Source organism: Talpa occidentalis, unplaced genomic scaffold (genome assembly GCF_014898055.3).
Source record: "Talpa occidentalis isolate TD23 unplaced genomic scaffold, MPIMG_talOcc4v2.1 talOcc4.13, whole genome shotgun sequence".
NCBI lineage: Eukaryota > Metazoa > Chordata > Mammalia > Eulipotyphla > Talpidae > Talpa > Talpa occidentalis.
Window position 1 is genome coordinate 94,297,944 of NW_023601322.1, and position 122,021 is coordinate 94,419,964.

General features: G+C 43.1%; 3 protein-coding genes across 9 annotated transcripts; 2 read left to right on the forward strand and 1 right to left on the reverse strand.

The window, feature by feature from the left end:
- Positions 1–35,226: 35,226 nt before the first annotated feature.
- Positions 35,227–53,367, reverse strand: LARP7 (La ribonucleoprotein 7, transcriptional regulator). 5 transcript variants are annotated; one of them, XM_054694556.1, is made up of 13 exons: positions 53,195–53,367; positions 45,967–46,170; positions 45,429–45,529; positions 45,257–45,340; positions 44,963–45,127; positions 44,792–44,882; positions 44,363–44,710; positions 44,135–44,279; positions 42,344–42,495; positions 41,532–41,647; positions 38,651–38,810; positions 38,318–38,409; positions 35,227–35,852 (listed from the first exon to the last, which is right to left on the reverse strand). In XM_054694556.1, exons 2-13 carry the CDS (start codon positions 46,166–46,168, stop codon positions 35,772–35,774), a joined length of 1,737 nt encoding a protein of 578 aa, XP_054550531.1. In that variant the 5' UTR covers positions 46,169–46,170; positions 53,195–53,367; the 3' UTR covers positions 35,227–35,771. The 5 variants fall into 5 exon arrangements, with proteins under 5 accessions (XP_054550531.1, XP_054550526.1, XP_054550527.1 ...); XM_054694551.1 differs by having other exon boundaries at positions 44,363–44,713; XM_054694552.1 differs by lacking the exon at positions 53,195–53,367 and adding an exon at positions 52,778–52,929 and having other exon boundaries at positions 44,363–44,713.
- A 113-nt stretch (positions 53,368–53,480) lies between these two features.
- On the forward strand, positions 53,481–98,655 carry ZGRF1 (zinc finger GRF-type containing 1). Of its 3 annotated transcripts, none has more exons than XM_037509544.2 (28): positions 53,481–53,683; positions 58,089–58,174; positions 59,111–59,191; positions 60,582–60,641; positions 61,905–62,090; positions 62,994–65,256; positions 66,987–67,060; positions 67,687–67,770; positions 69,830–70,015; positions 72,587–72,689; positions 77,097–77,749; positions 78,479–78,617; positions 79,392–79,576; positions 80,799–80,995; positions 81,912–82,051; positions 82,661–82,804; positions 84,303–84,417; positions 86,658–86,920; positions 87,400–87,559; positions 91,088–91,165; positions 91,386–91,533; positions 92,276–92,403; positions 92,872–92,995; positions 94,646–94,822; positions 94,962–95,096; positions 95,846–96,107; positions 96,576–96,729; positions 97,978–98,655. In XM_037509544.2, the coding sequence occupies exons 2-28, from the start codon at positions 58,154–58,156 to the stop codon at positions 98,096–98,098; spliced, it is 6,381 nt and encodes a 2,126-aa protein (XP_037365441.2). In that variant the 5' UTR covers positions 53,481–53,683; positions 58,089–58,153; the 3' UTR covers positions 98,099–98,655. The 3 variants fall into 3 exon arrangements, with proteins under 3 accessions (XP_037365441.2, XP_054550532.1, XP_037365442.1); XM_054694557.1 differs by having other exon boundaries at positions 72,587–72,638; XM_037509545.1 differs by lacking the exons at positions 95,846–96,107; positions 96,576–96,729; positions 97,978–98,655 and having other exon boundaries at positions 94,728–94,822; positions 94,962–95,060.
- A 13,159-nt stretch (positions 98,656–111,814) lies between these two features.
- NEUROG2 (neurogenin 2) lies at positions 111,815–112,631 on the forward strand. Its single transcript, XM_037508260.1, is given in 3 exon segments — positions 111,815–112,412; positions 112,415–112,534; positions 112,537–112,631. Coding segments are annotated over 3 exon segments (813 nt in total).
- The last annotated feature ends 9,390 nt before the right edge of the window (positions 112,632–122,021 follow it).

A 122,021-nucleotide genomic window follows, 5' to 3' on the forward strand; every position in this document is an offset into this window, starting at 1 on the left:
AACGATATTATCCCTCTTGTTTTTCTAATTTGCTCAAAATCACTTGCAGGCAAATGGTGATGCTGCAGTGGGAACATGGCACTGCTGTTCCACCTGCCTGGATGAATCAGGGAGACCAGAATGGCCACTAACTCCCTCAACCTACTTCTACACCCTATGCAAATTAATGCACCAATCACTAGCAGAGAGTTTCTGTAAGGTCGTGCAAATTGAAGTCTGAATAGAGGACACCAATTCATACTTCGAGTGTCATAAAATTATGTCATCAGTATAGCTTGTGATTATAAGATCCTATGAAGCACTCTCTACTCTGCAAAATAACAATGGCCCTTCATGCAATTTTTTTCTGGTAACTATTTTCATACACACTATTTCCTAGGTTAAGAAAAGTACTCTAAATATAGAAGAAGATTTTATAGGTTTTTATGAATGCATGTTCTCTCCAAGTTAGGATATTTAAGCTCCTCAACGTTTATATACATATATATTTATATATTTATATATTAATAGACACACGCATGCATAGACACACAGACACGCAGAGCCCCATACAAAAATGATTTTTAGTTAGGAGGCAATTTCCCTTGCAGTGCATATAGCAATAATCACACCTTCATTCCTACTGCATGAATAGCACAAGTACAGATTTAATGGTGCCACCTACAACTCTTCGGGAAAAGAAAATAGCTCCCAATGCAATTGAAACTGCACTGTCACAACATTAAGGGTGGTGAATTAAGGGTCCTGAATGTTACAAGGATATAAAACTCCCAAAATGTCGTGGGACACAGAGTGCACATTAATTTTTAGTCCTGGCCTAAATGCACCTGAACAAAGGTGGACCTACAATAACACTGCTTATACTTCTTAAAAGGCAGATGAGGTGAAGAGCTTGGTAAGTGTCTACCTGCTCTGACTGTCCAGTTTTCATCCATTCTGGAACCCCTGGTGCCCCAGACTGCTTCACTGGGTGGACACCGACCATTGTGTTGGGCATCAGCTCCCTGCCCCGCCAGGCTGCGCCAGCCCACTGCGCCTTCTCCCTCAAGGGGAGCCCGACTGTGCTGGGGAGGAGGTGGCCCGCACGTCCGGAGAGGGGTGACAGCTGCTCCCCACCCCCACCCCAAGGGCCAGTGCCATAGCTCCTGGTCATGGTGGCAGGAAAACACCCCCAAACTCTTCTAGATCCCAAAGCCCACATCCCAGCCTGCTGGAGCACTTCCCAATTTGAACATTACACCCCAACAGAACACAGGGCCGGTTGCAAGAGCCAGAGAAAAGTGCACCCCACTCGCGGGGCCGAGGCGCTGTGTCTGCAGCCGTGGGGCGTCTGCTCCCGCGGGACCGCGGGGTGCAGCTCTGGGAGAAAGTTGGGAACGGGTGAGCACCCCCTGGACGAGGCTCCTTCTGTCCTGGGCGGCGTGGACCAGAACCCCGCCAGCGTCCCTCTGCAGGTCCTGGGGACCCGGGGCCCCCGCCTTCGCCCTGAGGCGCCCGGGGACCCGCGGCGGCCACGTGACAGCGGGGGGTGCGTCCCGGGTGCGGCGGGAGAGGAGTTTGCGGGTGTGGACGCGTGAGGGGGCCGGTGTGGAGAAGTTACAGTCCTAAATTTGGGTGACGTGTTTTCCGTGTATGAGGGTGGGTGTGTGAGGGTGTGAGTGTGAGGGTAAGTGTGTGAGGGGGAGCGTGAGGGGTTGAGGGTGAGTGTGTGAGGGTGAGGGTGAGCGTGAGGGGCTGAGGTGAGTGGTGTGTGAGGGTGAACGTGAGGGGGTGAGCGTGAGGGGTGAGTGTGAGGGGCTGAGGTGAGTGTATGAGGGGGAGCGCGAGCGTGTGCGGGCGCTCTGGGAAGCGAGGGAGCGAGCGCGCGCCCGCGCCCCTGGGCCGAGCGCCCCGCGCGCGCCTCTCCCGGGGCAGCCCCCGCGCGGGGCGAGGTCCCCGTCCTTGGGGGCGGCGAGGACAAAGGGGCGCGGGCGCCCCTCCCCGCGCTTTGTGCACCCACCTGACGAATCCGCGGCGGGTTCGGCGGGGTGCAGGCCCCGCCCTCCGGGGCCGGGGAGTGGGAGAAGCCATCTTCCCGCGGCCGGGCTCCCGCGTCCTGTCAGGGCGGCGCCGGGACCCCCCGCGGCTGCGCTGCGCCCGCCCGCGGCCGGCGCCCCACACGCGCGGGGAGGCCCGGCGCGCGCCCCCGCGGGGAGGGCGGGAGGGGCGCCGAGCGGCGGGGCCCGGGGCTGCCGCGCGCTCCTACCTGGGGCGGGGGCCGGGCCGGGGGCGCGACCTTGCGGCGCGGCGGCGGCGCTCCCTGCTCCGGGCTCGGCTTATTCTAGCGGGCGGGCGGCGGGCGGCGGGCGGCGGGCGGCGGGCGGCGGGGAGCTCGTGGACAGCTCCCAGAAATATGCCCAGATGCGCCGCCGGCCGCCGGCCGCCGAGGGTGGGGACTGGGAGGCTCCGCGCCCGGCGCGCCCGCCCCGCGGCCCCCGGCCGCTCCTCGCGCGCGCCCCCGCGCCCTCCCGCCCGGCTCACGCACCCCTCGCCCGCGGGCGGCGCCCACGGCCTCCGCCCGCCCTTCTTTGTTCTGCCGGCCACACCCCGCCGACCGCAGGGACCCGTCTGTGGGGTGCGCGCGGGGTGCGACGCCGCCGCCACGGGCACTCCCGTCACGTGTGGGCCGCCCCGGGAGGCGCTCGCGGCCGGCGCGGCGGCGCTTGGGCGTCTCCCGCCTCCAGGTCGGCCGCTCGCTCCACCGCCGGGCCCGGCGAGCGCCTTCCAGCCGCGGCCCAGCGTGGGGCCGGCCTCTTGGCGGTGGGGAGCACGACTTACGTGGCCCCCCAAGAACGTCAAGGACAGGACCCGACTTGTGTCCGTGCCAGGACTTCGGGCGGGAATGGGGAATCCGCCAGGTTTCTCAGGCACATCGGCAGGTACCCCTGGCCGGGGCCAGCCGCTCCCCGAGACGTGATTACTATGTCCCTTCATTGGCACAAGTGCCCCGCTGAGGTGCCTGCCATTGGGCTTGTGGAAGGGGGGGCCCTCAGGAGGTTACTTATTTTCTGTCATGAACATCAATTTTCCTTAAGGGTCTCCATATAAACAACTCCAGCTTTAAAAAGCCCAACTAGGGCCTCCCTGGTGGAGCAAGAGGTAAAGCACCGCACTATGAAGCAAGCCGCAGCCTCTGCAGCACGAGTTCGATCCCTGGCCGGCCAGGGAGCTACCCACATGGCGCAGCAGACCTCTCCTGACTCACCTGCTGCTCCCCTCAGCAGTGAATTTCAGTCAGTCTGCAAGTTCTGTTCCCCGCTCTGTCTCTGGTGAATCCTCACACACACACACACACACACACACACACACCCGCATTTCTGGCCTGTACCCCAGCTCTTCTATGCATCAATAAATAAATCTTTGGGGAAAAAAAAAAAACAAAAACAGCAAAAAATCCACCACTAAGCCTCCCCTCTCTGCAGCTAGCGTTCCGGGTCTTACTCCTCTTCTAAACAAGGTTGTCTGCAGTTTCCATGCTCTGATTCCGCCTCACGCTGTCCTCTGACCCACTCCTGTCAGGCCGTCCTCTACCTACTCCACCAACTTTCTCCTGACAAGGCTCCTGCTGACTCCCACCTCCCTTTCCCGCCCCCTACCTTGGTGCTAATTCTAATCAGCTCTGTCTAATCAGCTTTGACTTGACCTATCAACGATTTTAAGTCACTCACTCCTTGAAAACGTCTTCCCTTGTTTTTGGACCTCATTCTCTATCATCTTACATCATCATTGCATTTCCTCAGGCTCCTTTAATGGCTCTTCCTCATGTTCCAGACCTCTAGACTTTGGCATGTCAGAGTTCCGCCCCGGTGCACCTTTTCTTCTCTACCTTCACTCACTCCCTTGTTGCTCTCATCCAGTTCCAGGATTTTAAATAGAAACTATCCTGCTAACTCCCCAACGCATCTCTCCATCCCCAGTCTGCCCTTGAACTTCAACCTCCAGTTGTAAACTGCCTCCCCTTCTACCTCAAGGCATCCCTCTAGGAATTCCACCCGGATATCTAGGAGTTCACGTTTCATGGGCAAAACGGACCTCTCTCTTCTGCCAGTTCACCTGCTCTCAAGTTTTTCTCAAAACTTCAATTCCCTCTTTGCTCTCATGGTCCACATTTGCTCTAACAAATCCTGTTGGTGATGACTTCACACAATCCAATAGCCACTTCTCCGTTTCCAGGACAAGCTCTAATCCAAATCACCATCATCTTTCAAATGACTGAGAACAAAATCTCCCCATTGTGCATTCTTCCACTCTTGCTACGCACAGCCACTTGTAACAGAACAGGTAGGCAGTTCCCCAAAGCCCTCCTATGTCTTCCCATCTTGTAACAGGATGGTCCCCAGGAAAGGGGGAGGTTCCAGGTTCCCTGCCCCACCCAAGGAAGAATGGAGCTGAGCAGGAAGAGGAGAAGCTGCAGAAGAGACTGAGGAGGAAGGAAGCAGGATGGAGCCAGGAGACCTGGAGGAGGCGCGTGAGCCTAGGACACGTGAAGAAACTGCGCTTGTCTTTTGGTCGTGGACTGGGTGACACAGATGTGGGTGAGACCCGTGGGAGGTGACCATGGCAGCTTTTATCTTGATGTTGATTTTGCTCTTTCCTCTGGGCTGTCCATTGTTTTGACCCTTTTCTGTGTGTCCCACTGGAAGATGCTTTAGACTTGTGCAGGCTTTGGGCCTTGCTCTGGGCCAATCCCATTTGGATGGACTTTTACCCACGAGGACGGGTAACTCTGGATGCTTCATTAGAAACTAGACTCTGCCTCACCTGTATTGTTTCCTAGTTTTATTAAGTTCCTTCCCATTAAAGCCTATGTTTGTGTTGATGCGGCGGATGGCAGAACCATGTAGAATAGGCAGGTTTGCGGGGTTTGGGCTGCCCCTCTCCCTGTCCTATAACAATCTCACTATGCAATGTTGAGACCCAAACCTTGCCATGTAAGGTGAGGGCTCTGCAATCCATTCTCCATGGTTCTCTCCCTCAGCTCACTCTGTAGAGACACACTCGCCGCCTTTGTTTCTGGAACATTCCAGCATGCTCTGGTCTCACAGACCCTGCCCTCTCCTCCCCTAGACATCTGCATGGATTATTCCTCTAGTTCCTTCAGGCCTCTGTGCCTATCAGTGACACCTCCCTGGCTACCCTGTTATAGGGTGAACTGTGTTCCCCCCCATCTATCATATGGTACAGTCCTAATCCCCACATACCTTAGGATGTGCTTTATTTGGAAAGTTATTACAGATGGAATGAGATAAGATGAGGGCCTATAAAATAGGGTGGGATCCTAATCCAATGGTGTCCTAACAAAAGAGATTTGGACATAGACACAGACAGGGACAATGCCAGACAAATGTAATGTCAGAGATTGGGATGATGCATCAACAAATCACAGAACCCGAAAATTTGCAAGCAAATCCCCAGAAACTAGGAAAATGGCATTAAACAGAAGCTCCCTCAGAGCCTTCAGAAGGAGCCAACCCTGTCTTCCAGCCTCCAGAACTGGGAGAAGGTGAATTCCATTGTTTAGAGACACCCAGCTGTGCTTTCTTCTGACAGCACCCCTAGAAAACACAAATTTCCTATAAAATCATAGCACTGCATCTTCCCTTGTCCTCGTCCTTCTGTATAGGCATCCAAATACTCTCATCACCAAAGAGTTTATATACTTGTTTACCTAGAGCTTGGAGGTAAGTTCCATGAGGACAGAACCATGATTTTTGTTCACTGTTTTAAATACCTAGACCCTCCAGCACCTTGAACAGTGCCTGACACATTGCTGTTTAATAAATATTGTTGAATGAATTCAGTGTCTTTCTCAGAGCTATTTCAAAGACCAGAGAACCATGACTTAAACTCCAGTTCAAATTTTAAAGCCCAGACTCTACTAGAACTCAAACACTAGACCACAGGTTCTCACATGTGTGGGTAAGAACCATATTCATGGTCAAGTATGAAAAAGTATGAAACTTCCTCATAAAAATTGTTTTTTTTTTTTCACTTTTGAAACATTCCCTGAAGTCACCAGGGTCACAGTTTCTATGGTGGCAATGTTCCACAGTGGGTAGAAAGGTGGTCAGAAGTTAGTTACTACTTTGAGAGCCCAGTGAGCATACCTTTCGATACTTTAGTTTCTCTAAGTGAGAATGGAAACAATTACCATACATGCAGGATCCCTGTAACAATTAAACAAGGGCATGCACATAAACATTATAAACATACAACAATATAGTTGTATTATACAACAATATAGTGTATAAACACCCAACAATATAGTTATTATTGTTCATTTTTACAGTATCCACCTAAAAATAAGAAGCTGAGGATAAAGGGGGTTAAAAAGAAAGCTTTTATTTCATATCGAGAAACTTACTGATTACAAATGAGTGACAGTGACACTGCTGCATCATCTCTTTAACTTTTGGTTTCATGACAGGGCACAGAAAAACTGATCAGGGTCTTCAATCGCTAAAGTCTTGGAGTTGTTAATTTAAATTTACAATGAGTGAACAATTTTTTTTTTTTTAATGAGTGAACATGTTAATAAATATCGTTACATAGGGCCTCCCTGGTGGCGCAAGGGGTTAAGTCTCAGCACTATCAAGCTATTGGAAGCCTCTACAGCATGAGTTTGATCCCAGGCCAGGATGCTGACCCACATTGCACAGCAGACCTCGCCTGTGTCGCCTGCTGTTTCCCCTCAGCAGTGTATTTCAGTAGATCTGCCTGTTCTCCCCACTCTGTCTCTGGTGAATCCTCTCACCGCCCCCACTACCCCACCTCTGGTCTACACCTCAGTTCTTGTATGCATCAATAAATAAAATCTTAAAAAATAAATAAATATCTTTAAGTAGATTGGAAATAACAGAGATAAACTCATAAACTCTGGTGGAACATAGCACAAGTGATGACCACTCCAACAAAGTTTCAGCTCACGCTAATGTGTTGGTTAAAGGCATACCTATTTCCTGGAATATGAAGCTATTTAAAATACAATGCATGGGCCTCCCTGGTGGTGCAGGGATTAAGACACAACCTATGAAGCTGTCTGCAATCTCCGCAGCCTCTGCAGCACGAATTCAATTCCCCAGCCAGCCAGGGAGTAACCGAAACGGCATGGCAGACCTCTCCTGTCTCGCCTGCTGCTCCCTTCAGCAGTGCTTTCTGTCCGTCTGCCTGTTTCTGCTCCCCACTCTGTCTCTGGTGAATCCTCTCACCCCACCCCGCATCACTGGCCTATACCCCAGCTCTTATATGCATAAATAAATCTTTAAAATTAAATAAAAAATAAATAAAATACAATGCATCCCTTTTTCTTAGTCATCTCATTTATCCATCCATCTGCACAAACAGTCAAAACCAGTTCCATTCTCTTCATTCCTCATCTGGGTAAAGATTTTCACTGTCAACCAAGTCACTCACATTAGAAACTTCAAGTATCATTCTAAGCTGCTCTGCATCTCTCATGCTCCAGAACCTCTCTCTTTGCACACCCTGGGAAATAAAACATGGCGATAGCCTGCCTGTTTTTCTCCACAGCCAGGACTTTAGTCCATGTGTTTGGCTCCTCAGTGTACAGGAGTTTCTTAATGACCCTGCAGAGCTTTTTTCAACCCTGGAACATCCTGCATAATTCAGCCAGAGTACCTTCCTTTAAAAAAATTGCTGTTTCAAAGCTCTGATGGCTTTCCATTGTCTTCAGGGTAAAACTATATCTCTTTGCTTTGAAGTAAAAGCCCTTAACATACATTTTGTGTGGAGGAAGGTGTTCCTAAGAATGATCACTAGAATAAAAAAGGAAAAGACTGATGGGTTCTTCTACATAAAATTTACTTCTTTATATTGAAACTCATTTATAATTTGGGCATGAAATGTACAGTATACATATATTTGTGTGTATAAGGAGAAAAACTTAAAAGCTAAAGGACCCAAAGAAAAAGTACTAATTTTTTATGGACAGAGGAAACGAGTTAATATCCTTAATATACCAAAAAAAAAAAATCCTTAATATACAGACAAGATATGCATCTAATTAGAGGGAGGTGGGTTTCAGGAACACTCACAAAAGCATAGTTCTTTCCAATGAGGACATGAAAAATATATTCAGCCTCATTAGAAATAAAAGAAATGCAAATTTAAATGACAAAATGCCATTTTCCCTTATAAATTGGCAGAGATTTTAAGTAATGAAAACTGTCACAGAGTTTCAGGAAGAATTCTCAGGCATTGCTGATAGCAATATGAATAGGTACAAAATCTGAGGCAAACTGTGTCACTCTGACTTTGAAAATCATCACAGACATGAGCTAAGAATGTTCACGGCAGCCCTCTTTTCAGTAGTAAAAACATAAGTAAAGCATAAATAACAACAATCTGGAAATTGCCCAAATATTCTAAAAGAGGTGACTGAGTATATATACACAGAGCTTCCCCCTACTGAGATACATGGTGGGGCATTCAGCCATTGGAAGAACACTTGAGGCAAATAATTCAGACACAACAGTTTTCATAAAGTTGTTGGACAGTAGTGACCCTTCCCATTCTTGCTCACAACTGGCCTTTTGGGCTGGTTTCCTCTGCTGTGCATTCACATTGTTTCCATGACCACTGTCCTTGAAGGCCAGTGTGGCCCATGACAGTGGCCTTATGCCTATTGGGTCCAATTTGCCCAGAATGACCTCGCCTCTCTTTGTCACCTGACTAACATGCGTGCACCTCAGAAGCTCCACATCAAGCTAAAGCCCTACCTGGCTCCCTCCGACAGACCGGGAATTTGTTCTTAGTCCCCAGTAGCAATTTTTACTAGTTCTCTTTTATACTTGCACATCTGTGGCTTATCTGTCAACTCAAGTGTCTCCCCAACCAGACATGCTCTCACAATATTTAATACTGGGTTTTATTTTTTTCTGAATTTCCAGTGCCTACCATAGTTCTTGACTTTAAGAAGTGCTCAATAAGTCTGTGATTTGAAGAAACAACTAGTTGTTTCTTCACAGCTAGTTGACTGTATTATTCTTCCACCAAACACTGTAGAAATGAGAGTAGAGTTTGTAGGTGTGTCTTTGTACAAATAATTTGACAAAATCACTATCAAATATGAAGCAAAGACACATAACTTAATTCTCAATTCAAAATTCTCAAATTCAACAATCACACTTCTCAAAGTCTATGCTTTGTCTCCTCAAAGAGATCATAACTTACTATAGAGATTTACACATCCATTTGTATGATCTTCTATTTTCTTAGATTCACTCCTCAAATGATATTATGTACTACTATAATTGCCAATATAGACATTTAAAACTCAATAAAGACATTTGAAATATGCATGAATTTGCATTTTTATCATTTATTAATATGTCTGGGAACTCAGTAAGTATGAAGAAACCTTATTTTTTTCTTCCCTTAATGTGAAGTGGCCACATTTAGAAAAACTCATTTGTGGGTGTATGCCTATCACTCACATTTCACCTTTACAACCACTATGTGGAACAGCAGGAAATAAGGAAATGAAAGGAAGAAGCCCCAGAAAAGTTCAGGTGTCTATGATGCAAGTCACATGGCCTGTAACCTCTATTTTCAGAATCCATGTGAAGACTGCTCAATTACACTATGCTGCAGTTTTATTTAAATTCATGGGTGTCTTGATGAAAAAGCACTTTCTCTTCTTTTCTTTTAAACTTTGAGGTTTGATTCCCTCTACCTGCTTTTCCTTTTGACTGTGAAGAGATGAGACTATTTCAATTTGTAACCCAACAAGAGCATGTTTTACTCGGAATCAGCTTCCTAGGCAGTTACAGGTCTGCCCCTAATCGCCATCACCTGGCCCCTTTTGATGTTTGTGATAGCACATGGTCCAGGAAAGTGCAAGGGCACACCCATCTGCATCATTATCCTCAGCATGGCACCTGGCAGGAGACATTTTTTAATTTTAGACATTTCTCCTCTACCTCCATATACAGCCAGAAAGAAGTTGAGGACTCATCTTATTCATAATAGAAAGATGGTTTTATTATAGTGTAATTGGCATTTCAGGGGTGGGGGGAACCTGTATCCTAAAGACCCAGATCTTGTTTTGCACACAGTCTGCACTAACTATGGGTTTAAAAGTCTCGACAGCATCCAGACAAAATTGAGAGGCGTAAAACATGTTTAAAGAGACTGGCCCCATTCCAAATGAACATACTAAGCCAATACACATAAGCCCTAAAACAATCTTAAAATTAATCAACTAAATAAAAGAACAAGAGTTTCAGCTACACTAAGTAGATCAATAGGCTGAAATTCAAATATTCTGCTTAGATAGATCTTAGCCCAAGTTCCATTTCATATTAAAAATACACTGAAAGTCAGGAAGGTGACATCGAATACTTCACATCAGGATTCCATTGTTCTTTTTCAATTTTATTTTCTACTCTTTCTCAAAAACCTTTTTTCAGCGAACCAGTCTGCTCATTCTTAAAAAAAAAAAAACCCATTTATGTCTGCCTTCTAGCAACAGTATTATTGGATTTCCCTGGACTTCTGCAGTGACCTCATCCTCTGATTATTTGTTAGTACTTACTGTGGGTAGCAATCACACAATTCTTATGTACATATAATGCTTATGCAGAATATTTATAGTCATTTATCCTTGATGTATGTACTCACTTCCCAGCAGCTATGTCATTAACTTCTTGAAGACAGGGGCCATATCACATGCATCCTTTTGTTCCCAGAAACCGGCAACTGTTGTATGTATGGGAGCATGGAATAAATGATGATTGTTGATGGTTTGAAGATATCACCAAAAATGGAAAAATCACTATGAATGGCCATGTTCTACAGAAGATCTTTGAAAAGAAAGCATTCTTTTTATCAATTCCCCATCAATTATGCTTCTTCAAAATAATAGGGAGAATGGGCCTCCCTGGTGACGCAAGGGCTTAAGCACAGCATTGTAAAGCTATCCGCAGCCTCTGCAGCATGAGTTTGAAACGCGGCCAGCTAGAGAACTACCCACATGGCACAGCAGAACTCTCCTGTCTTGCCCGCTGCTCCCCTCAGCAGCGTGTGTCAGTCAGTCTGCCTGTTCTGTTCCCCGCTCTGTCTCTGGTGAATCCTCTCACCCTTCTGCACATCTGGCCTGTACCCCAGTTCTTGTATGCATAAATAAATACATCTTTTTAAAATAATAAAATAATAGGGAGTGTACAGGAGCAAGCTTTGAAGAACACATGGGTCTTGAGTTAACAACTTATTGATACTGTACTACTTGAAACTATTCCAGATGCCTTTTACTCTCAAATTCACAAAAACATATCAGTATTCCACAAAATTATTAATATTTTAAATAGTACCTGTAATTTTTTTGTAAAATTGTAATTACAAACTAATATATGTTCATGGAAAACATATAAATATTACAGAAATATATAAAAAATAAAAAGAAAAATACTATTTCTCCCCATTCCTCTAGTCCCATGATTAGAAGTAAACTACTATAAACTTGTTTCTTAATTTGTCCTTCTAGAAGGCTTAGCACACCTAGCTGCAAAGATGTAAGTAGTAAGTATATATTGGAGATTGTTATACATAGAGATTGTTATATATTTTTTTTTCAAAGATTTTATTTTATTTATTTATGCACACAAGAGCTAGGGCATAGGCCAGAGGTACGGGGATGAGAGGATTCACCAGAGACAGAGTGGGAGAACAGAACAGGCAGATCCACTGAAACACACTGCTGAGGGGAGCAGCGGGGGAGACAGGAGAGGTCAGCTCCACCATGTGGGTAGCTCCCTGGCTAGAGATCGAACTTGCGCTGCAGTGGCTGTGGACAGCTTCATAGGTTGTGCCTTAACCCCTTGCACCATCAGGGAGGCCCAAGACTCTAGGTTCTTGACATCACTTTTTATTAAATTGAAGCCTTTTTAAAGTGCAGATTCACACACAGTTGTAAGAGAAAATATTGCAAGATCCCTGTACCCTCTGCCTAGTTACCTGCCTGGTAGCATTTTGCAATAGTATAGTAAAAAAATATAGTAAAGTGTGTTACAGTACAATGTCAAAACCAGGATATTGACACTGAAACAATCCCCAATGGTTTGTGTGAGTGAACATGTGTGTGTATTGTGTATTAGGCTGTGTACAGGTTTATCACCTATGTAAACGGATAGATCTACTGCCTGTTATGCAACAAGTTATAAAATAGCTCCAATCCCTGACAACCACCAATAAGTCCTCTATCTATAAAATGTTATTTCAAAGATCAAAATCAACAAACAACTATGAACCGGAGACACACTTTGGGGGGGTGGGGAAAGGAAGGATTGGGGTCAAAATCAGGGGGTTGCAATTGTATGGGGAATATAAAAATTAAAAAAATGTTATATAAACAGAATCATACTGTATATAATCTGCTGAGACTGAATGTTTTTGCTAGGGGAAATTCCCTGGAAATGGGCCTCCCTAGTGGCACAAGGAGTTAAGTCTCAGCACTCTGAAGTTATTGGCAGCCTCTGCAGCATGAGTTCAATCCCCTGCCAGCCAGGGAGCAACCCACATGGCGCAGCAGACCTCTCCTAACTAACCCGCTGTACCCCTCAGCAGTGTATATCAGTACATCTGCCTGTTCTGCTCCCCACTCTGTCTCTGGTGAATCCTCTCACCCCCTGTAGGTCTGGCCTACACCCCAGTTCGTCTATGCAAAAATAAAAAAATAAAATCTTTGGAAAAAAAAAAAAGAAAACCACCACGGCATTTGTATGTGTTTAATCATTTGGTCAACCTCGTTTACTTTGATTCATCCCTTACTAAGGGATGAGAACTGTCATCTTAGGTTGAAGGAAGCCTCCAGAAATCTTCTGACCTTCTTCTCCACTGGGATATCTTCCAGCTCACGCAGGGCAGCATGCCTGGTACATGTGAAATGAGCCAGCTGAGGAGGTCAAATGGGTAGTCGTTTATAGAGCTGCTCTAGTGCTTGAAACAACTTCCTATTGAAGGACAGGGGAAATGCTAGTGTACTGAGGGAACACTGTCCATTCTGAGCAATGAGGAAATGGTGATGGAAAAAAAAAAGACTAAGGAAAATTACAGATGTAACATTTAACCTTGCAATTGCTGAAACAGCTAAAAAAAGTATTTCAAAAAGTGAAATAGTACTCTGTCAAAGAGCATATCTCTAGGGCCTCCCTAGTGGCCCAAGGGGTAAGACGCAACCTGCGAAGCTGTCCGCAGCCACTGGAGCATGAGTTCAATCCCCGGCCAGGGAGCTGACCCACATGGTGAGGCAGACCTCTCCTGTCTTGCCCACTGCTCCCCTCAGCAGTATATTTCACTTAGTCTGCCTGTTATGCTCCTCACTCTGTCTCTGGTGAATCCTCTCACCCCCATACCTCTGGCTTGTACCTCAGTTCTTGTATACATAAATATATCTTTTTTAAAAAGATGTATTTATTTATACATACAAGAACTGGGGTATAGGCGTGAGGTATGTAGGGTGAGAGGATTCACCAGAGACAGAGTGGGGAGCAGAACAGGCAGACTGACTGAAATACACTGCTGAGGGGAGCAGTGGGCAAGACAGGAGAGGTCTGCCTCACCATGTGGGTTTCTCCCTGGCCAGTAGGGGATCTAACTCGTGCTGCAGAGGGTATGGATTGCTACATAGTGAGGTGCTTAATCCCTTGTGCCACCAGGGAGGCCCATAAATACCTCTTAAACCTCTAGAAGAAGAAACCAGAATAGAAAACAACTGTACACAGATTTAAGAATTTTGCCATGTGAATGAATTTCTTTTCCTGAAAGCTGTTAGTTATAGGTAAGGTAATGGAGTATATGCAAAGGAAATAAAGTCAGACATAGGCTCACAGGTAGATAGGTTTGGTTTTTAGCAATTAAAATGTGATCTAAGGATTTGTAAATAGGAGAATATTCATAGGCCACTAGGGAAATCTAAACAACAAATTTCACTGTTTTCAGATAAATGTGACTTTGTAAAAACAGATCAGAGAGGAGAGGAGAGAAATGGAGAGTAATTTATTTCAGTGACAAACAACATAATGTCTCGACCCCAAAATGAAACAATTATTTTCCTGTTTCTGTTAAAAGTGCTCTGTTAGTTGTCTTTTAAGTTAATTATCTCAATGTTTTTTTCAATTTGACACACAAGTCAAGATCCAGTCTTGAAATAATTTCTTTCCTGGGCCTCCCCTTGTAGCACATCGGCTGAGCGCTGGGCTGCAAAGCTGTCCACAGCCTCTGCAGCGCCAGTTCGATCCCCGGCCACCAGCGAGGGTCCCACATGGCGCGCAGACCTCTCCTGCCACGCCCGCTGCTCCCCTCAGCAGTGTATTTCGTCGGTCGGTCTGTTCTGTTCCCTGCTCTGGCTCTGGTGAATTCTCTCACCCTCCCATGCTTCTGACTGTACCCCAGTTCTTGTATAAATAAATAAATCTTTAAAAAAAAAAAAGAAATAATTTCTTTCCTTCTACATGTCCCCCTTTGAAGCCCCCCTCCCTTTAATAGTACACATGGGATATGGACAATAGTAATGCTGAAAGACCAGGGCGAGAATAAAACATCCTGGTACTGGCCAACTACCTAGGCCCAGTTATTACTGGAACTCAATCTCAGCTTGGCTGACACTTGAGCTGCTTCTCTGCATTCTCACATGAAACCAGCAAATGAGGGATGCCTTGAATCTCCTTCCTGTCTTCCTACAACCTTGACCCCATCAGTTACCAAACTCTCCATACCAACTTCTTTTGTCTCCTCTCTTCTCCTTCCTGGCAGGGGTCAAAGTCTTACTTCAGGCTCTCAACACTCTGTTCTTCCTGCTTTACTGTAGGGACTGGTCTCTCTGACTGGTGTCTCTGTAATGATCTTTCTAAACAAAAGTCTAGTCAGCTGTCACTTCCACTTGGATGTCAACCCATCACTTCCAAGGTTCATCATGCAGAGCAGTCAGGGCAAAACCTGTAAACGCTTTTATTAACTGCACAAAACCCCTCACAATCCAGCCCTGCCTATGGCTGCTGTGTCTTCACCCATCACTCCTGTGCACTCCCCTGCTCACCGGGCCTGGAAAGCAGCTTGCTGTGACCTACTAACTTGCCTTATACATCCTGCCCCTAAGTTTCAAATGTTTGTCCTTACTTCTCTAAATCACAGCTCATGGTGCCTCTTCTGGGTTCTGCTACCTTCACCTCACATCAACATATTTCAATTCCTTTGCTTGATGCTCTCATTTACCTGCATTAATCATTAATTTATTCATGCAACAAATATTTAAGTGCCTGCATGGTGTGAGGCACTCACTATATCACTATAGTGTTACTATGTTGTCATAACTTACTTAGGTGTCTCCTCCTCACTTCATGGATATACAACCCGGATATTCTCAAATTTGGATACAGCCTCCAGTGGGTGGATGGATGGATACTTTTAAAGATAGCTGACAATATTTTATTTTTTGACAGTGTTTCCTACATGCACCAAAACTTTATAATATTAATCATTTCACACAGTGAAAGTTCTAAGATATATTATATCCTCCCTGTCTTCTGGGAAAAAAAAAATTAGGACTGTTTGTCCTTACTAAATGACTACATGTTACTCTTATTTGGGGAACTTTGTTTTATTTTTTTATTTTTCTGTTTCCTTTCTTGTTTATTGCTATTGTCATTATGTTGCCTGGGGCAGCTGCTCCTCATCTAACACCATGGTGATTTCTTACAAGTTTAGAAGACACATCATAAAAACTGCTGTAACTATATGCAAAATATAAACAAATAGATTCAGAATGAGGTCCTAAAGACTTGCTTATGAGAGCAGCATAAACTCTAGGGCACTGAACTGTATGACAACTACTTGTGCCACCTCAGAACACTTCCCTCTGTGATTCTTTGGGTTCTGTATAGGAGCTGAATTAATGCAAAAAATTAAGTACCATTACAAAAACTAAAATACACAAAAATAGAAATGAGTATTTAAATATAGGGCCTCCCTGGTGGGGCAAGGGGTTAAGCACAACACTGTGAAGCTGTCTGCAGCCTCTGTAGCATGAGTTCGATGCCCGGCCGGCCAGGGTGCTACCCACAGCAAAGTGGCAGACCTCTTCTGTCTCTCCCGCTGCTCCCCTCAGCAGTGTATTTCGTCAGTCTGCATGTTCTGTTTCCCGCTCTGTCTCTGGTGAATCCTCTCACACCCATGCCTCTGGCATGTACCCCAGTTCTTGTATGAATAAATAAATAAATCTTTAAAAAAAGAAAATGGAGCACTCCAGAAACTAAAATCAAGTGCTGTTCATTTAAACCCAACTGCATTCCATAGGAGATACTGAGCACATGTGTTCCAGGCATTGTGCTAAGGACTGTATAGTTATTATCTGTGTAAATATCCACTGCAAGCCTACTAATTACCTGCTGTTGTAACCCCTATTTTATAGAAAAGTGTACTAAGGTTTGCAGTCCTTGGGCCAGTGAGAAGCTGAATATTCTTAGACTATGCACATTAACAGAATCATAATATTTACTTAATCCAAACTGCCTGAGACCAGCGACATGGGGTATGCTCCCAACACCAGTATTTCTAGATCAACAGAAGTGTAACAAGGAGACTAAAATCCAGCCTCAGGTCTCCAGTAGTCATGCTCACAAACAACCTCAGAAAAATATCCAACTTCAACTGATCCCAGGTTTGTGCGATCAGAAGCTAAATCTCATTTTCAATATGAATGAATGTTAACCAGTATATTAAAGTATTTCAAAATGCAGTCAAACTATTCCTAACTTAGTACATCAGCATGCGACTTAGTATAGCAGATGTCTAGTAGTTCTCATGGCACAGCTCAGTTTAAACATATTACTTTAAAGTATGTTGGAACCTTTAACTTTTCAAAATTGAAGTTAATGAGGAAATGAACTTAGGGTGCCCTTATTACAAATCTCTGAAATAACTTAGGGAGGGCATATTGTGAATTTTCTGGTAGTGTACATTGTAATCTAATTTAATTTTTTTAAGATTTATATATCTATGCATACAAGAACTGGGGTACAGATCAGAGGTGTAGGGCGGTGATGAGAGTATTCACCAGAGACAGAGAGTGGAAAATAACAGGTGGATTGACTGAAATACACTGCTAAGGGGAGCAACAGGCGTGTCAGGACAGGTCTGCTGTGCCATGTGGGTAGCTCCCTGGAGGGGGATCAAACTTGTGCTGCAGTGGCTGCAGATAGCTTCATAGGTTGAGTCTTAGCCCCTGTGCCATCAGGGAGGCACTACATTTTAATTTTATATACAGTGGTGAAAAGTCAAAATGAAAATGCCTTGCTTTAATGGTGCTTACATTCAATTTGGAGGGTGGGATGGGAGATAGGTGCCAACCAAATATACACATGCTTTGAAGAGAAATAAAGCAGAGTAAAGACAGAATGACAGGAGAGTGATGGATGGGAATATGCTATTTTTAATAGAAGGATCTAGGAAGTCCTTTCTGTTATGCTGACATTGTTGGCATAGGGACCTATGTGAAGTGATGGAGGATTGCCTGCAGTTATTTCAGGAAGAGCATTCCAGAGAGAGGGAGAAGCAAATGCAAAGGACCTAAGGCAGGAGCAAAATACCTAAGGTGGCCAGACTGCAGTGAACAGGGCAGAAAAAGAGATTAGAAGGATGTGAGGTGGGGCTTGACACAGAGGGCCAGGTAGACCCATATAAGGATGTTCTTTTCATTTTGATTAATACTGAAAATCACTGGAGGTTTCAGATCAGAAGAGTAAGAAGTCCTGAGACTCACTCTTATTGCTTCATGGAGAAGAGACTGTAGGCAGCCAGAAGGAAAGTAAGGATCCACTCAAGAGGCCACTATAATCGTCCACTTATACATGTGTGGTTGCTTATGATGAGGGTGGTGTCAGTGCAGGTAATGAGAAGGGTCAGGTTTGGGTCATCTAGGAAGGTAAGGTTGACAAAAGCAGAAAATAGATTAGATGTGAGGTGTTAGGAAAAGACAGCAGTTAAATGGCCTGAATACACACAATTTTGCCTTATTTCATTTGTGGATTGATTCATTCACCCATTCATTCATTCAGGCAACTTGCCATGAATTTATTCATAGCAAATTTTTGTAAAATAACAAAAAGCCAGTGAATATGCTGGACTCTGGAAAGGCAAGGGAAAGAAAACCCCTGTATACTGGCTTTTAGAAGTACTTTTTTTCACTGTTTTTTTTTCTGATTATGAAACTATTTTTTTTATTATTATCAACAGTTTAATGACTAAAAACAATTGTAAATATTACCAGCTTAGTTTACAATTAGATTTCAGGAAATATAAATATTTCTCAATTTAATTTTTCATACTGTTTTTTTTCACATTTTATTTAAATTTTATTTTTTATATTCCCCATACAATTACAACCCCCTTATTTTGACCCCAAGCCCTCCTTTCCCCACCCCTCACCCCCCATAGAGTGTCTCTGGTTCATAGTCGTTTGTTGATTTTGATATTTTCTTTCTTACAGTTATTCTTTTTCCTGGTCCCTTATTTAAGGGATTATGAAACTATTCACTAAAGATATTTTGAGAGGAAAAAAAATAAAGAAAAATGAAAATCCCCACAAAGCACTAAAGTCTTGAAATTTTAAGGTATATTCTTCCTTGAAATATTTAACAAGGTTTCATCCTGTCTTTTTATTTCTAATTTATATAATGTCTAAGATAGATGGAACATAACCTAGTTGGAATCATACTCTATAAAACTTCATACCCAGTATTCTTTCAATCCATATGGTTTCCCTTAGCATGACTTTTAAACATTTTTTTTTTTTTACAAATACTATGTTCAGTGTCTACATACTATTTCACTTTATGAATATACCGAACTTTACTGACCATTCCCACATATTTGGTCTTTTCCTTGGGAGAAAAAAATTCTCACAATGGGATTTCTAGGTCAAAGGATACAAATTTCTTGAAGGCTGAGGAAATTGTTAAACTGTTATCTTGAAAATATCAATTAAGTCTGATATATTTTTGTTTATTCCTTTCCTAGAACTTTGCAAGAGACATGGATATCTTTACATAATGAAATTATAGGGAATAGCCTATTATCCACATTACTTATTCAATTCTGACTTTTCTCTCCAGAGCAGAGAACTCAAAAGTAACATTTATAATGATGGAGTAATGGAGAGTACATACATCATAATCCCTCTTTTTTTTTTTTTTTTTTTTTTTATATATAGAGGCATGTTTTCTTTCTTTCTTTCTTTGTTTTTTTTGTTTCTACATGCACTGGGTACAGTCAGAAGCGTGGGAGGGTGAGAGAATTCACCAGAGCCAGAGCGGAGAGCAGAGCAGGCAGAAGGACCGAAGTACACTGCTGAGGGGAGCAGCGGGCGGCAGGAGAGGTCTGCGCGCCATGTGGGACCCTCCTCTGGTGGCCAGGGAGCAGCCGGGGATCGAACCGGTGCCGCAGAGGCCGCGGGCAGCTTCGCAACCCAGCGCTCAACCGCTGCGCCACCGGGGAGGCCCAATCCCTCTCTTTTTTTTCAATCTTCCTTGCATCGTCTTCCAATTCACCCTTATCATAAAGAACACTGAAGGAGTTTTCTTTTTTTGGATTATAATGTTTGGTCAAATTTTCAGATTTACATTGTTGGATCAAAAATGAATGTTTTGTCTAATATCTTGAAGTTCATTTTGATTCTCTCTCTCTAGTCAGTATTTGTATGAGACAAATATTAAACTGAACTTGGTAAACATGATAATTAAATGGAGGCCTAGCTTCTAAATTTTATTTCATTATTTATTTATTCTTACAGATTTATTTATTTATGCACAGAAAAGCTGGAGTGTAAGCCAGAGGTGCAGAGGGTGCGAAGATTCATCGGAGACAGAGTAGGGAGCAGAACAGGTGGATCTACTGAAATACACTGCTAAGGGGAGCAGCAGGTGAGACAGGAGAGGTCTGCTGTGCCATATGTGGTCAGCTCCCTGACTGGGGACTGACCTCAGGCCATAGCAGTGACTTAACCCTTAGGCCACTAGGGAGGCCCCTTCTAAATTTTAAATTAAAAACCCGTAAGAACAATCTTTCTCAAATTACTTGACTGATATGTGAGGGAGTTAATTTTTTTTTGTAATTATTTGTTTCAAAAGTAACATGCTTATTTACGAAATTTTACAATTACAAAAAGAAATAGGAAAAACAGCTTTTTCCCTTCCTCCATTCATTCCCAGTCACTGACAGCATCCTACCTTAGTCACTTAATACTTTTCTACTTAATTGTTTTCATAAATATACATTTTGATGGCTGCAATATTCTGTGGAACTTAGGTGGATTTTTTTTAAAGATTTATTTATTTATGCATACAAGAGCTGGGGTACAGACCAGAGATGTGGGGAGTAAGAGGATTCACCAGAGACAGAGTGGGGAACAGAACAGGCAGACTGAAGTACACTGCTGAGGGGAGCAGCAGGCGAGTCAGGAATGGTCTGCTGCACCACGTCGGTAGCTCCCTGGCCGGCCAGGGATTGAACTCGTGCTGCAGAGGCTGCGGACAGCTTCATAGGTTGCGTCTTAAACCCTTGTGTCACCAGGGAGGCCCCTTACATGGATATTAATAGCATTTAACTTTGACTGCTGTTAATCCATTCATCAGAGCTTGACTAAGTTGACTTCCTTAGTTGACCTTTAGCATCCTAGGGGGAACATGAGGGTGTCCACCCAATGGACTTCCCCAAAGAGCAAAGGTAGGTTGTATGTACTCTAGTGCAGTCCTAGAGCCCCTCCAGATTCTCCTTCATTCTTCACTTATGTTTTCACTTTCTTTAATACTCTATTAGTGCTGCATCTGCCCTTACATTGTTTTTTCAATTTATGTTTTCTATTTTTAAATATATTGGTAAGTCACCATCTACCATAATTTAGAATTAAAAATAACCATCTTTGGGCATCCCTGGTGTTGCAAGGGGTTAAGCACCTCACTATGAAGCAATCCGCAGCCTCTGCAGCATGAATTCGATCTCCAGCCGGCCAGAGAGCAACCCACATGGTGAAGCAGACCCCTCCTATCTCGCCCACTGCTCCCTTCAGCTGTGTATTTCAGTTAGTCTGCCTGTTCTGTTCCCCACTCTGTCTCTGGTGAATCGTCTCACCTCCCGCATGTCTGGCCTGTACTCCAGCTCTTGTATGCATAAATAAATCTTTAAAAAAAAATAACCATCTTTCTTATTGAAAAGTGCTATCTGTTCACCTAAGAACATTATAAAAGAGCTGTACCTTAAGCAACAATGTTAACACGTGGTAGATATTACCCTACAGCTTTGCCCTGTGTTATCTATGTGTGAATGCTTCTTGCACTTGAAAGAAAAACTAATTTTTCATCTGGAAAAGCAATGTGCATCTTTTAATGACACTTCATATACTTGTGATGGCTTCTCCAAGGGTTAGGAAGATTAACCTCTACAGATCAGGCAACAGAAAACACAAAGCAAGAGACGGATGATGTTGGATGTAAAAGGAAGCGGAAAAAATAGTCAAGGTCCAAGGGAAGGATGAGTTTCAGAGGCCTGGGTCCTCAGCTGTCGTTGCTTCTCATCTTGCATTTGGCTTTCTGCCCACCCAGTGCCTGCCCTTTACCACCCCCATGCTGCCCTTGAGGAGACATGCCATAAGGCAGGGTAAGTGTAGACTCCCACTCTCCTTTGCTAACCCTAAACGCAAAGCCCATGACATACTGGCTGGTACTCATTGGCTTTTTAGGGTTTCTTGTGATAAACACAGCCTTAGGAGACTTGCTAGTGTTGGACAACACCCTCGCCTCAATAAAAGATCAAAGATCAAAGAAATCTCCTGCCACAGGAATAAACAACTTAAATAATTTATGTTTAGTGTTCCACTGAATATTGAAACTATATAGGGACTGATGCTTGATATTTATACACTGTTATAAGATATATAGAAGATGCTACCATTTGTTCTCATAAAACGTGGATGTCACATAAACTTGATACCCTGCACCTGATTTGGGGCCTGCCTCAGCTGACAAGTTTTGGGAATTTCATCAAGCAATCTTAATTCTCTACCTTTTACTTTCCTCAGGCCAACATGAGGCTAACAATACCTAAATGTAACTAACTATTAAATGAAATAGTATATTCAAAAACATGAGTTCAAAACCAGGCAGATCATTTTTTTAAACCTTTGTATCTTATCACAGCTAGAATGGTGTCTCTGGTGGATTGTTGCAATGGAATTAAACAGATGAGCACATATTAAATATTAGTCCTATTCTTTGCCAGGTAGGCTTCTGAGAATTTCTGCAAGGAAGAGAGAAAGCTCCCTACTCCTTCCATGCTGAGAAATGGTGCCTGGTACTGCTATTCACTTATGGATGTTCCGGCAGGGAGTCTACTTGGGTGCAAGTCAAAGGAAAGGACTGAGGGTTTTAAAGAGTAGCCATCAAACAGACCCAGGAACTTTCCAGTTTGTTCCATGGAGCCTCCACCACTGAAATAACAGCAAAGGCACATAGGACTCACAGCCATCAGCTACAGACTCTCAGTATAAATCTGGTTCAAGCAGAGAATTTAGGCAGAGAAATAATTGCCAGGCATTGTCCTAGAAGGAACTTGGGATCCAAGAGGAGGGAACCATGCACGTGGCACTGGTGATTATGAAGGGCAGAGCTGTTCAGTGATTTTTTTTAATTATGAATTAGCAATGCTGTGTTCCCTCTAATGATGGGTTTTCAGTAAGAACACTATTTCTGGAAAATGCAATCTGAAACCTTTTATTTCTTACTTTATCTCTTGTCACTAAAAGGGCAGTTTCATTCTCATTATCACCAGCAAAATTCAGGGCACTGCATAGCTGGTCTTGTCTATGGATGGGAAGAGAGAGTGAGGTGATTCCAGAAGACACTGCCTGCTTAAAAAGATCTCCCTAAATCTGAAATTTTATTGCAGAATCTCTTTATAAAATGCTTACCATAGTGCCTGCCTGTGTTAAATGTTCAATATAGGATGACTATCTCTATGACCATTGTAACATACATAATATTATATATTGTCATTATTTTATTTTTAAAAAGATTTATTTAATTATGCATACAAGAACTGGGGTACAGGCGAGAGGTGTGGCAGGGTGAGAGAATTCAACAGAGACAGAGTGGGGAACAGAACAGGCAAACTGATGGAATACACCGCTGAGGGGAGCAGCAGGCGAGTCAGGAGAGGTCTGCTGGGCCATGTGGGTAGCTCCCTGGCCGGCTGGGGTTCATGCTGCAGAAGCTGCAGATAGCTTCACAGTGCTGTGCTTAACCCCCTGTGCCTCCAGGGAGGCTCTGTATTGTCATAATTTTATTCTATCATTATAATTGCGTTGTCACACAAGGGAGTATATTTAAGCTGTTTTCAATCACATGATTCTCATCAAAACCCTCCAATGGCTTTTCATCTCCCTCAGAAACAAAAATCCTCAGAAACTGGGATTATTTTGAGCTGAGGTCGTTGAAGCTCTGTGGGCTCACAAGAATCTTTTCCTACAGCAGTCATGACTTAGAGGAAAACTGGGGATCTTACCTACAAGCAGGTGTTTTGTTTTTTGTTTTTACCAGAAATAACCTTTGTACCAAAGAAACCTATCCATATGGCAAGGCAAATATCTAATGATAGGACACCTGGTCTGTCATGTGAGTCACGCTCTTCCTGTCATGCACGGCGCCCTCGTGTCTCCTTGAATCACTGGGCCCCAGTACCATCCCCAAGACCTATGCAATGTGACACAGATTTGCTTATCTCCTACTCTTTCGCTTGTTCACTCACCAGCCCTGCTGGCCTTCTTCCAATTCAATAGCCAAGGCATGGTTGCACCTCAGGGCCTTTGCATTTGCTGTTCCTGGGCTTAAAAGCAGAATTGCTCCCCATATCGCATTCTTCAAGGTGTTCATTAAAATGTCATCCTGCCTAAGACCCACCTTGAGTGCTCTATTTAAAATCGCAGTAGCTGTACACACCATTTCCCAGAACTCGGTATCTCTCTTCCTGGCTTCATTTTTCTTGGCAGTATGGCTCACAATTCAAGACAGCACAGACACATTTATAGATTTACCGCTCTCTCCCTCCACTAGATTGAGGTCAACAAGGACAGATGTATTAATTTGTTACCAATGCTTGGCCCCTAATAGCTGCACCACAAATATTTGTTGGATGACACATATATATCATCATCTTATGATGGAAGGTTTGAGAAAACACTTTGATGAAAGTACAATCTGGGGAGAAGGCATGAAAATCAGATGGGACACCAGTTAAGGAGGGAAAAACACAGAATAGGGCAGTCTTGGAGTTCTGAAGATGATCTGTGTACTTGGATGTCTCCAGAAAGCCAGTACTGCACTAACTCTAGCAATACATGAAAACCTAAATTTCATCTCAGAAATGACACTGCTGTATAAAATCCATTTGTGGCCATTTCCCATTCATGTTAATAGACCTCTCCTTTTGCTCTAAGGGCAGCAAAGTCTTAAAAAAAAAAAAAGGGTCTCAAGGGCCCAAAAGAGAACAGCTAACTAAATATAGCCACATTGTACTGTACGAACTAAAGACTGTGTAAGTATGCCAAATTCATCTCCCATCAACAAAGAACACATTATGTTATTCCTAGTTCAACCTTGAGATAGGAAAGTTTGAGAAACTAAGATCTGGAAAAATATAGATGAATCACAGAGCAATAAAATGCCCATAGAACCAAAAAATAGAGGCGGGGGGGGGCAAAAAAAAAAAGAAATTAAGATTCACTATCCTCTACAGTTCATATTATAATCAAACACTTGGAATGAGATGGTATTTGGATGGGCCTTCCAAAGGGCAACCTGGATATTTAAGGGGACTACGTGACTCCAGACAAAAATACACTGTATCATACTGGAGCTGCACTCGCCTTCCAGCTGCTGCGAGGACATGTGTCATGTGGTGTCAGCATTCTTCTCACTTCTGAGAGCAGAACCCTCTCCAACCAGCACAGAGGCCTCTGCTACAGCGTGTCTGTGTGAAGTCAATTTTCCAGAGCTGTGGAGAGCAGAACCACGTAAGGAAGGTCTTAAGTCCACTCGTAGCTTCTCAAACCATTCCCAAGCATATAATCAGTGGAGATGACATCTCAGGGACATGCAGTTTAAGGTCATCGGTGCGGTGAAATCAGACTCCTCCTGAGGTCTCTGTAGGGTCTCTCTAAGTTTTAGGAGGAGACATTGGCAGAAGTCAACTGAAGCAGGGGTACCAAAAACTTGCTCTGGTGAACGTGTAACTGTAGCGCTCTCTCTTTGGTAGCAAGTTAGAAAGAAAATGGTGATAAAGGGAAATTCCATTTTCGATGTCTGTCTTAGGGGGAAGAAAGTTAAGTTGTTTTTTCTTTTTTTTTTTTGTGGGACCCTCACCGGCAGCCGGGGAACAAACCGGTGCCGCAGAGGCTGCGGGCAGCCTCGCAGCCCAGCGCTCAAAGCAGCCCAGAGCTCAACCGCTGCACCACCAGGGGAGGCCCGGAAGAAAGTTAAGTTTAAGAGAGAGAGGTTTGTTGGAAGCAGACAATAGGTTAGCTCACAAGGGAACATGATGGGCGGCTTAAGCAAGCAGAAGCTGTGAAGTGACATGTAAAACACTGTGTGAGGTTACTATGTACTTCCATACGCTTAGCATCAGATGAACAAGCAAGCAGTGATTTCCAAAGTGTGGTCCCTGGACCACCACCTGGGAACTTGTGCAAGATGCAAATTCTCAGATTCTACCCCAGAACACTGATCCTGAACCTGGGACAGTAGTCAGGAAGCTTAACAAACCCCTAAGTGACAGTGAAGCACTGGACAGGCTGTGAACTCCCCAACTAGTGGACTTTATGCCCTCAGGCAGGTTTCAGACAATAAGGAGCGTAAGGGGGTGTGGGGAACCACCAATTCCGATGTCTGCAGAGAAGGCTCTTTCTTCATCTGTTCTTGTGGACATGTGAGGGCGAGGAGAGGAGGGACAGATCGAGACTATTCGGAAGACACCGAACTTCCATTATTCATGTCTTAGCTTTTATTTTTATTATATTCAAACTGATTGACAGGAAAAAATTAATCTCTGACACCACTATGTGGTATGAAGTAAATGCATGTAATAGTTTACCAAGTTGAAATTAGTGTCTATGTCTTATTTTACAAAAGGTTTGCATTTGTCTATAAAGGATTTGAGGCTACTAATTTCTTTTTCACTTGGTACACACTTCTTTGTGTGAGGCCAGCCCACAAATCTGTCCTTTTTATGCTTTACAGTCTTTCCTGGTGTTTCCTCAGTGGTAACATTTGACTCTCCCACAGTAGACAGTACTGAGTTCTTCATGTGCTCAGTTCAGCTCAAAGAAAGAGATTCAACAGTCACATGACTGGTGGAAATGAACAACGACCACCACCAAAGCAGCAGACAGTAAGAATACCCAGCAAAGAAGAATCACATGGGAATACTCCCTGAAGAAATTAAGTTTTGGATGAGCCCCGAGAGGAAGTGATGGATATGGATTGGCAGAAAGAGGGAAAGTCATTCCAGGTTTAGATGCTGTTCTTTCCAAGGGCTGAAAGAAAGGAACAGGGCAGGTCGTGTCCGAGGTACTATCTGCCAATTAACTTGGCTCAAGAAGAAGGTCATGTTAGGGAATAACAAAAGATGAGGCTGGAGAGTTGACAGTGAGCCCAGAAGGCTAAGCTGAGAGATATGGTAACGAGTAAACAAGGACTCTTGATAGATTCACAAATGAGGTTGCCTTGTGATGAAAACTATTTTAGAGTTCACATCCAGAACAAATACTGAAATGGAAGTCAAATCCATGGGTTTATATTGTTGACAATTAAAGCAAGAATTGTTGTGAAGGAAATATACAATGATTTGCATTATTATGTCTTTCTTCTATTGTTTGTAAAATTGTTCTGTCTCTGCCCTATTGTCCCCCAGCATCATAGTGCAAAATGATTGTACTGGAAATCTGTGTTAGGAAAAACATAATCTTCGGGGGACACACAAGGTTTTTTTTTAATTGAGGTGACATTGGCTTGCATTGTTTTTTTGTGTTTGACAGGATCTCCCTCTTTAGGTGTTGCTACTACTCCGCACCTATCACCAAAGCACCCACAGTCCACCATCATAGTCCACTGTGCCCATCTGGCTGTCCCCCTGTAGCCTCAGTTCAAGAGTCACCTTTCTTAGTTCTTAAATTTGGGTATACCTCGCCCTTTAATTTCTCTATTTTCCCCATATAAGTGAATCTGGTGTTTGTCTTTCCCCTTCTGATTCATTTTGCATAGCATTGACCCCTCCAGCTCCATTCATGTTACCGCAAATGGCAAGTTTATCTTTTATTGGTAGCTGAATAGTATTCCATTTTGTGTGTATATGATGTCTCCTGGACCCACTCAACTTGACTTTGATACTTAGGCTGTTTCCATACCTTGGTTATTGTAAGCGGTGCTACAATGAACATGGGAGTGCATGCTTCCCTTTGAATTAGTGATTTTGCATTTCCTCACATAGTTACCTAGGAGTGGAATTGCTGGGTCACAAGTTAGATCCACTTTGAATCTTTAGAGAAACCTCCATATTGTTTTCCCTAAGAGTTGGACCAGACTACATTCCCACCAACAGTGTATGAGGGTTCAGTTTCTCATCACCCTCACCAGCACTTGTTTTACCTGGTCTTTTTGACATGGGCCACTCACACAGGTGTGAAATCGTATCTCACTGTAGCTTTGATTTGCATCTCCCTGACAGTAAGTGACGATGAACACTTTCTCAGGTACCTATTGGCCATCTGTACGTCTTCTTTGGAGAAGCACCCATTTTGTTCGTGTGCCCATTTTTGATTGGATTATTTATTTCCTTTTTGTTGAGCAATATGAGTTCATTGTAGATCTTTGATCAGTCCCTTGTCAGATCTATGGAATACATGTAATTTTGCCCATCCTATTAGGGTGTCTTTTTGTTTTAGCGATGATACCTTTTACTGTACAGAAACCTTTTAATTTCATAGAGTCCCAATTGGATGTATTCTTTTGTTTTCCTTGCTGTTGGAGATAAATCCACAAAGACATCTCTCAGGTTTTTATCATGGAGTACCCTGCCCATGTTTTCTTCTAAGTATTTTGTGGTTTCAGGTCTTATATCCAAGTCTTTTATCCATTTTGATTTGATTTTTAGATATACCACATTCTATCACACAACACTACTTCAGGTTTCTTGAATCAATCCTGAGACTATTTCTGAACTACATTTCTGAAGCCCTCAATTTGTCCTGAGCTGTTAAGGCTGTACCACCTGACCTTAGTCAAACCAGGGATCTCTGCCAGTCACAGACTCTGCATGTGCCGTCAGCCTCACTTAAGACAACTGCACCTGTACTCACATTTCAGTGTCTTCAACTGGAGCAGCAATAAGGCTGAGAATAGTACTCAAAGTCTTGACATTTTAAATATGCCAAAGATATTAAAGGGGAAAGGTGAGCAATACTATCCAGTACTAATCCTGACTTCCGCTTTTCCATTTTTTTTAAAAAATATGTTGCATCTATAAGCTGCCATCTATAATTGAGGTATACTTACTCACTTGGGGGTTTGCATAACTCCAGAATATAAATACTGTGATGACTTATAACAAGACCAGAGTTGAAGGATAACAAATTAGTGTAGGAATTTTGCCAAGGCTTCATAGCCTAGGATTTGATGATTGCAGTTAAATTTTTCCAACCCTGTCAAGGATGCCCCAGAGCTGGAGAGAGCAAGGTATTGAAAATCAGGCTGATGGATTTAGTACTTCTTTGTTTAAGTGTTAGCACTAACTTTTTGGTCAAAATTTTGTTAAGTATTGAGAAATGAGGGCCTCCCTGGTGGCATACAGGTTAAAGTCTCAGTGCTATCAAGCTATCACCAGCCACTGGGGCATGAGTTTGATCCCTGGCCAGGGAGCTAACCCAATATGGTGCAGCAGGGCCTCCCTGGTAGCAAAAGAGGTTAAGCACAACAATATGAAGCTATCAGCAGCCTCTGCAGCACAAGTTCAATCCCTGGCGGGCCAGGAAGCTACCCACATGGTGCAGCAGACCTCTCCAGTGTCGCCCACTGCACCCCTCAACAGTGGATGTCAGTCTTCCTGTTCTATTCCCCACTCTGTCTCTGGTGAATTCTCTCACCCCCCCCACCACATCTCTGGCCTGTACCCCAGTTATTGTATGTATAAATAAATAAATCTTTTAAAAAAATATGTCACAGCAAACATCTCCTGCTTGCCTGCTGCTCCCCTCAGCAGTGTATCTCGTAGATCGCCTGTTCTGCTCCATGCCCTTGTCTGGTGAATCCTCTCACCCCCTGCGCCTCTGGCCTACATCCCAGTTCTTATATGCATAAATGAAATAAATCTTTAAAAAAAAGTATTGGGAAATGATGTATAAAGTTTGGGAGAATAAGTCAAAGATGCTGAGAAAAGAAGTATCTCACAGTGATACAAAGCAAAGTAAATCACTAGGTAGGTTCCTTCCTAATGGCTGAATGGCATTCCAGTATTTTCTTCTTTTCACACTATTCCAGTCCTCTCATGTCCTATGGGACCTTCAACTATGGTGGAGTCACTCACACAAGATGTACCTTTACCCAAAACTTTACAAGCTCAGAAAGCAGAGGAAGAAAAAGCAAGAGAAGGAGGAACAGTGCGAGGAAGAAATAGAGTGGTAATAATATGGTAAGTCTAACTGGCACACTCAGTGCTCTGAGTGTGAACACTGAACTCCAGTTGGATGACTTGGGTGAGTTACGCATTTAAAGATTCATCTAGCAAATGACAGGACATTTAGATCCACTGGTGTCACCTGAAGGAACAGGGATGCTTCTAACTGTGGTGGAAAACTGGCTCTGTTGACCTTAAAGATGGAAAGTTCCAATAGGCTACACCATATAGGTAGATGCAGAGCAGGCGACACCACTTAGGTTGGGGCGTGCACAGTCTATGACAACTCACATGTGTCAGAACATACTCTTGTTCAGCCACACAGGATTGTACTTCAAAATAGCACAAAGCACAGGAAAATGTCACTAAACAGAAATCACTAACGGCTATTGGGATGAGTATGTAGGTAATCTAAAATAGATTATTCCCTTCTAATTAAAACAAGATGAGTCTTTCTGTTATTGAGTTACATGAGTTCTTTATATATTTGGGATACTTTTTATTGGATATGCAATTTGAAAATATCTCTCATTTCATAGGCTGATTTCTCATTTTGTTGAGTGTTCCTTTGTTGAACATTAGTTTAATCTGAGCTAGTCTTTACTGTGTCATTCATCAGCCACCCAGTCAAGCCTACAATGAAAGCAGTCCTCTGGAGACCTGCACAATGAGAGCTCAGCTTGCTCCAGAGAACCTGCCACTCGAAAGAGGAGGTACCATGTCTAGTGGCACAACAAGTGGGTGGGGTTCAATTCTCAGGCTCCACCAGATACGGCCCACATATGACTGTTTTTGGATCTAGTCTGATCAGTCACGGTCATGGTAGCAAGAGAGATCCCTGACATGCCTGACACAAACCATGTCAACTTCACAGGAGTAGGGTGATCAGCAAGCCTTTCCTTAGGAATGAGGGACCACTGCCTCTGCACTCCACCCTTTGCCTGCCGCGAACATTTCTAGGACTTTATACTGAGCATAAGCTAATACTTACAATAATTAACAAAAACTTAAAACCTAATGTCAAGTAACAATGAATTAATAACTTATGGTAGATACATATATAGATATACCAAATAGCAAATAAAAACAGTAATGCCACTTTTTGAGCTACAGATACAGAAGAGAGTAGGTGAGTTATGACCATGTCAAGCTAAATGATAGGTATTATGTCTATCTCTACTTCGCAGATTGAAACCCTGGCATGTAGAAGATATTTACTGACAGAAAAATCTTTACTTAGTAAACATAAGAAGTTATGAAACTGTAACATGAATAGTATTTGGAGATTTTTTTTGTTGTTCTTATATATTTTTTGTATTTCCTAATTGTTTCCACAATGAATTTGTATTATTTAGATAATAAACATAATTACAGGGGAAGAAAGTGCTTTAGTTAAAAACTTAAAAGTAATTCTTAAATAATTGAGATAATTTAAAAATATTCTTCATTCCTTAGTTGTTCCTCCTTATTCTATCAAACTTCTGTGCCCCACCACCCCTTTTAGTAAATCTAGAGACAGGGCAAATAGAGTTGGTTTCCTTAGTAATAGAAGCGAAAGCTCTCAAACACTCTTTTCTTTTTGTTTTTTCCATTAGTTTCTTTTAAAGCTGTTTGGATTTCCTGAGTAATAGATGTGCATACTAATTATCAGTTGAATTTTATTCCAGGAGCTTGAAAATGATGATTGTGAAAATAGCCTGAATCAAATCTTAAACCAACAATTTCAACAGTTTAAATAATTTTAAGTGGGTCACCATTTCCTCCCAAAATTTTCAGACACTACTATATTGCAATGTAAGCTGAAGGGTCTCTGTCTTATTGCACAGATGTCATCAAGGGTTCTCAGATTAAATATGAAGACTGTATTTGAAGGGTTCATTTACTTAAAAATTCAAGTTTAATAATTGAATAAAACATTTTTATTAAAACATATAAACAGGGGCCTCCCTGGTGGCCTAGTGGCTTTCTAATCTTGTTTTACTGACATCTATCTCTTCCTTTTTCACTTCAAACAGATGACATTTTGATGTTTTTATTAGGTTGGTATTTCATATCATTACCTTGTTTAAAAACTTCAACTGCCTACATGGCATTTGAAAAATATCTATACACGGACACTTTTTAACCTATAGCATTCTTACCTCTTTCTACTTTCTTTTTAACCAGTTTTCAGCTACTGAGAGTCTTTGCTATTTCTCAAACAAACCAGGAAAGTTCCACCTTTAGCATTTTCACATGTGCTGTTCTCTCAAGTCTACTCCTTTAAAAGAATTAGTAGGGTAAATGCTCAGCTAACCACCTTTGCCCTCTTCAAGAAATTACTCCCCAAACTTGTATTCCTAGTGAGTATTCAGCTTTACTCCTCTTGTCACAACTTATTCAACAAGGCACCCAACTCAGGTTTAGTCTATCAGAATCTGTCTCCTGGGAATTGGGAATCCTGAACTGAGAGATTACAAGTGTAGAGAGCACCATAGTAGAGTCAACTGAACAATACTCTCCCACAGCCTCTCAAAAAGTCCCACTCTGCACACACCTGGAGAGGTGTGAAATTACACTCCTAAATCATATACAGTGTAGTAAAACAACTTTCTTTATGTCAATAAAATATACATTAAGAACTTGCACAATGGAGAGGTTCAGAGTTGTCTGGGTCCCTGTGCTTCCTGAGGCTATATTATTCATCTATTTCTTCCGTGAGATCTCATTTTTTCCCTTTGCTTTAATCTACCGAAATTCCTATTTCTTGCAACAAAAGATTTGCAAGAAATTACATTATTATATAATTACTTTCTCACTTGCTCTTGCACACTTCTTCTATAAATACACTTACAGAATATTAACTTATCCTTACTCAGATTTACAGGTGGAAAAAGGGAATTAACCTAGTGTCTACTACATGACCAGAGCCAGTTACAACATAGAACAAAAGGTCTGGAGTTATTCTTGTGTACTGTTCTTGACCTAAAGTACTACGAGAACTACTGAGTCATGTATCTATTGTAACAAGGGATACCTACCACCTGGAGTGAATTCATGACTTGGGGCTAATGGGAACAGTGCTTCTGTTGACAGATGACTTAAAAGAAATGGCCCCTTGAAGATGGCATTGCATTAGCCTCCAAACTTTTGACTCAACTGTAAGAGAAAGGGAGAGCTCCATTGACTGAGATTAAGGAACTTTTTGAGATGGCTTGAAATAGAAATTAACTGAAGTAAAGGAAAATAGTTGTATTTCTTGCACACCGAGGTTTGTGAGGGGAGCAGCAGGTAAGTCAGGAGAGGTCTGCTGGGCCATGTGGGTTGCTCCCTGGCCGGCCCGGGATTGAACTTGGGGATTAAACTCATGCTGCAGAGGCTGCAGATTGCTTCATAGTGAGGTGCTTAACCATTTCCCTTACCCCTTAACCCTTGTGCTTAACCCCTTAACTGGAGAGGCCCTGTTTCTTCATTTTTAGAGCAATGATAACAGAACCCACTTTGCTGAGATGACAGAGCTAATACATAACAACAAACAACAGCTAATAAAGTTTCCTTTAGAAAAGTGGTATCAAACAACTGTAATGTGCTGAAATAAAACCAGTTTTGTGGTTAAAAGTCAAATTTCACTGGCGTGGCAGATAGTTAAATAATTGTGTAACAGTTAAATAATTGTGGTTCCCAGGAAAGGGGGAGGTTCCAGGTTCCCTGCCCCACCCAAATGGAGGGTGGAACTGAGCAGGGAGAGGAAAAGCTGAAGAGGAAACTGAGGAAAAAAGCAGGATGGAGATCCAGAAGGAGACCTGGTGGAGGCGCATGGAGCCTAGAGACATGTGAAGAAACTGCGCTTGCCTTTTGGTCGTGGATTGGGTGACACAGATGTGGGTGAGAGACCTGAGGGGAGGTGACAATGGTGGCTTTTATCTTGATTTTGATTTTGCTCTTTTCCTTCTGGGCTTGTCTGGTTGTTTCTGACCCTTTTCTGTGGGTCCCCACTCGAAGATGCTTTACACTTGTGGCAGGCTTTGGGGCCTTGCTCTGGGCCAGTCCCATTTGGATGGAGTTTTACCCACGAGGGGATGGGTAACTTTGGGTGCTTCATTTAGAAACTAGATTCTTTGCCTTTCCTGTCTTGCTTCCTAGTTGTATTAAAGTTCCTTCCCATTAAAGTCTCATTTTTTTGTGTTGATGCGGCGGATAGCAGAAACCATTTAGAATAGGCAGGTTTGGGGGGTCTGGGGTTCATCTCTCCCTGCCCTGTAACAATAGGGCCTCAAAGAAAGGACCTTGAGTACCCAGAATGAGCAGCCGATGACAACATCTGCCCTCAGGGGATGTCCTGAACCACACATACAACATAACTCAATTAAACAAATATTTAAGCAATTACTATGTGCTAAGTGTTGGATAAAGAGAGCAACATACTTACCCAAATGAGCAAAGGTTCACAGGGCCCTTGAAAGGCCATCAGAATTTTGACTAACTTCTCTGTCTTCCTAAGGATAAATTCCTCATGCATGGGAATCTTCTATGTGTATTGGTAACATGCATAGTCTCAATGTCTGATGCTAACATGGGCTGAATAGTCCTTTACATAAATGAATAAAAGAAAAAAATGAAAGAATGATTGAGCATGATTTCTCCTCCTTTTTTGTCCTTAGAACTTCTCCAATAAACTGTAATTTACTTTCTTTTGTCTGTATACAGTAATGAAACATAAGCTCTGCCAGAGAGGGAATCTTTGATTTGCTTCACTAATGTCTCCCAAAGCCTACAGCAATATCTACCCAGACATACATTGAAGGAGTACTTATGAAATATGAAAAATGGCCAAGGAAAGAATTTCTCAAATTTTACTTGATAACCTCTCTGAAATCACCTAAAGACAGTATTTACTGAGAAGAACTAAATTGCTGAAACTTACATCTGCTTTTAATTATTCTTGATCAACTAGAGCATCTGTAGTCATAATCTTTACTAGGGGTATCTACTTGCAGATCTATCTTTTCCTCCACAACAGTATACTGCTAATTTTCCTTCATGGAGAAAGAAAAATGAATGAATCAGTAGCACTGTGCCAGAGTAACTATTTTTGGTAGCATTAAGCTGTTGTCACCTCAACCAGTGAAGTAACCAAACCCCACAAATTCTGGAGTGAAGAGATTCCTGACCACAGGCTTCCCACAATGAATGGAAAGGGCAGTCAGAGTAGGTCTCCACTTTTGGACCAAGCCTATGGAACTAGGAACAGGTCTTTAGTCCAAGGAAATAACACCCATGGCTATCTGGAGACCTTTCTTGATACTCTGCTGAAAAATGAAGATGGCAGTCATGCACAGGTCCGCAGGTGCAGGCCTTACATGCTCCAGTCTCGTTTTCCTGAATAAAATGGTGGATCTCAGTTTTCATAGCATCAGAAACATTTTATTTTTTGAACCAAAATAAAATGTTTTAACTTCATTTATGAAAAACAAATTCAATATTTTATGTAACATTTTCATATGATCGGCTCAATGGAAGATCAAATAGGGAAACTGCAATAAACAGAATGAAATATTACATATACATGTCTGTATAAATCCACATGAAAAAAAAATCTAAGGTATCTGAAATGGAAAAAGCTACCTACCTCTGTAGCTGAATACAGTTAAGAGCCCACAGTTAAACATTTGTTCTAACCTGGATTTATGTAGTATTGATTTTTTACAAATGCTGTTTTTGTAGTACAAAACCAACAAAACTAATGATAATGCTCCAAACACATTTATTTACTACATTACTCTGAGGTTGATTTCTATAAATTCCACCAATACATGTTAAAAGAAAAACTGTGGGATCGAATGTATGTGTCTCTAGGAACAAGGTATTTCTTTAGGGAACAAGGTATTTATTTCTTTAGGGAACAAGGTATTTCTTTTAATTGTAGATTTTAGAAAAACATTCATTATGCGCTACTACCATAACAAAAAATGATTTCCTAAGAACAGCTCACGTAGCCAGTGAACTAGGAAGAAGTAAACCACTCTTTTTCAGTCATATTCAGAAAATCTGATGTGTTTACTTGCTTGCTGAGTCTTCTCAAGTCTAATCTTTTCAGCTTTCATGATTAACTGTAGAGAAACAGAAGAGAAATTAGAATATATTGGATACATAAAGAAAAAAAAAGAAAATCAGCACTAGAAAATGTCACAACGTGAATATTCAATTTTTTTAAAAGGGAGAGAGGTAGTAGAGAAATAAAATGATTAGTGTAGATTCAATAAATTAAAGAGACAACTGTCTAGATTAAGGCTAAGTACAAAAGACATTGTCTTTGAGTTATCTAAAGTGTCCCACTTTAGTTACAGATTATTAAAAAATTTTCCATTAAGAGTTTCCACTCCACACTCTCTTTTTTTTTTAACATTTAGAAGGGTTCAGTACCCACACTTGATAGTTCTCTATTACACTGGGCTTGATTATTAATTGTCATGAGATTGGAAAACATTTTATAACTGAAGTAATACTTATTTAAACCAAGACACTTCTGAAATAATGTGGCCCTTAATACTGTGATTAAGAATTAATGCAGGGCCTCCCCGGTGGAGCAGCGGTTAAGCGCTGGGTTGCGAAGCTGCCCGCAGCCTCCGCAGCGCCCGTTCGATCCCCGGCTGCTCCCCGGCCACCGGAGGAGGGTCCCACATGGCGCGCAGACCTCTCCTGCCGCCCGTTGCTCCCCTCAGCAGTGTACTTCGAAAAGTATTTTATGCTATTTTATTCTTGTAAATGCTAACTCCCATTCTTAAGGTGCTCCCTGGACCCCGGCTACGTCAGCCTTCTAGGGCAACAATTTCCCCCATAAGGCCACAAAACTTTGTTGCCTCAGCCTAGAAAGTTACACTTCTAAAACTTCTGGGTTGCTTGCTCACTTCCCTAAGGTCTAAGGTCACCTTCACAGAGAACTCCCTAGACAAGGTGTTTTGCTGTGAAGCTATCCCACAGTCCCAGTCTCCCCACCCCCGCCCCAATGTTATACTTGTGGTCACCAGACCTATACTGCTTATCTGTAAAGTTTCATGAAAGCAGGGAACTTTGTTACTCAAGGTTGTAGCCCCAGTTCTTAGAACAGTAGTTAATAGAAAAATTCTTTCATGCAATTCAAAAAATATTGATCCAATGGATTCACAAACACACACTAATTAGAGTCCACACTTCCGGCTGAAAAGCATGGATAGCGCTACATTGTGTGGTATCCTGTTTCTTTTCAGATGAGCCAACAAACTTCAGCTAGGATACCCAGTCTCAGATATTTGGCCTTATCAAAAAAAGTCTAATGAGAAGCCTGATGATACAGCAACAGGGAAATGAGATCAGAAACTCTCCATCTCAATGGCTGAACAAACTCAATTTATAAAATTTCCCAGTCAATGTTTATTTTCTTGCCTCAAATAGAATTTACAGACCTAGGATCAGTATGAAAAACAAATGTAGTAATTCCTTCTTTAAGAACTATATACAACTTAAATGAAATTTCACACCAACTAGAAAAATAAGTGTATATATAACAAAGTGATTCCATTTCATTTGTGAGATTTGGACTAGTGATTTTAACATTTAAATAATCTCAAACAGACTTTGAAATTAACACCTCAGAGATATGAAAGCCCTTAGGAAGGAAGAAGACCTCCCCAGCTCAGTAAATTCAATCAGCTTTCAGAGTAACAGAATTAACAAAAGACCAGTAGGAAACCTCCCCCCATATCATCTTAAATTCTAATGCAAAACAAGGTTGGTGAAAAACAAATGTTTTAAGTTAAAAAAAAAAAAATTATAACTATAACCCCAAATTGAACAAACCTCTATTTTAGGGAGTTTGACTTTTTACCTGCTAACCAGTCATAAAAGGATGGATCTCATCTTCGAATTTTCTTAAATTTTTATAATAGCCATTTTAACATTTTGGTAATAGTAATATTAATCATGTCTCTTATTATGTTTCATCATTACAAAATATTTTAAGGAATAAACTTAACAGCTCACTGATAATATAATGACTGAATTACTGAGCAACATTTAAATAAAATTGAGAGGCGCTTGCTTCAAATGATTTAATATATTCAAGCTTGCTTATGTTACTTGTTGGCTAGTTCAGGGAAGCAGGAATAAAGTTTATCATTGATACAGAGAACACTGCAAAAGTCTATTGATCTTATTTGTGGAGGTCCTTAAGACAATCTTTAAACAATCATTTACCACCAAGCTACAAAACACAGAAGCCAGAAATCAAGGCTTTTTGTATTTAAACTGTCTCTCACTAAACTAAACAAAGGCAGAGGGGGGGGCACCTCTAAATTAAAACTGCATACCCTTTGTGGGGAAAGGAAATCTAACTTCATGTATTTCAAAATCTGGAGAAATGATTGTTCCCTCTCAACCTAAAATGTAGCTGATGCCATGCCAGTCTTTGCTGTGCAGAGCAAAGCCAAAGTTATTTTAGGGCTACACATTATTGACTTTTCAGGAGACACTGAACTTCTCAAAAAAGTTGAGGCAACCAAAATGGAAAAAAGATGCAAAACAAATATGAACTGATTACCTTCTCAGTGCCTCTCTTCTTTTCCCGAGGCTGATTAAGTTTGGCCTGCCTATCTACCAAAATCTTCTGCCAATACCTCTGTTCGTGATCACCTTAAAAATAAACAATACCAGTGATGACTGAACATATGGACATGTATTAAGAGACATATTCTAGGCATTATTTTCAGTAAAAGAACAGTTGTGGACATCCTTTCCCCCAACAGTCTTATCATTTAATGTGACTTCGTGCATATGCAAATAGAAAAATATACTAGCTTCATTAGCCGAATCTAGAAATTATAATACAATTGTCCCACAATTAAGCATTAAAGAAGATTCTATAAAGTTTTACCAGAGAGGATCTGTAATTCCCAGGAGTGTTTCTTTTTAATTTCCATGTAAGCATTTATTACTGCTTGAGCATCTTCAGGAGTTTTAAATCTAACATGGCATTCTGTATCTCCTTCTAGCAAGTCAACATAAACAACTTCTGAGATTGCAGCCAATGTATCCTGCACAGAGTTTGAAAGGCTTAAAATTAATAAAATACTTAAAAATATCCTAAAACTATTCCAATAGCTATGTTAGAATGTATTAAATAAATAAGCACATACAACTGAAAATGAGAGAATTCTGCATCAAACATTTCTTTTAATCTACACACAAATGCTCTTAAAATTGACTTTGACAAAGCTGAAAAACAATGGAACATCAAATCTAATAATAATTTTCTTCTTTTCATTCAACCACATCTTAACTGGAATGGGAATACTGCATAAGGAGAACAGATCTGTAGAACAGAATCTCTAATACTTCCCTCTCCCCTAAGCCTGGAAAAGGGGTTTTTCCAAGTGTGCTCCTAGTAAGAATAAGGAAAAAACAATTAAAAATACAGAACAGACTGGGGGAGGTGTTTCCACTTACCTGTACACAAACCACTTATAACTTAAAATTTTGTTTAAAAATAGTTCAACCTTTTACACCTACTAATGAAAAAATGGTTTAGAGAACCTAAAAAAATTCCAGGTTCTCCAGGAACATAGCTCAAGAGCTTATCCTTTCTGATAAAATAACTAAAGCAACCTCTTCTAAACAAGTTGTGGTCACTCAGCAAGGAAAAGTTTTACCTATAATGCCTGCTGTGAGGTCAAATTAACAAGATTCCTGCATTCCTAACCTTTTTTTTTCACAGCAGGTTTTACAAGAGTATACAATGCAATTATGCAGGAATGTTACACTAAATCTTAATTCATCAACTTCCATTCATTAAGGTAAAGAAATAACTGTAGATTCCTAACTGAACAAAAGCATTTTCGTGATCCCTTTCTTTTAGTCTCTATCTCAAATTTCAAGCCATAAGTAATTTAGGTTACCTTTAAATGCTTACGTTCCAAATCTGAGTTACAGAGAATTGAACAGTGACTGGAAATACTATTTCATTGTACTGTAATAAATGTGTACTAGCTAAAATGAAGAATATGTGGTTAAAAACCTGAGTTCAGAGAAGCCCGGGACTAAGTTTTAAAGCATCTCAATTTAGCAAGAGAACTGGGAAATACACTTGGCAATTCTTCCTATTTCTCTGTCTAGTAATTAGTATTAAATTTAGACATAAAACAAGAAAGATAATCAACATCAAGCTGATTGAAATTTGAACTTATTCACTGCTAGTTAATTTTGCAACTGATTTATCAGACAGATTAGATGACGACAATTCAAGAGATATTTACTAAATATCCATCATAATGTCAGGCTAATCTCCGGATTTAAAACCCTTCTTAGAATGACAAATTAGCCTGATAATCACATGGGCAAGTTACAGACCGCAGTGACCCTCATCATAGCTCAATTTTTGTTCCGCAAAATGTTAAGTAACTGCTAACAGGTAATGTAAACTTTTAAGATTTTCATGATGAAAAAATGAAAAAAATATTTAGATATTAAAAGCTCTCTGAAAATATAGTTAAGTCTATGCCAATCATCCCAAATATCAGACTTTGATAACTTTTTCTAGAAACCTTTTGCAATCTGCCTAAACAGAATACATCCTTATTTATATCCTCAATACTTCAGCTTTCTTATCAGAAATCCTATATTCCTACTACACCCTATAATGCAAGCTGGCAGTACCAATTTGGGGTTGACCAACTCCAACATCACTATCAGAAAGAGAATCTAAGTTTAAGTGATAGTGAGTTGTTGGCTTTTAGGATAGGGTTTTAGACAAAGAATGTTTACAGATTTTTATAGTGAGTAACCTCAGTGGTTATGTAAGTTAAAAAATGTGATTAGTATGAATGCATCTTTGGGCAAACAAAAACACAGTACTAAGTGACGACTGTCAGTGTCAGAACTTAAACAAGAGATTGGTGAAGAGCACTATAACAATTTGTACTACAAGTTATTCAGAATTAATTCATAGGAATTAATTTCTACAAGCATGTAAAATACTTGTAGCTTTTCAAAAAATTAAACAATTACGGTTTTTGGCAATTGCTTCAATTAGAAATCATCAGGGACTGAAAATTAAACTAATTAAAAAACTGATGTGAATAAAAGGTTACTTTCTTCAAGATATCCTGCATTTAAATAGACACAAATAAACTAAGGGCATGGTAAGTGAAAAACATGGATATCATTTTTTATGTCTCCTAAAACATGCTCTTTTTTTAGGTCACAGAAATTTGTAGGAATATGAATGTAAGCATGCTAATAAGCAAACGACAAATTCTCTAGTTTGTTCCAACAGGAGACAACATGATCACAATGTTAAAATAACTTCAGGTCAACACTGCATATTGATTAAATCTTTTCTTTAAAGTTTTGGCACTAAGTATTTTTCTAAAATTCCTTTTCTCCCAAAACAAAAAAATTCCCCTAAAGTGAGTTTTCATAGTTATTCTTTTAATTACAAGGAGTAGAATATAACTTTCTTATTCAACCACACAATGATCAGGGGCACCAATAAAAATAAACATATTAGGACTGTCTTATAGAAGGATGTTTGAACTGTGTTCTATCCAAATCTGATCCAATAAAAAATATGAGTCTTCAGATTTTCTTCAAGACAAGTTAAAAGTTACTGTGGCATCAAAACCCTGCAAATAGTTTACCAAGATGAACAAGTTCTAATTTGATTTTCTTCATTTTCCATTTCAAAACATTTTCACACAGGCAGTTTTTAAGTGGAGAATTAAAAGAGACAAAAGCTCTGGGGGCCTAAAAAGCATTACCTTGACAAGTTTCCTGCCAGGTAGAGGCTCAGTGCTAACAATCTTCACAATCACCCCACTCACAAACTGTGGTCCTGCAGCAGTCATCTTCTGGAGGGGAGGCTCAGCACTGTCTGCTGTTGATTTGAAAAGGAAATTCCAGAAATAAATCTCTTGCACTTAATGTAACCCTTAGTAGGAGGATTTTAGAATAATGACAATGATTTCTTAGGCAGATTTAATTGTAAAATATTTAAAGTAATAAGGTATTACATTATATGTCATACTGCTTTGTTCAATGCAGATTATCCTGAGTTAAATTAAAAAGACATTTCACTAAAAAAAATGCAAACTGCTGTTGTTAGAAGAACTTGCCAACCCTTAAGGGAAAAAGTCTCCTTTCCCTGAACCACGTAACAAAGACATTTACTTAAAAATAAAGAAGTAAAATAAAGGAAGAAATATGCATATGCTATATACATTGATTCAAGTGTGAAAATTTTGCAAGACTCTTGTAATCTGTTCTTACTATGGAACGAAATTAAAGATGAGAAATGAGTCTACCTATACTAACTTCCTCAATTCATAAAATAGGCACTCATTACTCAATCTGTTTAACAACAGACTGTAGAAGAAACTTACATGATTAAAAATAACAGTTTAAAATTAGCCATTCAAATAACTACATCAGAGTTCCTAATTGTTCTAATGACCATAGCATAATTTTTATTTTTTAAATTGAAGTTTATCTTGTAACTCAGAAGTGGCAGTTTAGTATACAGGTACAACGAAATACTGAATACAATGCTAAAGACAACAAGAGCGATCTTTACTTTTTTCATGTTTCACCGCAGACTTATCAGGTACTCCATGGTCTGTTTCCATTACTGATTCCAATTTTATTTGGGATATTGTTTTTTTTAAAGAAGCCATGCTAGCTTTTTGCAGTGCTAAATACTCTTTTTTCAAGTCCATCCATTCATTCCTGTATTGGAAAAAAAGAAAAACCAAAACTACCTTTAAAATTGTGGTAACAGAGTAACAGTAAATACCCAAATATATACTGTGGCAGTGATTAGAGACCACTGCAATCCTCAAGTTATTTTCCTGAGTCTTAAGCACACCTAGCTAACTAGTAAAGGTGAATTATCACTGCCCCAACGTTCAGATTAAATATTTTAAATTTGCTGATTCAATGCTTGAGTATATTTCAAATATTTGACATTTTGAGTTAGATAATTAACTAGTAACTTTACTTGGTCAGTCATCTCTAGGGTTGGGATGGGGGAAATGAGAGATTAAAATGGAAAGATTTGTTAAATTGCTTCCAATTTAAGAGATAACATTCCTTAGTATTTAGTATTTACTTGAATCAAAAGGAATTTCCAAGAAGAAAAAAACACCCCATGGAAGCAATTTATTTATTTACATACATTTAACATGTAGATGTTTCTTCAAACAGATAGAGCTCCTCCAGATAGAAACATAATGCCTCCCAAGCTCCACAGGAGCCTCATTGTTACCCTAATCTCTGCCATCAAACAGGCAGATAGGGGATTTTTTTTTTTTAAAGGAGGATATTTTGTGGTAATGGTTTTAGCTGTTAACATTGACATTTGTATACTTCAAAAAAGAAAAAAAAAAAGTATCCAGACCCACCCAGGATCATACCTTCCCAGAGAGCTGATACATTAAAATAACAAAAGGCTCTTGTAATGATTCTCTGAGATAAAAAGGCAAAAGGAATTCAAGAGTTAAGAATAGTATAAATAGAAGTGCCAGAAGTCTTTGCATTTTAACCTTCTAGTGGAAAACAGAACTTTGGAAACTAAGCCAGGAAGGTTAAGACAAACTTCTCTCCAAAAGGTAAGCTTTGTTTTTTTTCCTTGATTTGGCTTTCTACTTCGAGTGGCTGGATTCCCTTTAACTTTAACATGGAAGTGCTCTCTGTGACTTTAAATAGTAAGTGCTTCCATGTTTTAGTAGAAGTGAATTCAAATTACTCTGCTGGGTGTGACATGGTGAATCTTTAGAGAGGCCAAGGGGATCCCCTTTGCTTTAACATGGGGGTACCTGCTGTGTAAAGCAAAAGTAAGTGCTTCCATGTTTCAGTGGAGGTGTCTCCAAACTTGCACATTTATTGCACCAAAGACTGTTTTCTAAACTGGATTACAGGTTAAAGGATGTTCATGGTCCCAAGGTTATTTTAGACTGGACTCCCCACCACTTAAACGTGGATGTACTTGCTTTGAAGCTAAAAAAGTAAGTGCTTCCATGTTTTAGTGATGGTAAGTCTTACTTTTACATTGTCACACATTTACAAGGCTTCCTCCTGAACTGCAAATCTACGGGGTATTTAAGCTGTGTCTTTAAATCTGTTAAGGAACACCCACTACTTTAACATGGAGACACTTGCTGTGCCGTGATTAAATAAGTGCTTCCATGTTTTAGTGTGGTGGTTCCTTTTTAATCCTCAATCGTATTATACCCACACTTGCACAGTGGTTGGCCACAGGCCGTTACTGTTGCTAATATGCAACTCTGTAAAATTCAAATTGGAATTGCACTTTAGCAATGGTGATGGCTTGTGTCACTTATCAACAGGAATTGTGCCGCAGACTTACTTGGATATTACTCTTAATGGTATAACCTCTTCTCCCATTTTATGTCTCTCTTTATGTTTTTTCTTATGCTTCCTTTTTGCTTTTAAGAGGGATCCATCTTTAATATCTCCAGTTTCTTTTTCCTCTTCAGTTGAGACTTCTAAATCTTTTAAGAAATAAAAAGATGGAAGTGAAGAAACAAGAAAAACTTTAGATTCCTCTGATCCCTACCCTTAGAGTTGTATGTACCTTTGTTTTCTTTGGAAACCTCAGACATTTCTTTAATGTTATCTTTCTGAGCCATTTTCTTTACTTTTGCTCTGGGAATTAGGCATTCTGCATCTTCGCAGCTACTTCTCTTCCTCTTCCCTGTTTTGGCTAAAGGTAAGCTAGATGCTTCGGCTTTTTCCCGTTTTTTCTTCTTCTTCGAGGGCGGCTTCTGAGGTTCAGTGGTCTCTACTTCAGAGCCCTCCGATGTGGTCCTCGATCTTTTCATTTTACAGGCGCTCTCGTTGCTCGTTTCCACAGTCACCTCTTTGGTCTGGACGCTGTCTTCCTTCTTAATTCGGCCTTTCTTCTTCTTCTTCTTTTTCTTTTCTTCTGTAACGATACTATTTATTGTTAGTTCTCACTTAAACTTAAAACATCTATTTTTTTTATTACCATTAAATAACTCACCTGCTCTAAGGCCAGGAATGGGCTTATTTTTCACTGTCTTAGGAAATATACCAGGTTTTCTTGGTGCTTCTTCTGGTGGGTTGTTAAGAAACTGAAATGATTGCAAAATATGTTAGTATTTATAATATCTGTTAATTTCCTTTTCTTCCAATCTTTAGGTGCTGGACCCACCTCAATAGCTTTTGCCGCTTGTTCCTTTGTTTCAAACTCTACAAAAGCGAATCCCTTTGGATCTCCTGTTGACTTATAATGTGGTATACTAACATAAACAACATTGCCACATTTCCCAAATACTCTTTCAATCCAGCTGTGATTAACGTTTTTGGGAAGTAATTCCTATGACAAATTAGAAACATTTTTAAATATTTAAAGCATTCTTACTCAGGTCAATAAATTCTACCCTAATGTGAACATGTTTCTGTCTTTTCTGAGTGGGTGTGCCAGCAGCGAGAACATTTAGCTTACCACGTACACTGTCCGCTCATCCTCATCCTTTGGTCTTTCACCAAGAGGCTTTTTCCTCCTGATTCTGGTGCCTTCTAAATCCAGCTTTAAAAATGGTACACGCAAGGTTATTAATAAACTTAAGGATTGTGATAATAACAGAAAACATGGATAAAATAGTAACATTTCTTACCTCTACAACAGCTGAACTTTTCAGTGCCCTGGCTATTAATTTCCCATCAGTGGTTAATTTTTTCATCTTATTGAAAGACACAAGAAGTGATATATCAACATCTAATGAAATTAAAAAGCAAATAAAAGTAAGTATAAATGAAAGCTAAACCAGAGTAAATGCTATTTGGTATGAATTTAATCTGGTCCCCTCTATGCAAGTGGGACAGAAAATTTTTGTCAAGTTTTATTTAGTTCACACATTTATGTCCCTCTTGAAACTAAAGGTGTTTTGGGGATTTGGTTCGGTAAGGTGATTCTTTATATTAACGCTTTCAGCATGATTGGTCATGCAAATGATTTGGGATTATAGTGCTACTTAAAGGCAAAAAATGCACTACACTGGTCTTTATTTTAAGAAATTAGAAAAATATTAGATCTAATTGTTGATGCATATTGTACATATTTCTATAACAGTATTAATAACTGGAAGTAAATTAAGTAAAGGCAACATGTCTAAAAAGCTGGTTCCATTAACATAAACTGAAACATAAACTTACATCCATCTCTAGATTTTTCTATCTGCTCCCGAAGAAATCTGTCCTTGTGAAGGTTTGCATCTCCAAACCAGAAGTCCACTTGCTTAGCAATATCTGCAAGCACCTGCTTAACTCGAGACCGTTTCTTTTTCTCTACTTCTTTTTTCTTTTCAGTGCTTTCCTCTTCCATTGCTTTTTCTTGATTCCCATTTTCCGTTTCCATTTCTGCAAAATGAAGGAAGCAAAGGCAGATATTTAAAGCAACAGAAAGGAACTGTTAATCATGAAAAAATACATAGCCTTTACTTTTCTGAAGGGAGAATGAACTTCAAAGTCTGGCTGAGTGCCAGAACAAACTTTTTTTCAGGGTAACATTTCTCTGAATAGGACCAATTTTCTGAATATGACCAATTTTCAACAATCGACTAAGGAACCTGCACTGGCTTTGTTTCCAGACACTAATGTCATAAGAACTAAATTGTAGTTCTTAAGTTATTCTAGTACAGTGTAAAATCTATACAATTATGTCACCAAGCTATAAATGGGTCTCACTTACGCCTTTTTAACTTTAACTTACTGTGCTCTGAAACACCTTATCCATTGTACTTATAACCACTATCCATCATTACTATGCAGTGTCTGTTCTTTAAATGACTGAAAAAAAGTTTGTTTACTTACACATTCCCAGATGGACACTCAGAAAGTGTGAAATGAACCGTCATATTAATTTAATCACTAGGAACACAAGCACAAAAATGCTTAATATCGAGTCTGGGATGCTTTCATCCCAGAACATCCAGCCTGGCTTAATTTAATACGAGGCTTGAGTGGGTCTGCCATAATATGCTTTTCTTGGAAACTGTAGGCTTGGGACCATGTAACCCAGAATAACTAAAGAGACTGGTGGGGAAAAAAAAGCTAAGGCTTCTTACCCATCAAGGTGACCCTATCTGTGGAAGCTATATGAGTCTGCTGTGGGGGAGGGGAGGTAATAAAAAGAAAAGCAGCAGATCTGGGTTAAATGTTGCATTAAAAGAGGAGAAAATAATCTCCCTACTGCTTCTGCCTGGTATTCTTTTTTTGAAGCTTATTAACACAGTATTAGATTAAAGCCCATTAGTATCTTCTACACCTGTCAGGTAGTCTCACTGCAGCAGTGACAGTACAGAATGCAAGATGGTTCAACTGGAATCCAGTAAAAGGGTACAAAGCCACTTAAGGATTTCATCTCAAAGCTCCAATTAAATAAGCATTCTCACCAAAGTCAACAGAGTATTTATTTAGTATGAGTTTAAGCTGGTCCACAAAATACTCTGGTCCAGGGATCTTTTGGCATTTTTAGAACAGGCTTAAGCTTATTAGCCCAAGTACCAAATTTGAAAGCACATGAGCAATGAAATCCGAGGATGATACAAGCTCAGTGCACAAAATGAAGCTACAGAGAGTGGGAATTCATCATCAGATAAACCTATCAGGCTTCATTTACTGTCCCTAAGCGCACTACTCACCTCACTCTCTTTCCATTTCCCCTTCAGGCTTTCCTTCCCACCTGTCTAGTGAAACTGAACAGAGGCCCCCACTGTGGACATACTTGACTCCTCAGCAGCACTTGCAGTTGAGAACTCCATTTGGGAAAACTTTTTTTTTTCATCTGGTTTCCAGGAGAGTTTTGCTCCTTTTCCGAGTCCTCCCACCCTGCATTCAATGCTGGGCTACCTAACCTGTGCACTCAGCCTCTGAGGGTCCTTGGCTTTATGCTTATGTTTTACAAAGCCAGCCCTAACTTTCCCCATTAGCTGCCCATTCCAATATTCTACTGTCATCTGACATTTGCTTGTTTATCTGAAAGAGACCTCAAATATAAAATGGCAAAAATTGAACTCTCAAATTTTTATTTGGCAAAAATTGAACTCTCAAATTTTTATTTTATTTTATTATTTTTTTCCCAAAGATTTATTCATTTGTTTGTTTGTATAAGCACTGGGTACAGTCAGAAGCACAGGAGGGTGAGAGAATTCGCCAGAGCGGGGAGCAGAGCAGGCAGAAGGACTGAAGTACACCGCTGAGGGGAGCAGCGGGCGGCAGGAGAGGTCTGCGCACCATGTGGGACCCTCCTCCGGTGGCCGGGGAGCAGCTGGGGATTGAACCGGCGCTGCAGAGGCCGCAGGCAGCCCCGCAACCCAGCGCTCAACCACTGCGCCACCGGGGAGGCCCAAGAACTCTCAAATTTTTAACAAAGCTCCATGTGTCTAGTTTTCCCCATCTAGGAAAACACCACTTACAAAATTGAAGGCAGAATTCTTGAAATCACGCTTGATTCTTTTCCGCACACAGCACAGCCCAATCACTAACATATACCTTTACAATCTAAGCCAATACTTCTCATTCTTACATCTCACCCCCTACTTCAAGCTATCATTGTGCCTGTCCTGTCTAAACTACTGCAAGTTTCCAAACATCTACTTGCTTTCAGTCTTCTTCTGTTAACAACAATTCTCCAGAGAGCAGCCACCATCAATTAAATTTATAAACCATATCATGTCAATTTCATACACAAAACCTCTACAGGTCTCTTATCACACAATAAAATCCAAAATCCTTTGTAAGTCCTAACCCACCATGCTGGGGATATCTCTACTCTCATCCCCTACAATTCTCACAGCAGGCTCACTTGAACCACCACACCCCGTTCTTTAAACATACTAAGGCCATTCCCATCTCCAGGCCTGTGCTCTGGTTGCTCCCTTTACTTCCCCTGCCACATCTAGATCCAGGTCTCACCAAAGTCATAATCTCAAAGAGTTGGTCTCTCTCACCAGGTTAAAATAGTCCTGCCCTGCCAACCTGAACCCTACGTATCCCCTCAGGCACCATTTTCTATGCTCATATCCTCCTATCCCCGCCTGGAATAATACTTTTTTTGTCTGTCTACTCGCTAAAATATAAAAGCTCCCAGGGAAGGGACTTTAGGTTGATCACCAACTAAGCATTAGTTAAATGATTAAATACTGGATTTAAAAGCATCTTATAGTGTTAAACATTTTAAGTTCTTTTGTAAGAGGGTGGAATTATAAATGAAAGACAAATGTTGGCTAGGATTATCATTACAACAGTATCCACTGCTAACCTTTCCTTCGGAAATAACAACAAATTACAAAGGGCAGATGGGACAGCTCTCCAATTCCCTTCCTTGTCCAAATCGCCCTCTGAAGAAGTTGTGGAAAGAACAGTGTAAGTGTAACAGGGTGGTCCCCAGGAGAGGGGGAGGTTCCAGGTTTCCTGCCCCACCCAAAAGGAGGGTGGAGCTGAGGAGAGAGAAGCAGCTACAGAGGAGAGGAGAAAGGAAGGAAGCAGGATGGAGATCCAGAAGGAGACCTGGAGGAGGCACATGGAGCCTAGAGACACGTGAAGAAACTGCGCTTGCCTTTGGGTCGTGGACTGGGTGACACAGATGTGGGTGAGACCCGAGGGGAGGTGACCATGGCAGCTTTTATCTGGATGTTGATTTTGCTCTTTTCCTTCTGGGCTTGTCTGGTTATTTCTGACCCTTTTCTGTGGGTCCCCACTGGAAGATGCGTTAGACTTGTGGCAGGCTTTGGGGCCTGCTCTGGGCCAATCCCATTTGGATGGACTTTTACCCACGAGAGGACGGGTAACTTTGGGTGCCTGACTTAGAAAGTAGATTCTTTGCCTTTCCTGTATTGTTTCCTAATTGTATTAAAGTTCCTTCTGAGACAGGGCAAGCTAGGGTTATTACGCAGTTTTAGGGACAGTGCAGGAGGGGACCTCTGAAGAATTTAGGGAGGCTTCAGAGATAAGGACAACCAAGGAAATGTAACCAATTCCACTGGGAAAAATGTTTTGTGTTTATGTGGCAGATGGCAGAACCCATTTAGAATAGGCAGGTTTGGGGGTTTTGGGCTGCCCTCTCCCTGTCCTGTAACATAAGCACAGAAAGTCACAATTCTCCTGGGAATAAGAATTCTCCATCAGCTTCAGATCTCGGCCCAGAGGCCGTCCTTCATTCTTTCTATGGACCATTTTTGTGGCTTGGAGAAGCTCAGAAACTTGCCTAGTGTGTGTATAACATGGTTACACTTTGTAATCTTAAAAAAAAAAAAAAAAAATCACAATAAAGTTATAGAGCAATATTTCTTTTACAGTCTTGATCCTCAAAGTCTACTTTCTCGATATGCTGCTGTTGGAGGTTATGAGTAGAAAATTTAGGAGGGCGGCATCACAAGACCAGAAATTGGAGGACACTGTTGTTAAGCCAACACCAGAAATGCAAAGTCCTTAAGCCAACTGCTATAACAAGTATCACACTGCTATAGAAAGTACCAGAAGAGGGTCTCCCTGGTGGCGCAAGGAGGTTGAGACGCAACCTATGAAGCTGTCCGCCGCCACTGCAGCACAAGTTCTATCCCCGGCCAGGCAGGTGACCCACATGGCGCAGCAGACCTCTCCTGACTTGTCCGCTGCTCCCCTCAGCAGTGTATTTCCCACCTGTTCTGTTTCCCACTCTGTCTCTGGTGAATCCTCTCATCCACCCCACACCTCTGGTCTGTACCCCAGCTCTTATATGCATAAATAAGTAAATCTTAAAAAAAAAAAAAAAAAGTACCAGAGGTGACCAGAGGTGGGGACATGGAGCTTGAGAGCCTTTGCAGAGAATCACCTCTCCTCACAAATCAACCTAGCCATACCCTAGAGGTAATCAATTTAACAAAGAACAATTCCACAAAGGAATGAACCTCTGCCCCTCCAAAAGCACTATCAGCACAGTTTCTGCACTGGTCTGATGCAGTTCTCATCCTTAGAATGCCTCCTGTGTCCATGCAGGTGGCTCTCTCAGAGACAGCTCTTCCAGCCTGCTTGTGTCTACCGGCATCTTTTCTCTTTACTTTTAATAAAACAAGCCTAACCTTTTGGATATAACCAAAAGCCTCTGCCTCATGGGAAACTCACCATGTGCCTGTGAAAGGAGAACTGTAGTGAAACTTTTCTCAGCGGCAACCCGAGACGCCCTTGTCTGAATCCAACACCTCTCCAAAACGACATCAATGTGATAACAAATGTGTGATCTCATACATCATACATCCAAATCAAAATTATCTCTTTTACCAAGTCTGTTCTTTTCATCATCCTCATCCTATTTAAGAAAATTATCTTCCATTGTGGTAACTAATCAAGCTATTGACTAGCCATACATTTTAAGCAAGTTACCTCATCTCACTATGGCCTATAAATTGTGGGTAAAAACTATACCTAACAGGATTGTCTCCATTACCAAGATAATGTTAACGGAGCACTTCGACCATTCTTTCTATCAAAGTCTGTTTCCTGATGCCCAAGCCAGTGAAAAAGTTAACCATAATTTACCAACTTGTATCATAACATAACACTGTTATTATAATTTGGCATCTTGTCACTAAGTCCTATGAGTTCAACCTCTGGATTGACTCTTCATCCAGTTTTCCATAGTTACTGTCACCATAATATGGAAAGAGCTTGTAAATTGTTCTAGAAACCATCCCTTCTTTGCAAAAAATGTATACCTTCTCCAAAACATAGACCTAATTTTGTGACTCTAACGTAAAAACTTTCAACATTAGAAATTCCTTAGCACCTTCTTGTAAGATAGTTATTTAAAAAAAAAAAAGTTCAACTGACATTTAATGGGCTTGTAAACATGTACCTTAAACAAAGAATATAAGTTAATGTGTAACAAGGCTAGTCATTTCACATACATTGTCTTAAATCCACATAATCCCACTAAGATTTCTTCCAATTTCTTTTTTAGAGAGGCTCAAAGGTTAAGTGACTTGGCCAAAGTTAATGAAGGAGAGAAGTTTTGGTATGTTTGACTCCCACAGATCCCACCTTTTAGCACAAATACTGCAACCTGTCTACCATGTATTCTATGTTCTGATTTAGAAATTTTTAACCTCGTGCCCAGTTTTTTCAGTCAGTTTCATTTTGTAAATGAATAAAATTGTTAAAAGATGAATTTTAAGTAAAAAGATAACAGACTCTTGTGAATATATAAAATGACAACTTTCCACAGGCCTCTCTCCAATTTCTATTTTACAACTGTTACGCCAGCTCAGTGTCAACGAAAGGCAGAGATACCAAACTATGCAAAACACCCAGTTTTTTTCCCTTAGCTATCTCAAAGTCTTTCTCAATTTTCCCTCACAAAATTACATGTAAAATGTTACGATAAGGGTCTCCCTGGTGAGGCAAAGAGTTAAGACGCAACCTAGGAAGCTATCCGCAGCCTCTGCAGCAAGTTTGCTCCCCTGGCCGGCCAGGGAGCTACCCACATGGCACAGCAGACCTCTCTTATCTCACCCGCTGCTCCCCTCAGCAGTGTATTTCAGTCAGTCTGCCTGTTCTGTTCCCCGCTCTGTCTCTGGTGACTCCTCTCACCCCCCACACCTCTGGCCTGTACCCCAGTTCTTGTATGCATAAATAAATATTTAAAAAAATAAAATAAAATGTTACGACATGTACATGTCTTTTCCTAGGACTGTCAGCGGTGGCTTTTACCTTTTTAAAAGAAGTGGTGTGCCAACAAGGTTACGAACCACTGTTTTAGTTATAGCTGATTGACTATTGAAGGGGACCTGGCGCCCCAACACTTCTTGCTGCTGTGCCTCTGCTCTGAGTGAGCCGTGTCATCTTATTTGCGTTACAAACCTCTATTCAGGGATCATGGCCCAGGTAGACGGCATCTCGCTGTCCGTACCTGTCCACCAAGACGTTTCTCCAAGTTACTTGCCTCCTATTTTCCTAAGTGGACGTATTAACGCGCTCACTCCACACTTACTTAAATAAACTTATTATTCGTTAGGATTTCCAACTCTTTGATAACCAGGTCTAGAGTCCTGCAAAAGATAAGGAATTAATTTAAAAATACAAGCCCTGACTTTCACTCTTTCTGGGGCCACGAAGGCGCAACCCCAAACTGAGGAGTAATGTCCTTCTCGGCCCCCGTCCTTCCGCACCGAGGACAACCGAGGCGACCGCCGCTCCAAGTCCTGACACCGCGCGCCCCCTAATGGCGAGAACGAGAACCACAAGCTCCACGGGAGGAACCTTCGCGCGTGCGCAGAGAGACCACGCCGAGCGCCTTGATGGGCTCATGGGAGGGGGCGGGGTGAGGGAATGGGGTGTATGAAAAAGAACTGAGAGGAATCCAGACCTCACCCAACCTGAGCGACCCTATAGGCGACTTGTCACTTACTCCGTCCGCGTCCCAAAATACGGGGCCAGAGAGTGTGTCCTTCAGCTTCTTCCGTCTCCTGCGCCTCACAGTGGAGGTTGTCTCCGCGTCATAGGACGAGCGACAGACGCCGTTCTCCAAGACGCCTTGAGACAGACGGGCCAGAGGCGGCGCGGCCGTCGCTTACGTCACAGGCAGCGGCGTGCTTGAGGGGCGGGGCCACGAAGGTCGCAACCAATGAAGAATTTGATTGGCTCTTGGAAGACGTGGCTTGTGGCTCGGCCGATGGTGGGCGGGCTAAGTGGTGGGGCCCGATCTGCTGCTGTCGCGGCTCAATGACGTCACGCGTTTTCGCGGGGTAATTTTGAAAATGGGGTTTGTGCGATGGGGCAGGTGAAGAGAATTCTTGGCTGAGGGTCCCCAGGAAGAGGCAGGGGGATTGGAGCGAGAGACCGCGTCGCTAATTTGGGGTGAAGGGACGAAAGAGTGTGCCCCAGCAGCACCGGCTCGGTAAGGATGGCGCAGGGAGGCAGGGTTGGGGAGGGGACAGTCACAGCTCGCCCGGACAGTCACAGCTCTCTTAATATTTGGTGTCTAAACTTCACCGCTTTGCCCAGCCCCTGCTCTGCAATTCCTGCACACATGTGAAGACCAGAGAGGGTTTTGTTTGTTCTAATGACTGACAGAGGGTCAAGTGTCTGTTGTCATTTGCTTACAGACAGTCATGGTGATTCGAATTTTGGCAGAATTTTGTGGGCTTGTGGTTATTTGGACTAGACGGTGCAAAAGGATCTTGGGGTCTTGACTCTAAAACGTTTAAATCTGTGACTCATCTAGGCATTGGATAGATTCTTTCAAAATAAAAGGACCGAAAATAGCTCCTTAACAGGAATAATGGTTCATACTGTAGTGAGAACATCATGTTTTATATGTACACGTATACAACAGCACAATGATTATGTTTCGTGTGTGTACGTGTGGTATGTATGTGTGTGCTTATTACGTAATTATCAAAAAACATGGCCACACCATTTTGAAAATGTCTTTGCACTTTAAACTTTCAACTATTGGAAGGGGGTCAACACTTGAATTGTTTGGTAAGTGTAGATAGAAAATCCGCAAGATTGCAGAATATTCTTTTCCCTTGTATGTCACTTAAATATATGATGCTGTCGACTAAAATCGTTTTTCCTGTTTCATGGTAAAAAAAGGTTTGTTGACAATCCCTTGAATGTAAGAATCAAGACTCTTGTAAATATTTAACTTCTACTCAGCCTTTTTTTTTAAAGGTTTAATCCTATAATCTAATTTGCCATTTATGAGAGTTTGGACCCTCTCAGTTCCTTTTAAATTGTAAAGCCCATAAATAATATCTTTAATATAGGAAAACAGTGGGGGATTTATCTTGCACTTCCTTAATAGCATATAAATAATCCTAAATTAGTGGATACTAGATTCGTAATCTTTAAGTCATAATATCTATTCTAGAATCACAAGACTTTGATCCCACAAGACTATTGCTATTATATGTAATATCTAGTCCAAGTCACAGGAAGACACGTTCACACGTGGACAATGTCTAGTCCAAGTCCCCTGATAGATAGTAGGTACTCAGTAAGTAGTAACACAATGCAGTATTTGTGAATATGAGCACCAAGAGTTTAGATTACTTAGTTTTGAATTCCAAAATCTGATGTGTTTCTCTGGATTGCTTATCTTAGCACTCACCAGGAATCTAGAAATTCCTGTGGGCTAGAGGGGAGGGACTTAGGACATGGGAGTTCTATTTCTGAAAGACAGTGCTACTCTGGGTCTGGGTCTTTGTGAGGTATATATCTCATGTACCTCACTTGGCAGCCAGAGAGTGACCTTTGTAAAACTCAAGTCAGATTATGTAATATTGTTATTAAAACCTGTCATGGCTGACTGTCTTTATAGCAAGTCCAAACACCTCAATATAACACAAAATTCTATTATTGCTAACTTTTTTAGTCTCATTCCTTATCACTCACTCTTTTACACTTGACCCTTTAATTGTACAGCTTAGAGTTTGAGTTCATCCCTTGCTGTGCCTCCCACAGAACTTAGTCCATATGATCTCTCTTTCAAAACACCTTCCCTGGCATCTTTCCTTGGTTAGTGCTTATTTACAGCTTAGATGTTACATCCTTTGGGAAGCCTAGTTCGATGCCCTAGATCAAGTTGGTGCCCGCTTGTGCTAGCTCCTGTCATGTTTTATTATAATTACTTTTTATCACTATGCAGAAAACTCAGTAGGAATAGTATTTTGTTCATTTTAGTAGCTCAGCCTAGCATAATTTCTGGCATGTAGTAACTACTGAATAATATCTGTAATTTATAAGTAATACTTAGGTGGCCTATTTTATATGTATTAAAGAGGAAATTAACTCAGAATTGCAAATTACGGCTTTACTGAATCCCCCCACAAGATCTCTTAGGGCTGTGTTTTCAAACTGGAACATATGTCAATATCACCTGCTGTTGAAACATAGACCTGGGCTTTCTGACTTGATAGGTCAGAGTAGGGACCCAAGAATGTGAATTTCTAACCAAATGAAACCAGTGCTCTTGGTCCAGGGATCATACCTTTGATTCACTGCTTTAGAGAATTTTTTTTTCCATTAGTATCTCTCTTCAATCTTCCATTGGTGATTTTAGATTTCCAAATTTGCACAATAAGAATTTTATCCAGTAGCATAGGATAACTATAGTACTTCTTGCAATGATATTGTGTGTTTTCTTTATAGAAGTATTATAGTTTATATTTCATAATAGAAGCTGTGGTACATTGACTTTTCTTTTAATTTTTTTTTTAATAGAGGCTTTTTTTTTTTAATAATAAATTTTATTTTTATATTCCCCCATACAATTGCAAAAGCCCCATTCTGACCCCAATCCTTCCCTTCCCGCCCCCCACCCACGAAAAAGTGTCTCTGGTTCATAGTTCTTTGTTGATTTTGATTTTCACTTTCTTGTATTCATTTTCCTGGTCCCTTATTTAAGTTTTCTAGATTCCTGCTATGAGTGAGACCATCCGGTATTTTTCTTTTTCTTTTTGGCTTATTTCACTGAGCATGATCCCTTCCAGCGCCATCCATGTTGCTGCAAATTGCATGTGTTTATCTTTTTTGAATGCTGAGTAATATTCCATGGTATATATGTACCACATCTTCTTGATCCAGTCATCTATTTTTGGGCATTTGGGTTGTTTCCAAAGCTTAGCTATTGTAAACAGTGCTGCTATAAACATAGGGGTGCAGGTGTTCTTTGGAATGGATGTTTCTGTGTCCTTTGGGTAAATACCTAGGAGTGGAATTGCTGGATCCTATGGAAGCTCTATGTTTAGTAGGTCCAGAAATCTCCACACAGCTCTCCATAGTGGTTGGACCAGTTTGCACTCCCACCAACAGTGCAGAAGAGTTCCTTTTTCTCCACACCCTCGCCAACATTTGTTGTTGCTAGTTTTTTTAATATGTGCCATTCTCACTGGTGTGAGATGGTATCTCATGGTAGTTTTGATTTGCATTTCCCTGATTACAAGTGATGTTGAACATTTTTTCATATGTCTGTTGGCCATTTGCATTTCCTCTTCAGAGAAGTTTCTTTTTAGCTCTTCTGCCCATTTTTTGACTGGATTATTTTCTTTGTTGTTGCTGAGTCTCATCAGCTCTTTGCAGATTTTTGTGATCAGTCCTTTATCATTAGTGTTGGGTGCAAAAATGTTCTGCCAGTTGGTGGGGTTTCTCTTTGTTTTTGTTATTGTCTCTTTTGCTGTGCAGAAGCTCTTTAATTTGATGTAGTCCCAGCTGTTTATCTTTGTCTTCACTATCACTGCTTTGGGTGATGTGTCTGTAAAGATGTCTTTGATGTGCAAATCACGTAGTGTTTCGCCTATATTTCCTTCTATGTATTTTATGGTTTCAGGTCTTATGTCTAGTTCTTTAATCCATTTTGAGTTGATTTTTGTGTATGGTGTGAGGTAGTGGTCAAGCTTCATTCTTTTGCATGTAGCGACCCAGTTTTCCCAGCACCATTTATTGAACAAACTTTCTTTGCTCCAATGCATAGTCTTTGCTCCTTTGTCAAAGATTAGGTGACCATAAATCTGTGGGTTTATTTCTGGATTTTCTATTCGATTCCATTGGTCTGTATGTCTGTTCTTGTTCCAATACCATGCAGTTTTGATGATTATGGCTTTGTAGTATAGTTTGAAGTCTGGGAGTGTGATGCAATAGAGGCTTTTTTTTTTTTTTATTTTTTGTTTGTTTTGTTTATACATGCACTGGGTACAGTCAGAAGCGCGGGAGGGTGAGAGAATTCACCAGAGCCAGAGCAGGGAGCAGAGCTGGCAGAGGGACCAAAGTACACTGCTGAGGGGAGCAGCGGGCTGCAGGAGAGGTCTGCGCACCATGTGGGACCCTCCTCCGGTGGCCGGGGAGCAGCCGGGGATCGAACCGGCGCAGCAGAGGCCGCGGGCAGCTTCGCAACCCAGCGCTCAACCGCTGCGCCACTGGGGAGGCCCGGTATATTGACTTTTAAGATGTAAAAGAAAAAAATTAAATGCAAGGGGGCCATCTTGTGGTGACCACAGCAATTCAGAAAACTTAAAAAAATTGAAGCTCATTCTTTAATATATATTTGATGGCACCTGGAAAAATGTTTGCAGACTATGAATTATTTTATATATTTTACTTAGTTTTCTTTTTGCTTGGCAAATTCTTTACCCACACTTTTGTGTCATACTTTGTCCTCAATAGCAGATGATTTTATTACACTTTGTTTCCCTAAGAAGTTTTAGATTCCTCTCTTGGATCAGCAACTTATGGAGAAAAATTGAATTTGATACTTATTCTTTTGATCAGCATTGAATATTCTTTACCATTTTTCATTTTAGGTGATATAAATAGTGGAATAACTGCTGACTGTTTTCTGAACTGAACTTTATATAATAATTAAACAATGGAAAGTGAAGAATTTATTGTAAGTTTTACATGTATATCTTAAATGTTGCCCTTTATTACATCTGGTAACCTTTCTCTTGCTCACTGTTAACATTTTGTTATACAAAGTCCTTTGTATCAAATTCTTTGGAAGTTTCTTTCTCTGGAGGAGCTAGTATGCCTCTGTTTCTAAACCAGTGCTTCATAAACTGAGGATACTGTTATACCCTTAAAAATTATTGAGGATCCAAAGATTTTTTTGCTTATGATGCTTATATATAACTATCATTTCCGTTCACACTAGAAATTATAATAGAAACATGAAAAATATGTATTAATTCATTAAAAATGAATTTTTAAGGAGATAGAAAATAGCTATATTTTCTAAAATAACAGGAAAAAAATTGATAAGGGTATCACTGCTATATATTTTTTGCAAAGCCCCACAACATTTGACAATAGAAGACAGCTAAATTCTCAGATCTGCTTCTGCATTTAATCTGAAATTGAATCTTGGAATATTGCACATATGCAAGTCTAGGAGAGTCCACTATGCATACCCAAAGGAATGTAAGTGAAAATAAAAATAACCCCGTGAAAACGGTTTTGACCTACAACCCCTGAAAATGTTATGGGGCCCTCTGTGAGCCTCCGGACTACACTTTGAGAACTGCATACAGCATGAGTAGGTACAACCCACCAAACTTTTTCCTTTACCATCAGCAAAAGTTTCCCACCAAAACTATTTTTGTTTTTCAGTTAACTTTTCAGTAATTTTACCTTTCCTTTTGCCCCTCCCTTTTTACTACCTGGTTTCCTTTAAAAAGAAAAATTGATGCTTTGTTGTAATTGTTATGATATCTATGGTTTTATTTTGATAAAAGATGTCTTTCTATTTACAAAGGGTATATAAATGTATAGATTTGGATACATAGAAATACAAACCATTCTTTACTTTCATACCTTTTGAAATAAGGTACTGTATACTCATCAAAAGATGAAGAAGTCGAAAGTGTGGCAAGATGGACTTCTGAAGATCACTCACGTGGGAAACAAAGTAAGTACAAAGCAGTTGACTACAGAGTCCAAAAGCTAAGTTCTAGCCTTTTGATTGAATGTTAAGGGAAAGGTTATAGATAATAAAATGTTAGCTATGTTCATTAGTTGACATAAATGAAAACAGAAGCTGTCAAATGAGTAGTACCACATCAGAGTGATAATTTGTTCTTTCTAAAAGCTCAGTAGATAGTAATTGGCTTTAGGGACCTAGAAATCAAGAAAGAGTTCTGGGCTGCTGCTAATGACTGGGAATCCTAGGTATTTGGATAGTATTTAAAGCTCCTGGAGTGGGTACTTTGATTCATTTATTCAAGAGCTATTTTTTTGAACACCTGTTATAAATTAGGCACTTTCCCACTGTTGAAGGGCATGAAGAAGTCCATGACTTTGTAGAAATTATATGGAGGAGACAGACCAGTAAGCTAAATGAATATAGATGGGTGTATATATATTTATATATGTGTGTGTGTCTGATGGGTTAGGGAACCAGCTAGGAGTAGAGCAAACAAAGCAAGAATGAACATAAAAGAGATATGAAGGCCTTGTTGGTCACTGTAAGACTTTTGTTTTTATTCTTTAGGAGCTGTGGAGACATAGGAAGGATTTGAGCAAAAATTGACACATTCTCATCTGTATGGATGAGGATCATAGTGCCTAGGGTATAGAAAGTAAATAATCAAGTAAAAAAGAGCCCTCAGAAACGCAAATTTTAAAAACAGCCTTATCGAGCTATAGTTCACATACTTTCAATTCATCCATTTAAAGTATACAATTTAGTGGTTCTTAGTATATTTGCAGAGTTTTGTGACCATTACCACAATCCATGCAAAACTGTCTTATAAAGTAAAGTAATGGAAACTGTAATATTTAAGAGTCTAGTGGAGAAACTGCTGTGAAAACTGGCAAGTGACACAAGGTGAAGTCAGAAATCAGTAATAACCGTCCGTTCCTTTCTCGCCCATATACCTTATATTCAACAAGTTTTATTCATTATATATCATAAACTATTATCCCAATGCTGATGGCTTACTTCAAGCGATAATCATCTCCCCAGTGCTTCCTACTTCAGCTTTCCTGATCTCATCCCCTGTTTTGCCCCCTAGACTGCATTCCAATTCCATTTTCCTTCTAATTCCTTTCCAAGATTCTCCTGGTGGCATTAAGGTTCTTGAATTTCTTATGCATGTGCTTTTATTCTCTTGGCACAGATTAAGTAGATGCTTAGTAAATACTTGAAATAGATGTGTTTCCTAATCCAGGTTAACAAAGTGGTTAATCCTTTCATTACATGATTTACTTATGTAACAATTTTTGATTTGCTACTGAAGATGTTTAAGAAAACAAAATTATGCCCTGTTCCTTTTTAACATTGATTTTGTTTTTATCAGGCAATTTTATATGATGACAAAGGAGAATGTTTGGACAGTATATTTCTTAAGTGCCCTGAGGTATTTTAATGTTTCTAATTTTTAAGTTGTTATTTTAAAATCTCTTTCAATACTTCCTCTTTGAATATGGTTAACTAGTATCATCATGGTACTAGTAGTAATAATTAGAGTATTTATTGAAGAATCAGCCAGACTTTGTGCTTCTAGGTCTTGTGTCACTGAATCTCCACACAGCGCTGTGGTTTGTATAGACTGGGACTGTGGCACAGAAGCGTTAGTAACTTGTCCCTGTTCACAGTTACAGTGTGGGCTGGGATTTGAACCCTGAAGGTCCCTTTGTAGTCTAAATCTCTTACATGGTTTTGCTACATAGAGGACTACTTATTTTGTGAAATTATTCCTTTTCAACATATTTTCTGCTTTTGTACTTTTTTAATATTTTGTGCTTTTCACATGTTGGAAAAAGGAAGGGAGGGGAATGAAAGGCATATTTTAGTATAAACAGTAAAGATTTTAGAGTTGGCCATTCTGGGTCCACACCCTTCCTAGCACCTGACCTCTCTGGCTAATGTCTCTTCTATAAAATGACCACTGACAGACCTCACTGGGTTGGTCTGAAAATTAGAAATAACTTGTATAGCTTGTTAGTCATTTATTACAGTGATTCTAAAAGGGTTCAAGTGCATATTTTTATTTTTTTAAAGTTGGTGTCCATAACTTTTAAAAAAAGATTTATTATTTTTATATTATTATTTATGCATACAAGAACTGGGGTGCAGGCCAGAGGTGCGGGGGGTGAGATGATCACCAGAGACAGAGTGTGGAGCAGAACAGGTGGATCTACTGAGATACACTGCTGTGGGGAGCAGTGGGCAAGACAGGAGAACTCTGTTCTGCCATGTGGGTCAGCTCCCTGGCCAGGGATTGAACTCATGCTGCAGTGGCTGCCTATAGCTTGAGAGCACTGAGACTAAACTACTTGTGCCACCAGGGGGCCCCTAATGCCTGTTATTTTAAAAAATCATTTAGTTGTATGAATTCTAAGTGTACTCCATGAGAAGGGTATAAATCTTTATATCCCAGCATATAGTTCAATTTGTTCATTGTTAAATGAACAAATTGGTAATTTTTTTTGTTCTGTTATTATCCTTTTTTGTGCTTGTTGATAATTACGTAGAAAATAGTAATAAAGAATGTAGTTTTTATTCCTTCATTCAGCAACTGTTTATAGAACATTATGTCTTGGTAGTGAACTTATAGAAATACGTTGATAATTAAATAATTAGAACTATATGATTTTGACATTTATTCTATAAAATTTAGGTGAAACCTGGAGATGACTTAGAAAGTGATCACTACCTAATCACAGTCGAAGAGGTTAAAGCTGCTGGAAGCCTAACTATGCAACAAAATGTCATTAAAGAAGCACCAGCATTAAATTCAAGAAGGTTCATATCCTCTGGTCGGTCCCTTGGATGTCAGCCTGCTGGCTTAAAAAGGAAGTTTACTGTAAGTTTCTTTGTGGAAAATAATATATCATTATACATTTGTAAGATCATTTCAAGAAGTACTGAGTTTTGCCTCCCCTGGTGGTGCAGGGGTTGAGCGCTGGGCTGGGAAGCTGCCCGCAGCCCCTGCAGTGCTGGTTCAATCCCTGGCCGCCAGCTAGGGTCCCAAATGGTACAACAGACCTCTCCTGCCGTACCCGCTGCTCCCCTCAGCAGTGTATTTCATCAGTTTGCCTGTTCTGTTCCCCGCTCTGGCTCTGGTGAAGTCTCTCACCTTCCTGCGCTTCTGACTGTACCCAGTACTTGTATAAATAAATAAATAAATCTTTAAAAAAAAAAAAAAAGTACTGAGTTTCGAAACAACTATACTCTCATTAAAATGGTACTTTATAGTACATACTTAGGCAGAAAGGAGGTAAACTCTAATTATTAAAAAAAGCTTAATACAGGGCCTCCCCGGTGGCGCAGCAGTTGAGCGCTGGGTTGCTAAGCTGCCCGCAGCCTCTGCAGTGCCGGTTCGATCCCCGGCTGCTTCCTGGCCCCTGAGGAGGATCCCACATGGCACGCAGACCTCTCCTGCCATCCGCTACTCCCCTCAGCAGTGTGCTTTGGTCCTTCTGCCTGCTCTGCTCCCGGCTCTGGCTCTGGTGAATTCTCTCACCCTCCCGCGCTTCTGACTGTACCCAGTGCTTGTATAAATAAATAAAAGTAAATCTTTAAAAAAAAAAAAAAAGCTTAATATAGATGAGTGTTTGCATTTTAACTTTGCAAACTTTCTATCTGGATTATTATATTACCTTACAAGACACACATATTCCTTTTGCTCCCTTTTATAAAAAGCTGGTTTGTTTCACATTGTCTTTGTACTTACTGGAACAGCAAATAATTGTTTTAATATTTTCAGGGTTTTCAAGGACCACGTCAAGTGCCAAAAAAAATGGTTATCACAGAAAATCATGAATCAGCTACATCACTTGAGGCTAAGAAACCTGGCCCTGTTTTTCTTAATCCAGTCTACAGTACATCTCCTTTGTTTTCTACCACTGGGAAGAAAGAGGAAAATACTACACCAACAGATCCTGAGAACACTGTGACTTATAACAGCACAGCGGTAAATGCCATGCCTTTTTCTTCAGTTGTCACTACTCCATCCTTCACGTTTAACCCAGAAATGCTACGTGAAGAAAAGTATTTTTGCTCTCCGGGCAGTTCTGTAGACCAGCATTCAGGTTTTTCACTGATGAAGGAGGCCCTGGCAAGAGACGGTTTGGCGTCCCACTCTTCAGGAGTTTCACAAAACATAAGAAGCAAAGCACAGATTCTAGCTCTTTTGAAGTCCCATTCAACTCGTATGCCTCAAGAACTAAATTGTGAGACTGCAGGGCGTTTTCCTCAGCTACAACCACAAGGAAAGTTAAAAATGCCCACAACACCAAGGTGTGTCATTGAACAGGAAGAGTACATCAAGGTAAAGAGCACAGAAAGTTTACATCACCAGCAGCCATCAGAAAACACTCTGAGGAACACAAGTCGGTGGAGCAAGTATTTATCGTCACGGAGTTCACCTGTATGTTCTCCTACTGGAGATGAAAATACAGAAAGGAAATACACGAACCAGGAAGAGAGCATAAATTTAAATCCGAAAGACCCTTTGATGCAAAAAAGCACACAGTTCTTTGAAACTTGTGCTGAAAAGGGGAAAAATTATAATGAAGACACTCTGGTAGATGATGATCACTTTTGGGATCAAGAAGTAAACTTGCAGACTCCTTTGTTCTGTGAAACCAATAGCTTACGTGTTACCTATAGCAATGTAGAAAATGATGACTTATTGTTAGAATCTGGGGATCATGGAAACTATGAAATACCTGTAAAGCAAAATGACTGTATGCGCATGAAAGATTCGATTCTCATTGGAGAAAATGCTCAGAAGATAAATATATGTGGAGTACCAGACAAGGAGTATAAACAAGCAGTATCAAATCTGCCTGAATCTGAACAGCTAGTAATTGAATCTTTTCTAAGTAATAATTCTCAGATCTCAGATAATATTATGGACATGCTTCCTAATACGGGTAATCAAAGTGTTAATAGCAGTCATGAACCTATGTGTGCTGTAACACAGCCCCTTGTGGAGGTAACTTTTAATCTGACCAATTTTGAAACCAGTGACACTGAGGAGGAATCACAAGAAAGCAACGAAATTCCTCAGAATTCCGAGGGCTGGGTAACAGAAGCTTTGATTCATGGTGGCCATTCAAGTGTTCAGAAGAGATGTGAGGATACCGGCTGTGAAGAAGCTGGCAGTGAACATTCGCCTCCTTCACTATCTACTGTGGGCAAACCTACAGAGATATTTCCTTTTAAAGAGGTTCTGCCATCACAATTTTGTGATCGAACTCATGCAGGCTTTGACACAAGACCTTGTAATGTGGCAGACACTGGAAAAGAAACAGAGAAAGCAGATAGTGACTCATTAAACCATTTTGACTCATCATTAGAGTGGCCAGATGATGCTTATGTAGATAATAGTGAAGATGCGAATCAACCTAGCCAAGTCAGAATTAACTATGATTTAGCTTCACTCCTGAATAAACCTAAAGGTACAAAGACAAATTTACATACACTTGATTTAAACATGGCTACTAATCAGACTTCCAAAAACAACTTATCTTCGGAACAGGCTCAATCTCAGGCTTTTATTTTGGGAAGTGATTTAGAGAAGAATGATGAACAGATTTTACTATCAACCTCTGTAAGTGATGGCAGTGTCCAGCTATTAAACCCCAATCAGAATCATTCTGAAGAATGTATTGCACTTGCTAAGTCAAGCAGCCAAGTTTCAAATTCTTTGTTTTACCCTCTGGGAAAAAGACATACTATTTCCAAAGACAAAGAAGTATATATTCCTGAATCTGAAGATCTAGGAAGGATTAGAAATTTACTCCATGGTCCTAATGAAGTAGAAACTGAGAGAGAAAAACACAACTGGAATAATCCTAGAAATTCTTCAGAACTTTCTGAATTAGTGAATAACATTTCCCTCTTAAAGTCATTGTCTGAACATAGTACAGCTTTAGAAGGCTTGGAAATATTGGAAAAGCAAAGTACTACCTTTAGACAGCAAGAAAGTCTACAGGCTTATGAGCCAGAGAGCAGTCCTGAAGGTTAGTTAGGATGGCACACTTGTTTTGGATTGTTCATTCTCTTTTTATTTCCCCATGGTGGAAATATTTAATTATGATCTTAATTTTGTTTGTTTGCTTTAAGAAAATACTGACACTTCCTATCAGTTTCAGTATGACAAATTTTTTGTTTTAGCAATGTGGCCATTTATACTGATGTAATTTTCTTTTTTATGAAATTCTTTTTATTATTTTGAGTCTTTTGACTTATATATTTTATGTTCTTTGATTTTAAAATTTTTATTGACATAACATTGGTTTATAACATAGATTTCAGGTGTGTAGCATTACATGACATGTATATATGCTACATTATGTTAGAGGATTATTCTCTTTATAGCCCAAATGATGAGAAGATATTTGTTGTGGAGGCTTTGTTAAAAAATTACATCATATTTAAATAAGTAATAAAGTGACTCTGTAAAATCATTCTAATAGAGGATAACAGTAAAAAGTCTCCTTAACCACAGTCCCTCAGACCAGTCTCAGAATTAGCTACAGCTAATTCCCAGTGCTGTGCTCAACTCACTGCACTACCAGGGAGGCCCCATAATCACTTTTATTTTTTTTTTTCCAAAGATTCATTTATTTATACAAGCACTGGGTACAGTCAGAAGCACGGGAGGGTGAGAGAATTCACCAGAGCCAGAGCGGGGAGCAGAGCAGGCAGAAGGACCGAAGGACATTGCTGAGGGGAGCAGCGGGCGGCAGGAGAGGTCTGGGTGCCATGTGGGACCCTCCTCCGGTGGCCTGGGATCGAACTGGCACCGCAGAGGCTGCGGGCAGCTTTGCAACCCAGCGCTCAACCGCTGCGCCACCAGAGAGGCCCCAAAATCACTTTTAAATAATAGTCTTCCTGGTGACTTAGAAAACACTAAGATTATTGAATGTACACTTTTTCTTTTAAGAAAAGATCCCTATTTTGAAACAGCAGATAAGATGCATGGTCTAGCCATCCCGTCTGCTCCATTCCCAGACTTCCCAGCCTCCCTGTCTCACAGTCTTTATGCTCACTTGGTCTTTAGTCTGAACAAACTTACCCCTACCCATGTCTTCAGGTCTCAGCCTACATGTTACTTCCCATGAGAAGTCTTCTGATTTAGGGCATCCTGTCTCTAATTATTCTGCTATATCCCCCTTTGCTACCTTGATATCACAATCTGAATTCATGTGGCTTGCTGGTTAATCTGTGTTCCTCCCTTTTCCAGAGACCATGTTTGTCTTGCTCACTGCTGCTTCTCCAGTACCTGGCACACTGTACTTAGAAAGTAATTGTTAAAGTATTTGTCCCAAGCCAGAGATAGCCTCACAAGTAGCAGTAAGTGCTTTTTCCCTTTTCTGCATGCATACATAGCAGCAGCATAATGGTGGTTTGACTTTCTTGCTTCTAACAGTTGGTTAATATGTCAGCATTTCTAGTATAGGTTATTAAATATTGACTCTGCTTTTCTATTTTAAAGAAAAGAAAACACTTCTATTACTACTGTAACCAAAAAAGTTCTCAGTCTAAATTATTTTGTATTTTTACTGTAAACATGTATGTGTTCACAGAGAATTGAATACTCACAATCCAGATTCAACAATTACCAAGATCTTGCCTCATCTTAAAATTTAAATTGTATTCCTTGTTTCATTCAATTAAAAAAACATTAAGTTTAGGGCACTAAAATGTGTGTGATGCAAATAAGAGCCTTTGATCTCATCCATTGTAGCTAGGAAACCATTGACTACAGTAGCTTCACAAGCTATAGCACAGTCACCTCGTCTGAACCAAGATTCTCAACAGGTACGTATTTTTTCTATTGGTATATTTTAGTTTGATATAGAATGTTCTATAATTTGTAATGAGACTGGTAATGGAGAGGTCCATATGTCTTAAACTTAATGATGATGCTGCAGTTGAACTCATTTTCTAAGTTACGTTTTATATTGGAAATTGTGGTCATTTTATGTAGTTACTTGATAAACTAAAAATACCAATTGCTTTCGTCTCCATTTTGTGTTTTAGGTTAACAAAAGTGGATTGATTCTTTAGATTAAACTGTTACACTGCTTACTATTTTTCCTCCTATAGTTTCATACTAATTTTAAGAGAAATAGTCCAGATTTATGTAACTTAAGTATCAGGTTTCATGTGTGATTTATAACACTCCCAACAATTTTTCCAGTGTTTTGATTAAAATTTTAGAGGTCTAATTTTCTAATATGGTGAGTTTTAAAATTAATGACCATGGGACCTTCTCTGCTAGAGCTTTCCTTTGCCGGGTGTTAAATTATGTGCAAAGAAATACAGATGGAGCTGAAGAGTGTATTTTCAAAGTACAAACCACATGAAGCTTGGGGAACATTTTCCCATCATGTTCATGAACCATCTCCAGAACTATTCTAACATACATTGCTATTTTATTTCAGTTCTTTTCATTGGAAGGTGAAGAAAAGCCTGCTTTTCTACCTGTTTTGTCTGAACAAAAAGAGAGAAAAACCAGTGACCATAAGGTAAGAACTTACTTTGTAATCAACTGTTCTGTTTTTTCCACATATATCGAGGTTTTCATAGACAGAGGTTAGTGAGCTTATGAATTAACCTGGTTTTAAGAGCAACAGAAACTAATGACTTTTTTTCAGTCTTGACTAAAAAGTCTCCTCAGCCATTTTAGTCCTCTATTACTAACGCACTAAACATTGTATGTGTGTGCATGTGTATATAGATGTGCGCGCGCACACACACACAGGACTGGGGGGTAGGGGAGTGTTGGACTCAAAGACATGTGAAGTACAATTAATGAATGTTCTGTGGACAACAAAATGAAGATTTTTATGGCCATTAACTTACAGTCTGCACCACTTCTGCTTACGACTGAATGTGGAGAAGTATTCCCGAAACCCAGAGACCTCTGAAGAGATCTACAGGCAGCACAGAACACAAGGCTTCTGTGTAGAATGTGTTTTCCCATCAAACAGTCTCAGTAGTTGACATACTCTTCATTGGGAGGAGGAATATAGGGGAATCAAATAAGGGATCAAGAAAAAAAAGACAAAATTAGCAGGCAACTATAAATCGAAGACTTTCAGCAGGAGAGGGGTGGGGAAGAGGGATTAAAATGGGCGGGAAGGGACTCCCTGGTGGCGCAAGGGGTTTAGACGCAAGGGGTTATGAAGCTGTCCACAGCCTCTACAGCATGAGTTCGATCCCCGGCCAGGGAGGTGACCTGCATGGTGCAGCAGACCTCGCCTGACTCGCTCACTGCTCCCCTTAGCAGTGTATTTAGGTTGGTCTGCCTGTTCTCTTCCCCGCTCTGTCTCTGGTGAATTCTCTCACACACACCCACCACCCCGCATCTCTGGCCTGTACCCCAGCTCTTGTATGCATAAATAAATAAATATTAAGAAAAATAAAATAAAATGGGCAGAAAGAGCACAAGAGACTGGTGATGGTTCATGGGTGACTTTTTGGTAGTGGGAATTTTACGGGGACTACACACCTGAAATGAGAAAGCAATATGTACAAAAATAAACAGTGATGTAAAATAAATAAATAAACATATATATGTATTAAAAAAAGAAATACTCTTCACTGAAATATGTATGTTTTTAAATTCTGAGTAATTTCAACAAGTCCATATAGGGCATTTTGGATTTGATTTTCCTTTCAAACATGTGATCTAGAGTCATTTTAAAATGAGAAGACATTCAGATTCTAAGTTATTGTAATTTTGTTAGTTTATCAATGGGAAATAAATCAATCCTTTGGGCACTTGGCTCTATTAACAATCCTACCTTTCCACATGCTGGCTTGGCTTGGCTTGGCTTTGTCGCCGTGGGGGAAGTAAAAATCCTAGCACCCTCCAGAGGGCAGCAAAGAGCCATTGGAGGCCAGAGAGCCCACCAGGTTTGAGGGCAAGGGAGACCTCTCAAGGTACAGGTCTGTACAGGAACCCTACTCCCTGGCTTTTACTTTTACAGCAATCACTCCAGATCTTCCTGGGAAGTAGAGAGTGCACCATGCCTTTTGCATGCTAGTTTACAAAACCTTCAAGCAAAGGAAATTGCTTTCTGTGTTCCTTCCTTTTCTTCCCTTACTATAATGCTTAATGATTGCCTCCTACTTGCTAAGCAGTGTTAAATGCCGGTGATAAGCCGATGAAACAAGTTCCCTGCCCTCAAGGACCTTACAGTACAGTTAGTATACAAATAAGAAACCCCACTGTTGTATGTGTAAGTCTATCAAGGACAATTGTGTATTGTACAATGGGAGCATAGGGAAAGGAGCAGCTAAGTCTTTCTGGCTTAATTAGCCCATTATTACTATGGTCATCCTTAGGCGCTTAATATAACAAATCACTTATTAATGTTGAAGTTGAATTCAGGCAAATCAATGTACTTTAAATTAATTGCCCTTAACATATGTTTAGGATAATAGGAGTGTTTCTAGGTTTTCAGCATTAGTCCTTTAGTAATTATTTGTATCAAGTAATATCTAATAGAAAGGTGAATTCTGTATATACATTGTCAATATTTACTTATGCACTTCTCGCTTTTAATAATTTGCTGGTAGCCTGTTCAGTTCCAAGGGCACCCAGTGAGAGGATCAGCTAGCAGTGCGGTGATGCTCAGGGGGCCTAGCTCCCAGCTGGAATGCAGTCAGTTTCCCGAGAGCATTGAGTATGGAAACTGCGTGACAAACACTCATTTTTTGACAACAGAATTGCCCAGCACCTGTACGCAGATTGACTTCTTGCAGGTAAACTATTTTTATAGTTGCATCTTGCCAAGTCATTTTCTTTTTCTTTTTTTTTTTAAGATTTATTTACTTATACAAGCACTGGGGTACAGGCTAGAGGCGCAAGTGGATGAGAGAATTCACCAGAGACAGAGCAGAGAGCAGAACAGGCAGAAGGACTGAAGTACACTGCTGAAGGGAGCAGTGGGCACGACAGGAGAGGTGTGCTGCGCCATGTGGGAATCTTCCTGGCCGGCCAGGAATCACACCAGCAAACGGGTGTATCAAACCACAGAGGCTGCGGACAGCTTCACAGCACTGTGCTCTACTCGCTGCGACACTGGGAGGCCCCAAATCATTTTCTTGATGTCAATGCTAAATTTTGTAAAGAATAGATTTAAATCTTTATATAGTTGCAAGTTAAAAAGGAGTATGGGGGCCTCCCCGGTGGCGCAGCAGTTGAGCGCTGGGTGGCGAAGCTGTCCACGGCCTCTGCAGTGCCGGTTCGATTCCTAGCTGCTCCCCGGCCACCAGAGGAGGGTCCCACATGGCGCGCAGACCTCTCCTGCCGCCCGCTGTTCCCCTCAGCAGTGTACTTTGGTCCTTCTGCCTGCTCTGCTCCCCGCTCTGGCTCTGGTGAATTCTCTCACCCTCCCGCGCTTTTGACTATACCCAGTGCTTGCATAAATAAATAAATAAATCTTAAAAAAAAAAAAAAAGATTAAAAAAAAAAAAGGAGTAGGGTATGCTCAGCGAAATAAGCCAGATAGAAAAAGAAAAATACCGGATGGTCTCACTCATAGCAGGAATCTAGAAAACCTAAATAAGGGCCCAGGAAAAAGAATAACTATAAGAAAGAAAATATCAAAATCAATAAACAACTATGAACCAGAGACACACTGTGGGGGGGGGGCGGGGAAAGGAGGGTTTGGGGTCAAAATAAGGGGGTTGCAATTGTATGGAGAATATAAGAATAAAATTTAAAAAAATAGTCAAAATCCATGATATAATATCCTACTATGCTTCCTTTTATATATTCAATAAAAGTATTATGGGAAAAATAAGGAGTATGGTAAATTGACAATAAGCATAATATCTCAAATTGGTCTAAGTCCCACAAAAATAATTTACTAGAAAGATTTTCTGCCTGTTTAGGATCAGAAATTTAAGGATTACTCTTCATTTTAGAAAAGACAAGCATTTCATGGCAATGCAAATAGGCAGATTACATAAAGGAAATTTATTTAACATTTAGTAGGTTTTTTTTCTTCTTCTAGTATTTTCCATCTATCTCTTAAGTATAACAACTAATAGTCATCTTGTTGACAAATGCAAATGCAGGGCATGAAAATAGAGGTCAGGGAGAGAGAATGATGTGCATGTATCTTAAACAGTATCTGTTAAAAAGATTTTACCAAACATGTCCCCTTTAATATTAAAGCATAGTGCAGGGCCTCCCCAGTGGCGCAGCGGTTGAGTGCTGGGTTGCGAAGCTGCCTGCAGCCTCTGCAGCACCAGAGGAGGGTCCCACATGGCACGCAGACCTCTCCTGCCGCCCGCTGCTCCACTCAGCAGTGTACTTCCGTCCTTCTGCCTGCTCTGCTCCCTGCTCTGGCTCTGGTGAATTCTCTTACCTCCTGTGCTTCTGACTGTACCCAGTGCTTGTATAAAATAAATAAATAAATAAATAAATAAATCTTAAAAAAAAAATCTTAAAAAAAAAGCATAGTGCACACACATGGGTCTCCCCTGGTGGTGCAGGTGGTTGAGCACAGCGTTGTGAAGCTCTCCGCAGCCTCTGCAGCATGGGTTTGATTCCCGGACGGCAGGGAAGATACCCACATGGCACGGCAGCCCTCTCCTGTTTCGCCCACTGCTCCCCTCAGCAGTGTACTTTGGTCCTTCTGCCTGTTCTGCTCCCCACTCTGTCTCCCCTCCTGTGCCTCTGGCCTGTAACCCAGTGCTTGTATAAATAAATAAATCTTTAAAAAAAAAAAAACACAGTGCAGAAACAAAATAAGCACAGAGACCACAAGTGTCCAGCTCAGTGAATTACCATAAAGTGAATCACCCATATAGTCACCAGCCTTACAAAATTGAGCATTAACAGCACCCCGGCAGTCCCCTTCTGTCTCCCCTTTCAATCTTTACTCCTTCCATTCTCCCCAAAGATAAGTGACACCAGGAGCCTCCCTGGTGGTACAAGGGTTAAAGTCTTAGCACTGTCAAGCTATCACCAGCCACTGTGGTCTGAGTTTGATCCTCCTACCATCTCCCTCCCAGGGAATTGACCCACATGGCTCTGTCACATCTGTGGACTGTGCTACACAGGTGTAAAAACATCATAATTTTTAAGGTGGATCCCAGTTTTAAGGTGCATCAGAGACACTATGATGTAAAAAAAATTTAAGCCATAAGAATGGATAGAAGATGATAGTCTATTTTGCCTGAATAGAACGGACTTCATATTTTCTTGTCTTTTTGTCTTTATGTTATAACCATAAACAGTATATATGTGTAGATAAGGATACAAATATGCACTCATGGGCAAGCTTTTTTTAAAATAGCTGATAAATGGACCTTTGTTTCCAGTTCCCAGGTAAAGAAAACTTTTCAAAAAGAGCCACTGGCTTCAATATTGAAGGTAACTTTCAAGAGGTAGCTGAGTCTGAGAACAACTCAATTGAAAATGATTGTAAGTGAAATATAATATTGAAGAGTCATTTGAAGTTGAACAACTTATATGGGTAAAAATCCATGTTTTTTTTTCCCACATAGCAATTTTAGGTTTCTCTCCTAAAAATTCAGAACATTCATATCAATATTTGGATTGTAATTTTAATTCAGCAAAGAGGACTTCTTAGAAAGCAAATAAGGTATAACATAAACAAAGTTTTATACTTGTGAGTAAGGATTTAGTAGCTTATTAAGTAATGAATCAATAAATACTGAAAATAAAAATCTTTAGGTGGATGACTTTTTCAAATATGACCCAGAATATTTATCAACAACGAACCAACATTATTTCACTGATGAAAAGCCAGAGTAGGGCCTTCCTGGTGGTGCAAGTGGTTGAGCATAGCACTGTGAAGCTGGCTGCACCCTATGCAGCACGGGTTCCATCCCCGGCTGGCCAGGGAAATACTCATGGTGTAGCAGACCTCTCCTGTCTCGCCCGCTGTTGCCCTCAGTAGTGTTTTCTGTCCATCTGCCTGTTCCGCTCTCCCCTCTGTCCCTGGTGAATGCTCTCACCCTCCCGCACCTCTGGCCTATACCCCAGTTCTTATATGCAAAAAATAAATAATTTTTTTAAAAAGAAAAGCCAGAGTAATTTCTAACTAGAAATTTCTACTAGTAATTTCTATTACTGATAACAGGATATGAACAACTATCATTTGTGTTAATGAAAATTGTGTTGATTTTTGCAGTATCACTTGAAGTGAGAGGCATACATAATTAGAAAGGAAGAAATAAGAATTAGAAGAATCGGGGCCTCCCCAGTGGCGCAGCGGTTGAGCGCTGGGTTGCGAAGCTGCCCGCGGCCTCTGCGGCGCCGGTTCGACCCCCGGCTGCTCCCCGGCCAATGGAGGAGGGTCCCACATGGCGCGCAGACCTCTCCTGCCGCCCGCTGCTCCCCTCAGCAGTGTACTTTGGTCCTTCTGCCTGTTCTGCTCCCCGCTCTGGCTCTGGTGAATTCTCTCACCCTCCCGCACTTCTGACTGTACCCAGTGCATGTATAAACAAACAAACAAACAAACAAATAAATAAATAAATAAAACATGCCTCTAAAAAAAAAAAAAAGAATTAGAAGAATCAATTAAAAATTAAAAGTTCAGGGCCTCCCTGGTGGCGCAAGGGGTTAAGACAACCTATGAAGCTAACTGCAGCCACTGTAGAATGTGTTCGATCCCCAGCCAGGGAGCTACCCACATGGCGCAGCAGACCTCTCCTGACGCACCCACTGCTCCTCTCAGCAATGTATTTCAGTCAGTCTGCCTGTTCTGCCCCCCACTCTGTCTCTGGTGAATCCTCTCACCTGCCCTACACCTCTGGCCTGTAACCCCGTTCTTGAATGCATAAATAAATAAATCTTTTAAAAAAAATTAAAAGTTCAATAACTTTGTAAAGAAGCTAAAGGCACAATTTGAAAATTAATAGCTTTCCTAAACTAATTAGAAAATATAACTTGAAAAAAGTCCCAACATTAGTAAGTAGTGACATGCGATGCCCAGCCTGATCTTAATCAGAACTGTGTGGAGCATGTGTGAACTAGAGGATTTAATTTTACTGCGATCTATAAAATCCACAAATCAATAGGAATTGGTTGTTACTGAGTGTTTTCTGTAGGTCAGGAACTTGTAAGACGTGGGTATAGAGTGACGGATAAAACAGGTAAGCATTTAGAGGTCAGCAGGGCCAGAGAAGTGTTAATCAAGAGAACAGGAAACTGCTATGGAGGAAAGCCATAAGGGTTCTGAGAAAGTACAGGGGGATCTGCTTTTGAATGGACGACTAAGAAAGACTTCCAGTTATGGCAACAGCTCGGGGGAAGAATGCACTAGGTAAAGCTGCAGCAAGTGTAAATATCTTGAGATTGAAAAGATTTGGGTGGGCTTGAGCAAGTGAAGGGAAAACCTAAGTAAGTAAGAAAGGTGATCAGAGAATAAGACTGGAAAGTGAGCAGGGCCTGCATACAAAGTCTTGCAGGGCAGGTTAGGAACTTAGATTTTAATCTGTGCTTCACTGGGAAATCACTGGTTGTCAGCAGAAAGTCTCATGCCTTAATTTACATTTTTTAAAGCTTGTGCTGACTGCTGTGTGAAAGATGCATTTGATGGACGTGGTGCTGGAAGCAGAGAAGCCAGTTAAGAGGGGCCTGGATGGTGATGACTTGTAATAGGGATGGGATGGTCAACATATGAAGGAAAGTATAAAGGAGTCAATACACAGGTTTAAGATAAATTTGGGGGGTAGAAGCATAGATGTTTCTAGGCTGGATATGGACAGTAGGGTGAAGGAAAGGGAGAAGAGAGATTCCTGGCTCGCTAATTTAGCAGCTGGATGGACTGAGGTGGTTTTCACCAATTGCAGTATATACCTCTGCTTGACTCACCCTAACAAAATGCCACAAATGGATATTTTGTCACCGTTGTGGAGGTAAGAAGTCCCAGATCAAAGCTTTGGCCAATTTGGCTTATGGTAACAGCTCTCATTGTGGCTTACAGGTGGCTGCCTTCTCACTATATTCTCAGGTGGCCTTTGCTGGTGTGTCACATGGAGTGAGCTAGCAAGCTGTCTTCTTATGAAGACAGTAGTTCCTTCTGATCAGGACCCATTCTTAGGATTTCACGTAGCCTTTATTACTTCCTAAAGACCCTGTGCCCAGAGTCCATTAGAGGTTAGGACTTTGCATGTGAAATTTGCAGGGCTAGGTGATGGGGGTACAACTCAGTCCACAGGGAGGAGAAACAGGTTTGGTGAGCATATAGGAATAGATGTGGCATGTCTGTGAGATAGTCAGATGGAGATGTGAAGTTGAGCACATAGGTTTGTTCCACAGGAGAAGTCTGTGTGATCATTGGCATGTAGGAAAGTTTAAAGCAATGAGAATGGATGGGTTCATTTCAATAGAGTATACAGAAAAGTGTGTTATCCCATTCTGAAGTATCAGGAGGTTGAAGGGGCCCTTGTCATTTATTGTAGAGGCATCCGATAAAATGAAAATAGAAACACGCATTTGGCAACTTGGAGATCATTGGTGACCTTGGCAGGAGCAGTTTCACTCAAATAGTAAGAACAGAAATCAGTTTAGAGTGGATTAAATAAATTGTAAGCGAGAGGTAAGGAAGTGGAGATAGCAGCTATGATGAACTCCTTAAAAAGATAAGCATATTTCATCGATCTGTCAATCAGCCATCAAGTATCAAGTTTCCTGAACAACTTAACCATGAGCTGGAACTAGATTTGGTCATGGGTGGATGATATTAAAAAAGAAACTTTGTAGTGTGAAAGGGTAGTTGGGATGGGTAGTTAGGTAGTGGGTGTGGCTGGGGGGGAAGTGATGGTCTGGGCCGAGGGGTAATACAAAACAAGTGGAGGGACAACTGAGTAAAAGGGGGTTTCACAACATCAATCTTCCACTCTGTAATGACCGACTTGTTAACAAATACATCCTAATGCTTTATAAAAGAATATTGACTTACCGACTAGTCTATCAAGAAGGTATAGTATTATAGAACCACAGCACTATCAGATAAAAATGTTAAAGCTTATGTAGTCCCATGCAGTATTCTTTATTCATCTATTTATTCAAATTTTCAGAACTGTAGCTAAAATATGCTATACCCTGAGTTCACCAGAATTGAACTCCTATCACACACCAATAGATAGAAAACTAAAAGTCTTCATTAAAATGAAGGCCAACATATTAATCATGAGTGTAGTAAATATGTAAAGGGAGTACAATCACATAGTCAGATAAAATAACCATGAACTCTGGGGGAGGAACATAAAGCAGAGAGCAGTTCTAGTTCTGGGTTCTCGTTCTGACCCGCCAATGGGTATCATGTTACCTCTGGGTCTCCATCCTCTCATCTGTCAAATGAGGATGGTGAACTTATTCTTGGCTGCAAAGTTGAAAACTTAAGTGCCCCGTAAATACTGTATCACTTGGGTGGGGTGAGTCCTTAGTTAAGAGAGAAAAAAGGGGCTCCCCAATGGCACAGTGGGTTGAGTGCAGCGCTATGAAGCTGTCTGCAGCCTCTGCAGCAAGGGTTTGATTCCTGGCCGGCCAGGGAGATCCCCACATGCCACAGTCTGTGCTTATGTAAATAAATAAATCTTTAAAAAAAAAAAAAAAAGGAAGAGAGGAAAAAAAGAAAAAAGAGAAGGATTTCAAGTTCATCAACTTAAAAAAAAAAAGGTTGGGTTCATTAATTAAATGTGGAAATATTTATGAGATTAAAATATTTTTTAATTTTTTGGCCTCTTGGGTCTTTTTGTAAGGCAAGTTAGACTTTCTGCTTTTGTGTTCAGATACCATGGTTTCCTAGAGTCTGATGACAATAACATCTTTATTTAATCAGCTTTTTTTCCCCTTTAGTCATGAAAAAATCCAGTTCTCTGGAGAATAAGCACCTTCCAAGGCTCCCAGTTGTAAGTAGAGCCCGAATCCCACTTACTACTCTGCCACCTGCTGACAGGCCACATGACTCAGCTTGTTCCTATGTGATCGACTGTGACAGGCTAGAGACTTCTGGGTCCTCTGTGCTCAATGAATGGGAAAAGTCAGCACTTCTTTCCTTTAACTTTGGGCCCGCGAACCAAAGTGAAACTTCTTTCTCTAAAGAATTCAGGGATGTGACTCCGGGGGATGTTTTGCTTCTTGATAACGTACCTATTCAAAGCAAGTGGCTGAAATATCAAAACATAACACAGCGCACCTTGGCTGCTCCAGACAGAGCTAGCAGGAGAGGAACAGATGGCTTCTTTGCTGAGGCCGTTTCTGAGATGCATATTAGTGATACAGGGGAAAGGTGGCTTGATGCTGTGGGCGAGAGCACGTTAGATGCTGTGCATTTGGAAATGATGAAAAACATGCTGCAGCAGCAGCAGCAACAGGCTTTTAGCGGTCAAGATTCAATTTCCAGAAAGGAGCATTCTTTGAATTTAAAGCAGACTTCTGAGACTGAGGAAATTCAGAATATGTTAGGAGATTGTGCCTACTACAACTACAGTGTAACAGGAGATTTACAGGTGAGGAAATGTACTGTCTCTTGCTGCATTTTTCCCCAGTAGTTTCTGTCTGGATTTCAACAAAGGAGTCACCAAAGTGGCACAAGAGCAATCAATGATGGCACAGTGGGTTGACTTCTCTTGGATTCCACTGCTTTAAGTTTTCCAGGACTCAAGCTACAGTTACATCTACTTTGACTCAAGATCTTTCTTAGTAAAGTTGAGTAGTAAATGACATTATGTATTTGAAAGTAGCTGGTACAATTTCTGACACATAGTAGATACTTATAAGATTGTAGCTTCTGTTTCTCCGACCACTTCCACTATTCCTATTACCAAGATTGTTTTCGTTTTTCATTATCAGCTCAGTTTTGCTGGTCATTATTAGGGTAAAGGTACAACGCATTATACACTGGTTGTGAACAACTTTTATTATACTTGTGATGCAGAAATGGTGATACATAACTGTCCACTCACATTGTTAAGTTTTTCCTAGCAAAAAATATTCTACAACTTATTAAGGTGCAGGCAAGAAAAGTTTACATAATCCTATTTATGATTAAGAGTGTGGGACAAAGCCATTCCTGCTATGCTAAATTTCTCATTTAAAATTAGAAAATGATTTTCAAGGATCCTGGATATGAAAAGAAAATTTGATTATTTTCTTAAGCATATCTACAGAAAATAATTTCCCTATTAGTAAACACTATTTTTCCTGGAATAGTTATAACTTGAATTATTCTATTTCAGGAGATCAGTGACTCTGAACTGTGCTTCCCAAGTGGGCAGAAAATAAAATCTACTTATCTTCCCCGAAGGCAAATCTGCATACCAGCTGTTTTTGAGTCTCCTACACAATATAAGCAGATTTTTACATCTTGTCTCATAGGTATCACTGACTTTTTCATTTTATGATGACTGCTGCTTTATGTGAGTAGTGTAACTGAGAAAGTATAATACCTTATGTTGTGAATTTCATGATAAACTTTCTATATGATATCTGTTATTTTCCACATTTACTCTAATTTTGACAATAACTTATTCTAATTTCAGATCAAAATTGAGCTTTCAAAGAGGGAAATGACATCATTGTCTTCTTCTAGTTATAGTTTTGACTTTTAAAAATTAAAACTATAAAATGGGGGCCTCCCTGGTGGCGCAAGGGGTTAAGCACCACACTGTGAAGCAATCTGCAATCTCTGCAGCATGAGTTTGATCTCAGTCGGCCAGGGAGCAACCCACATGGCACAGCAGATCTCTCCTGACTTTCCCGCTGCTCCCCTCAGCAGTGTATTTCAGTCAGTCAGTCAGTCTGTTCTGCTCCCCACTTTGGTGAATCCTCTTCCCACCCACCCCCGTATCTCTGGCCTGTACCCCAGCTCTTGTATGCATAAATAAATAAATCTTAAAAAAAAACAAAAAACTAGAAAATGGTTTTTAAGTTAGGTCAGAAATTTTAAGTATAACGCATAATCAATTAGTTTTGATAGCGTGTTTTGTTGTACAAGGTCAAAAGTTGCCTTTATTAAGTGGATATTAGTATTAGGATACTAGTATATAGTTTATTGAAAGGATATTTTCAAATTTCACTGACAATACATGATAAAACTGCGAAATCATATTGTGTTTTTATCTGCATTATCCTTTTTTTTTTTTTTGGTAGAACATCTAAATATTTTGCTATTTGGGTTGGCACAAAGGTTGCATAAAGCTCTTTCAAAAGTTGACATATCATTTTACACATCGTCCAAAGGAGAGAAACCGAAAAATACAGAAAATAACGTGCCGTCCTGCCATCATCAGCAACCTGCGAAACTTGTCATGGTTAAAAAGGAAGGGCCAAATAAGGTATTGTTCCCACGCTTTCTCCATGCCCACCAAATACATGTCCTATAAAAGCTTAGGAACCTGTTGCTTAACAGTAAGTTTTTATTAGGAGTCTCCTACTTGAGGCAGTAATAACTAACATATAGTAAACCCTCAAATTTTTATTGAGATGATCAGTGTGCTAGGATAAGAAAATATGAGTAGTTGCTGAGCAACTACTGCTTAGCAGTGGATGGAGAGCGATACATGAAGGGGAACATTTATATAATGAACATTTATATAATGTTGTAAGTGATCAAGTAGGAGGAACACGACCATGCTACAGGGCGGGCACTGAGAAGGGATGGATGGAGTGCAGAGATGAGTCTTCTGTGTGGCCTTCGGTATGAGTAATAGATGTGGTCAGAGGAATAGAAAAGCATCCGATTGAACAGACTGTTACATGTTGTTATGGAGGAAGTGATCGTAAGAAAATGTGCATATTGATGGATGGTTTTTACTCATTTATAAGACTGCATTTTCATAATACAACTTTCTTCCAGTGTTTGCACTTTCTACCTCATCATTCGTTGAGAATGTAAATTTGAACTGAAATTTACTTGTTATGTTCCCCAAATTATACACTTAAATAATCATTGGAAAATCACTGAAATTTGAAAAAAATAGTTGTCAAAAGCAGGAATTCATGAATAATAACAGAGTCACCGAAAGTCTGCTTTTTCTTAAAATTATTTGATGACATAGTTATGCTCACTATATGTTGTTGGGTATAAAGGTTAGGTTATAAAGTAGAAAATATATCATTATGTGAATTGTATTAAAAATAAAACAGTAGGCATGTGTATCATCGTGTGTGTGTGTGTGTGTTATGTGAGTGAGAAAAGACTGGGAAGAAATGCATACGATGGTCCTTGTAGCAGTTTCTTGGCTGCTTTCAGATTGTCTGTAGTCACCATTTTAAATAAGAAAAACAGTGGGTTTTATAAGCTTATATTCTCAGAATAATGTGATGTTTGATTAAGAGGAAAAAATGCAAAAGATGGTTTTAAATTTAATTTGTTGCTTACATTATTAAAAATAAATGAATAATAATTATGTGTGGTAATGGATATTGTATAGTGACTAACTGCTGAAGTGCTTTAATGCCAAGCAAACTTTATAAAAGTCTTGACAAACAATACAAAAACAGTAAGAATAAAAACTTCATTTTTCTCACTAAACTTAATTCCTTTTTCCTCCTTAGGGTCGTCTCTTTTATGCCTGTGATGGGCCCAAAGCTGACCAATGTAAATTTTTCAAGTGGTTTGAAGCAGTGACTCCAGGATATTTAACTCAAGGAGAGTCTCTACCTATGAAGGTCCTAAGTGATATAAAGAGTATTGGCTTATATTTAAGAAGTCAAAAGCTACCCCTCTATGAGGAATGCCAGCTTTCAGTGAGGTATGTGGTAGGGTCCCAAATAACCACCTGTAATTGTATCAGAAACCGTAACCCTGACAGTATTACCAATTTTAAGAACCTGAGATAGGAAAAGTACCTAAAAGAGAATATCTCAGATTTTATAGCTATAAAATGGAACTAAGTCCCTAGAGGTATTTTTGGTCCCCTCTAACCATCAAGCAGGGTTAGCAGTATCAGAATAACTGGCAATAACACCATTTTTCTATTCATTTTAATATATAGTCACAATCCTAAGGGAAACCCTATTAAACCACAAGAGTAATTTTTATTAGTATTCTATAGAATGTTGCTTTTGAGAAATGTGTCTTATAAAAGTGGGCTCTCCCAGAAAGTAAATATAATGACAGTCTGTATAGTAATTTATTAATGACAACATTTATTGGGAACTTATCAATGCCAGGCACTTTTGTAAGCACATTACATGGATAATTTCAGTTAAACATAAGACTATCCTATAACATATAGGAATAATGGAGATGCTTATTTCCATTTGGAGATACTGAGGTTCTCTATCTTTTGGATACTTTTCCTATCAGTCTTTTTTAAAACTAGTGATTCTGTAAGGATTGCTATTTTTTTCCTTGGACATTATATTATTTACATTTTGTACACATGTAGCAAACTATATAAACATACACACCCCCCCCCAGTTCTTTCCTTCTCACACTGTGCTTCAATGATTTTTTTTTAAAAGGTAGTAACGTTGCATTGTATATTTGAAAGTTGCTAAAAGAGTAGACTTAAAATTGTCATCCCCAAGAAATGTGGTACTGGATGTTACAAGACATAAGTGATCATTTCACAAAATATACATAAATTGGATGACGTGAGCTAGCTCAGTTAAAAAAATTTGCACCTTATATCAAATTTATTTTGTTCTTTAATCATTTTGCAGAAAAGGATTTGGTTTTCAAAGGAAACAATATGGAAAACTAAAGAAGTTTACTACTATAAATCCTGAATTTTATAATGAACCTAAAAGCAAACTTTACCTTAAGCTGAGTCGGAAGGAAAGTTCTTCAACTTACAGCAAAAGTAAGTTGATCTGATATGTTGGTGACTGAGTGTAGCCTGTCAATTCAGTTCTGCAAATTTTTTATATTAGATTTCCTAAAGTACAGTTGAATAGATTATATTGTGAGTTATATCTTATTTTATTTATTTTTTAAATATTTATGCATACAAGAACTGGGATACAGACCAGAGGTGTGGGGGGTGAGAGGATTTACCAGAGACATAGGGGGGAACAGAACAGGCAGACTGACTGAAATCCACTGCTGAGGGGAGCAGCGGGCGAAACAGGAGAGGTCTGCTGTGCCATGTGGGTCAGCTCCCTTGCTGGGATCGAACTCATGCTGCAGTGGCTGGCGATAGCATGATAGTGCTGAGACTCAACCCCCTGTGCCACTAGGGAGGCCCACATTATGTATTTTCTTACAATTCTAAAACTAACTTTAAAAGCAAGACTCATCAAGTTAAAAACATGAAAATGAAATGTGTGCGGGTCTTAATCTGGAAATTAATAGATGATAAAAACCTCTTTTATGTTTTGAGAATAGTGGCAGACTAAGCATCAAAGAAATCCACTTAGCTGTGCATTGAGCATAACTCTGAGTCATTTTAAAAAAATGCTTGCCATTTCAGATGACCTTTGGGTGATTTCCAAAACGCTAGACTTTGAACTGGATACTTTTATTGCATGTAGTGCTTTCTTTGGACCCTCAGCTGTCAATGAGGTGGAGCTACTACCTTTGAAAGGTTATTTCCCTTCCAACTGGCCCACTAACAGTAAGTATTAACATATCCGTCTTAATCAGTATAAAACAATGATAGGCCTGAGATGGATTTTGAGCAACAAGGCTAACTTTGGGGTTGTTAAAGCCAACAAAAAACACCCCCCTGTACGTCCTACTATTTCGTAGACAATGTGTTCTTGAAAATGTGTATGGAAGTTGACTCTATTTCTGCAGTCCAAGTCTCAGAGGGCTCATAATAAGATCTTGAGCCTCACTTAAATATTGTCAGAATTGAAATTTACAATACATACCTGATTTCTAAAATGATAAACGCTAAACATAAATAAGAATGTTCTCAAATCATTTCTTACATCAAGTTCTAATTCTCTTGGCTAGTAATAAGGTATGTTTAATAAACAGATTTTTGTTTATTTATTGTTACACTGAGAAGGTTTTAGAGGTTTTGCAAGAGATTATCCAGGAATTTAGCAGGAGGATATGATTTTTATCTTGAGAATATTTTATCATTTGTCTTGAGAAATCCTTGAGAGTATATGCACATTGCCTCATTTTCCTTTTAATGAAGGAAGCTTTAGGGCCTCCCCGGTGGCGCAGCGGTTGAGTGCTGGGTTGCGAAGCTGCCCGCAGCCTCTGCAGCGCCAGTTCGATCCCCGGCTGCTCCCCAGCCACCGGAGGAGGGTCCCATATGGTGCGCAGACCTCTCCTGCCGCCCGCTGCTCCCCTCAGCAGTATACTTCGGTCCTTCTGCCTGCTTAGCTCCCTGCTCTGGCTCTGGTGAATTCTCTCACCCTCCCGTGCTTCTGACTGTACCCAGTGCTTGTATAAATAAATAAATAAATTTTTTTTAAAAAAAGGAAGCTTTAGCTAGCTGAATTCCATCCAGTGCTGTGAATCCGTAGACTTCTGTACACATTTTGATCTCTGGAATAATTTGTCTTGCTTGAATTTGGCTCCTAACTAAAAGACAGAGTTTAATGATACATTTCAATGGTTTCATACACATACACATTTTTAACTTCTGATTTTGTTCTTTCCAAACCAAATCTAGTATACCAGCTTGATTCTAATTATCTAATTAGTGAACTTTTCACTGTATGCATGCTTTCATATTTGTAGTTATTTCTTCACCAATATCAGCATTCTAATTTTCTGCTTTTTGTATAATGTATAAAATAATTAAAGAAATGTAGGAAAAATGTTCAAAAATGACACATATTATAGTTTAGCACAAAGCGGTGTGCTGTTATCATGGCGCTGCTATCCAGTAGTGCCACTAGGCCCTCACTCAGATGTTTTTGGTCATCTCCTGGTGATGGAAGTCCAGATCTGACTTGAGTTACACATTTTATGAGTATCCACATATAAAGTGTGAATGAGTAGCTTACAGAGTAAAGGAGCTCTGCATATACTAACAGTTTATGTCTTATAATTGAGTCAGTAGTGAACTATTGAATTATCTGGATATTTAACAGTATTTCATGATCTATCATATTGGTATTAAATGTTCTATTTCTCTGTCCTTTCTACAGCTGTGGTGCATGCGTTACTAGTCTGTAATGCCAGCACAGAGCTGACCACTTTGAAAAACATTCAGGACCACTTTAATCCAGCTACGCTGCCTCTAATGCAGTATCTGTTAACAATGTAAGTAGCTTTTGATCTCTGGGTCACTGGTGTTCAAAAACAGTGATCAAATGTGAGTATGAAAATGCAATAAAAGTATATTATAATTTTTTAAATATCTTTCAGACTATGAGATTACTATTTGTTAGTAGTTAAAAGAAAAAAAAGAAAAGGTAATATGTATCACTTCCATTCATCCAGCCACTGATTCTTCCCTCTGTTTATTGTGATAGGAGCTTATAAATACTGCAATTTTTTTCCCTTTGTCAAGGAATAATTTCTTTTTTTTTGTTTTAAAAGATGTATTTATTTATTTATACAAGCACTGGGTACAGTCAGAAGCGCGGGAGGGTAAGAGAATTCACCAGAGCCAGAGCGGGGAGCAGAACAGGCAGACTGACGAAATACACTGCTGAGGGGAGCAGCGGGCGAGACAGGAGAGGTCTGCCACGCCATGTGGGATTCTCGCCAGTGGCTGGGGATCAAACCGGCGGTGCACAGGCTGCAGGCAGCCATGCAGCCCAGCGCTCAACCGCTCACTGTGCCACCAGGGGAGGCCCAAGGAATAATATCTTGAGGATATTTTAAATGTTGTTTTCCCCCTTCATCTTTATTTTTATGTACATATTATTCAATATTTAAAAGAATCATTTAACAAGTTTGACTCCATTTTGTACATTGGTACTGATTTTATTTTCGATAGTATCTATATCCCATTCCCAAGTGACATATTCCCTTTTTTAAAAATCTGAAGTGATATATTAAATGCATTAAAATGATAGAAAAACTCTAGTTACTAATTTGGAATGTTATGATCAATCTTGGACTAGTGTTTCATTTTTCTCACCACAATGAAGTCCTTGATAAAAATATCCTTATGATTTCATTATATTATTTACCACTTTGAAAAGAATAAAAGCAATTTATTTGTTGCACTATACCAGAAATAGAGGCCATATTAATGATCTCAGTCAGCATTATGAGTTAGAACATGGGCTTTAAAGTTAGTATATACCATTTATTAACTGTGCTGTATGGGGAGATATAATATTTCTGTATCCGTTTGGGATAATTCACTACTTACTGCTGTTGTGAAGATGACATTAAAATATATGTAAAATAATATTCCATTGTGTATATGTACCACATCTTCTTGATCCAGTCATCTATTTTTGGGCATTTGGGCTGTTTCCAAAGCTTAGCTATTGTAAATAGTGCTGCTATAAACATAGGGGTGCAGGTGCCCTTTGGAATTACTGTTTCTGTGTCCTTTGGCTAAATACCTAGGAGTGGAATTGCTGGATCATATGGAAGCTCTATGTTTAGTAGGTCCAGAAATCTCCACACAGCTCTCCATAGTGGTTGGACCAGTTTGCACTCCCACCAGCAGTGCAGGAGAGTTCCTTTTTCTCCACATCCTCGCCAACATTTGTTGTTGCTAGTTTTTTTAATATGTGCCATTCTCACTGGTGTAAGATGGTATCTCATGGTAGTTTTGATTTGCATTTCCCTGATTACAAGTGATGTTGAACAATTTTTCATATGCCTGTTGGCCATTTGCATTTCTTCTTCAGAGAAATTTCTTTTTAGCTCTTCTGCCCATTTTTTGACTGGATTATTTTCTTTGTTTTTGTTGAGTCTCATCAGCTCTTTGTAGATATACACAATGGAGTATTACTCAGCAATCAAAAAAGATAAACACATGCAATTTGCAGCAACATGGATGGAGCTAGAAGGGATCATGCTCAGTGAAATAAGTCAGAAAGAAAAAGAAAATTACCGGATGGTCTCACTCATAGCAGGAATTTAGAAAACCTAAATAAGAGACAAGGAAAAAGACTAATCAATACAAAGTAAAAATCAAAATCAACAAGCAACTATAAACCAGAGACACACTATGGGGTGGGGGGAGAGCAGGGAAAGGGAGGACTAGAGTCAAAATAAAGGGGGGGGGGTTGCAATTGTATGGGGAATATAACCAAAATGAAAATGCATACATTGTGCAAGGATGAAAAAAGATGTAAGAATTATATAAAATAAAATATTTAAGTAAAAAATATTAACTTAAAAAAATATATGTAAAATGATTGCTAACGTAGTACCAGCACATGTTAATTCTCTTTTCTACCCTCCAGACTGGCATATATATCCATTTGTGCCCGTAAAGAAAAATATTTTCTATGCTTATAAAGAGAAGGCTACGTTATGAATAAATCGACTCATCTTTTTCAAAATGATCTGATTTGCTACCCTCTTACTAGGTCTTCATCAGCAACAGGTAGCAACAAGAGAGTCAACAAAAGAAAATTCATCCCACCATCCTGCTCTTATAGCAACATGAAATGTGAACTCCTCAGCTGGGAAGCAACACTGCAGTTAGCGAGTGAGTTCATTCAGGCCCACAAGTTAAACACGGATCAAGCCGCAGCCCTAATGCAGATAGCACAAATGATGGCATCACACACAAGTGCCGGAGGAGGGGCGGCGCCGCAAACTCCCAGCCTCCCCATCACCATCATTCATGGTAAGCAGCAAGCAGGAAAACTGCCGGGAATAAATACACTGTTACACCAGCTTCTGTAACTCCGCCAGCTTGATGATTCCCTAGTCGAACAAGGTTCCAAGGTAACCCCCTGTGCCACTAGGGAGGCCCAAGTCTGGATTTCTTATTCTGTAGACTTACTTCTGCAGCTTCTTATTTCTAGGAAGAAGTCCCTTTTCCACCAAAACCGAGAGACTTCTCTCTGATCCCACACAAACATATTGTTATTGCGTCACTGTCTTTCCAATTTGACTATGAGCTCATTAAATGTGGAGACCTTTCAGTTTATCTATTTATCATTGTACTAAGCATTTAGCAGGTACTTGGTGTTTTTTGAATAAATGCATTAAATGAAAGCCATCAGGGAGATAGATGGATAAATTGTGTGTGTGTGTGTGTGTGTGTGTGTGTGTGATTTAATTTGTTGATGTCACCTTTATTTTGTCTTTTAACATAATTAGGTGTTTTTGGAGCGGGAAAGAGTTACTTGCTGGCAGTGGTGATTTTGTTCTTTGTGCAGCTATTTGAAAAGAGTGAAGCCCCTACAGCTGGAAATGCAAGACCATGGAAACTTCTGATTTCTTCCTCCACTAATGTAGCTGTTGACAGAGTGCTTCTTGGGTAGGTGTGACAAGTATATTTAAGTAGCTTATGTTTTAGGTCATCATTGAAGCGCACTCCACTGTGTCTACATGTATTCCTGCAGGGTGTACCACAGACACAAGACCTTTGTTTCTTGCTCAAGGGCCAGCATCCATGAAACAATACCGGAATAACTTATTCATTTGTAAGAAGGATAATATGAATTACCAAACTTGAGTTAAGTACAAGGAAGGGATACTCGTGGAAACATTTGAGTTAGCCAAGAACATGTATGGCTGAGAAGTGTGTTGGTGGGGGAGGTTGCCAGGAAGTCGAAGCCTGATCACTTTCTCCCAGGAAATTTCTCTTGGTTGTGTGGGCCGGAAGCAACCTTGGTGATGAGGTAATAAATGTTTCCTTTGGGATGAAAAGCAAGCTTGCTTAGGGCGTGTTATAAAAGCAGTGGCTCCCCATGCTCACCATTCCCTTCCTCCAGCTCACCCATGCAGTGCAGGCCTGGGCCTTCTGCATCTCCCCATGTGCTAGGGGACCAAAGGAAACCAACAGAGGTGTTGATGCCATGCCTTTGAGACATGTCAGAGTCCTGTCCAAGGCCCAGGGGCCTTGGGTGTATTACTTTGAAGTTGGCTGAAATTGCATAACTGAGTTCTAGGTCAATCTCTTGTCTACCTGTTTATATAGACATATAATAGTAAAACTGCTAACCAGTTTAATTTAAATATTTTTGGCAGTAATAAGACAGATCCACACTAGGCAATAGCAATTTTATACCTGTTATGCAGGTATAAAATTTTTGTAATTGTGTGAGATTGTATTAAAAATATATTAAAAAAAAGGGGCGCCTCCCTGGTGGCACAAGGGGTTAAGCACCGCACGGTGAAGCAGTCCGCCACTTCTGCAGCACAAGTTCGATCCCGGCTGGCCAGGGAGCAACCCACATGGCTCAGCAGACCTCCCGTCTCGCCTGCTGCTCCTCTCATCAGTGTCTTCGGTCAGTCTGCCTGTTTTGCTCCCTGCTCTGTCTGGTGAATCCTCTCACCCTCCCGCGCTTCTGGCCTGTACCCCAGCTCGTGTATAAATAAATAAATCTTTAAAAAAAAATACCAAAAAATTTATGTAATAGTTTACCAATATTCCAGTGTTTAATGATATGAATGTCAACACAAGTGACAAAGTTTGATTAGGAGGAAAAAGTCCATTTCTTAGTAAGTGCTGGTGCTTATGGTGAAATATATGAAGATTATAAAGGTAACATCTTATTGTTTCTTTACAGTTTTTTTTATGCATACACAGATACTTGTTTTCCAAATGTGGTATTCAGCAGTACTTATGGTTTTGTGTCCAACTTTTTTTACTTAAAGTTGATTATGATAATAAATATTAGAAAATGTAATTTTTCATAGCATTGTATAGTCATTGATTTGTTTATAGTGTACTTTAAGCAATTTTTGATAAGTAGCTTTTTCTAAAATGTTGCCATTATAAATTATATTGTGACAAAGATTGTTAAACATCTTTGCCTCCCATTTCCAATTTTTTCCTTAGAAAAAATTCCTAGGTCTAAAATTAAAGCTAGGGCCTCCCCGGTGGCGCAGCGGTTGAGCACTGGGTTGCGAAGTTGCCCGCAGCCTCTGCAGTGCCAGTTCGATCCCCGGCTGCTCCCCGGCCACTGGAGGAGGGTCCCACATGGTGCGCAGACCTCTCCTGCCGCCCGCTGCTCCCCTCAGCAGTGTACTTCGGTCCTTCTGCCTGCTCTGCTCCCCGCTCTGGCTCTGGTGAATTCTCTCACCCTCTCTGCGTTTCTGACTGTACTTAGTGCTTGTATAAATCAATCAATCAATCCAATCTTTAAAAAATAAAAAAATAATAAATAAATAAAATTAAAGCTATGAACATTTTTAAGTTTCTTAATATACTTTGCAAAATTGCCCTTACAAAGTTTCTGCCAGCTGTACTCTTCTAAATAGCCTAAAACACTGACTAGGACATTTTTGTTTTCATTTTTCTTACATTTTAAAAGGAATGGTTTGTTAGGAAAGAGAGGTAGAAAAAGAGAAGGACCTGCATGGTCACAAGAGGGCAGGATGGCTGCCTTGAGGACATTTTTAATGCAAGAGAGTGAGGAGTTGCCTGGATCCTAAACTAGAAAGCACTTTAGGTTGCTTAGCCTGAGATGACAATTTAACTGTAGATTATTAGAAAAGAAAAAAACCCAAGAAGTTAGAATAAAGAGGAAAGCACCAAATAAGGAAAGGTAACAGAAAACATCAGAGGAGACTGTTTCCTGTGTAGGCGTGAAATAAAGGCCTGAGGAATGGGTTTCCATAGTTGGCTCTATGCCTCAGCTGCATGTAGGTTGGGACCACACATTATGCCAGGAGGTGAAATAATAGTTAGCTCTGCCCTTGGACAGTGTGTTTGAGAAGAAATGCAACATTTTTACCCTATGGTGGTGGAGGACACTACATCATCTACTGTAGAAGTCACACAAACTTTGCATTGAAAAAGTGTATACTCGTAATTCAGACTAAAGAGTAGCTGAATGTTTTCCAAGATGAAAACTATACAAAATGGAAAAATTGAAATCTATTCCTGTATTGACATTTAATAAATTGCTGCAAAGATATTTAGGAAAACTATAGAGCTGTAGTTTGTTTAAACCCCAGGGTGAAGTGAGGATGAGTTGCTCACTGAGTTCCTGCTCTGTTTCTGGCTTAGCACTCGAGCTGTTAAGATTCAAAGAGGGATTGATCTTATAGGCGAGGGCTTCTTCATCAACCCCTCACTGGGGAGGGACAGTGGATGGAGAAGACTGTCATAGACTCTGCAGACAAACCAACTTGCAACTCGTTATTTGCTATGAGATCTCAGCAGTATCTCACTTCTGAGTTTCAGTGTTCTTATCACTACGAGGAGAAGCTGTGCAGAACTACTGAGTATTAAATGAGAAAGTATATAAAGAGGTTAACACTCTTCCTTATACATCTCTATGTTGCATATAGGGTAATTCTTGCTTTCTGTTATTGTGTCTTTAGGGAATATTTTACTTGTGATAATTTTTTTTAATGATTTTATTTATTTATTTATACAAGCACTGGGCACAGTAAGAAGCGTGGGATGGTGAGAGAATTCACCAGAACCAGAGTGGGGAGCAGAACAGGCAGACGATGAAATACACTGCTGAGGGGAGCAGCGGGCGCAGCAGAGGCTGCAGGCAGCTTCGCAGCCCAGCGCTCAACCGCTGCGCCACCAGGGGAGGCCCACTTGTGATAAATATTAACATTGGTATTTTATGAACATTTAAAGAGCCTTTCACATAAGATATTACATATTTTTAAATTCTCTATAAAATGCATTAAATGAAAAAAAAATAGGTATATTGAGTTTACTTTGATTTTAGGCATTTTACATTGAATTACAAAACTACAAGTAAATCTGTTATGCAAAATTAATTTTAATTACATACATATTACATGAATTTTTTTAATATTCTTTCTAAATCAGAATCTATTTTCTAAATCTGAGTTTACCTTGTTTTTCTCAAAGGCTTCTCAGTCTTGGATTTGAAAAGTTTGTCCGAGTTGGGAGTATTAGGAAGATTGCCAAGCCAATTTTACCTTATAGGTAAGAACACTAAATTTCAGAAGCGCAGAATGTTCACAGAATTATAATAATTTTATGTAACGCTTACCTAAAAGTTGGAATTTCAGGTAAAATTTTAAGGAATAGTAGAGAAAGCCTTTTCTTTTTCTCACTTAACTTACAAAATTTTTATTTTAGTCTGTTGTGATGTTTTGAAAGATGGAGTAAAGATGTGTGTTCCTTTATGGAATTATTTTTTTAGCTTGCATGCTGGCTCAGAAAATGAGAATGAACAATTAAAAGAACTACATGCACTAATGAAAGAAGACCTAACTCCTGTGGAGAGAGTCTATGTGAGGAAAAGCATCGAGCAGCACAAACTGGGCACCAACAGGGCACTGCTGAAGCAGGTGAGGGGGCAGCGCCAGGCGGGTTCATTTATGTACCATTCAGATTCCTGTTATTTTTTTTTTAATACTTATTTATTTGGATAGGAGAACTGAGGTATAGGCCAGAGGTGCAGGGGTGAGAGGACTCACCAGAGACAGTGGGGAGCAGAACAGGCTGATCTACTAAAATACATTGCTGAGGGGAGCAGCGGGTGAGACAGGAGAGGTCTGCTGCACCCTCTGGGTCACCTCCTTGGCTGGGGATAGAACTCAGGCCATAGGGGTGATAGCACTGAGACTTAACCCCTAGGCCACCAGGGAGGCCCCAGAACCCTGTTAGTCCTGGCCATGAAGAAAAGTTCCTTTAGGTAAATGACCCTGAGAGCTTAGATTCCACTAAGGTGTGCAGACAAGTTGATTGATAAATACATTCTCTTACTTTCTTAATAGTTGTTCATTAATGGGCCTCCCCTGGTGGTGCAGGCAGTTAAGCACAGCACTGTGAAGCTGTCCGCAGCCTCTCCAGTGTGGGTTTGATCCCAGCTGGCCAGCGAGATACCCACATAGCACAGCAGACCTCTCCTGTCTTGCCTGCTGCTCCCCTCAGCAGTGTATTTCAGTCAGTCTGCCTGCTCTGCTCCCCACTCTGTCTCTGGTGAGTCCTCTCACCCTCCTGCACATCTGGCCTATACCCTAGTCCTTGTATGCATGAATAAATTAGTCTTTAAAAAAATAGTTGTTCATTAATAATGTTGTAATAAAGGTCCGAGTAGTTGGGGTGACCTGCGCAGCCTGCCCCTTTCCGTGCATGAATGAGCTCACATTTCCGGTCGTTGTGCTCGATGAGTGCAGTCAGATGACTGAACCCGCCTCTCTCCTTCCCATTGCCAGGTAACCTGCAGACTCTTCTTTCAAACATTTCCTCACATCTGTGAAAGTTTCTAAATCTGAGAGTTTACACATTCTGAAAGCCATTGTTTCCCAAAGTGTGTTCTGTGAAATCCTAGTTCCATGCAGACACTTGGCAGGTTTTATGTGGAGAAAGGATTCTTTACTAGGACTTGGGTGCTTGGGTGGGGTGGTAACATGCATCTGATAAAGGGTGAACCTAGAGCCCTAAATCATACACAGTGTTGTAAACCAATGTTACCTAAATAGAAGGGGGGGAAATATATTTATTTACTGTGTAACTTTTCAAAGCCTTTGAATATAGTCATTAGCATTGTTAAGTCTTGTTAGTTTTCAGAATGCTTCTTGGTATTTTGATTTTTGAAATGCATTTTGGAATACAGTGCAGTAACTGGTGTCAATGCATGCTTTTTTCTGTGCTTATACTAATTTCTGAAGTTCTGTTTTTAGATTTGAATGTGAAAAGCTGATTCTTGTTGGAGATCCTAAGCAGCTCCCTCCTACTATTCAAGGTTCTGATGCGGCTCATGAAAATGGACTGGAACAGACTCTTTTTGATCGACTTTGCCTAATGGTAGTGCTGCTAAATTTATACAGATTCATCACTTACTGGTTATACATGTTGTAGTTGATAGAAAGTGAAAATATTAGGGCCTCCCTGGTGGCGCAAGGGGGTAAGATGCAACCTGTGAAGCTGTCTGCAGCCTCTGCAGCACGAGTTCGATCCCCCAGCCAGCCAGGGAGATACCCACATGGTGCAGCAGACCTCTCCTGTCTTGCCTGCTGCTCCCCTCAGCAGTGTGTTTCAGTCAATCTGCCTGTTCTGTTCCCCACTCTGTCTGTGGTAAATCCTCTCACCCCCCGCATCTCTGGCCTATACCCCAGCTCTTGTATGCATGCATAAATCAATCTTTTAAAAAAAAAAAGGAAAGAAAGTGAAAATATTAGAAGGCCAAGTAGTTGCCTTAAAATAATTTTCATTGGAAAAAATGTTCAACATCACTTGTCATCAGGGAAATGCAAATCAAAACTACCATGAGATACCATCTTACACCAGTGAGAATGGCACATATTAAAAAACTAGCAACAACAAATGTTGGCGAGGTTGTGGAGAAAAAGGAACTCTTCTGCACTGTTGGTGGGAATGCAAACTGGTCCAACCACTATGGAGAGCTGTGTGGAGATTTCTGGACCTACTAAACATAGAGCTTCCATATGATCCAGCAATTCCACTCCTAGGTATTTACCCAAAGGACACAGAAACATCCATTCCAAAGAACACCTGCACCCCTATGTTTATAGCAGCACTGTTTACAATAGCTAAGCTTTGGAAACAGCCCAAATGCCCAAAAATAGATGACTGGATCAAGAAGATGTGGTACATATATACCATGGAATATTACTCAGCATTCAAAAAAGATAAACACATGCAATTTGCAGCAACATGGATGGCGCTGGAAGGGATCATGCTCAGTGAAATAAGCCAAAAAGAAAAAGAAAAATACCGGATGGTCTCACTCATAGCAGGAATCTAGAAAACTTAAATAAGGGACCAGGAAAATGAATACAAGAAAGTGAAAATCAAAATCAACAAAAAACTATGAACCAGAGACACTTTTTGGTGGGTGGGGGGCGGGAAGGGAAGGATTGGGGTCAGAATGGGGCTTTTGCAATTGTATGGGGGAATATAAAAATAAAATTTATTATTTAATTGAAAAAAAAAAAAAACCAAAAAAAAAAAAATAATTTTCATTGGAGTTGCTTTAGAAAGCGCTCAGCTTAGGTATAAGTATATCCTGTAACTTAAGTGTCCCCTTTAAAAAAATAATCTTTTCCAGATAGGTTTTAGTCATGGGTAGTAAGTATATTGCTTTTGTTCTAAAATTAAAAACCTATAAAGTGTGTATTCGTGTCCCCCAAACCAGCTCTACTTTGCATTAACATTTTAAAAAAATAATTGATAAACTTTGTTGGGGAACTTCACATAACATAAAACAAATCACTGTAAAGTGAACGGCTCAATGGCAGTATAGTAATAGTGTACCGTGAAAATATTTTTAGTAATTTTTTTAAAGAATCATTTTGATCGTCTATGTAGTCATGTTATAATTTGTTTCCTAGGGTTTACTGTAGCAATATTTAAAAATTTCTAAATATTATCTTCTTCCCCTATGGAAAAAAATGCTGTTCTAATCTCTTAGTTTTCTGCATTAACATTTCTTAGGGTCACAAGCCAGTACTACTGAGAACCCAATACCGGTGTCACCCTACAATTAGTGCTATTGCTAACGATCTGTTTTATGAAGGACACCTCATCAACGGCATCTCGGAGGCAGAGAGGAGCCCTTTGTTGGAGTGGCTGCCAAGCCTGTGCTTCTATAACGTCAAAGGACTGGAGCAGGTAAATGACACTCATGTTGATGAGTGTTAACATGCCTTAGATTCCTGGTTTAATTTTCATTGTTGCTGTCTGTATGATTTTCTTGCTCTTTCCGTAACCTTTCTGGGAAATATAATTTAGGCTCTGTTTCTCATTCCAGATTGAAAGAGATAACAGCTTTCATAATGTGGCAGAAGCTGCTTTTACACTCAAGCTGATTCAATCACTGATTGCAAGCGGAATAGCGGGCTCTATGATTGGGGTGATAACATTATACAAGTCCCAGATGCACCGGGTGTGTATGACACACGATGATATTCATCGTATATCATCACATTATAATGTTATAGCATCTGATATTACCTCTGCAGTTGCCTCCTTGTGCTTGGTTGGTGCCTGAAAAACTTTGGGGACTATAGTTAACGTATTAAAAAAGAAATGTTCTGATTTTTGTCTGGTCTGGCTTTTTTTCTGTATAATTAAATGTAAACCTAACAAGCTTTAATTAAATTCCGTTTACAGCTGTTGGGGCAAAAATGCAAATAAACAAATTAGAGGGAAGAAAATATGGTGCATGCTTTGTGTTTTGGGACAGATGGGATTGCATCTCTGTTTTCCAAAATGTTATTTCATTATTATTACATTTTACCAGGAAATCAAAGATAGATACCAGATACTAATGCACACGTAAACCAATTACTTTTAACTAGTCATTGCTTTTACTTTTTTAGTATTTTTTCTCTGTTTTATTAGTAGCTTATTGTCAACTCTACATTAACATATCCAAATGAGTTCCCTAGCAATTTGGTAAATCATTACTTCTGATTTGGCTTCATAATTAATGTCATGATCTACCTATTTATCACTTTTAAAAACTAGCTAACTAAACTAACTAACGCTGTGTTGAGTCATAAAACAGAGCATGAAAACTAACGTTAAATGCTGAACTGTGATTAAAGTTCAAATGGCCTCGGTGAGTGGGCCCAGCGCTTGTGTTCTTCACGGTCACTGCACTGCCTAAGCCCTGTCCTCCTTCCTCCACAGCTTTGTCACTTACTCAGTGCTGGGGACTTTGACCATCCTGATATTAAAGCTGTGCAGGTGTCCACAGTGGACGCTTTTCAGGGAGCTGAAAAGGAGGTGATTATTCTGTCCTGTGTAAGGACTCAGCAAGTCGGATTCATTGATTCAGAAAAAAGAATGAATGTTGCCTTGACCAGAGGAAGGAGGCATTTGCTGATTGTGGGGAAATTAGCCTGTCTGAGGAAAAATCGACTATGGGGGCGCGTGATCCAACACTGTGAAGGTAAATAAAAATGTTTTTAATTCAAGTATACTGGATTTTTTGTTAGTGCGTGGGAAGATTCTGGTAGGAAACAGTTCTGAATTTGCCACTGTGGGAAGTGACTGAAATGATATTTTGGGGCCACTACAAAATATACTGTATGGGCCCTCCTTGGTGGTGCAGGGGTTAAGTCTCGGCACTGTCAAGCTGTCGGCAGCCAGTACAGCACAAGTTTGATCCCAGGCCAGGTTGCTGACCCACATGGCAAGGCAGACCTCTCCTGTCTCGCCCACTGCTCCCCTCAGCAGTATATTTCAGCAGATCTACCTGTTCTGCTCCCCACTCTGTCTCTGGTGAATCCTCTCACCTTCCCCCACCCCCGGCCCCCGCACCTCTGTCCTACACTCCAGTTCTCGTATGCATAAATAAATAAAATAAATCTTTAAAAATAAATACAATATAATGTTTCTTGTTTTACATCTTTTTAAGGAAAGAAAGATGGATTACAACATGCAGACCAGTTTGAGCCACAGCTGAACCATCTCCTTAAAGATTATTTTGACAAACAAGCAGAAGAAAAGCAGAAGAAAAGGAGTGAAAAAGATAAATCTAAGGACAAATCTCATTCACAAAAAGACATGGTGTAGATATTATATATTTATATTTAAGTGCAAACTCACTTAATACTGTATTTTTTATTATCCCAAAGCCCTTGTTATAGAAAAAATACTTTACGATCTTTAATATTAAATAAACATATAAAATTTTTCAAGGAGTTTATACTGCTTCCATTAGGATAGGCAGATGTTGCCATTAATATTAAATCGTACTAGTAAAAATAAATTATTTCCTAAAATTACTGTTCGTTGGCCCTACTAAAACCCCTGGTTAGACTCCAGCCCCACCCCCAGCCCCCTACAACGGCACCGAAGGCTTGATGAGAAGGCCAAGATACAGAACAAAAAGAAGAGAAATCCCACGAGTAGTAACAGCCACGCCCAAATTGAGATTAAGTAATAAACTCATGTGCACACACCTTCAGGCTATAATACGGTCAAGGAGTAATCTGATTTGCTGGGCACTAAAATACATAGCGGTGTGCTGTATTATCACAGGGTTTTCCCCAGAAGTTTCCAAGGTGGTCTGCAAGTCACGGCAGGGAGTTGGATCAAGGGCTGCTGGGGTTCCTCGCCAGAGTTGTGGGACTGATTTTCCCAGGTCTGACTGTTCAGGATTAGCCCCTCCGGGTCTGGTTGCCTCAGGGAGAATTCCTCTAGGTCTGTCCCCTACTAGAGGACGTTAGGGGTGTTCCACAGGCGCCCCTAGTGGCTGCGGCAGAGGCTGGGGTTGAGAGCTAAGTCATGTTCTTGCTTTCTTCGGCCAGCTGTTCTGACACTTTTTTTTTTTAAAGATTTATTTATTTATTTATACAAGCACTGGGTACAGTCAGAAACGCGGGAGGGTGAGAGAATTCACCAGAGCCAGAGCAGGGAGCAGAGCAGGTAGAAGGACCGAAGCACACTGCTGAGGGGAGCAGCGGGCGGCAGGAGAGGTCTGCGCGCCATGTGGGACCCTCCTCTGGTGGCCGGGGAGCAGCCGGGGATCAAACTGGCGCCGCAGAGGCTGCTGGCAGCTTCGCAACCCAGCGCTCAATCACTGCGCCATCGGGGAGGCCCTGTTCTGACACTTCTTAAATGTAATCCTTTGATTCTGGAACCAGCTCTTGTTTGTAACAGGATGTTGGAAAGGTGTTGCATCTGCTGGGGACCAAGGCATTTCTGCCTCTGCAGTCTCTCACTGAGTACACAGCTGGACTGAGAGAATGTGGTTCTGCTCTTTTGTTTCTTTTCCAGGCCCTTATCTCCCTTCTTCCCTGTGCCATTCTCTCTAGAAGGGGGAACAGTTTGGCTTTGGTACTGGTGGAAGAATCAGGCTGTCCTGAAGAAGCAGCTCCCTGGAGGAAGGAAGAGGAGCAGCCAGCTCCACAGGGAACCTCTCAGCAGAGAACGTGAGCAAGGAAGCATGGTTTTCTTTTTCTTTTTAATAGAAGAACTGGGGTACAGGCCAGAGGTGTGGGGGTGAGAGGATTAACCAGAGACAGAGTGGGGAAAAGGACAGGCAGACTGACTGAAATACACTGCTACAGGGAGCAGCGGGCAAGACGGGAGAGGTCTGCAGTGCCATGTGGGTAGCTCCCTGGCTGGGGATCGAACTCAGGCTATAGCAGTAACGGTGCTGAGAAAACCACTAGGCCACCAGGGAGGCCCCCAGGCATGCTTTTCTTCAGAGTATAAATCTCAGGCATTGATGAAGAGTGCCTGGAAGTGTATGCCTTGGGGCAAGGCAGGCTTTGGAGACAAACTGGATCCAAGCTAATGCTGAGTTGAGGCAGAGGGAAAAAAACAAAGAGTGGGACTGTTTGAAAGTCTCAGGCTTAGGCATCTGGGTGTAAGCATTTAAGAGAACTATCAGGGCCAAGCACTGTGTGCTGCTTTATGAAAAGGCGAAAGAGAAACCAGAAATCCTCTCTCACCCACTCAGAGTTAATTCTTGATAACTTTCCTCGGTTAATTTATGTAATAATTCATTAACAATATATTTGCTTAGGGCCTCCCTGGTGGCGCAGCGGTTGAGCACTGGGTTGCAAGGCTGCCCGCGGCCTCTGCAGTGCCAGTTCGATCCCCGGCTGCTCCCCGGCCACCGGAGGAGGGTCCCACATGGCGCGCAGACCTCTCCTGCCGCCCGCTGCTCCCCTCAGCAGTGTACTTCGGTCCTTCTGCCTGTTCTGCTCCCCACTCTGGTGAATTCTCTCACCCTCCCGCACTTCTGACTGTACCCAGTGCTAGTATAAATAAATAAATAAATCTTAAAAAAAAAAAAAAACCAATATATTTGCTTGAACAATCCAATAAATATATTTTACTAGATATATGTAAATATATGTAAATATATATAACTGTGAAAGTAGAACTATGCATATAAAGTTATTAGAGAAAGAATTGATTTATATTTTCAGGTTTTGGAAAGTCTGTTTCCTACTAGAAAATCCGTTTTTCTACTTAATACAAGAAAAACTGACTAGCGAAAAATGTACTAATAGCTGAGTTGGTGATTGTTAAAATTCTTATCGAAAGTGGGTTAGAAAATAATAAATGTCATACTCTGCAGTCAGTCTTTACCTTTAGATGTACATTTCAATATTTGACTTTGTTGTGGAAATTCACAAGTTAAAATCTGAGATTATGAAGGCCAGCTTGAAACTTCACAATAAAATTAAATCCCAGGATTGTTCTTTAATATTTCAACAAAGCGGATGTTTGATTTGGAGGTGCCAACGCGAGCCATTGCTGCATGCTCTCACTACGGTTCAGTTTAAAGACAGCTGTGAAATAGCTTTGTACTAATTAGATTTTTTTATATTAAATAAGAATGAAATGGAAATTGGTGATTTACTCGACAGATATTGGACCTTGAAAATTAAATAATTGCTCTAAAAACATTAGCTCAACTGATTTGAAATGCCTGCTTTGTAATTAGTCATGAGTGAAATGCACGTTCAGTTCAAGTTGTGCTTTTGGTTTCTATTAGCCTGACTGGATTAGAAAGTAAAGGGAACGTACAATCCATACATTTCTGCCAGCCTCTGAATTCCTTTCGCCCTGCCTGAAACTAGCTGATTTTTAAAAAAACTTTTATTAGCTTTTTGATTTTCCTTACTATTCTACCCTGTAATTAGGCAAATGTGGTCCTAATAATACAGTAAATGAGCCGTAGGAGGGCAGGAGGGGGGGGGGAGACAGTTGGGAGCCCATTTATCTGTTACTTCCTCGGCTTCCTGCTCTGCAGAGGCAGGGCTGGTGTCCAGGTGCGAGGCCGAGGCCAGCCCCTCTGGGATCAGGCAGGGAGAGGGCTGGGTGTGCACGAAGAGAACTCGTAGGGAAGACACGTGGCTGATGGATTCTGAGACACCAAGAGACCCCAGGTCTCATACCTGGTGTGTGTCTGTCTGCAGGTGTGTGCACAGGCGTGTGCATTTAACCAGCTGCGCCTCTCACCGGTCGGGGCCTCCTTTAGGTATCAGCAGCGCTCCCCAGCCTTTTCTGTGCGCAGTGACGACCACTGGGCTAGGCGGAGTGCACAGCAGGAGGGTGATGGCTGAGCCTGGCCCGTCCTGAGACACCTGCTTGCACGTAGCAGGCACAAGGACATGGCGAGCTGACAGCATCCAAGGGGGCGAGGACTAAACCGCACACTGCCAGTCTGGTCAGCAGCGTTGGTTTCAGGGCACTGGTAGCCCCTGTTTGACATTTATGCTCTGGGGCCCGCGTCAGGCACGCTGCGAGGGCTTAGCCGGTGAGTGACATCCATTCTGCAGTGTTCACGCGATCTGGTTCCCCCTTTTCTAAAGGGCCTTCTTTTTAAATATTTCCTCCCGTATTGGCAAGCCAAATTAGGCTCCTCTCGCTTACCTTCTAGCATTTGTTCATAGATACATAGAGTACATATAGTTCAGCGCCAGTACCTCAGTTTCTGTGCTTTTTGTTCACTGCATCACATCTGCTTTCTTTTTCCTTCTTTTCTGTCCGATTTTAATTCTCTATTTTGGAGCTGGTGCTAGCGTGCCCGCAGCTCAACATTCAAGAGGAACAAGAGAGAATAACGTGACATGTCTCCCTCGCTCCCGTGTGCCGGCTACCCAGTTCCCCGGAGTCAACCCATATTGTCAATTTCTTGACTTCCAGAAATATTTTAGTGACGTGCAAGGAAATACATATAAAAGATCTCCTGCTTTTACATGCTGGCCTGTTAGCCGCGCTTCTGCCTCACCTTCTTAATGGAACAATAAGTCCTAGAGCTCAAGCCGCGTTGTGTATACTAAAGAAAAATCACCTGGGGTTTCTCATCACCCTAAATGACTCCAAGGTGGCACTGATCACAGCCTCCCCATCACTGCAAGACTTTCTGCTTCGTTGTGATCTCTGACCTCCTGACTCGGGGCCGTTCTGCCCATCTACCAGCCCGTCTGTCTTCCCTGGCTGCCCAGACGTCACTGTTCCAACACACTCATCCCCCTTGGGACACTGTCTCACGGCCGCAGTTTTCTCCTGAGGATAAACAGCTCTGACCATGGCCGAGTCCACACATCCTTTCCCATCTTCTCACACCTGGGCTGCTGGGCGTGCCCGGGGAAATCACGCCGCTGCAGATGGACGCCACAACGCATTCGCGCTAACTCATCTCACGCGTCCCGTGTGCACGGAAGTTCCATGTCCCTAATAAGCTCCTCCACTCACGTCTCCAGTCATTCTCCTGCCGCTTTGGTTTCCAACAGACGCCATCCCACGAAGTCAGTCCCTCCTGCACCCCAGGTAATCACTAATCCACTCTGTCACCACAGATTAGCTTTGCCTGCCTGCGCTCTTCATAGGAAATTCAATCACACTCTCCACTCTGGTCTTTCGACTCAGCATGTTTTCCACGGAGGATCATCAGTTTATTATGCTGAATGCTAATTGTAGGGGCAGGACTGGGCCACAGCGCAGCTTCTCTGATCCAGCAGACGGGGTAAAGGAGGGAGTGAGTCCTCAGTGGCTTTCCAGGCTTTTACTGGGATTTACCAGGTACACGGCAGGCAGGGGTGCTGGGGGGCCGGGAGGCTTGCAGGCCTCCCAGCCCCCAGCAAGTCTTCACTCTGTCTGGGCTCTCCTGCCTTCTCTGCTGCTCTGCTCTCTCGTGGTCGTGGTTCTGCTTCTGCTTCTCTTCTTCCCTCGGCTTCCGTTCATTCTTGGCTTCTTCTGGCGCCCCCGTGACGCCGCCCTCATAAACTCAGTCTCTCAGCCCGGGTGTCCCCACTCCAGGTGCCGCCATCAGGCATGCATTCGGGACCCCAGGGTGCCCTCATCTGTCCTAATGGTGGGAGGGCAGAAAAGCCTGATATTTTTTCCTTACCCTACACTAATACTCTGCTGTATGAATAGACAATAATTCTAGTTTTAAATCTATTCACCTATTCACTTAGGAACAAACTGCATCACCTCTATTTTCTTTCTCTCTGGAACTTCTGCTGGGCAGACGATGGACTTGGTCTCTCAGTATGTAATACCTATTTTTGTCTATATCTTTGGCCCCCCCCCCGCCCCCGCCCCGGGAGAGTCCTTTGAATTTATCTTTTTTTTTTTTCTTAAAAAAAAAAAAGACAATTGTCTTTAGAGCACTTAGATTTACCACAAAATTGAGAGGGAGGTACAGAGGTTGGCATATAGCACAGACCCCCACAGGCACAGCCTGTCCTATTATCAGCATCACTCAGAAGAATGGGGATCCTGATGTGGAAGAGGAGAAGAAAAAGTGACTTTTCCCATCCCTCGCAATGCTACGTTGCTCTAAATTTTGACGTGACACGCTACAGTTGTAAAATTCACTCTGTATTCTATAGTCACATATTTAAATCTTCCTAAATACCAAGTTACAGAGAATTTCCATTTGCCAGCAAATTCTGACTGAAATCACTATCTAGTTATTCTTTCCTGGCCTGAGTCTTGGAGCCAGGACTTGCTGACTTACTAGACTGGGTGCATAGGTTTTTATTTATTCGTATTTTTTCTGACGCTTTGTTCATTTTCTCTATATTCCACATATAGGTGAAATCATTGATACTTATCTTTTTCCTTCTGACTTATTTTGGTTAGCCTAATCCCTCCCAGCTCACCCATGCTGCTGCAAATGGCATAAGCTTATCTTTTTTTGATTGCTTAGTAGAATTCCATTGTGTATACGACCACATCTTCTTGATCCAGTCATCTGTTTGGGGGCATTTACATTGTTTCCATAACTTAGCTATTGTAAATAACGTGATGATGAAAATAGGGGTGCATTAAATCAAAATCCTTTTGATTTAATGTTTTTGTGTCCTATAGGTAGATTCCCAGGAGTTGAATGACTGGGTCATAGTAGATCCATTTTTTAGTAATTTGAGGGTCCTCCACACAGCTTTCTCAGAAACATCTTTAAAGACTCATCCCCAAAACAAAGAAAATGAAGAAAAAGATAAACTGCTGGGGGGCCTCCCTGGTGACGCAAGGGGTTAAGCACCGCACTATGAAGCAATCCACAGCCTCTGAAGCACGAGTTCAATCCCCGGCCGGCCAGGGAGCTACCCACATGGCGCAGCAGACCTCTCCTGACTCCCCCGCTGCTCCCCTCAGCAGTGTACTTCGGTCAATCTGCCTATTTGGTTCCCCGCTCTGTTTCTGGTGGATCCTCTCACCCTCCTCACCCCTGGCCTGTACCCCAGCTCTTTATGCATAAATAAATAAATCTTAAAAAAAAAACCAAACACATACACATAAACTGCTGGGACTACATCACCCGAAAAAGCTCCTGTGCAGCAAAAGAGATAATAAGGAAGAGGAGGAGACACCCCACAGATTAGGACAAAAGCTTTGCACTCTACAAAGCCGACAGAGGACTGACACCAAAGATCTACAAAGAACTTACGGACTCAACAGAAAATCAAGAATCCAGTCAAAACGCGGGCGTGCGTGTCTGCTTACCACGTGCGCCTTGACGCATTGAGGGGGAAGGTGAGAAGTGGCCAGGTGACCTGGGATTGTCACCCCAGCCACGAGAAGGCCCCCACCATGAGGGGGTGTCCTCGGCCAGAGCCGCCACGCCCCTGTCAAGTCCAACAAACACTGTGGCCACCACCCGGGTCCGCCAGGGGGCGCGAAGGCCTCGCTGCGCGCCCATCCCTGGCCGGCCCGCGCCACCTGCACAGCTCAGGTGTGATGGAAAAGGTTGGGGGTGGGGTGGGAGGGGACCCGTGGGCGCCTGAGGAGGGCTGTAGAGGGCGCCTCTGCCGAAGCCATGAAGCCACCGGCCCGCCAGACTCGGGATACTGTATGTGTCCGCGCATGCATGGGCGGGTGCGCGTGTGCATGTGTGTGTGCATGTGTGTGTGTGCATGTGTGCGCGCGGTAAAGCCGGCTCCGCCCCCGCACTGCTTGAAGGCGCAAATGGGAGCGGGTGGGAGGGGCAGGAGGGGGATCGCAGAAAAGAGGCGCTGGGGAGCTGAATGCCTTCTTTAAATTACTGCTGACACCTCGGTTCCAGGCCCCTAAAATCTCAATCAACAATCCATTAGAACTCAACAGGAGGAAAACGAAATCCTCGTTTAAGTGTATTTATCCGATCCCTTTTCTCTCTTTCAAATGCTAAATCCATTGCAGCCTATGCCCCCGTCTCTCTGGGCCTTTCTCTCGAGACTGGCAGCCCATACCACTCTTGTAAATATGAAAGATGCTAATCATATGACATATCACGTCTCCGCCGGGGCCCGAATAAAGCCTTCAGCGTTGGGATCATCGCCCCCAGACAACAGCTTCATCAGCCGGAAAGTTGGTTTTTTTCTCCTTTCCTTCAACTCTCAATCCCTTCTTTGTCTGCAGGAAAATGCAGCCGACTCCAGCCACCCGGGCCATATGGTTCACTCTGTATTTTCTTAGTTGAATTCTGAATTGTTTCTGTGACTTGCGAAGTTTTTTTGGAAGTGCGTATAAAGACATAGAAGAGCTACTTGTGCAGGGAGCGCCGCCCGGGCGCGCCGTCCTGGGCCTGGAGACCCGGCCCCTCGGGGGCGCGGAGGGTGAGAGGCTCCCCCGCATTAGCCAAGCTGACCACGCACCCCGCAGCTGCACGCGCCCCGCGGCTGAGCGTACACCGAGCTGGCCCGGCTGCCAGCAGCTCTCAGGGCGCTGCGCGCTCGAGATGTCCTTGGAGGAAGGAATAAAAGAATCAGTCCCCTAGCAGGTCCACCCTGAACTTGGGGGTTCTCATGGGGCACGTTAGCTCTGAAAATACAACGTGGGGGCCTCCCTGGTGGTGCAAGGGTTAAGACGTAACCTATGGAGCAATCTGCAGCCTCTGCAGCATGAGTTCGATCCCTGGCCGGCCAGGGAGCTACCCACATGGCGTGGCAGACCTCTCCTGACTGGGCCGCTGCTCCCCTCAGGAGAGTATTTCAGTCCGTCTGCCTGTTCTGTTCCCCACTCTGTCTCTGGTGGATCCTCTCACCACCCCCAACGCCTCTGGCCTGTACCCCAGCTCTTGTATGCATAAATAAATAAATCTTAAAAAAAATGTAACGTGGCCTCACTCTCTGCGACATTGTGCTACAAGACACTTTGCAGCCGGGCGTAATCCAGGGCTTTCTCACTATGTATCCCCCCACTTTAAAAAAAAAAAATCTGTTTCTCTGAATGGAAGCTCTGTGGGGCCAGGACTAGCGGTCCCGTGCCAGGCATTCTCCCCCGGGCCTGCTCCAGCCTTGGCGCACACGGGGAGCCTGGGGAGAATAGGGTGGCTGCAGGAGGCACAGATGATCCGACACGCGGGCAGAGCAGCGAGCTGGCAGCCTCGACCCAAAGCTGCAGGTCTGAAGTCTCTGCCAGAGGTCAGCTCTCACCCCAACTCCCCTGTAGCTTCCATGGGCAACAAACCCTGTGTTTCTGTCCAGAGGAGACCCGAGGGGCTCTGCTCTCGCTCTGCGCTGGTCTTCTCCTGGGTGGCGAGAAGGGAGGGAGAAGGCGCTGGGGCCTTCCTGGGCTGCTCTGGGCGGGTTTTGTGTCGTCCAGGTTGGGGCCGGGCTGGGCGAGGCGCGGGGCCACATTTCCTTTGGGTCTCAGTCCTTCCAGCACCCCAGGGGCCTTTCACCACATCACCAAGGGCCGCAGAGGTGGCCCCGCTCGCCACGCCCCGGGAGAGCAAAGGGTCCTTGAGGTTTAGAAGGTGCCCGAGGACAACAGCTCGAGCGACAAGAAAGAGCGTCCCGAGCTGTCAGCGCACGAGGGCCCGCACAGGGGGGGGGGTGGGTGTTGGGGCGCCGGGCCGGGCCACGCTGTCCCCAGACAATCGGGTCAGCGCGATGGGGAATTAATTACCGCTGGAGAGCGGCGGCCCATTCAGCGGGCCCGGCTTGATTAAACGCCAATAGACACGACAAAGCCACTCTCGGGGCCGCGCCGCGCCGACACGCCAAAGGGGGGATTAGGCCGGGGATTAACAGCCTAAAGTCTCCGGGACTTTCTGACTCGGGGCCCCGAGCTCGTAATCGTGTTTGTCCCCGGGCTCAGCCATCAGCCTCTCGGGCTGGCACCGGCCCGGCGCGGCCCACGGCCCTTTTTGCAGGCGCAGGGGGTCGGGGGTGGGCGGCCGGCTCCCCCGAGTGGGTCCCCGGCCCCCCGTCACCCCACGGCTGTTCTTGTCCCGCCACCCGAGGGAAGCCAGCAGAGAGCGCCCGCCCTCCTGGCAGGAGAAGGGGGTGTCCCGCGGCAGAAGGGGCGAGGAGGCGCCCGTGGGGCTCGCCTTGGCAGAGCAGGTGGGGGGGTCTGGGGAAAGGGGGGGGGTCCCCAGCGCCCGGCCAGCAGAGTGGGCCGCGCTCCACGCAGCCCCTGAGTGTGGGCGCCAAGAGCACCCCGCGCGGGCTGGGCGAGGCTGGGGACCGCGCGGTGAATCTCCCAGCTCCCCAGCTTGCCTCTCCCCTGGTCGACTCCTCTCCCCTCGGCGGCACCCGCCCTCCGGGCAACACTCTGGGGCAGGACGGGCGGGCTGGCGCGAAGCTCCACCCGGCTGGGCCTCTCCAGGCTCGGGGACCCCGACCCTCCCGGGACAGGACGGGGCACCAGGGCAGGGGAAGGTGGCACGGGGAGCGCCCACCACGGCCACCAACGACTCTGGAGCCTGAAGTCAAGTGTGTCCTTTCTCCGGCCTCCTTGGCTCTCTGGAAAGGAGCTGCCTGGCCCCCAGCACCCCACGAACACCCTCTGGGGGAAGCCAGGCCTTCCCACTGCGGCCAGCTCGGGCCAGTTGCCCCTTAGCCAGGGCAGGGGAGTAAAGGTGCCCCGTGGGCGCTGCCCCAGCTTCCCGGGCGCTCACCCCAGGGTCAGGGCTGGGCAGGCGCCTCATCCAGCCCTTCAGGAGAGTCCAGGCTCCCTCCCCGGGCGGGGTGGGGGGTGGTTTTCTGGGAACTGGGGGGCTGGCGGGGGCAGGCACACCTTCATCCTTGCACTCTCTGCAGAGGTGCCCTCCGGCCGCCCCGCCCTCACGCGCCTGCCACGGCGGGGCGGCTACGGGTTATTTGCGCCCCGGCCACTTGTGAGGTCGCAGTGTGCACGGGATGCAGCCCAGGCCCGCGACACCTACCCTAAACTTTAGGGCTTTTGGGTCGTCTCAAAGTTCAAGCTTCTTAGAGGCAACAAAGACTTTCTAAAGATCTCCACGCCCCCCTCTCCGGGCCCCCCAACTCCACTTCTCTCTCCCTACAAGCTCTCGAGCCCCCTTTCTTTGCACGGCCCGGGGATGAGTTTAAATCATTGTGCTCCTGTTTCTTGATCACTGCCTGCTTTGAGCCTTTGTTCCCTGGGAGCGGGATCGCGGCTGAAAGAGGGGCTGGAGATGAACAGTTTGACCTCTCAGGACAGTTCAGGCGGTGGACAGGAGCGGCCGCGGTCACCGGCTCCCCGACTCTATTCACTCGCTCCCCTCCCCTCCCCCCAAAGCTGCAGCCCCGCTTCATCTGGACGGTCTCGCAGACCACACAAGTGCCTGTTGAATTTATTGAAGTGAAGAGTGTTAGCGGCGTCCAGCGAAGGGTAGCTGGCATCGGTCATGTCTTTGCAAATCTGGGTGCAAATGGAAATGGTTTGCTTTCAGCACAACTGAGCAAAGTGCTGAACAAACAGGGCTCTGCAACTGGGTGGGATTGCTTGTGTGTGTGTGTGTGTTTTTTGGATCACACTAGATTGTTCTAGGAGGGTCCTTTTACTTAAAAGAAAAAAATGTTCTTCGCACTGGGAAAAGATTCCCCAAGTGTTCCACCATCAAGAGACAGGATCTCCTGAAACCTACAATACACACAGCAGGAGTCTGAGAATTCCAAGATGATACAGAGGGTGATTTTGTTTTTGCACAACAACCTTACAGACACCACTGTCCACAGCCAGAGACATTGCTATTTACAAAGTGAAAGCCTGGACACTCCATGTCATCTTCACATTTGCATGGGTTGAATAAGGACACAACTGTAAGTTTCTTAGCAGTGTTGGAATACTTTTCCTGTTTTGAAAAAAATATTTATGCATACAAGAACTGGGGTACAGGCCAGAAGTGTGGGGGTGAGAGGATTCACCAGAGACAGAGTAGGGAGCAGAACAGGCAGACTGAGTGAAATACACTGCTGAGGGGAGCAGTGGGCGAGACAGGAGAGGTCTGCTGTGCCATGTGGGTAGCTCCCTGGCTGGGGAGCAAACCCAGCTGCAGTGGCTGGTGATAGCTTGACAGCGCTGTGTCTTTAACCCCTGCACCACCAACGATGCCCTGCTTTTTCCTTTCGAAGGAAAGAAACGTGGAGAATCAGGCATGTGCAATTTACCCTCACACTCTTTACCATTACTAACGGCCTCCCTAGGATATAGTTAAATACACACTAACATCTTATGGACAGTACAGAAATATTTTGATGTCAGGAAGTCTTGGCATATACCCTTTCAGGGTATCATAAAAACATCTCGTGCCGATATAAAAACTGGGGAGTCAGACACCCAAGGACAGACACAAATCACAAGACGCCAAGTGTGTTTCGCTAACACTGAGCATGGACCTCGCCTGATTTGGGGTGGGGGAGAGGGTGACTTCCACAGGCCTATCAAGTTTTGTTTTCTTTACTCCCCTGCTTAACTGAGTTCTCTGTCTTCCACCAAAGCAGATTTCACAATCCTATCAACCTGGCATTTCCAAGCCAAACCAAAACGTTAAAGACACTCGTCCAGGGAGGGATGTCTCCACCGAGCCTGTCACATCAGCCTACCGAGGTGTCTGTCTGTGCAGCAGCTCCTGCAGGGAGAGGTAGATGTCTGAAGACTGACACTTCCTCAGAACCCACCTTTCTCGTCCTCTGTTGTATTCACGTGAACAAAAATCCTGCATCCACTCAGACATGTTCCTTCAGTCCTCACCAGGCTCCAAGACTCCACCCACTCTTGAAGGTCAATGAAGACTTTTACTCATTTGCCATCAGTATTGCCTATTAACAGCCCTGATGTCCCCCAAGAGCCCAGGCAAGCACCTGGGGGCGTCTGTGACTCCTCAAGCATCTCTTGCTTCATCAAACTTTTGTGCCAAGTTCTGATTTTCTGCAGGTCCACGATACACAGACAGAGACTCTAAAAAGCGCGTGTGGGGGGTGTGTGCGGAGATGCACCAGGTCTCCCCCTTCTGCACCTCTAGGACGTGAACCAAGCTGTTCTGAAAGTAGGAGGGCAGGAGCAACAGGGACATAACACTTGCAACTTAGGCAATGTGCTTAAAAGGGGAGGGGATGCAGCGCAAAAACACCCAAGAGCAAGTGCAAACCGTGGGGTCTCCAATCTTTCCAAGAGGGAACTGTGGAGGGGGGAGAGCTGCCTCCCTTTTCGAGCCCTCACATCTAGCTCATCGCCTGCTGCAGAGAGCATGCGACCAGCGACACATGCCCAAACACCAGCCGCCGCTTTCACCCTTGGCTTCTCGGGAATCCAACTGGTCTCCCAGGCCTGCACCCCCGTGAGACAGGGCCCCGCGGGCACCCTCCGCCCAACTTCTAACACGCCAGCCGCGCTCTGGTTCAGCCTAAGTGGCAGAAGGGCTGGCGCGGCTCTTCTGCAGCCTCCGGGGGTCCAGATCCCCTCCTGCTCCTCGGGCGAGCTCTGCCCTCCGCCCAGGGCGCGCGGCTGGGGGCTCCGGTTTTGCGTCTAAGGAAAGTCAGCCCGGGAGGCCGGGGCTGGGTGTGGGGCGGGGAGGGGCACGAGCAATTGAGAACAAGTGTCCTGTGGCGTCCAGGGAACCTTCAGCTCCTCTTTCCCCACTGAAGAGCCGGCAGAGTCGGGAGGACGGCCGCGTCCCTGCAACGCCCCCCGGAGCAGAGAAGGGGTCACCGGAATGTCAGTGCAGCCCATGCGCTCTCTCGAGCCGCAACTCGGGGGCTCCCCAGCCCGACGCGCCGCCCGGCCGCGCAGGGAGGCTCCCCGCAGCCCCGGCCCGCCGGAGGTGGGGTTGGCGCGCAGGGAGAACAAGCACCCGTCGGTGCCGGGAGCCTCGGTTTTCCACAGGTGCCACGAGGCGCTTTCACGCCCCGCGGCGAGCGCCCCCCAGCCGCGCCCCCCGCGAGCTCCCGCCCCGCAGACGCCCCCGCGGCCGCGCCTCTGCAGCCTGAGCGCCCGCGCCCGTGCGCCCCGCGCCCTCCACGCCGCGCTCCCCCTGCAGCAAAACGCGTGTGGTTTTAAGTCCTTTGCCTCTGACGCGGCTCCCGAGAGCTCCGCCAAGAGCCTCCGCCGAGCGCTCGCCGCTTTCCCCGGGATTCTGACCCCCATTAACTAATTCCTCGCGTCCCACCGCCCGGGAGCCCCGCGCCGGGCCGCGGCGGGTGCAGGGCGTGCGCGCGCGCCGGGCCGGGGGTGGGGGCGGCCTCCGGGGCGCGGGCGGGGGCGGCGGCCGGCGTCTCCCCACCCGCCCCCCGCGCCCCGGCCGCTAATGAGACGCTGAAAGGCAGCGGGCTCCGGCGCGCGTGGCTCGCGGGCCTCCCGGAGTCGGGCGCCCTGATTGGCCAGCTGCGCCGCGCGCCCTCCATTCATTAATAAATTAGCGGCACGCTCCGGCCGGGCGCGCGCCAGGCACAATGGGCAGCCGGGCGCCCACAGCCGCGGCTGGAGCCGCAGCCGCGCCCCGGGTTCTGCAGCCCCGACCTCAGCCCGGAGCTCCAAGAGGAGCTTTAGAACCATGTTATGCTGATTAGCTAAGGGGGGGCTGGAGAGAGGCGGGGGCGCCGGGAGCAGGGCTGGCTGGCGGGGCCGGGCGCGGGGAGCGAGGAGAAAGACGTGAATGATGATAATGCGGAGAAAAGACGACGCCGCGGGAGGGGGTGAGGGGCGTGGGGGGCGGCCCTGGGGGAGGAGGAACCGCGGCCAGGGATGGGGGAGGTGGGGGCCCCGAGGGCAGATCCGATTGTTTTCCCGGTGGTATATAAGGGGTTTTAAGGCGAGTCGTGTGCCAGACACGCAGCCACTGAACCACAAGCAGCTCCGCTTTAACTGGAGTGCCCGGGAGGCGCGTGCCAGGACCGCACCGCCGGGACTGACTGACACACAGACACGCACCGGCGCCACAACACACGAGGCCCGGGCGGGTCGCCGCGGCCACCGGGGTTCTTGGCAAACCCGCGGGCGGGAGCGGTCCCCCGCGGCGCCCCAGCAGCCGGCCGGGCGCTCCGGAGCCGGAGGACGCGCGCGGAGAGCGGCCGTGCGCGCTGCTGAGACCCGGAGCGCGGCGCGCGCCCCGCCGGGGAGCAGCGGAGTAAGTCCAGGCGGCGGCTCCCCGCTTGGAAGCGTGTCTCCCGCGCTCCGCCGCCGACGTCGCCCGGCCTCGCGGCCGCGGGGCCCGGACACCCAGCCGCCCGGACGGCGCGCAGCGCGCGGGGCCGCGGGGCTGGCGGCGGGGTGGCCAAGGGGGGCGCTGCTGCGCTGGCGGAGCCCCGGCGGGACCCCCACCCGCCCGCCCAGAGGGCGAGCCTCCCCGGCGCCCTTCCGAGCCCGTCCTCTCGGGTGCGCTCGGGAGGCGCCCCCGCGACTCCAAGCGCGCGCGTGTGCGCCGGGGTGGGCGCAGCGTCGAGCGCCTTCTCCTGACCTGCTCTCTCCTGCAGGATGTTCGTCAAGCCCGAGACCTTGGAGCTGAAGGAGGACGAGGACGTGCTGGTGCTGCTCGGCTCGGCCTCCCCGGCCTCGGCGGCCCTCACCCCGCTGTCGTCCAGCGCCGACGAGGAGGAAGAGGAGGAGCTGGGCGCGCCGGGCGGGGCCCGGAGGCCGCGAGGGGCCGAGGCGGCGCTGCGGGCGCGGGGAGGCTCGGCGGCGCCGGCCGAGGACTGCCGGCCCGCGCGGCTGCTGGGGCTGGTGCACGAATGCAAGAGGCGCCCCTCGAGGGCGCGCGCCGGGGCGCGCGGCGCCAAGACGGCGGAGTCGGTGCAGCGCATCAAGAAGACGCGCAGGCTCAAGGCCAACAACCGCGAGCGCAACCGCATGCACAACCTCAACGCCGCGCTGGACGCGCTGCGCGAGGTGCTGCCCACCTTCCCCGAGGACGCCAAGCTCACCAAGATCGAGACCCTGCGCTTCGCCCACAATTACATCTGGGCGCTCACCGAGACGCTGCGCCTGGCGGACCACTGCGGGGGCGGCGGCGCGGGCCTGCCCGGGGGGCTGTTCCCCGAGGCGGCGTTGCTGAGCCCGGGGGGCGCCAGCGCAGCCCGAGCAGCAGCGGGGAGAGCCCGTCGCCCGCCTCCACGTGGAGCTGCACCGACAGCCCCGCGCCGCCCTCCTCCGCGTCCTCCAGCTCCACCTCCCCCTACAGCTGCACTTTATCGCCCGCGAGCCCGCGGGGTCAGACCTGGACTACTGGCAGCCCCCGCCGGCCGACCAGCTCCGCTACGCGCCGCACCTACCCTTGGTCAGGGACTGCATCTAAGCCGCCGGCTCGGCCGCGCACCCAGCCCTCGGCGGGGGACCTTTCCTGTCCCCCGCCGAGCGCTTCGTCCACACCCCGCCCCCCGCCCCCACTGTCCGCGCCCTGGAAACCGGCTCACGCCCCAGAGCAGGTGGAGCCGCTTGGAATCCCCGCTTGGTGGGTGCATTCCCGGCTGAGGGGTCCTTCGCGCGGACGGGCTCTGGCACGGTGGGGTGCAGGCGTGGTGGAGGGTATTGTGCAAGAGGATGATGGAGTTGGGGGGGCGCTTTCTAAGATTAAACATGATGCTGGGAAGAGATGACCGTCACGCGTCTGAAGAGCTGGCGGGGCGCACTGAGCTCCCCTGTGCGCCCCCCGGCCCTGGGGATGCCGGGGGACTCGGCGCAGCTCGTGTGAATCTCCCAGGGGGAGAGCAACTGGTTCCTGTGATCTCTTCACCTTTGCTTCTGCATAGAGATGTTAATGTCGAGTAGAAAGAAATGTATTTTAGCATCTGAATGATTTTGCCGGTAATAATATTATCCACAGATTCGCACTGGCGGGCATCTGCTTGCTTCCCACTGCCTTGCGCGGGCTGTGGGAATTTCACCTGTCAAACCAAACTTTCCCTCTCTGATGTGCACTTTGTTCCGTTTCCCAGATTCGTCACAATGCCCATTGTCCCGTCCTTCGCTTTCCTTTTTCTTCTCCATTTTGCCATCTGTCTCTTATGATTTATAAGGAGGAAAAAGTGGTTTTGTTAGCGCGCCAGGTTAGAAGTCATTGTATAATTTGTAGGCTTTGTGATGATTGAATGCAAGCGTGGAAATTTAGGCTGAACTCGCCATCAAAAGGAAAAATGTGGAGGAAAAGGGAAAAATCGCGAGGGAGGGTTGGTTCATGCATTATTTATCTTGACCCTTTGGGGGAAAGGAACTCCCCCATTCTTTCAAGAGATTAAAAATAAATCAACAGACTGAAAACCTCAGCAGACACGGAGCATTATCGGGATCAGCCACACACGTGTTCCCTTCTATTTATTATAAAGAAAAATTTCATGGGAAAAGTATGTATTTTTTTGTATATTCTACAGAGTCTATTCTAGTATGTATTTACTTCTTGAAGAACAAGAAAATTGTTCTTGTGCTTAAACTATAAATAAAAATATCTAATTTTCATAATCTGGGTGTGTTGCTTTTAACTTTTTTCTGCTTGTGTGATTTTTAGAAGCAGAAGGGGTTGTGCTTTTCTGAAATTCACCCTATCTCAAATTTAGAGGAGCAACTGTATTTTTTGTCAATGTTCAAGTGTAGAATTATGCTGACTGACAAGGCCTACAAAATGAAAAGCACCTGAATTGTATTTGAGACACTAAGACTGATGTGACTGTCATCCTCGATACAAATGTTTAGTACAACTTGGTTTTAAAGAAATCAATTTCTGAACAGAAAAGATCAGCAAGGACAGAAAAGGATGGGTGTTAAGTAATTAGGAAGTCATGATCAGCTCTGAAAATCAGGAACCTTGATTTTTAATGACTATTAAGGTTGAAATTTCTTGAAGGAATGTGTAGTGGCTTGGTTTTTGCCCTTAAATTTTTGGGCTTCAGCTGACTTCTGTGAGCAGAAAAGACTGGATGCTGATTTCTGCAGGTTCCCTCCAGCTCGAACATCTGTAATTTGAGTATTTATTAACCCATTACCGGAAGCTCATTTCACATTGTCCATTTTAACAAACCAGTTGGCTGGGAAAGCAAACTCCCAGAGAAAAGAAAAGGTCCAAAGTGAGTAAGAATAAAGTAGTATCTGAAAGAAAGCGCAAGTTTCCAGTCCTGGCTAAAATAATTGCACAGTTGAGACTTCGTCAAAGAAAAAGCAAAAATGGTGTCCCAGAATACATAACTCCGTAACTTCCACCTCAATCTCCAAAGCAGAAATGAATGACCTTTGGCCTTGGGTCAAAGAGGACCACCTGAAGGTCTACCACATCTAGGTGTTCTCTTTTTGGGGGAGAGCATCCAGTATAACAGAAGCTAAAAATCTAGGCTCTTAGTGACCTCCTGCATCCCCATGAATTTCTCATCTGATGCTCCTGGTTTGGGCTAATTCCTCCACGCCTCTGCACACAACAACGATAATTTCTCCAGAGACGTGTCTCTGAAACTCCTCCCCCGTCCAACCATATGGAAAATACTGTGTTAATATCTTAATAACTATTTTATCAAAGGAGGAACCAACCCAAGGTTTTAAGGGCTTTTTTTTGTTTGTTTGTTTGTTTTTTTTGGTGTGTAGAAGAACTGGGGTACAGGCCAGAGGTGCAGGGTGAGAGGATTCACTAGAGACAGAGTGGGGAACAGAACAGGCAGACTGACCGAAGTACACCGCTCAGGGGAGCAGCAGGCGAGACAGGAGAGGTCTGCTGCGCCATGTGGGTCAACTTCCTGGCCGGGGATGGAACTCAGGCCTTAGGGGTGATAGTTCTGAGACTAACCCCTAGGCCACCAGTGCGGCCTAGTTTGGTTTTTCATAACTGAAAATAAGAAAGACCTGTTGGAAAAACGTTCCAATTTAAAGGTGGTGTTCTCCTTAGCCCTCTCAACAAGCTCATATGAGAAGAAAGTGACATTTCTCCTACTCGTGAGTGCAGTGTGAGTTTTACAACATCAGAGGCTTGATAGTGAACAGCTGTTCTTCCAATGCCGACAGTGTTTACTTTTTTTTTTAAAAAAAAAATACTTGCCAAGAAACAATTCCTGGCACAGGTGCCTGCAGGCAGTCACTCAGGTGCAGACACTTCCAAGATGACAAAGAGAGGCAACCCTCAAAGGGTGAGGGGACCCCATAAACAGGTGACCGTAATGGCTTAGCTGGAGAGGCTTAGAAGGGTAGATGGTCTGCAAATCATCGCTTGGCGCAAGGACAACACAGCCAAAGACTTAACACAGACCTAATTGCACGGAAAAACCTCTCGATGGCCCCTCCAGGACTGGAGACCTGTGCAGCACCAGCCCGTTCCCAGGTGTGTCAGCAGGATGCCACACAGCCGGGAGTCACACCTGCCATCTGTGGCCACGCCCAAACGTCCCCTTCTCCATCAAGAGCGACCTTACTTGAGGCTAAATTGGTGGAATCATTCCTAAAGGCATCGAATCACCTTTAGCTGTTAAGAATGTTCTCTCTGCCTCTCTCTGGCCTGGGATTTCTTCCTCCCAATCCACAGCCAGGGGTGCCATGCAGGACCTGCAGAAACGCGGGTCACCAGCTTGCAGTCAGCCCTTGCTGCTGCAGCAGAGAAAGTGTCCGCTGCATTTCTTCATCCCTGTCCCCAACTTGTGACCGCACCAGAGCGAGCGAGGATCCGGGGCTGCTCCTTCAAACCGCTGCTCCTGGTTGCTCTCTGCAGAGCGCCGGCTCCATGTTCTTCCCACTGCAGTCTCTGCACCGCCAGAGCCGCTGGACCTTTCAAGAGCCAAGGCAGAGAGGCGCGAGGGTTGGTCCTGTCCTCCTGGGCGATGTCGCCTCCGCCTCTGCCAGGGCCTGGATGGCTTGTATTTCTTTGCTCTGCAAGGCCCAGGCCTCGTTAAGGCTGACGTCTCCTTCATTAAATAGCCTCATTTGAGGGCCAAGCGGGGAGAGAAAAAAGCAAGAAAAGGGACGCGCCATCCTTTGGGCCCCAGCGCTGATCCAGGGGGGCTTGGAGACGCCTGGGCCTTGGGGAGGGGGCCCTCCCCTCCCCTCCGCCAGGCCTTAAGGAAGCGAGGGTGCGGAGCCCTTTTGCAGAATTTGGCGAGATTTCCAGGGACGCACGACCAGGCCCAGCGCAGGCCTCGTGCACCCGCCCGCGGGGCGCACCCGGGCACCGCACGGCCTCCGGCAGGTTGGGACTTCTGGGCGGCGCCACCTGCACCCGGTTAAAAGCGCCTCCTCCGCGCGCCCGGCCGACCCTCGCCCCCGAGCCGGGCTCCCGGGCCAGCTTTGAATGTATTAATTAAATCAAGCAGCAGCCTCGCTGCGCCCGTGCAGGGCGCTCCCGGGAGCGTGAAAGTCCCGGCCTCCGAATCCGCCAAAGAAAACGTGTGAAAAGAGAATTAGTGAAATTAGGTTAGACCAATAAAACGTGAGGGCTGCAGCACCCCCTGCGCGCTCCCCCGGCCCGAGGCTAGAAGTGCTATCTGGTCTGATCTATTGTTTCCCGCCCTGGCAGGGGGTTCATTGTGTGATAAATAATTCCCCCTCTATTTTATCCTTTTTTTTTTTTCTTTTTTAAAAAAATGGGTATTTGCATAATCACTGCTTTGATGTGGCCAGAAATCGGAGGCTTGGTTTCCCCAAGTCTGCTATTGGCAGCGAAGCAACAAAGCTCGGGGCAGAGCTTTCAGATCGCGGGCAGTGTGGGGGGCAGGTTGTCAGCGATGGCTGCGCTAAGCTGCAGCCTCCTTAAAAAAAAAAGGAAGAAAAGGAATCCTCTTTAATGATTAAACTTAAGGAATGTCCAAAAAGGGGGCGAGGGATGAAAGACCGGGGTTGTCAAGCCCCTCCACCTCTCCACGCCCTTCAGGGTTCACTGTGCCGGCAGTTTGGGGCGCCAAGGCCTGGGGTGGGGCGCGCGCCCAGGGGCGATGTCTCCAGGCTCCGGCCTCTGCGCCCGGAGACCCGACTCTTTCCCCGCTTGGGCTGATCCAGCCGAGACGAGGCTCGCGTGGTGCAGGACCACAGTGAGTGGCCCCTCAGTGCCCGAGTGGAATGTTGGAGAAGGGGGTTCCCCTGGGAACGTCACTCGGCGAGTTTCAGATGGTCCCCAAGCCGAGAGCGGCAAAGGGAATCAGTCATCCGGAACGGGGGCCGGGCACGCCGGCGTGGCGAGGCTATTATTTGCCTGCGAGGTGGCGTGAGCCGGGAGGACCGAGTGGGAACGCGTCCTGATGGCGTGCGCGCCACCATAAATAATGGCTTTTTTTTCCTGACGGTGCCCGAGCAGGGGGGCGGAGCGGGAGAAGGGAGGACGAGGTGCGTGTCCCTGCCTGCTCTCAGCCTCTCCAGTTTCTCTGCACCCCGGGGTTCGCCAGCGCGGGGCGCCCTGCGGCCTCCCAGCGCGCGGAGGTCTCACCTGCCCAGGGCGCACCCCGCTCCGGCACCTGAGCGCAGGCCAACGCGGAGGTGTGCGCGCCGCAGGTGCGAGGGAAAATAGGCGGGTGCGTGGAACAGGGCGCGTCCTGGGGTCCACGGCTTCTCGCCGTCCCTTGTCACCCCCGACCCCTCCCCCGACCCCACCCGGCAGCTGAGCTCGGCCATTCTTCAGGTGTCCCAGCGGCTTTGCGGTGACAGCGCTTGGGCGGTGCTTAGCTCCGCACCCATTCACTTTTTACTTAGCTTTCCCTTTGCCTTTTCAAGGCTGGAACTGTATAGACACCGTGTTTTCCTTTTTCTTTTTTAAAGATTTATTTATTTTTGCACACAAGAGCTGGGGTACAGGCCAGAGATGTGGGGGCGGTCAGAGAACCCACCAGAGACAGAGTGGGGAGCAGAGCAGGCAGATCTGCTGAAATACACTGCTGAGGGGAGCAGCCGGCGAGACAGGAGAGGTCTGCTGCGCCATGTGGGTTGCTTCCTGGCCAGCCGGGGATCGAACTTGTGCTGCAGAGGCTGCAGATTGCTTCATAGTGAGGTGCTTAACCCCTCGCGCCACCAGGGAGGCCGGACATCGGGTTTTCTTCACATCAACTTTCTCACAAAGCAGAAGCCATAGTTCTTAAGAGGTACAAGAAAGTGGGATCCAAGAGTCTTAATGGGAGCCCACACTTGATTTGGTAGGACTCATGTGACCTGGCAGACCCCGGAGGGCACCCTGAATCCCAGGAATGGTAGAAAAACAGAGGTAGAAGTTATTTCCAAGGACTGTCTCCAAGAGAGGCTGTTTGCACCACAGCTGACTTTTTAAAGATTCTCACAAGAATATTGATCTTCGCCGATAGAGCTCAGACACTGTTTTCCTTCACCTCTCCTTGCTTTCTAATGTTTCCATCATCACCTTCTCTCTTTTTTTTCTCTCCACTCTGGCATAGAGGCCTACCTGGAGACATTATGCAATGGAGCAAAGAAGCCAAAACTTTTACCTGCTTTATTTCACCTAGAAACAGTGAAGTAAAAGTGCCCAGGTCCATGCAAAATGGAATCAGGCCCCTTCAAAATAAGAGAGAGCTGGGAACCGGTTTCCATGGTAGCAGCTTGCAATAAAGTCCAATTCCTTGTGACAAAGAGGTCATCTTCCTTTTCAAATGTGTTTATGATCCCTTTGTGCATTGTATTTTGGCATAAAAGCTCCTCTGCCCGATTAGGGCTCCAGGGGCAGCTCTATCACTCTCAGGGGGGTTTATTGCCTCCTTGGTATGAGAATAGCAGAAAGAAGCCAAACTAGTGGCAGTGTGACAAAAGAGCAACCCCCCAGGCTTGCCTTTGCTTTCTTTCTGTAACACATAAATCTTGCTATGCATTGAAATAATTTTAAAATGAGGGACTCTGGGATTGCTTTGATTTGACTGTGTTTCTTCAACCCTTTGCATCCACTGAAACACCATAACATGCAAACAAATACAAGGCTGATGCAACGTGAGGCTATGAGGAACGTATTTTCTTGCCTTACTTTACAGATAACTTTGGAAAAGACATCAAATGAGGTAAAACCTTGAACATACCTGTGAAGCCACGTGGAGGAAACTAACCACCTTAGATAACTACTGTAGTCATGTATTAACAACTCTTCCATCTCACAGTGCTAGAACATGATTGAAACACTCCCTTGGAATAAAACCTAGCTGAAGTAAAAATGTTTTCCTTAATGTTCAAAGTTGCCAGGCAGTGGCTTAGAAAGAGACAAAAAAAAAAAAAAGTACCTGAAATGCTGGTAGATTCATAAAGCAACTTGAAGGTCTTGAGTTCAAGTCCGGAGTTTCTCTGGAATTAGAAGGAAATGTGTTCACCAAGTACATGGACAAGCCTTTCCAGCAGAGCTCTTGATGGCTTTTGCAACAGAAGCTCCGGTTATTTCAGTAGACTTAGGAGAGTCCATTTACATCTTTACCTGGGAAGTATCAGGAAGAGCGTAGTGAAAAATGAATTTGCTATTCCTATGAGCAAATAATTACAAAGGAGCTTCACTTCTACTTGGGTGGATCTGTTCTAGAATCTTATTCTGTTTTCTGACATTGAGTTCTCTAGATTTCCTAGTTATTGTTGTTGTTTTTTTTCCCTCTAGAGCAAAGTGGTTCTGAACTACAGAAGCTGAAGCTGAATTGATGGAGGCTCTGGGCAGTGAAACCTACCTCACCCTCAAATTACTCTGAATCTCCCCAATACGCATGTCTTCCATAACAACATGGATAAAGTGGTAATGATGACAACAGTAGACAAAGCTGACTGGAACAAATCCTGAGGTGACATCGGTCTCCAGGTAATCGCTACTTTTGTATCTTTCCACCTAAAAGACACCAACATTCAATTTCCTTTAGTGGCACCCATTTCTTACCCAAGCAAAATAAGTGATGCCCCAAGGTCTTTGTTGAGACACAAGGAGAATGTTCATAACATTAGGGTTCTCAGTGTTTCTTGTACTCAGGACATACCTTCAAGTTTTAGAAAATGTGATAGAGTATTTCAAAGGATGGAGTCTCAAAACATTACCCGAGGTAGCTAGGATGGCATCACACAGAAGCCCACTGTCTCTCAGTCTCGTTGACATTCACAGCTGTCACCCTTTCACACTATCTTGGACCTGGTGAAACTAGAACGGTTACTTTTTGTCAGGTCAATGCCTCCCATACACACTAGCCAATAGTCCTAGCGTTCCAGGAAACACCATTTCTTTAGTACTATGTTTCCCCTGCTCTGCAAGTCTTCTTGAAAGCCTGTCATTTGGCTTCATGTCATCTGACAAAGCCCTGCTGCTGGGGCTCATGGAGGGTGCACCTAACCACCTGATTCTGTAATGTTCTGGCCAGGCCAGACCCCAGGCTACTGGGTGGGGCCAAGTCTCAGGTGATGAGACCAAAATATCAAAGCTGGGTGGCCTCCGAGTGGCCACATGAAGAGCCATGGTCCTCCTCAGTCACTAAACTCGCAATGGATAAAACAGGAGGTGAGAAATACACTGGTGAGTTAAAGCCACTGAGATTTGGTGGTTATTACGGCCTCACAATAGCATATGTTGGCACACATGTATGTATATGTGTTGGAAGGGCTGTGTAATTTATTTGCAGCCCCCCCCCCAGTCTTGAATTGAGCAAAACTTGGCAGCTTACCTATGAAGTTTGAAGATCGTTATAAGAGCCGTTGTTATTTTGGTCACGCAAGGAAGTTCAGTCCCTGGAAATCTACAGCCATCCTAAGGGTGCTTTTTAAAAAACATTTCAAAACAATAAAAAGAAATATCGTCTCGTGAACAGTTAGTGGTAGTACGTACATTCTATTGCTCTACAGTAGATCTCTAGAACTTTTTCATCTTGCAAAACTGAAACTGCAGATCCACTCAGCTCCCCTGTGCTCCCCCTGCTGTGTCAATCACTCTTCTGTTTCTATGAATTTGACTTTTTACATACTTTATATCATAAAAGTCATTTTTATTTTTATTTTATTTATTTATTTTTTTATTTTTTTTAAGAGGCATGTTTATTTATTTATTTATTTGTTTGTTTGTTTGTCCGTTTTTTTTTTTTTTTTTTGTTTATACATGCACTAGGTACAGTCAGAAGCACGGGAGGGCGAGAGAATTCACCAGAGCCAGAGGCAGAAGGACCGAAGTACACTGCTGAGGGGAGCAGCGGGCGGCAGGAGAGGTCTGCGCGCCATGTGGGACCCTCCTCCGGTGGCCGGGGAGCAGCCGGGGATCGAACCGGCGCTGCAGAGGCCGCGGGCAGCTTCGCAACCCAGCGCTCAACCGCTGCGCCACCGGGGAGGCCCCATTTTTATTTTTAAATATATAGTGTCTCTGTCTCCTTTTTTCTCTATCTTGTTGTTTTTAAGGTCTATTTTTATTTATTTATGCATACAATAACTGGGGTATAGGTCAGAGGTGCAGGGGTAGGGGGAGGTGAGAGGATTCACCTGAGACAGAGTAGGGAGCAGAACAGGCAGATTGACTAAAATATATTGCTGAGGGGAGCAGCGGGTGGCAGGAGAGGTCTGCGCACCATGTGGGACCCTTGCCCTGTGGCTGGGGATAGAACCGGAGCTGCAGAGGCTGCAGGCAGCTTTGCAGCCGAACACTCAACCGCTGCGCCACCGGGGAGGCCCTAAGCTAAAACTCTTACGTTGAACTGAGATTCCTACCTTGATGATGCCTGAATGAGTGCCAGACATGGACGTCATCAGAAATCAACCGAGCAGGCCAAGGTGTGTACCAAAGTCAAGATAACTGGGA

What these genes read in the sequence shown, in the direction of transcription:
- LARP7 (XM_054694551.1), bottom strand. Translation starts at nt 46,168, where the DNA reads ATGGAAACGGAAAATGGGAATCAAGAAAAAGCAATGGAAGAGGAAAGC. An exon ending in ATGAGCGGACAGTGTACGTG is followed by an intron (nt 45,128 to 45,256) that starts GTAAGCTAAATG and finishes AATTTGTCATAG; the next exon opens with GAATTACTTCCCAAAAACGT. An exon ending in GGTTTCCAAAGAAAACAAAG is followed by an intron (nt 44,280 to 44,362) that starts GTACATACAACT and finishes ATTTCTTAAAAG; the next exon opens with ATTTAGAAGTCTCAACTGAA.
- ZGRF1 (XM_037509544.2), top strand. Translation starts at nt 58,154, where the DNA reads ATGGAAAGTGAAGAATTTATT. An exon ending in GCCAGAGAGCAGTCCTGAAG is followed by an intron (nt 65,257 to 66,986) that starts GTTAGTTAGGAT and finishes CATCCATTGTAG; the next exon opens with CTAGGAAACCATTGACTACA. An exon ending in ACGTCAAAGGACTGGAGCAG is followed by an intron (nt 94,823 to 94,961) that starts GTAAATGACACT and finishes TTCTCATTCCAG; the next exon opens with ATTGAAAGAGATAACAGCTT.